This window comes from Callithrix jacchus, chromosome 14 (genome assembly GCF_049354715.1).
Source record: "Callithrix jacchus isolate 240 chromosome 14, calJac240_pri, whole genome shotgun sequence".
In the NCBI taxonomy this organism is placed as follows: Eukaryota; Metazoa; Chordata; class Mammalia; order Primates; family Cebidae; genus Callithrix; species Callithrix jacchus.
This window is the reverse complement of record NC_133515.1, coordinates 27,928,664-28,072,842: the sequence shown is the minus strand read 5'-3', so window position 1 is coordinate 28,072,842 and position 144,179 is coordinate 27,928,664. Positions and strand designations below refer to the sequence as shown.

Below are 144,179 nucleotides of genomic sequence, written 5' to 3'. Positions count from 1 at the left end.
TGGCACGATCTCAGCTCACTGCAATCTCCACCTCCTGAGTTCAAGCAATTCTCCTGCCTCAGCCTCCCAAGTAGCTGGGATGCCTGCCACACCCGGCTAATTTTTTTTTTGAGACAGAGTTTCTCTGTTGTTACCCAGCCTGGAGTGCAATGGCGCGATCTCGGCTCACCGCAACCTCCGCCTCCTGGGTTCAGGCAATTCTCCTGCATCAGCCTCCTGAGTAGCTAAGATTACAGGCACGTGCCACCATGCCCAGCTAACTTTTTGTATTTTTAATAGAGACGAGGTTTCACCACGTTGACCAGGATGGTCTCGATCTCTTGACCTCATGATCCACCTGCCTCGGCCTCCCAAAGTGCTGGGATTACAGGCCACTGTGCCTGGCCCTTTTTTTTTTTTGAGATGGATTCTCACTCTGTTCCCCAGGCTGGAGTACAGTGGCACAATCTTGGCTCATAACAACCTCTGCCTCACAGGTTCAAGCGATTTTCCTGCCTCAGCCTCCAGAGTAGTTGGGACTACAGGCGCGTGTTAATTCTTGTATTTTTAGTAGACACCGGGTTTCAATTTGTTGGTCAGGCTGGTCTCGAACTCCTGACCTTGTGATCGACCCGCCTTGGCCTCCCAAAGTGCTGGCATTATAGGCATGAGTCACCACATCCAGCCAATTTTTGTATTTTTAGTAGAGACAGAGTTTCACCATGTTGGCCAAGCTGGTTTCGAACTCCTGACCTCAGGTGATCTGCCTGCCTCAGCCTCCCAAAGGCGTGAGCCACTGTACCCAGCTGTGTCCACACAGTTTTCTAGTTTGCTGAGCTGCAGACATACCAGCAGAGAAGGAATGTGCCTGGTAGAGCTCCTTTGGCCTCCCTCAGATCCTTGGGATGCACTGTGACTGTTCCTTTAGCTAAACAGATACATAACCATGTTTATCCTCTTCAGTTATTTAGTTACCCCAATCTTTCAGATAAGTCTCTTCTAGACAAATGGAGTTGCAAGGTGACTTGGTGTGACTGTGGTGGTGATGGTGATGAAAGTGAAGGGGATGAGGGTAGTGGTGGGGGGCTGTTTCTTAAAGCTGCAGTCTGTAGTCGACTGCCGTGGCTGCTAAGAATAGTCTCTATTTGTCTGCCATCAGTGCATCAGTCTACCCAGATCCTTCTAAGGTAGAAAGGGGGAAAATCTGCACTAGCCAGACCTGGTCACATGGCAGCAAACAGGTTGCAAGAAACAAAAATTCCTCTCTGGAGGGAAAACTAATTCAGATTTAGAAACTGCCAAGAGCTGGGTTTCTCAAGCCACCTTGGCCTTGAGCTTCCTCTAAGGGAGTTCATCAGCAGGGTACAAGAGGTACTTGGTGGCCGGGCGCGGTGGCTCACGCTTATAATCCCAGCACTTTGGGAGGCCGAGGCGGGTGGATCATGAGGTCAAGAGATCGAGACCATCCTGGTCAACAAGGTGAAACCCCATCTCTACTAAAAATACAAAAATTAGCTGGGCATGGTGATGCGCGCCTGTAGTCCCAGCTACTCAGGAGGCTGAGGCAGGAGAATTGCTTGAACGGAGAAGGCGGAGGTTGCCGTGAGCTGAGATGGTGCCATTGCACTCCAGCCTGGGTAGTAACAGCAAAACTCCATCTCAAAAAAAAAAAAAAGGTACTTGGGATCCTGCAGTTGGTGGAGTTGAGATGGGTGTGGAGACTCCGCCTTTGTGATGGCCTGCAGGTTTCAGTTTTAAGCACATGGTTTTAAAGGGGACTTTCCCCACCAGAGGAGGAAGAGCTGACAATTGGAACAGTCCTTGAGTTTAATAAACTTAGCCCAAAGCAGCTATAATTGGCAAGCAAAAGACTGAGGTGGTGGAGTGTCCACGCAGATGCCAGCAGCTAGCACCAAGACAAATCCAGAAACTTACACTGACCAACCCCGGAGGTTCGTGAAAGCACAAAGCCTTTTGTGGGGAGAAGAAGGGAAATGAAAGCTAATGTTAGGCTAAGCAGTTGTTAATAACAGTAAAAGTTTATGCCAAGTCAATATGAAGAAAGAAATGACCAAAGATAGGCTTTCTGGTGGAGGAGACAAGAGATCATTGAGATGAAATCAGACAAGCATACCTTGCCTGAGATGCAAACTGCCCTCATCCCCAACCCCAATCTCAGCTAGGGAGATTGCGGGAGGGAGCTCTTTAAAAAAAATTGGGCCAGGCATGGTGGCTCACACCTATAATCTCAGCACTGTGGGAGCTGAGGCAGGTGGATCACTTGATGTCAGGAGTTAGAGACCAGCCCGGCCGCCATGGTGAAACCCGGTCTCTACAAAAAATAGAAAACTTAGCCGAGCATTGTAGAGGTACCTGTAACTGTTACTCAGGAGGCCGAAGTAGGAGTATCATTTGGACCTGGGAGGCGGAGGTTGCAGTGAGCCAAGATGGCGCCACTGCCCTGCAGTCTGGGCAACAGAGCGAGAGTCCATAAAACACAGTAAATTCGAAATTCCAATGGTAAGGCCGGGCACGGTGACTCACGCCTGTAATCCCAGCACTTTGGGAGGCCGAGGCGGGTGGATCACGAGGTCAAGAGATCGAGACCATCCTGGTCAACATGGTGAAACCCCATCTCTACTAAAAATACAAAAAATTAGCTGGGCACGGTGGCACAGCCTGTAATCCCAGCTACTCAGGAGGCTGAGGCAGGAGAATTGCCTGAACCCAGGAGGTGGAGGTTGCGGTGAGCTGAGATCGCGCCATTGCACTCCAGCCTGGGTAACAAGAGCGAAACTCCGTCTCAAAAAAAAAAAATATCCAATGGTAAAAAGAATACACAGTGGAGTTTCCCACTTTGGGATACCCAGTTCCTTTCCCCAAAGGATCTGTTGGTTTCTTTTTGTCTCCTTTGTACGTATGCAAATGATATGAGTATGTATGCATACTTTTTTCCTTTTTTTTCCTACAAAAGGCAGCATATTATTAATATAATAGGGTTCAGATGCATGCTTTTTCACATATCAGAACATCTTGGAATGATCCATGTAGTGGCACATGCCTGACGTCCCAGCTACTCAGGAGGCTGAGGCAGAGGAATCACTTGAACCAGGGAGGTGGAGGTTGCATGAGCCGAGATCACACCACTGCACTCCAGCCTGGCGACAGAGCAAGACTCCCTCTCAAAAAAAAAAAAAAAAAGGTCCCTCATGAAGACTCTGAGAGGAAAGATTCCTAGATACATGGGTGAACAAGGTCAATAAGAGGCATTCTGTGCTCCACTGAGATACAATAAGTATGTAAACATAGGAGAGAGAATGGGGAATGGGTGAGTCAGAAGCCAAGCCAAGCTGGGGCGGTCAACTCGGTCCAGGAGTGGGAATGAAGGTGCCAGTCAATCCCTATTACCTGGAGACATAATAAATGATTGTTACAGGCAGGGTGTGGTGGCTCACACCTGTAATCCCAGCACTTTGGGAGTCTGAGGCAGGTGAATCACCTGAGGTCAGGAATTCAAGATCAGCCTGACCATATCACGGTGAAACCCCATCTCTACTAAAAATACAAAAAATTAGCCAGGCATGGTGGCGCATGCCTGTAATCCCAGCTACTCAGGAGGCTGAGGCAGGAGAATTGCCTGAACCCAGGAGGCAGAGGTTGCGGTGAGCAGAGGTTGCGGTGAGCCGAGATCACACCATTGCACTCCAGCCTGGATAACAACAGCGAAACTCTGTCTCAAAAATAAATAAATAAATAGGCTGAGACAGGCAGATCACGAGATCAGGAGTTCGAGACCAGCCTGACCAACATGGTGAAACTCCGTCTCTTAAAAGAAAAAAAAAGGAATAAATAAATGATTGTTGTTATGTCACCGACACAGTAGATAACAGAAACAATCTTCCTTCCCATATCTGCTCCTCTTCTCACATCTCCCACCTTGGCTAATGGCACCAGCACTCCTGTGCTAAATATGTATTCAGTCTTTGTCCTCAGTCTAGGCAGCTCCTATAACTCTTGGAATCTCTGGAATGATGTCTTTTGTGTGCTGATGAGGTGCCTGGAGGCTGGAGGTTCCCTGACATAGCTTGAGGATGGGGGTTGGTCACCAGAGAGACTAAAGCAGGACAGAATTGGAACTTTCAGCTCATCCTCCAACCTCCGGGAGGGAAAAGGGGCTGATGATTGAATCAATCACCACTGGTCAATGATTTCATCAATTATGCCTGTGTAATGAAACCTCCATAAAGAACCCTAAATGACAAGATTCAGGGAGCTTCTGGGTTGGTGGAAACACTGAAGTGCTCGGAGGGCGGCCCAGAGGAGACGTAGAAGCCCTCCATGCCCCTCCAACACCATGCCCTCTGCATCGCTTCCACCTGGCTGTCCCTGAGCATGTGTCCACAGCATAAAGTGACGAGAGTGTTTCCCTGAGTTCTGTGAGCCATTCTAGCAAATTATTGACCATGAAGAGGGGGTTTGTGGGAACCTAGGACTTATATAGCTGGTTGGTCAGAAATACAGATGGTAACCTGGTACCAGCAACTGGCATCTGAAATCAGGGCAATCTTGTGGGATGGAGCCCTTTAACTGGTGGCATTAACACTAATTCCAGGTAGATAACGTCAGAATGGAATTGATTGGTTGGATACCCAGTTGGTATCTGGAGAGTTGAATAATTGGTCAGTATAAGAAAAAACTGGCTGGGCGCGGTGGCCCAAGCCTATAATCCCAGCACTTTGGGAGGCTGAGGTGGGCAGATCACGAGGTCAAGAGATCGAGACCATCCTGGTCAACAAGGTGAAACCCCCATCTCTATTAAAAATACAAAAATTAGCTGGGCATGGTGGTGCGCGCCTGTAGTCCCAGCTACTCAGGAGGCTGAGGCAGGAGAATTGCCTGAACCTAGGAGGCAGAGGCTGCGGTGAGCTGAGATCGTGCCATTGCACTCCAGTCTGGGTAACAACAGGGAAACTCCGCCTCAAAAAGAAAAAACTGGCTGAGTGTGATAGCTCACGCCTGTAATCCCAGCACTTTGGAAGGGCAGATCACCTGAGGTCAGGAGTTTGAGACTAGCCCGACCAACATGGAGAAACCCTGTCTCTACTAAAAATACAAAATTCGCTGGGCTAATTTTGAGGCTGAGGCAGGAGAATTGCTTAAACTCGGGAGGCCGAGGCTGCAGTGAGCCGAGATTGTGCCATTGCACTCCAGCCTGAGCAACAAGAGTGAAACTGCATCTCAAAAGAAAAGAAAAGACAAACTCACACGTTTGGTGGCAGAAGTATTGCGAATAAAAACAGTTCAGAGCTCCCCTACTCCCAACCAGAAAACCTGGAGTTATTTTTGATGCCACCTTTCACCACCCACCCTCTGCACTAACCCTGCCAATCACTTGCCAAGTTATCCTGCTTCCACCCCTAAATACCTCTCTTATTGCCCTTCTTCGCTTTTCATTCATCATTTACTCATTTGATCACAGATATTTGCTCTTACCTTCTCTATGCCAAGTTTTGTGATAGGCACTGGAGTCAGAAAAACAAATGAAACCTGGTAGGAAAATCAATGTCTTGTGGTAAAACAAAAACCAGGACGCAATCATAAAGCAATGAGATTCTCACACAGAGAAATGCACAGAGCATCTTAGAGTCCAGGGCAGGGGTTCCTGACCAGGCTCAGGAGTGGTAGGGTATGGGGTGGGGACATTAGTGTGGCGTTTTTTGGGTTTTTTGGTTTTGTTTTGTTTGAGACAGGGTCTTGCTCTGTTACCTAGGCTGGGAGTGCAGTGGTGTGATCCTAGTTCACTGCAACCTTGAACTCTTGGCCTCAAGAGTTCCTCCCATCTCAGCCTCCTGAGTAGCTGGGATCGCAGGAATGAGCCACCACATCCAGTCAAGAGACTTTTCTTAATGGGGGTGATGCCCAAGCTTTAAGTGTGAAGACTGAAGGAGAGCTGGCACACCAAAAGTATAGGAGAGGAGAGGACACGGCGGGCTGGTAGGGCAGCTTTGAGTGTGGCTCAGAGGCGAGGCAAGCAAAGTCTGAATCACTTGTGCTCCAAGTCCAGGCCCGCATTACTTCTTCTGTGGACAAGAGATTAGTAACTGCTCTACCCACACATTCTCCTCCCCAACCACCAGAAAAATTTCCGTAAAGCTCAAATTTGACTTCCTGTCTCCCCTGCTTGCTACCCTCTGCTTGTTCCCCTTTCTGATCTGTGGCATTTCAGCTCCACCTCTGTTCATAAACTTCATATGCTACCTTCAAAAGTATTTCTGTCTCTGGACCTTCATCCCTGCGCTACTGTCTGCCTGGAATTTCCTGTCCTGCCTTGGTTGATGAGGTGGACTCCTATTCATACTTCAGAGTGACTCAGATGTGACTTATTTCACAAGGGCCCCTCCTACTTGCACTCACCTCCATAGTGCACGTATTCCAGGGCTGTGAGCTTCACCTCTCTGCACGTCTCCTCCCTGCTACAGCTGTGAGGTGCAGGCCTCCTCTGCTGGCACCAGGGTCTGGCCTGCAGTGAGCCTTCAGCAAATGCGGAACTAAGGCTCCTGGTAGGTGAAAATGCAGCTAATGACCAGGAAGCTAGAAGCTGTTGGAACATTCCTGAGATCCTTCAGACCTGAAAGTAGCTCTATGTGGGAGGGTTGCAGATAGAGAAGGCTGGGAGTGAGGTCCCTCTGTCCCCAGCTTGCCTTAGACCCTGGTTCCAGACACAGCTGCATGTGTTTCCAACCAAGACTCTGACCTGGCTCCTCAACCAAACCTCCCTGCGCCCATGGATCTGTCTGAACTCCTGTTTATAACTGTAAGAGGCTGTGGGTGGGAGGCACTGTGCGAATGATGGCTGTATGGTTATTATGGTTGTGAAGTTGTTATATTTTATGTAGAATATAAATTTAGGTACATTATGATTAAGACTAGTCAAGCTGGCCAGGCACAGTGGCTTACACTTGTAATCCCAGCACTTTGGGAGGCCAAGGTGGGTGGATCACCTGAGGTTGGGAGTTCAAGACCAGCCTAACCAACATGGAGAAACCCTGGTCTCTACTAAAAATACAAAATTAGCCAGGCGTGGTGGTGCATGCCTGTAATCCCAGCTACTCAGGAGGCTAAGGCAGGAGAATCACTTTAACCCAGGAGGCGGAGGTTGCAGTAAGCCAAGATTATTGCACCCTTGTATTCCAGCCTGGGCAACAAGAGTGAAACTCCATCTCAAAAAACAAAAAAGACTAGTAAAGCTCTTTGGAACCTTTTTTTTTTTTTTTTGAGATGGAGTTTCGCTCTTGTTACCGACACTGAAGTGCAATGGCATGATCTCGGCTCAACGCAACCTCCGCCTTCTGGGTTCAAGCAATTCTCCTGCCTCGGCCTCCCAAGTAGCTGGAACTACAGTCACGCACCACCATGCCCAGTTAATTTTTGTATTTTTAGTAGAGACGGGGTTTCACCTTGCTGACCAGGATGGTCTCGATCTCTCGACCTCGTGATCCACCCACCTCGGCCTCCCAAAGCGCTGGGATTATAGGCATGAGCCACCGCGCCCAGGCACTCTTTGGAACTTTAAAAACAAATGCCAGTTCCCTGTCGGGTGTGATGGCTCACACCTAATTCTAGCTCTTTGGAAGGCCAAGGCAGGAGGACTGCTTGAGTCCAACTCTCCAGGAGGTTGAGACTAGCCTGGGCAATATAGTAAGACCCCCATCTCTACAAAAAAATAAAATAAAATAAAAATATTCAGGATATACACCAGAGGGAGTATAAGAAAAAAGAAAAATAAAAAAATCAGCCTAATGTGGTGGTGTGCATCTTTAGTCCCAGCTACTTGGGAGGCAGAGGCAGGAGGACTGTTTGAGTCCAGGAGGTTGAACTTACAGTGAGCCACGAGCTTGCCACTGCTCTCTAGCCTGGGTGACAGAGTGAGACCCTCTCTCAAAAAAAAAAAAAAATTCTCAAGTCAATTGTATTTATTTATTTATTTTAGATGCAGTTTCACTCTTGTTGCCCAGGCTGGAGTGCAATGGTACAATCTCAGCTCACTGCAACCTCCACCTCTAGATTCAAGCAATTCTCCTGCCTCAGCCTCCCAAGTAGCTGGCATTACAGGCACACGCCACCACACCCAGCTACTTTTGTATTTTTAGTAGAGACAAGATTTCTCCATGTTGGTCAGGCTGGTCTTGAACTCCTGAACACAGGTGATCTGCCTGCCTCAGCCTCCCAAAGTGCTGGGATTACAGGCATGAGCCACCATGACCAGCTATATTTAATTATTTCAAAAGCCAGCCTCTCTCATTGCACAACATTTAAACAATAAAGTAAGAAGTGCCTACCTATCCCAAATTCGCAAGACTACTGCTAGCAGTTAGGAGTGTGTCCTTTCAGCCTATAGAAGCGCAAGTGTCTGTGTGTGTGTAACTTTGACGCCTTCTCCTCCCGCTCAAAAATGTACTTACATATATATACACATTTTTTCTTTTGGTTTGGTTTTTTGTTTTTGATATTAGCAGAGACAAGGTCTCACTATGTTGCCCAGGCTTGTCACAAACTCCTGGGCTCAAGCGATCCTCTCACCTTAGCCTCCCAAAGTGCTGGGATTACAGGCGTGGATTACAGGCGTAAGCCATTATGCTCAGCCTACATATTGTCTCTCTTTTTTTTTTTTTAATTTTTTTATTTAGCCATGCCCAGCTATATATTCTTTAAAAAAAAAAAAAAAAAAAATTTAGGTGGGCATGGTGGCGCATGCCTGTAGTCCCAGCTACTCGGGAGGCTGAGGCAGGAGAATTGCTTGAACCCAGGAGGCAGAGGTTGCAGTGAGCCAAGATCGTGCCATTGCACTCCAGCCTGGGTAACAAGAGCAAAACTCCGTCTCAAAAAAAAAAAAAAAACTTGATGGAGTCAAGTGTGGTGGCTCACACCTGTAATCCTAGCACTTTGGGAGGCCAAGGAGGGCGAATCATGAGGTCAAGAGTTCAAGACCAGCCTGGTGAAACCCTATTTCTACTAAAAATACAAAAAAACAATTAGCTGGGCATGGTGGCACGTGCCTGTAATCCCAGCTACTCAGGAGGCTGGGGCAGGAGAATTGCTTGAAACAGGACCAGGGAGGCGGAGGTTGTAGTGAGCCGAGATCGTGCCAAGGCACACCAGCCAGGGCTACAGAGCAAGACTCCATATCCAAAAAAAAAAAAAGGTTGCATTAGAGATTCTGTGGCCTACAAAGCCCAAAGAGCTTGCGATCTAGTTATTTACAGAAAAGGTATGCCAATCTCTGCAGTATTTGATGTATCATGCTCTATGTAATCAGTCCCCTAGTAATAACATTTACAGCCCGGCGCGGTGGCTCACGCCTATAATCCTAGCACTTTGGGAGGCCGAGGTGGGTGGATCACATGAGGTCAGGAGTTCAAGACCAGCCTGGCCATCCTGGTGAAACCCCAACTTTAAAAAAAAAAAAGTAATAACATTTAAATTGTTTCCATTTGTTCAGCATTAATAAACAATCTCACAATTAATACTTTCTTTTTCAACATTTACATCAGTTGATGGCTATTAGTGAATGAGAATATTACTAATTGTGAACCCAATGTCCATACAGAAATACCGTTTAAAAGTGGGCCCTCAGCCAGGCGCAGTGGCTCACACCTATAATCCCAGCACTTTGGAAGGCCAAAGCGGGCAGATCATGAGGTAAAGGGATCAAGACCGTCCTGGTCAACATGGTGAAACCCCCATCTCTACTAAAAATACAAAAATTAGCTGGGCATGGTGGTGCACAACTGTAGTCCCAGCTACTCGTGAGACTGAGGCAGGAGAATTGCTTGAACCCAGGAGGCAGAAGTTGCAGTGAGCCAAGATCACACCATTGCATTCCAGCCTGGGTAACAAGAGTGAAACTCCGTCTCAAAAAAAAAAAGTGGGCCCTCATGTTAATAGACATTGTGGCGGCCGGGCGCGGTGGCTTAAGCCTGTAATCCCAGCACTTTGGGAGGCCAAGGCGGGTGGATCACAAGGTCAAGAGATCGAGACCATCCTGGTCAACATGGTGAAAACCCATCTCTACTAAAAATACAAAAAATTAGCTGGGCATGATGGCGCATGCCTGTAATCCCAGCTACTCAGGAGGCTGAGGCAGGAGAATTGCCTGAACCCAGGAGGCGGAGGTTGTGGTGAGCCGAGATCGTGCCATTGCACTCCAGCCTGGGTAACAAGAGTGAAACTCCATCTCAAAAAAAAAAAAAAAATAGACATTGTGGCTCCAGGAGCAAGTCTGGAAATATGAGCAATTGCCAAAGTTGCCAAGCCAAAGGGCTATACAGAAAGATCTCATTTTCTTTTTCTTCTCTTTTTTTTTGTAATGGCGCGATCTCGGCTCACCGCAACCTCCACCTCCTGGGTTCAGGCAATAATTCTCCTGCCTCAGCCTCCCGAGTAGCTGGGATTACAGGTACATGCCACCATGCCCAGCTAATTTTTTGTATTTTTAGTAGAGACAGGGTTTCACCATGTTGACCAGGATGGTCTCGATCTCTTGACCGCGTGATCCACCCGCCTCGGCCTCCCAAAATGCTGGGATTATAGGCGTGAGCCACCGTGCCCGGCTTCTTTGTTTGTTTCTTTCTTTCTGTTTCTTTCTTTCTTTTTTTTCTTCCTTCCTTCCTTTCCTTCCTTCCCTTCCTTCCTCCCTCCGTCCCTCTCTCTTTTTTTTTTTTTTGACATTGTCTTGCTCTGCCACACAGAGTGGAGTACAGTGGTACAATCATGGCTCACTGCAGCCTGGACCTCCCAGACTCAAGCAATTCTCCCACCTTGGCCTCCATAAGTGCTGGGATTACAGGCATGAGCCACTGCACCTGGCAGATGCAGACCTTTAATAATTAATCTCACTGAACCAATGTGAGCTGCTGAAGATCACACTGCCCATATTCAGTACTCAGTTTAATCCCCACAGTCATTTGCCACCTGACAGTCGAGAGAAGCAACTTTGAGGAAAAATATCAACCCACACAGTTTTCCTTCTCCTCCAAGCATGTCTCAGGATATGTCCTCTCCACTCTAACCACTGATGGTAACTGAAGAAGCAATATCAGACCTCATGCACAGTCTCAGACTCTACTAGAAAAGATGGATGTGTGTGTGTAGAGTTATACATTGCTATAGATAATTCTCCAAAGAAGACATACAAGTGGTCAATAAGCACATGAAAAGATGTTCAGCTGGGTGTGATGGCCCATGCCTGTAATCCCAACGCTTTGGGAAGCCAAGGCAGGAGGACCACTTGAGCCCAGGAGTCTGAGACCAGCCTGAGCAACACAGCAAGACATCATCTCTACAAAAAAATTTTAAAAATTAGCTGGGGGATGTGGTGGCACTCACCTGTAGTTCCAACTACTCAGGAGGCTGAGGTGGGAGGATTGCTTGAGCCCAAGAGGTCAAGGCTGCAGTGAGCTGTGATTGAGCCACTTGCACTCCAGCCTGGTGACAGAGTCCATATTCCTTGGTGATTTGTCTTCATTTTTCATCACAAAGATCCCCCTGTACAAGAGAAAACACTTGCTTCATTTTGGCACAACCTAATTATCAGCAATACCTATACCAATAGGCTTACTCTAGGTCAGATACTACGCTAAGTGCTTTCCCTGAGTCAATGAACTCTACTGGGTGGGATGAGCCACTATTTATACTCTGGGGCCCCGTGACCCCTGATATCTGCCCATTTGAGTTCTAAGAGTTGGCCTCAGCATTAGGATGGTGGCAGCAGTGGTGCAGAGAGAGAGCATAGGACCTCGGATTCAAAAAACTCAAGAAAATTCAGAACACTGATAGAGAATAGCCTGGGTCAGAGTCCAGCAGCAGAATAACAAGTTGAAGTTCAAAATCAGGAACTAGGTTGCAGACTGGAATTGGTAAAGAAATTGGAGTCTGGGGTGGGTTCTCAAAAAGGGACGATCTTAGCACCCCATGCTACAACACTGAATCCTAGAAGAACATAGTACATATAATCCAGGTGTACATCAAAAGTTCTTGGGAATGTACATGAAATCATACTGGGGCCAAGCTATGTGGAGTGAGGCACAGATCTGGCCATGCAGTGCAGGGATGACAGCAGTGTTGATTCCTAAGCCTGTGTTTTCCCTGAGTTCTAATGGATCAATGCCTAGGAGAACAAAGGTAGGATCAAGGGCTCCAAGTACTCAGAGTCAGAGATCCAATCTGCAGGGCAAGCAATGAAGACAGCAAGACAGAACTGCAAGGCTAAAACTAAAGTCCAAGCCCAGGGATGGGGATCATGGACAAAGCAAGCAATGACTTCTGAGACATGTAAGCTCAGTGGCTGCCCTGGCCACTGGCTCCTGGTGCCAGATTATAATAAAGCAAAGTATGGGAAACAGCAACATGAACTCAGGGATCAGCCCAGGACTAACAGAGCTGAGTCTGTTCTCAACCTGCCCCCTGGAATGAAGTGAGATATAAACTACATAACAGGGTGTACTGTGACGACAGGACAGCAGAAAGCTAAACGCAACCTAAAGTGTCCATCTGGGTGGATGCATGTTTGTAATCCCAGCACTTCAGGAGCTCAAGGCAGGTGGATTGCCTAGGAGTTCAAGATCAGTCTCAGCAACATAGGGAGACTTCATCTCTACAAAAAAAAAAAAAAAATTAATTAGCTGGGTGTGGTGGTGAATGCCTGTAGCCCCAACTACTCCTATGACTGAGGGGGGTGGACTGTTTGAGACCATGAGTCTGAGGCTGCAGTGACCATGATCGTGCCACTGCACTCCAGCCTGGGTGACAGAGAGAGACCCTGTTTCAAAAAACACAAAACAAAAAAAACAAAAACAGGCTGGGCGTGGTGGCTCAAGCCTATAATCCCAGCACTTTGGGAGGCTGAGGTAGGTGGATCACGAGGTCAAGAGATCGAGACCATTCTGGTCAACAAGGTGAAACCCCGTCTCTACTAAAAATACAAAAATTAGCTGGGCATGGTGGTAAGCGCCAGCTACTCGGGAGGCTGAGGCAGGAGAATTGCTTGAACCCAGGAGGCGGAGGTTGAGGTGAGCCAAGATGGCGCCATTGCACTCCAGTCTGGGTAACAACAGCAAAACTCCATCTCAAAAAATAAATAAATAAATAAATAAGCCTGGCCGCAGTGGTTTTTTAGAGACATCATGCCTAAAAAACAAGAAAAAGAAGGGCTGGGCGCAGTGGCTCATGCCTGTAATCCCAGCACTTGGGAGACTAAGGCGGGCAGATCGTTTGAGGTCAGGAGTTCTAGACCAGCCTGGCAACATGGTGAAACCCTGTTTCTACCAAAAATACAAAAATTAGCTCGGTGTGGTGACAAGCACCTATAAACCCAGCTACTTAATAAACTGAGGCATGAGAATTGCTTGAAGCCAGGAGGCAGAGATTGCAGTGAGCCTGAATCACGCCACTGCACTCCAGCCTGGGCAACAGAGTGAGACTCTGTCTTAAAAGAAAAAAAGAGAAGGGCCAGTGGCGCAATGGATAACACGTCTGACTATGGATTAGAAGATTCTAGGTTCAACTTCTGGCTGGTTCGACGTTTACATTTGGCCAGGCGTGGTGGCTCAAGCCTGTAATCCCAGCACTTCGGGAGGCCGAGGCGGGTGGATCACGAGGTCAAGAGATCGAGACCATCCTGGTCAACCTGGTGAAACCCCGTCTCTACGAAAAATACAAAAAATTAGCTGGGCATGGTGGCGCGTGCCTGTAATCCCAGCTACTCGGGAGGCTGAGGCAGGAGAATTGCCTGAACCCAGGAGGCGGAGGTTGCGGTGAGCCGAGATCGTGCCATTGCACTCCAGCCTGGGTAACAAGAGAGAAACTCTGTCTCAAAAAAAAAAAAAAGAAAAGAAAACAGAATGGGAGAAAGATGAGAGGATTGGGGACCAGTTAGGAGCCAACTACAGATTGAGAGTAAATGATAAAGGCCTAAATCAGAGGTTGACAAACTTTTTCTTAGGGCCACGCAGTAAATATTTTAGTCTTTGCATGCAGAAGGTCTCTGCATCAACTTTTTAACTATGCTGTTGTAAACACCAAAGTAGCCATAGATAAGAAATAACAGGTGGGTTGCAGTGGCTCACACCTGTAATCCCAGCACTTTGGGAGGCCTTTTTTTCATCCCGTACATTCAGTTAGAGATTTTTTTTTTTTTTTTGAAGATAGGGTTTCACCGTGATGGCCAGGCTGGTCTTGAACTCCTGACTTCAGGTGATCCACCCACCTCAGCCTCCCAAAGTGCTAGGATTACAGGCATGAGCCACAGCGCCCGGCCAACCTTCAGTTAGAAATTTAATGCTAGTCTTGATCAGGTGCACTGACCCACACCTGTAATCCCAGCACTTTGGGGAGCTGAGACAGATGCCTGGCCAACGTGGCAAAACCCGGTCTCTACAAAAAACAGAAAAATTAGCTGGGCATGGTGGCACATGCCAATAATCCCAGCTACTCAGGAGGCTGAGGCAGAAGAATTGTTTGAACCAGCCGGGCGCAGTGGCTCACGCCTGTAATCCCAGCACTTTGGGAGGCTGAGGTGGGTGGATCACCTGGATCACCTGAGGTCAGGAGTTCGAGACCAGCCGGACCAATATAATGAAACCCCATCTTAAAAAAAAATAATAATAATAAATAAGGCCGGGAGCAGTGGCTCACGCCTGTAATCCCAGCACTTTGGCAGGCTGAGGTGGGTGGATCACTAGGTCAAGAGATCGAGACCATCCTGGTCAACATGGTGAAACCCCATCTCTACTAAAAATACAAAAAAAAATTAGCTGGGCATGGTGGCACGTGCCTGTAATCCCAGCTACTCAGGAGGCTGAGGCAGGAGAATTGCCTGAACCCAGGAGGTGGAGGTTGCGGTGAGCCGAGATCGCGCCATTGCACTCCAGCCTGGGTAACAAGAGCGAAACTCCGTCTCAAAAATAATAATAATAAATAAATAAATAAATAAGAATTGCTTGAACCTGGGAGGGGGAGGTTGCAATAAGCTGAGAGGGCACCACTGCACTCCAACCTGTACAACAGAGCGAGACACTGTTTCCAAAAAAAAAAAAAAGGAACAAATAGGCATGACTGTATTCTAATAAAACCTTATTTGCCACCAGGTACAGTGGTTCACACCTGTAATCCCAGCCCTTTGAGAGGCCGAGGTGGGTGGATCACCTGAGGTCAGGAGTTCGAGACCAGCTTGGCCAACATGGTGAAACCCTATTTCTACTAAAAATACAAAAAGAAAAAAAATTAGCCAGGCATGGTTGTAGTCATCAGTAATCCCAGCTACTCAGGAGGCTGAGGCAGGAGAATTGCTCCAACCCGGGAGGCGGAGGTTGCAGTGAGCCGAGATTGCACCATTGCACTCCAGCCTGGGCAACAGAGCAAGACTCCCTCTCAAAACAAAACAAAGAAAACAAACAAACAAAAACTTTATTTGCAAAAATGGTGGTGGGGGCCAGATTTGGCCCATGGGCTAGTTTTCCTACCCCAGACCTAAAGTAATAACACAATAGTTAACATTTGTTGAGAACTACCACACACCAGGCATTTTATTACTGATTCTCACAGCAACTTTGAGGGGAAGTATTATTGGCTCCCTTCTAGAAATAAAGAAACTGAGGCTGAGAGATGTTGGGTAACTTGCCCAGGTCACCCTGATGGTGTGTGCAAAGCTGGGATTCAACTCAGGACTAAGGTCTTACTCTGGAGCTCATGGTTATTTTATGTCACCTGCCAGAGGCAGTCAAGAGGAAGGGAGAGGGGAATACATGACTATCAGGTCTCAGTTCCTGGGAGAATTCACTCACTTTTCATTCATTCATTCACTCATTCATCCATTCAACAAATATTTCACTTACGCTATTTGCAAAGTACTTGGGATTCAAAGACAAATAAAACATAATTGCTGTCCTTGAGTAGCTCAGAGTCTAGATTTTTTTTTTTTTTTTGAAACAGGATTTTGCTCTGTCACTCAGGCTGGCATGCAGTGGCGCAATCATGGCTTACTGCAGCCTCCACCTCCTGGGTTCAAGTGATCCTCCTGCCTTAGCCTCCTAAGTAGCTGGGACTACAGACATGCACCACCACAGCAGTCTAATTTTTTGTATTATTTTTTTGTAGAGGCGGGGTTTCACCATGTTGCCCAGGCTGGTCTCGAACTCCTGAGCTCAAGTGAACCACCCGCCTTGGCCTCCCAAATTGCTGGGATTACAGGCATGAGTCACCACTCCTGGCCAAGTCTGGCATTTAAACCTCTAAGTGAATGCAAGGGATGAAGAAAAGTGAATGTGATTTATTAATAGGATCAATGAATTAAAACATTGAAGATTCTCTTAACCCTGCTTCCTTCCTTCCTCTAAGCAACCAGAGAGCTCTCTGATCCTTTGGGATCACAGACACTGGGTATTTTTACTCTGCACATGAACACATAGGCGGATTTACTGTGAAACTACTGAAGCTTACATTTCAAGGTCCCTCACTTCCTCAAACAGGGCTTCTTTTTTTTTTTGAGATGGAGTTTCACTCTTGTTACCCAGGCTGGAGTGCAATGGCGTGATCTCAGCTCACCGCAATTTCTGCCTCCTGGGTTCAGGAAATTCTCCTGCCTCAGCCTCCTGAGTAGCTGGGATTACAGGCATGCACCACCATGCCCAGCTAATTTTTTGTATTTTTAGTAGAGGCGGGGTTTCACCATGTTGACCAGGATGGTCTCGATCTCTTGACCTCGTGATCCACCCGCCTCGGCCTCCCAAAGTGCTGGGATTGCAGGCTTGAGCCACCGCACCCGGCTTCAAACAGGGCCTCGAAGCCCTTTATCTAATTTTGCATTTCTTTCTTAAGAGTTGCCTGTCCTATGGACAGGCACATTGGCTCACGCCTGTAATTCCAGTACTTTGGAAGGCTAAGGCAGGCGGATCACCTGAGGTCAGGAGTTCAAGACCAGCCTGACCAACATGGTGAAACCCCGTCTGTACTAAAAACACAAAAAATTATTCAGGCGTGGTGGCGGGCAACTGTAATCCCAGCTACTCAGAAGGCTGAGACAGGAGAATCGCTTGAACCCAGAAGGCGGAGGTTGCAGTGAGCTGAGATTGTGCCACTGCACTCCATCCTGGATGACACCGTGAGACTCTGTCTCAAAAAGAAAACAACAACTACAACAACAACAAAAAAGAACAAACAAGAGTTGCCTGTCCCAAATATATAAAGCTCAGGGCTCCAAACCTTGATCCAGACAGAGTGAATGTTCTTTTAGAGACAGGTCTGGTAGAAGCCTGTTTTTAAGAAATTACCAGGAACTGAGAATGTTGTTTTTGGCCCTCAGGGTTCTCTCTCAGAACTAAGAATTTGGGGGCTGTCCTCAAAGTCACAGGTGCAGCCAATCTGAAGTCTGTTCCCACCCTGTCCACTCTCTTCCACTTCCCATCACCTGCCCCTACTGGGTCTTCCCTTACAATACAGCCCCAAGCCCTAAGCTTTGTGCTGATTCAAGCTCTTCGGAATTCAAGACATCCAGGAATCTGACGCTCCAAGAACTTTCCCAATGACCTCTCAGTGGGCCATTCAGGCAGGAAAGGACACACACATTCCTACTGGGGCCAGGGGCTGTGACTGAGCCTGTGTGTGCCTGGGAGCCTGCTGAATATTGGGTGCTGGCAGTTGGCAGGGCTTCCCAGGTTGGGGACATCTTGCTGAGCTTATCAGCAGGCCCAGCTCTATACCCATTTGTCCAGGGAAAAATCAAACTCTGGTGCAATTTATTTATTTATTTTTGAGACGTAGTCTCTTTCTTATTGCCCAGGGTGGAGTGCAGTGGTGCAATCTCGGCTTACTGCAACCTCCACCTCCCGGATTCAAGCAGCTCTCCTGCCTCAGCCTCCTGAGGGCCTCCTGAATTACAGAAGTGCGCCACCAAGCCTAATTTTGTACTTTTAGTAGAGATGGGGTTTCGCCATGTTGGCCAGGCTAGTCTTGAACTCCTGACCTTAGATCTGCCCGCCTCAGCCTCCCACAGTGCTGGGATTACAGGTGTGAGCCACTGTGCCAGGCTGAATTGTTTTATACTCACCCAAGTCATAAATGACTCAAAACTAGAATGTTATTAACATGAGAACAGGAGGACTACCTGGCTTTGGTCATTTGCTCAGAGTGCCAGGCAAATCCACAAAGCATCTAAAATTACAGTTTAGAAATTTGATGAATAAACAACAATAATACTATGAGTACTCAAGTTTAGGTCCTGTGGCTGTTTTGCCCACTGTCCTATCTCCAACAAGACACAGCAAGTACAGCCCCTGACACACTGGATATATTCTATAAAGAATTACTGAATGATTAAAGAAAAGGGATGAGTTGTTCTTAGTGGAAACATCCATTTCTCCCAAGATGAATTCGAATTTTTTTAGACCAGGTCTTTCTAAATTAACAGCACCAGCCAGGAGATATCAGGGAATCTTTGTTGTTGTTGTTTGTTGTTTGAGATGGAGTTTCACTCTGTTGTCCAGGCTGGAGTGCAGTGACACAATCTCAGCTCACTGCAACCTCTGTCCCCCAGGTTCAAGCGATTCTTCTGCCTCAGACTCCCAAGTAGCTGGGATTGTAGGCACCCACCACCATGCCTGGCTAGTTTTTCTATTTTTAGTAGAGACGGAGTTTTGCCACATTGGCCAGGCTGGTCTTGAACTCCTGACCTCAAGTGATCCACCCACCTCAGCCTTTCAAACTGCTAGGATTACAGGCGTGAGCCACTGTGCTCAGCTGAGACGCTCTAATTTCTAACCTATGGCTTCCCCTTTTCTGGATCCCATGAGGTCCACACACAAGCATTCTATGACTCATTACATCCTGAGCATCAGCTTCTTGACTGTTACATTCCAGGGCTCTTTTCCACGGTATGTTTCTAACTCTTTGATGGGTTTGGGGGAGACCTGGGTGACACACTTGGAACAGACCTGGTCCAGGGGCTTGCTCATCCAGTTTGTGTACATCCCACTCCCTTCACTTTCAGGTGACCTCATTTTTTAACCTTCCTTAGAGCAACCAATCCCCCACACACTGTCTGCTTCTTCAGAGAATCTTTCTATGTGAATTTGTGGTTTTTAAATTGTCATATGAGTTTTAGGCATAGTCGGAACACGAAATGCCTTCATGAGGAATTCAGCAGCTTCTAGAGATAAAACGTGATAGGGCAAATTATGAGTCTGGAGATCAGGACACCTGGGTTCTAGTTTTGTACACATCATTCATTCATTTAACAAATAACCACCCAAAGCCCACCATGATAGCCAACTGCAGGGCTGTGCTACAAGTATGTAAACAAAGACACCTACTCCAGCCCAAGGGCAGCCCAGTGGGGGAAGTGAAAGGATTAAATGCAATAATGGAGAATTGTAAAAGGAATCAGCACCACTTAGTGAGGTGGTTCTTCAACTTTATTGCACCATCAGGATCCCCACGGGTGTTCTTTCAAATGCCAATCTTTGAGCCCCATTCTTCAGAGAGCTTGATCCGGTTGATCTAGGAATGCTCAGGGACATTTAATGTTTATCCTGAGCGCCTTCCCTCCTCCCTCCACTCCCCTCCCGGCAGGTGATTCCACTGGAAGTTGGCCCCAACCCACACACCTTCCTTCAAGAAACGGTTCACAAAGGCAGGGGTCTGCAACTGATTTTTTTTTTTTTTTTTTTTTGAGACGGAGTTTCGCTCTTGTTACCCAGGCTGGAGTGCAATGGCGTGATCTCGGCTCACCGCAACCTCTGCCTCCTGGGTTCAGGCAATTCTCCTGTCTCAGCCTCCTGAGTAGCTGGGATTACAGGCACGCGCCACCATGCCCAGCTAATTTTTGTATTTTTAGTAGAGATGGGGTTTCACCTTGTTGACCAGGATGGTTTCGATCTCTTGACCTTCTGATCCACCAGCCTCGGCCTCCCAAAGTGCTGGGATTATAGGCATGAGCCACTGCGCCCAGCCTGATTTTTTTTCTTTAAAGAGACAAAGTGTTGCTCTGTCACCCAGCCTGGAGTATAGTGGTGAGATCACGGCTCACTGAAACCTCAACCTCCCAGGTTCAAGTGATCCTCCCACCTCAGTTTCCCAAGTAGCTGGGACTACAGGCCTCTGCTATCACATCCAGCCCTTACAGCTGATTTTTTTTTTTTTTTTTTTTAGATGGAGTCTCGCTCTGTCACCCAGGCTAGAGTGCAGTGGCGCGATCTTGGCTCACTGCAACCTCCACCTCCCAGGTTTAAGCAATTCTCCTGCCTTAGCCTTCTGAGTAGCTGGGATTATAGGCGCGTGCCACCATGCCCGGCTAATTTTTTGTATTTTTAGTAGAGACAGGGTTTCGCCATGTTGGCCAGGCCGGTCTTGAGTTCCTGACCTTGTGATCCACCTGCCTTGGCCTCCCAAAGTGCTGGGATTACAGGCGTGAGCCACCACACCTGTAATCTGATTTTTAGAGAAGGAAGGAGCACAAATTTACGAGGCACAGAGGCACAAAATGGCACAATTTTTACCCTCCACTCTAAGAAAATGAAGGCCATGAGGCATGAATACCACAGCTTCCTGACATACCCAATGGGACACCTTTATCTCCACCGGCAACCTTCTTTTTTTTTTTGAGACAGAGTCTCACTCTGTTGCCCAGGCTAGAGTGCAGTGGCAAAATCTCAGCTCACTGCAGCCTCCACTTCCCTGGTTCAAGTGATTCTCCTGCCTCAGTTTCCCAAGTAGCTGGGACTATAGGAATGCACCACCATGCCTGGCTAACTTTTGTATTTTTTTCAGTAGAGATGGGGTCTCACCATATTGGCCAGGCTGGTCTCAAACTCCTGACCTCGTGATCCACCCGCCTCAGCCTCCCCAAGAGCTGGGATTACAGGTGTGAGCCACCGAAACTGGCCCATTGGTAACCTTTTCTATAGCCAGCAGATGAAGAGGCGTCCTGCTCCTGGCGGAAGCTAAACTCATTTGGGCTCCTCCGCCCCTCCATCTCCCACCCTCCCCATCCCTACCTCCCTGCTGCACACACACATATAACACTTCAGCTCTCTGCTGCCTCTCCTGGATCCTTCCCCTAAACCTCTAAACACACTAGACTCTCCTATTCCCAAAACCAAAAATGCTTCCCTTTACTCTGGAGCTTCCACTAACCACAGTTTATTTCTTTTTTTTCAAAATTTTTTTTAAAGGCGGGGTTTCACCATGTTGGTCAGGCTGGTCTTGAACTCCCGACCTCAGGTGATCTTCCCACCTTGGCCTCCAAAGCGCTTGGATTACAGGCGTGAGCCACCACACCCAGCCCTACCGTTTATTTTTTAATTATTTATTTGTTTATTTATTGTTTTGAGACAGAGTCTTGCTCTGTTGCCAGGCTGGAGTACAGTGGCTTGATCTCGGCTCACTTGATCTGCCTCCCAAATTCAAGCAATTCTCCTGTCTCAGTCTCCCAAGTAGCTGGGACTATGCACACGCCACCACGCCCAGCTAAGTTTTGTACATTTAGTAGAGACAGGGATGTCACCGTGTTGGCTGGATGGTCTTGATCTCTTGACCTCATGATTGGCCAGCCTCAGCCTCCCAAAGCAAAGAGCTGGGATTACAGGTGTGAGCTGCCACCATGACTGGCCTTATTTATTTATTTATTTATTTATTTATTTATTTATTTATTTTTATTTATTTGAGATGGAGTCTTTCTCTGTTGAATGCAGTGGCACAGTCTTGGCACACTGCAACTTCTAGCTCCTGGGCTCAAATGTTCCTCCTGCATCAGCCTCATGAGTAGCTGGGATTACAGGCGTGCAACATGATAACTGGCTAATTTATGTATTTTTAGTAGAAATGGGGTTTCGCATGGTGGCCAGGCTGGTCTTGAACTCCTGACCTCAAGTGATCCACCTGCCTCAGCCTCCCAAAGTGCTGGGATTACAGTTGTGAGCCACTGCACCCAGCCTCTGCCAAGCTTCTTTAAACATAAAAAAAGAAAAAGAAAGAAAAGGGCTATAAAACCAGTATACGTTCATTACAGAAAACTTCAAAACTAAAAGGAAAAAAAGTCCTTCACATCTTATCATAAGCTCTCAAAACATCAATCAGAACTGCTTCAATTAATTTTGTCACCAGAATGTAAATACCTCCAGGATGGAGACATGGTTTTCTTTTTCATCACTGTGTCCTCAGTGGACCTAGAAGACTCAATAAATATGTATTTATTGGAGACTACTAGATAGAGAAGGGAGGGAGACAAGGGGTGAAAAATTACCTTCTGGGTACAATGCTTAGTATCTGGGTGACAGGAACATTCACACCCCAAACCTCAGCATCATGCAATATACCCAGGTAACAAACCTGAGCAACATAAAAACAACAGAAATCATCCATATTATACCCCGATAACCATATTGACTCATATCCATCCAATCTTTATGTGTTTCTCTTATTAAAAATAAAAAATGAGGCCAGGTGCTATGGCTCATGCCTGTAATCCCAGCACTTTGGGAGGCTGAGGTGGATCAGTTGATGCCAGGAATTTGAGACGAGCATGAGCAACACAGTAAGACCTCGTCTCTACAGAAAATATCTTAGGCCGGGCACAGTGGCTCACGCCTGTAATCCTTGCACTTTGGGAGGCTGAGGTGGGTGGATCACCTGAGGTCAGGAGTTCAAGACCAGCCTGGCCATCATGGTGAAACCCCATCTTAAAAAAAAAAAATCTTAAAATTAGCTGGGCCTGGTGGTGCATGACTATAGGCTCAGCTACTCAGGAGACTGAGGGTGGGAAGATCATTTGAGCCTGGGAGGTGGAGGCTGCAGTGAGCCGTGATTGTGCCACTGTACTCCAGCATGGGTGAAAGAGCAAGACTCAGTCTCAAAAAACAAAAACAAAAATGACATCAGGCTGTACATATATAATTTAGAAAAGAATGTTTTGTAACCTGCTTCTTTTGCTAAAAACATATTGTAAATATATTTCTAGTTCATTATCCATTTTTAGTTACTGCTTTTGGTTTGAATAGACAGCAATTTATAGGTTGTCTTCAATTTTAAATACTAAAAAGAACACTGTGATAAACATCCTTGTGTCTAAAATCTTTCCATGTATCAGTCATTACTTAAAGAGGCTGAGTTGAGCTGGGATTGCTGTGGCAAAGATTGGACAAAAATCTATGGCTCCTGAAACCCTACCATAAAATCCCATTTAGATTGGTTGTAACAATCATATTCCTTTCTTGACACCCCCATTATCAAGTGTTATTAAAATTATTTTTCTGCCAATTTGAGAGGTGAAATGATACCTCCTTTTAAATTTTATTTATTTGATTCTTAGTAGTTGACTGTTTCCACATTTTTTTTTTTTTTTTTTTTTTTGAGATGAAGTCTTGCTCTGTTGCCCAGGCTAGAGTGCAGAAGCACGATCTCAGCTCACTACAACCTCCGCCTCCCAGGTTCAAGCAATTCTCCTGCCTCAGCCTCCTGAGTAGCCGGGATTATAGGTGAGTGCCACCACACCTGGCTAATTTTTGTATTTTTAGTAGAGATAGGGTTTCACCATTTTGGCCAGGCTGATTTCGAACTCCTGACCTCAGGTAATCTACCTGCCTTGGCTTCCCAAAGTGCTGGGATTACAGGTGTGAGCCACCAAACCTGGCCTGTTTCACATTCTTACTTCATCTCATCTTCTGGAATAAGTCATCTCTAGCTACTGTCAGTTTCTAGGCTTCCCAGGACTCCCCTCAGCCTATTACAATGCAGCTTCTGACCCTACTTCTCCATGGACAGATGATATCCATTTCTGAAATCCAGGGGCCACACTTCAGTCTATCTCATGAGGTATATCTGCCGGGTGGACACCATTGGTCTCCCTTGTGCTTCTTTGGCTTCTGTGAGCATAGTCTTTTCTGGTCACTCCTGTTCTCTGGCACAGACTTCTCTGGAGGACGGGGGCCCTTCTACATCATTATTGCCTACGACAGTACAAAGGACCACATAAGGGAGCATGACTGTTGGTGAGGAGCCAAGATCACTTCACATCTTGAGAAGAGATGGTAGCAGCTTGGAATGGTTTGGTGGCCACTGGAATAAAGAGAAAGGGATGGATTCCACAGATGTTTAATGGGTAAACATCACAGGATTTGGCAACTAACTGGCTATGGAAGATAAATGGGAGGAAAGAGTCTACGATGACTGTTGGGTTTCATCTTGGGTGGGTGACTTGACTAGGTTGGTGACTTTGCTCAATCCAACGGGGGATACAAAAAGAGGAAAGACAAGAAAGATGATGATGAAAGTGGTCCCAGAAAATGAAAGGGTGACCAACAGCACCACAAATCAAGCAATCAGATAAATCAGGTTCTAAGCTGAGTGAGTGACAATTCTTTCAAGAAGCTTGTCCACGGAGAGAAACAATAGGGTAATAATAACCAGAGGGAGTACAGGGTTGAAGGGGTGTTTTTTGGCTGAAGGCAATGGACCAGCTAAGCAGCTGAAAGTGCAGGTGCCATGAGGGTGGCTGAAGGAGTAAGATCCCAGAGATGGGATGAAGTGGGATCATAACAGAGGCAGGGCTGAACAGAAAGAATATCTCCATGCATGAGGCAGCAGGACACAGATGTACAGACTCCCTTGGGGGCTCACAGTGGGAAGTGAAAGTTCCTGCATTTTGAACTTTCCTCCCTCTGTGAATTAAAAGGTGAGGTTATCTATTAGGCATGTGGGTGAGCAAGCAATTGGAGCTAAGTGGTGAATGTTTTTAGTAGAGGGTTCTGACCAAAGAAAGATTGCTCAATGGCACTGAGGTCCGACTGCAGTTGAATGCCCTAGATTCATAACAGCCCCAATCAGTATGCTTCTATGATTTTTAGTTGCTATATTCTACATCCCAAGCAGGTATACACAGGGAGAAATTGAGTCAGGCTTGGAAACTTGCAACTCTAGTAGAGTTTGAGGATGAGGGGTTTAAGGAGCTAAAGGTATGAGAAGTCTGTGTTGACCACAGGGCACCAGTTGGGTCAGGTAGAGAATGGGATTAAAAGGGGGAAAAAAAAAATCATCCAGGTGCAGTGGCTCTCATTTGTAATCCCAGCACTTTGGGAGGCCAAGGCGGGTAGATCACTTGAGTTCAGGAGTTCAAGACCAGCCTGGCCAACATGGTGAAACCTTGTCTCTACAAAAAATATAAAAACTAGCCAGGCATGGTGGCGGCACCTGTATTCCCAGCTACACAGGAGGCTGAGGCAGGAGAATTGCTTGAACCCAGGAGGTGGAGGCTGCAGTGAGCCGAGATCATACCACTGCACTCCAGCCTGGGTGAAAGAGCAAGACTATCTCAAAAAAAAAAAAAAGTAACACCAAGTACAAACGTCAAGGATTAGGCCAGGCGTGGCAGCTCACGCCTATAATTCCAGCACTTTGGGAGGCTGAGATGGAAGAATCACTTAAAGCCAGGGGTTTAAGGCTAGCCTAGGCAACAACGTGAGACCTTTGTCTCTATAAAAAATGAGAAAATTAGCTGGGTGCCATGGTGCACGCCAGTAGTCCTAGCTACTCAGTCCCAGCTGAGACATAAGGAAGATTGCTTGAGCCCAGGAGTTCAAGTTTGCAGTGAACCATGATTGAACCACTGCACTCCAGCCTCAGTGACATAGCAAGACACTGTATATTAAAAAAAAAAAAAAAAAAAAGATTTAGTGGTAGAAAGTAAGAAAATTGGAAAATATGAAGTTACAATAAAATAGATTATTAGAGTTTCGAGTATGGTCACAAGAGAGGAATGTCTGGTTCAAGTGGAAGTGTACATAGATTTGAAAAAAAAAAAGCAAGGCCTTGATTAGGGAATAGGGAATACAAAAAGAGGAAAGAAATGAAAGACATGCGGCTAATTTTAAGGCCATGTTTGAAAACATTTAGGGTGGCAGAATTTGGGATGAAGACTGAAAAGCAGATTAAAGGTGACTGTGAGATTGGTAGACAACCCAGAGAGCTAGTGAAGAAATCAGATGGCATGACATGGGCCTTCTGGCACTTTCCAGACCTCATGGAAGTGGCAGAAACTGTAGCCAGCATCAGGGCCTCAAATTGTGGTTCCACCAGTAACTAGCTACATGGCCTTGGGCAAGTCAATTTAATCTCTCTGTGCCTCACTTGCCTTATCAGTAACATGAAGACATAATAGTACCCCTAAGTAACAAGGCCTGCCACCTGTACAAGAGCACTACGTAAATGTCAGCATCATTACCATTTCTCATTTGAACAATGAGGAGGTTGTTAACATTCTCTAAGGTAGAGATTCTTAAATTTTTTGGTCTCAGAATCCTTTCACATTCTTTTTTTTTTTTTTTGAGACGGAGTTTCGCTATTGTTACCCAGACTGGAGTGCAATGGCGAGATCTCGGCTCACCGCAACCTCCGCCTCCTGGGTTCAAGCAATTCTCCTGCCTCAGCCTCCTGAGTAGCTGGGACTACAGGCACGTGCCACCATGCCCAGCTAATTTTTTGTATTTTTAGTAGAGATGGGATTTCACCATGTTGACCAGGATGGTCTCGATCTCTTGACCTCGTGATCTACCCGCCTCGGCTTCCCAAAGTGCTGGGATTATAGGCTTGAGCCACTGCGCCTGGCCCTCACATTCTTAAAAATTGTTAAAGATGTCAAATACCTTTTTAAAAAATATATTGTCAATATTTTTCATATTAGAAAATTGAGAAAATATTTTTAAAATACGTAGTTGGCTGGGCACAATGGCTCATGCCTGTAATCCCAGCATTCTGGGAGGCCAAGGTTGGTGGATCACCTGACGTCAGGAGTTCGAGAACAGCCTGGCCAACATGGTAAACCCCATCTCTACTAAAAATACTAAAATTAGCCAGGCATGGTGGCAGGTGCCTGTAATCCCAGCCACTTGGGAGGTTGAGGCAGAACTGCTTGAACCCGGGAGGCAGAGGTTGCAGTAAGCCAAGATTGTCCCATTACACTCCAGCCTGGAGAGTGAGGCTCTGTCTCAAAAAAAAAAAAAAAGTACTCACTTAAAAACAACAGTAAATCAAGGCTGGGCACAATGGCTCACGCCTATAATCCCAGCACTTTGGGAGGCCGAGGCGGGTGGATCACGAGGTCAAGAGATCGAGACCACATCCTGGTCAACAAGATGAAACCCCATCTCTACTAAAAATACAAAAATTAGCTGGGCATGGTGCTGCATGCCTGTAGTCCCAGCTACTCAGGAAGCTGAGGCAGGAGAATTGCTTGAACCCAAGAGGCGGAGGTTGCGGTGAGCCGAGATTGTGCCATTGCACTCCAGTCTGGGTAACAACAGTGAAACTCTGTCTCAAAAAAAAAAAAAAAAAAAAGTAAATCCACTACCTAGTAACACAAAACATTTGAAAGAAAATTATCTATATTTTTCCCCCAAAAATGTGGAAGTGCAATATTGTTTTACAGATCTCTTTAATGTTTGGCTTAATTAAAGACAGTTGGATTCTCTTCTTCTGCATTCAATCTATTAGGATGCGCTATTTGCTTAAAGTATAAAAATCCTAGCACCTCATCTCACCTCTTGGGGACCTTGGACCACACTTTGAGAACCGTTACTTTTTCTTTCAGCTCTAAATCATTCACAGCCGGGCATGGTGGCTCATGCCTATAATCCCAGCACTTTGGGAGGCTGAGGTGTGTGGATCACCTGAGGCCAGCAGTTTGAGACCAGCCTGGGCAACATGGTGAAACCTTGTCTCTACTAAAAATATAAAAATTAGCCAGGTGTGGTAGCAGTCTCCTAAAGTCCCAGCTACTCAGGAGGCTGAGGCAGTGCAATCACTTGAACCTGGGAGACGGAGGTTGAAGTGAGCTGAGATCATGCCACTGCACTCCAGCCTGTGCAACAGAGCAAGACTCTGTCTCAAAAAAGATAGTAATATAAAATAAATCATTCATTCATTCACTCACTCACTCATTCAACAGTACTGGATCCTGGAGACAAAAATGAACAATGTCATCACTGCCTTTGAGGAGTCTAGCTGAGAAAAAAGATGAAAACAAATTAAAAATGACAGCACAACATGAGTGAGCAGAGGAAGTTAGGAAATTACTGGTGCGCCTAAGGGAGGCAGGGAAGGCTTACTGGAGTACAAGGGACCTAAACTTGGACCTTACTTTCCTGTGCTCCATCTAAGCAGAAAGAAGAGTATGTACAAAAGCACAGGGGCAGAAATTTTATTTATTTTTTATTTTTTTGAGACAGAGTCTCACTTTATTGCCCAGGCTGGAGTGCAGTGGTGTGGTCTAGGCTCACTGCAACCTCCACCTCCTGGGTTCAAGCAATTCTCCTGCCTCAGATTCCCAAGCAACTGGGACTACAGGTACCCGCCACCACGGCCAGCTAATTCTTGTATTTTTTTTTTAGTAGAAACGAGGTTTCACCATATTGGGCAGGCTGGTCTCCAATTCCTGACCTTGTGTTCTGCCCGCCTCGGCCTCTGAGGTGGAATCATAGGTGTGAGCTGGAATCATAGGCATGAGCCACCATGCCTGGCCAGGGGCATGAATTAATACAGTACAAAGAAGCCCAGGGTGCACTGGCAGAAGGAAGTCTGTATGCTGGAACAGCATGTTGGGCCTTAAAGTTACATTTCATAGTGTAAGCTCCAGGAGGCTGGGATGATAGGAGCGTGCTTTTCTTATTTTAAGTCAGGTTTATTGAGATATCATTTACATAGAAGAAAAAAACCACCCTTTTAGGTGTATAATTGTTTTGACAGACTCATCCAATAATGTAAACAATACTACAATCAAGATATAGGATATTCTTATCATCTGGAAAAGTTCTCCTGGTGGTCAGTCCACCCATCCCCAACTCCAGGGGCCAGCAACCATTGATCTGATTTCTGTCCCTATACCTTTTTTTTTGAGATGGAGTCTCACTCCGTCACCAGGTTGAAGTACAATGGCGCCATCTCGGCTCACCGCAGCCTCCGCCTCCTGGGTTCAAGCAATTCTGCCTCAGCCTCCCCAGTAGCTGTAACTACAGGCACATGCCACCACGCCCAGCTAATTTTTGTATTTTTAGTAGAGATGGGGTTTCACCATGTTGGCCAGGATGGTCTCAATCTCCTGACCTCATGATTGGCCTGCCTCGGCGTCACAAAGTGCTGGGATTACAGGCGTGAGCCACCACGCCTGGCCTCTGTCCCTATACTTTAATTTTTTACTTTGAAATAATGATAAACCAATAGGTAGTTGCAAAGAGGGCCTGGGTACACTTTCTCCAATGGGAACATCTTACAAAAACTATGGAAAAATATTGGAAGCCAGGAAATTGACATCAGTACAATTCTATTGAGTAGACTACAGACCTTATTCAGATTTCACCAGTGCTTATGCTTACATCCATTAGCTTGTTTGAAAAAATATAATTGGGCCACAGTATATAGAAAAAATATAATTTAGCCTAGCAAAAACATGCATTAGTTACAGTTGTCCACAGAAGAAAGGAGAAGTCAAGGGGTGCGGGGAGAAGAAGGGCCTGGAGGAAAACACTTCTGGAGTGCAACAGAAATCATTTGGTAGACAATTCGTTATAAGGATTTAAAGTATTCCTTTTTTTCTTTTCTTTTTTGAGACAGAGTGTCACACATCACTCAGGCTAGGATGTGGTGGTGTAATCATGGCACACTGCAGACTTGACCTCCCTGGCTCAAGGAATCCTCCCACCTCAGCCTCCTGAGTCGCTGGGACCAAAGGTGCATGCCACCATGCCCAGCTAATTTGGTACTTTTTTAATAGAGATGGGGTTTCGCCCAGGCTGGAAATTAATCCTTTTCTTGGAAATGAAATTTCCCATATGACAGGACAGCAAGGAGAAGGTTGTTTCAAGTTGAACAGCCTGAAACTCTAATTGAATGAAGGTCATGAAAACCCCAAATAACCACAATATTTCTGCTCACTCTTATTCAAACAGGAAAAAACAAAACCGTTTACTCTCTTTCCTTACTCTTGCCTGACTGAAAACAATGATGTAACTGTCAAAAACAGTTATCTGTTTAGTTAGCCAAGCCTTTGCCAAACCTAAGCAAATGAAACCTCGTATTTACTCTTAATCCCTCCTGCAGTTCAGTACTGTTGTAGGCTTTCCTACCTTCTCCAGCATTTTATCTGTCTGCAGCACTGATAATGCCTTAATCTCTATACAATTTATTTATAGACATCACTTACCCCTCAGGAGACAGTGGGATCAGTGTTGTCCCCACTTTTACAGCCCAAGAAATGGAGGCTCCTGATACCCAGGATCACATATGCCAATACCGTAAAATGCTTAGAAAGGCATCATACAGGGTAAGCATTCAATAAGCATTAACTAGCTTTACTTAAAACCCTTCTTCCTACTTCACTAGACCCCATTTACGGCCAGGTTGGACCTCTTTCCACAAACGAAATGGAATGAATTTGTGCAGAAGCTCCATACAAATATTTCTGGTGACAAGGTCCTCATTTAAACTCTAGTTTATCACTAGTTACTACCAAATACAGTCCCTCAGGAGTTCTGAGTGAGCCAAAACCTACTTCCTGGACTTTAAGATGAGCTTTAGTTTCTTTGATATCAGGAAATGTCTTAAAATCAGATTCAATGAAATACGGTAACAATCTTTTTACTGTGTCCTGTGGTAGGTATTTTATATACATTTTAGCACTTCACCTCCAAGCCTCTTATTATTAAACATCTGTTGTTATGTCCATTTTAGAGACAGAGAAGTCAGGGCACAGAGAGGTTAAGAGGTCACACAGCCAGTGAATGGTGGAGAGTCTAAGAGTAACCCCAAAGCAAGCAGTACCCTAGATTCCAATTTCAGTTGACTTAGCCTGTTAACAGTACAATTTTATGCAAAAAGCACAACTTCAAATGGAAAAAGATAAATTAAAACAACCACAAAAACCAGACAAATGGAGGCTCAGCAAGTCCTGTAATTCGTCCACGGTTACACAGAGGATATCAGAACCAAAATCCCATGGCCGATCTGTCTTGACTTCAAAGCGCCATCTATTTCCACCAAACCACGCTAACACCGACACGTGGTAAGGGGCAGTACAAAGATTTGTTGAATTAATAATGATTGAAAACAAAGTTGACAATAAGAAAGTAAAAATGTCAAACACAGATAAAATCGGAAAAGCAGACCACTTGCAGGAAACAAAAAACTCCAAGTTTCCAAGGCAGGGCATTCGCGGTGAGCTAAGGCGCTGGGACAGTTTGCGCGGGCACCGCCGGGGGCTGCACGGAGTCTTTAACAGAGATGGTTCGCAAGGAGTCGGCCTCGGAGCCCGGCAGCCTCCCGGCTTCCCTCCCGATCGCCAGTTACCCGGCCGGCGAATGCCGGCGATCACCGGTGGCCAGCCGCCTTTCCCTTCTGGGCTGTTGTCTTAAAATACACACAAACACAAGTCCTCAGGCGGTCCGCGGCCTCTCCCTGGGGTCGGAGCTCGCTGCCCGCGGCAGGCCCGGAGGCCATACACCTGGGGACAGTAGCCCCCCTGAGTCGCAGCTCGCCGCCGAGAAGCACCTACTGCCCGCGGCCGGCCCAGCCCAAGGCCCAGGCCCGCCCCAGGAGGAGCTGGGGGCGGTGAGGCAGGCGGGCGTTCCTCGGTCCGCGCGGGTGAGCAGTGGGGGCCGGCGCTAGGCATTTCCTCTTCCTCCCTACGCGCGGCGTGGAGCGGCGCGGAGGCGGCCAAGCGGAGGCGGCCAAGCGGAGGCTGGGCTCGGGCGTCCGTTCGCGGCCGGCTGGCAAGCGCGGGCAAACGCCGCAACCCGAGCCGCCGCCGCCGCCGCCGCCGCCGCGCCGCCCCCGCCGGCCGCGGGGCCTCGGGGCCGCTGGGGCCGGCGCGGGCAGCGAGAGGCGGGGCTGGCGTGCGGGCGGCGGAAGGAGGCGGAGGAGGAGGAAGAGGAGGAGGAGGCGGCGGCCGGGAGCCGGGGGAGAGGGGCGGGGGGTGGGTCGGGGGAGGGGAGGAGCGGGATTTGCGGAGCGCCGCGCCGCTGCCGGGAGCCGGCGGGCCCGAGAGTGACCGGAGTCACGGCGGGCGCCGGCGGAGCCGCGGCGTCGGACCCGCCTCCTGGAGGAGCTCAGCCCCGACCAGGCCCGTCCCCATTCCCGCCCCGCGCCGCCTCCCCGCCGCCGCCGCCGCCGCCGCCGCGGGAGCGCTCCCCTGCCCACCCCGCCCCCGCGGCCGAGCCCAGGAGTCCAGTGGGAGTCGGCCGGCCGGCGCGGGCAGCGCCGGGACCCCGCGGGGGACACTGCAGCCGGAGCCCGGGAGGGGCCGCGCCGCCACCGTCTGAACTAGGATGTCCCGACATGAAGGTGAGAGGAGCCCCCGCCCCCACCCGCACCGCCGGGGCCTCGGCCTACCCCGCCCGGGCCGGACGCGGCGGAGGGCGGCCAGGAAGCGGCGGAGACTTTGGCCGAGCCTGAGCCGGGCCCGAGGCGCTGGACCCGGGAGCGAGCGAGCGAGGGCGGAGAGCCGCGGCGCCGCTGCCGCCACGGCCGCGGCCCTTGGCTGGGCCTGGTGCTGGAGGCGGGGCGGCCGGGGCGGCCGGAGGGTTTGCACTGTCATGGGGCGAGGGGGGGAGGGGAGGCGGTGGGGCCCGTTACCGGCGGGAGCTCGGCCCTCGGGGCTGATACTGGACGCCGAGGCCTGCCCGGCCGGTCCGGGAACCGCGGGCCCCAGCGCGGCCTAGCGCTCCCACCGCCCCGGAAGAGCCCGGTGTGGTCGCAGAGCCGGGCCATGGGCAGCAGCAGGAGGCGAAAGAGCCGACCCGGGACCCGGCAGGCGCGTCCGGTCGCCGGGAGACGACGGCGAGTGTCCCCGCCTGCGGGCGACCGCGGGGCTGGCGGGAAGGCTCTGCGGCCAGGGGACAGGAAGCCCTCGCCGCCTGGAGCCCGCCCCGGCCTCGCGGCTAGGCCTCAGCGCGTCCCTGGGCTCGGGTAACAAGTTCCCGGGGTGGATCCGACCCCGCCGCGGCAAGCAAACTCCCTGCTCAGTCACTCAGGCGGAGCAGGACTCGCTCCCCGCCGGCCCCGGGGCCCTCGTCGGCATGTGCTGCCTACCAGACCAGGTTTTGGAAAATGACGATTGTGAGGTCTGTTCATGGTCGGGGGTCGTTTTGGACCTTGCTGTAAGATTTAAATACATGGTTGGAGTACAGTTGCAAATAAGCAGACAGCTCCCTAAGCCCAGTCCCAGGGCACAAAGAGACAAATGTTTAGGGTCGATGTTTAGGCTTTGAGCTGGTTAGAAATAAGTTAACTTTAATTTACTGCCATATGGTTTATAAAAGGAGGAGGGGGTTGTGTTTTCTTTGTTTCACTAGTACAGGTTTTTGGATAGAAAGTGTTAAAGAAATTTGGCCAAATGTTTATCCTGCTAAGGTTAATACAAGATTGTAGAAGTGGCTTGAAAGTTTGTGTACTTATGATTTTAAAATCCTGTATAGGTGATGTAGGAGTGGAGAAAGTTTAGTGAGTCAGTTTAGTGTGTGCTTCTCACTATGGAAAGGATATTCTTTGGGAAATACAGACCTTAGAATTTCAAGGCTGAAAAACTCAGATTGATTAAAATTGTATTTAGAAGAAGTTTCAAAATACACATTACTAATTGCAACGTTGAGATTGACTCAAAAAATATTCAGTGTTTAATGGTTTTATTCTGTATTTTAAAAGTTACAAAACTAATAGGAAATACACTATATTTTCTTCACAAAGCATTTATTGAGTACTTACTGTGTTTAAGTGTGGGAAATATTTCATATTTCATTTGAAATAATGAAGTACCTAGCCTCATTCAAAGGAGCAGAGAAATAGGAAGCTGTGCCTATTTTCACTATTTCTGTTTAATGGAAATGCATCCTTATCTCTGTAATTTTAAAAAGTCGTAATTAAAGTTATAGTCAAGTTTTAATTTGGGATATTAAAGTTTATCTTAAACATTGACCACCTTCAAGACAAAACATAAGTTAGAAATGGCTGCAGGCTCTCTTACTCTTAAAAACTCGGAGAGTTAAAATTACAGAATCACTGCCATAGAAGAAGAGTGTTTCAGATCCATTCTCCTTGCTCTAAGAAAGCATCCAGATAGTTCCAGACGGAGCATTCTAATTGAACAGTGTCCTGGGAAGAAAATTCCTTCACCCCCAGTGCTCTGTTAGAGTAATTAAAATATTATAGTTGGAACATTCATTCTGTAATTTAAGCCCATTTCTCCATATTTGGTCCTGTGCAAAGGTGTGTGGTTATGAAGCTTAATTACCTTTTAGTTACTTGAATATTACCGAACCTCTACACACTAGTAGCACAGCTTTCCTAGGAGCTTACATTAATGTCAGAAAATAGAACATGCCTAATGAAAAAGGAACATACCTAAATAATATGTTGAAGACTTAAAGTACAATATTTGACAGTGATTATCTTTCAAGGATCTAGTTTATGGCCTAAGACAGGAGTAACAGTCTCGTAAATTACATTTAATTCATTAGATACATATTTTGTGGAATATTAGTTCAGACTGCCATTATTGTCATCAGTAAGACTTTGACCTATTAGCAAATACAGGGTTTGGCACCCTTGCTATTATCAGTTCTTTTCTTACCTTTCTTTCTTTTGGGCCAACGAATCTCATTTATTTCAGCATTTCTTTTCTTTTTCTTTTTTTTTTTTGAGATGGAGTCTCGCTGTGTTACCCAGGTTGGAATGGAATGATGCTATCTCCGATCGCTGAAACCTCTGCCCCCCAGGTTCAAGTGATTCTCCTGCCTCAGCCTCCGAGTGGGTGGGATTACAGGTGCCCAGCACCATGCCCAGCTAATTTTTATATTTTTAGTAGAAACAGAGTTTCACCATTTTGGTCAGGCTGGTCTTGAACTCCTGACCTCAGGTGATCCACACACCTCAGCTCCCAAAGTGCTGGGATTATAGGCTTGAGCCACCACACCTGGCCTCTGCATTTATTTAGTGGTATAATTTTTGTGCTCTCAGTCATCTGTCCACCCCTAAATTCTCTGTAGTCCTTGTTTCTTTTCAGTAGTGTGACCCCGAACTGGATGTAATAGTCTGGTAAAAGTTTTGAACATGCCTATCATGTACTTGCATGGTGCTTCCTGTTCAGAGCCTTATGTGTGCAAGTTATATGTTACTTTGTCTTTGTACCCACCCTAATGAATTACACTAAATTCTGTTATTTCATTAATGTAACTTTGAACGACACAGTCCCAAGATGGACAACAGTTGACAAGCTTGAAGGCTCAACCCTGTGAAGCAGTGGGCTGCCTCTCAGACAGGCAGTGCAACCAGGAGTGGAGAGAAATGCTCAGGCCAGGGGTCAGCATGCTGCTACTCTAAGGGGCAAACATTGCAGGCTGAGCGAGCTGTAATAGCGCTAAAGCAGCTATAGACAACATGTAATTGAATGAACATGGCTATGTTCCAATTAAAACTTTATTTATGGACACTGACATTTGAATTTCATATAATTTTCATGTGCCATGAAATATGATTTGTCATTTGACACCCCCCACCCCCACCATTCAAAAATACAAATAACCATTCTTAACTTTTGGGCTGTATAAAAAGTAGTGGTTGGATTTGGCCTGAGGGCTATAGTTTGCCTTACCTCTGCCCTAGACTGGCGCTTTAGAGCATTGATGGAGCTTGAACTCTCAGGAGTCTAAAAAGGGCCCAGTTGGCTTGCTATTCCATCATTTTCTTTTTTTATTTTTTTGAGACGGAATTTCCCTCTTGTTACCCAGGCTGGAGTGCAATGGTACGGTCTCAGCTCACCGCAACCTCCGCCTCCTGGGTTAAGGCAATTCTCCTGCCTCAGCCTCCTGAGTAGCTGGGACTACGGGCGCACACCACCATGCCCAGCCAATTTTTGTATTTTTAGTAGAGACGGGGTTTCACCATGTCGACTAGGATGGTCTCGATCTCTTGACCTTGTGATCCACCCGCCTCGGCCTCCGAAAATGCTGGGATTATAGGTGTGAGACACCGCGCCCGGCCGCTATTCCATCATTTTCTTTGCATGACAGGTAGTGAGTTTACAGACTGAACCATCTCCTCTGTACCTCAGTTTTCAGCAGCACCATGTGAATTGGAATGGCAGTAATTGTTCCTCAGGAGTGGGCAACAGGCTCCCCACCTTCCAGACACTTAGTGGAGATGGCAGTACTCTACATTTTTTCTGTTTGCCTGTTATTACTTTTCTGGTGAGAATTCCAGGGCCACTTTAACTCACTTTGTGGTGTTCTTGTCATGTTAACATTTTATAGAGATTAGCACCCAGTCACTTTACATTCACCCTACCAATGCTATCTAGTTCCACAGTGAGCCCAATCATTTTTTTTTTGACAGAGTTTTGCTCTTGTTACCCAAGCTGGAGTGCAATGGCGCGATCTTTGCTCACCGCAACCTCCGCCTCCTGGGTTCAGGCAATTCTCCTCCCTCAGCCTCCTGAGTAGCTGGGACTACAGGCACATGCCACCATGCCCAGCTAATTTTTTGTATTTTTAGTAGAGACAGGATTTCACCATGTTGACCAGGATGGTCTCGATCTCTTGACCTCTTGATCCACCTGCCTCAGCCTCCCAAAGTGCTGGGATTACAGGCGTGAGCAACCGTGCCCGGCCGAGCCCAATTATGTTGATTTTTTTTTTTTTTTGAAGACAGAGTTTCGCTCTTGTTACCCAGACTGGAGCGCAATGGCGCGATCTCAGCTCACCGCATCCTCCGCCTCCTGGGTTCAAGCAATTCTCCTGCCTCAGCCCCCCAAGTAGCTGGGACTACAGGTGTGCACCACCATGCCCAGCTAATTTTTGTATTTTTAGTAGATACGGGGTTTTGCCATGTTGACCAGGATGTTCTTGATCTCTTGACCTCGTGATCTACCCGCCTCAGCCTCCCAAAGTGCTGGGATTATAGGCATGAGCTACACCTGGCCATGTTGATGTATTTTTTTAATGTCTCATTACCATACTTTCAAATACATTTAAAATGTAAATATGTTATTCAGAGCTTAAAATCTACTTTTAAAACTTTCCAAATAAAAAAAAAAGCAACTTATCAAATTACTCAGTGCTTGTTAGCTAAAAGGAAACTGTGACTGTTCTTACGTGGATTAGAGCCTCATTGATTACCTGGATCTGGGTACACATGTCACCTTAAATCATTCAGTCTTTCAGTCACTACTATGTGTAAGGCAGTTTGCTAGGTTCCAAGGAATGTGAGGATAAGTGAATGACACGCAGCAATTTACCTTAAGTCTGGCAAGGAATACGCATCTTTTACATAACTTCCATAGTGTAGTGTGAAACATGCCATAAGGAAGGGGTAAACATTGATGACAAAGTAATTGCCAACTTTTTTCTTACTAATTTTGTCAAATTTCAGAGAGGGACTCTGCTGTGATTCTAGTACTTTTCTCTTGGGTGCCTTCTTAACTTTCTGAGCCACTTTTGATTTTGGATAAAATTGTTGCAGATTTCAAGCTGGTTGCAGTTGTAGTCCCAGCTACTTGGGAGGTTGACAGACTCTATCTCTTAAAAAAAAATTGTTTGAGATTTCGGGTTTTTTTTTTTTTTTTTGAGATGGAGTTTTATTCTTATTGCCCAGGCTGGAGTGCAGTGTCATGATTTTGGCTCACTGCAACCTCTGCCTCCTGGGTTCAAGTGATTCTCCTGCCACAGCCTCCTGAGCAGCTGGGATTACAGGCATTCACCACTACGCCTAATTTTTTTTTTTTTTTTTTTTTTTTTTTTTTTTTTGAGATGGAGTCTCCCTCTGTCACCCAGGCTGAAGTGCAGTGGCGTGATCTCGGCTCACTGCAACCTCTGCCTACTGGGTTTAAGCAATTCTCTGCCTCAGCCTCCCAAGTGACTGGGATTACAGACGTTCACCGCCATGCCCAGCTACTTTTTGTATTTTTTGTAGAGACGAGGTGTCACCACATCGGCCAGGATGGTCTTGAACTCCTGACCTCATGATCCACCGGACTCAGCCTCCCAAAGTGCTGGGATTACAGGCATGAGCCACCGTGCCTGTAATTGTGTATTTTTAGTACAGACAGGATTTCTCCATGTTGGTCAGGCTGGTCTTGAACTCCTGACCTCAGGTGATCTGCTAGCCTTGGCCTCCCAAAGTGCAGGGATTACAGGTATGAGCCACTTCAACCAAAATGTCAAGTAGAGTCCTTATTATCTTTATCTGATTTATAATTTTCCTAGCTTTTTGAAGATCTTCACATGTAAAAACGATAGTTGATTAATGAGCAGGTGGTCATATTGTTGTGCTATTCTCAGAAGCATCTGATACTATTTTTTTGTTTTGTTTTTGTTTTTGTTTTGAGACAGAGGCTCACTCTGTTACCCAGGCTGGAGTGCAGTGGCATGATCTCGCCTCACCGCAACCTCAACCTCCGCCTCCTGGGTTCAAGCGATTCTTCTGCCTCAGCCTCTCGAGTAGCTAGGACTACAGGCACATGTCACCATGCCCGGCCAATTTTTTGTAGTTTTAGTAGAGACGGGGTTTCACCATGGTAGCCAGGATGGTCTCCATCTCTTGACCTCGTGATATGCTTGCCTTGTCCTCCCAAACTGCTGGGATTACAAGTGTGAGCCACCACGCCCAGCCTATTTATTTTTAAAATGTAAAATACTACCTAGGCCGTTAATCTAGTTAGTCTCAACATTTGTTTTAATTGGCAAAAGTTGTATATATTTATTGTGTATAACATGATGTTTTGAAATATGTATACATTGTAGGATAGCGGCTCCAACTTTTTGAAAGTTGTACTGCTCTTAGTAGATTTTACCTAGGTTTTTTTTTTGTCTTTTTTGAGACAGAGTCTCACTCCGTCACCAGGCGCCAGGCTGGAGTGCAGTGGTGGGATCTCAGCTCCCTGCAACCTCCACCTCCAGGGTTCAAGCAATTCTCCTGCCTCAACCTCCCGAGTTACTGGCACTACAGGCACTCACCACCACGCCCAGCTAATATTTGTATTTTTAGTAGAGACAAGGTTTCACTATGTTGGCCAAGATGGTATCAATCTCTTGACCTCGTGATCCACCTGCCTGGGCCTCCCAAAGTGCTAGGATTACAGGCGTCAGCCACTGCGCCCGGCCAACTCTTAGTAGATTTTAATTCTCTCTCTCTTTTTTTTTGAGACAGTCTCTGTTGCCCAGGCTAGAGTACAGTACAGTGGTGGGATCTTGGCTCTCTGCAACCTCCACCTCCCAGGCTTAAGTGATCTTCCCATCTCAGCTTCCCAGAGTGTTGGGATTACAGGCATGAGCCACTGCTCCCAGCTTTAATTTTCTCGTCTCAAAAAATGTTATCTGCCACTGAAACATACATATAGACAGAAATAATTTGGTTTCAGAATTTGGGGACTGCAAAGCCAAGCTTGGTAATTAGCATGTGATTTTAATGTGGTGCCTTTTGCTTCCCTGTAGAAATGTAAATGGACTCCCACTGATAAGATCCTTACCATCGGGTCTTCTTACAACTTATTTTACTTTAACTATAATCTATTAAAAGATTATGACATTCTCAAGACTTTTTTGGTTGGTTTTGTTTGTTTGTTTGTTTTGAGATGGAGTTTCGCTCTTGTTACTCAGGCTGGAGTGCAATGGCGCAATCTCGGCTCACCGCAACCTCCGCCTCCTGGGTTCAGGCAATTCTCCTGCCTCAGCCCCCTGAGTAGTTGGGATTACAGGCACGTACCACCATGCCCAGCTAGTTTTTTGTATTTTTAGTAGAGACGGGGTTCCACCATGTTGACCAGGATGGTCTTGATCTCTTGACCTCGTGATCCACCCGCCTCGGCCTCCCAAAGTGCTGGGATTACAGGCTTGAGCCACCGCGCCCGGCCGATGGTTTTTTGTTTTTGAGACAGGGTCTCTGTCGCCCATGCTGTGCACTAGCACAGCTCGCTGCAGCGTCGACCTCCCAGGCTCAAACAGTCCTCCCACCTCAGCCTCCATAGTAGATGGGAGGGACCTCCGCCGTAGGTGTACACCACACCCAGCTAATCCTTTTTTTTTTTTTGTAGAGACAGGATATTCCTGTTTTGCCCAGGCTGGTCTCAAACTCCTGGGCTCAAGCAATTCTCCCACCTCAGCTCTCAGAGTGCTGAGATTATAGATGTGAGCTGTCATGCCCAGCAACTTTTTCAGCTTCAATAAATCGTAAATTATATTCACCTTGACTTTCAATAGAGAATAGATAAGAATGTAAATTTTTTTTGAGACGGAGTTTTGCTGTTGTTACCCAGACTGGAGTGCAAAGGCACGATCTCGGCTCACCGCAACCTCAGCCTTCTGGATTCAAGCAATTCTCCTGCCTCAGCCTCCCAAGTAGCTGGGACTACAGCCGTGCACCACCATGACCAGCTAATTTTTGTATTTTTAGTAGAGACGGGGTTTCACCTTGTTGACCAGGATGGTCTCAATCTCTTGACCTCGTGTTCCACCCGCCTCAGCCTCCCAAAGTGCTGGGATTATAGGTGTGAGCCACCGCGCCCAGCCTAAGAATGTAAATTTATGGGAAAACATTTTAATTTCTGAGGACTTTGATTTCATTTTTGCAAATAAAGTCCATTTCGAATCTCATTTTCCCAAATTTTTTACATTTGTGTTTAAGTTAAAAGGTAGTAAAACATAACTTTCTTGTTTCAAATTGGGAACTCAATTTGGAAGAGATTCCTTTTTGTCTGAGGATTTTAAGATGTATTAGCAGCAATCCTGTAAGATGGTAACTTTTTCACAATAGCAGATTATGAAATTTATGATGTGAAATGACCAAACAGATTCCTTCATATTAAGCTTTGCAACCTTTTTAAAAAAATCCACGCATTTATGAGTCATAACTTCATTTCAGAACATCAGCTTTATGCTGTCTACTCTACATATTTGCCTAGGTTTTTTGTTTTTGGGGTTTTTTTTAAGACAGAGTCTCACTCTGTTGTCCAGGCTGCAGTGCAGTGGCATGATCTTGGCTCACTTCACCCTCTGCTTCCCAGGTTCAAGCAATTCTGTTTGTTTTGAGACGGAGTTTTGCTCTTGTTATCCAGGCTGGAGTGCAGTGGCACAGTCTCGGCTCACCGCAACCTCCACTTCCCAGGTTCAAGTGGTTCTCCTGCCTCAGCCTCCCAAGCAGCTGGGACTACAGGAATGCACCACTTTGGCTAATTTTTGCATTTTTAGTAGAGATGGGATTTCTCCATGTTGGTCAGCCTGGTCTTAAACTCACCTGCCTCAGTCTCCCACAGTGCTGGGATATGGGCATGAGCCACTGTGCCCAGCCTTTTTTTGTTTTTTTAAACTAAAAGTTCGAAAAGTTTTTAGTGAAGGCTAAGGTATCGTTGAATTATTCTAGAAATAACTTTTTAAAAATCACTTTATAAATATTGCTGTGGGGCTACTTTCATGAATATGGATTTAAAGGAAGCATTCCCTCCCTACACTGCATATTCATAAAAGTTAAAAGTAGAGGCCTGGAGTAGTGGCTCACGCTTGTAATCCCAGCGCTTTGGGAGGCCGAGGCGGGTGGATCACAAAGTCAGGAGTTGGAGAGCAGCCTGGCTGACATATCGAAACCCCGTCTCTACTAAAAATACAAAAAAATTAGCTGGAAGTGATGGCAGGCACCTGTAATCCCAGCTGCTGGGAAGGCTGAGGCAGGAGAATTGCTTGAACCTGGGAGGCGGAGGTTGCAGTGAGCTGAGATCACGCCAGTGCATTCCAGCCTGGGCAACAGTGTGAGACTTCATCTCAGAAAAATAAAAAAAAAGTTAAAACTAGAATACTATTCCTAATAAGTCTTTATTTATAGAAGATTAATTTTTTAATTAATTTTAGTGTTCTAAGGACCATGATTTTCATTTCCTTAAAATGACAAGGTATTTTTTTTTCAGTTATTGAAATTATTCATTAAAATTGAGGAAAGAACTCGTTAAACAGTATACAGATCAGAGCATCTTAAAATGTGGTGATTTTTATATGTTAGCCATGTCTTGATTTATGTTAAAGATCTGGGATAAGGCAGACAGTTTCCTAAGGGAATGTATTACCTAGATTACATGGGAAGTGAGGAGTCGAAAAGACAGGCTGTTCTTGGGTTGGTAAGTACCAGTGGCCAGGTGGGTCTGAGTAGAGGAAAGACAGGCAAGGTGGGTATGAAGCTTAGAAATGGCTCTGTAGCTACAGGATGTTAGAAACAGAAAACCAGCTCTCATGCCTGGTGGAATGTCTTGAGAGCTAAGTACCAGGAGGTGAAAACTCTGCCCAGTGAAATGAACAAGAGATGAATTGCCTTGTTTGGCACCCTCCACCTTGCCCTCTCTGCTACCTCCCTAGTGGTCCTCTTGGTATTTGTTAATCATAGTAACTGCCTGTAAAATTGTTTTTCGTTGTTGGCCCTCTGAGTTGTAGCGAAGTAGAATTATGAGTCCACCCAGTGCATATATACAGTCAATTAGCCTCATCTCTTCTTTTTCTTTTGTCTTGAGGCAGGGTCTCACTCTCTCACTCAGGCTGGAGTATAGTGACAGACAGGGCTTACTGCAGCCTCAACCTCTGGGCTTAAGTGATCCTCTTGCCTCAGCCTCCCAAGTAGCTGGGACTGTAGGCATGTGCCGCCACACCTGGATAATTTTTAAATTTTTTGTAGAGGTAGGCTCTCATTGTGTCATCCAGGCTGGTCTTGAACTCTTGGCCTTAAGTGATCCTTCTGCCTCAGCTTCACAAAGTGCTGGGATTATAGGCGTGAAGCACCACACCGGGCCCAGTCTTATCTCTTCTGTGGCCACCAGTGCCAGCCAGCAGTCCATCAAACTTTGCCGGTGGCCACAGGGGTATTGGCGAGGAAAATGGATTTTTTTCTCTCTTTTTGGTACTCAGTGCCAGTTTCATCAGTATCATCTTTTTCTATAGTAAAAGGATTTTCATTAGGAGAGCCGCTTTTTAGAGTACTAAGTTGATGAGTTTGACTGTAATTTGTTATTTAGTTATGACGTTTATTCATTTAAGACTCTGTCATCCTCCCTACTCAACAACGTAAAGAGACCCTCCAGTAGCACCCCTGCCTTATTCTCCAGGCTTTTCTTTTTTTAGACAGAGTCTCACCCTATCGGCCAGGCTGGAGTTCAGTACTGGGATCTCAGCTCACTGCAGCCTCCACCCCCTGGGCTCAAGTGATTCTCCTGCCTCAGCCTCCTGAGTAGCTGGGATTACAGGCGCCTGCTTCCACGCCTGGCTAATTTTTTTTTTTTTGAGTTGGAATTTCGCTCTTTGTGCCTAGGCTGGAGTGCAGTGGCACAATCTCAGCTCACTGCAACCTCTGCCTCCAGGGTTCAAGTGATTTTCCTGCCTTAGCCTCCTGAGTAGCTGGGATTACAGCCACCTGCCACCACACCTGGCTAATTTTTGTATTTTTAGTAGAGATGGGGTTTCACTGTATTGGCCAGGCTAGTCTCGAACTCTTAACCTCAGGTGATCCGTCTCCCTCAACCTCATAGAGTGCTAGAATTACAGGCGTGAGCCACCATGCCCAGCCCAATTTTTATATTTTTTAAGTAGAGACAGAGTTTCACCATGTTGGCCAGGCTGGTCTCAAATCTCTGACCTCAGCTGATCCGCCTGCCTCAGCCTCCCAGTGTGCTGGGATTGCAGGCCTGACACACATGCCACCATGCCCGGTGATTCCTCATAGATTTGTAATTATCTTTTGATACCCAGAAGAGAGCTAAAGGGATTTCACATTCATTTTTGTGTTTTCAGTGTAGTTTTTCGCATTATGGGTTTTTGTGAATGGTTAGATAACTAACAACTGTTGGGGTGAATAGCTGGACTCCTTTGGTGTCTTCTGTGGTTGTAGAGGTTTGGCAGTGTGAGCAGAGTTTTCTAAATTAGGAGTTAAGGATGTTGAAGTAGAACAGGCAGGGATTATATAAAGCAGTTACAGATGTGTTTCTTCTTTTCTATAATGAAATATATTCTGGGAGTTGAGGATAGTTAGATGATGAATGGGAACCCAGGTAGTTTTCATATTCAGAGATCTTGATGTTCAGCCTGACACTGTTAGGGATTTGTGTGCAGTTCATTGCAATTCTAAGTCAATGTAAATTACACAGTGTGTTTGTATGCCTATTAATATGAATATACATAGAGCTCACAGAGGTAGGACTGATTTTCTCTTCTCTAGGAAAACTGGTGATAAGAACGTCAGATGACAGTGGATGAGAAATATAAGTGTTCCTATATTAGACCAGTGTCAAGGGTCTTCACTCTGAGTCAGACCTACTGTATATCTTCATATTTCTTTGTTATTCTAAGTTCTGGGATACATATGCAGAACATATAGGTTTGTTTCATAGGTATACATGTGCCATGGTGGTTTGCTGCACCCATCAACCCGTCATCTACATTCGGTATTTCTCCTAATGCTACCCCTCCCCTAGCCTTCCCATTCCCAACAGGCTGGTGTGTGCTGTTCCCCTCTCTGTGTCCATGTGTTCTCCTTGTTCAGCTCCTACTTATAAGAACATGTGGTATTTGGTTTTGTGTTCCTGTGTTAGTTTGCTGAGAATGATGGTTTCCAGCTTCATCCATGTCCCTGCAAAGGATATGAACTCATCTTTTTTTTATGGCTGCATCTAGATCATTTTCTATAAGCTTTTAAACAGCCACCCAGTGGAAGAGAGATAGCAAATCTACTCATTGCTTATCCCATAGAAATCTAATGTAAGCTATATACATACTCTTAAATTCCCTGGTAGCCACATTTTAAATAAAGGAGGTGAAATTAGTAGTTAAACAACAACCCAATATATCCAAAATACTATTTTAACATGTAACTGACAGGCGGGGCATGGTGGCTCACGCCTATAATCCCAGTACTTTGGGAGGCCAAGGTGGGTAGATCACGAGGTCAAGAGATCGAGACCATCCTGGTCAACAAGGTGAAACCCCGTCTCTACTAAAAATACAAAAATTAGCTGGGCATGGTGGCGCGCGCCTGTAGTCCCAGCTACTCGGGAGGCTGAAGCAGGAGAATTGCTTGAACGCAGGAGGCGGAGGTTGCGGTGAGCTGAGATCGTGCCATTGCACTCCAGCCTGGGTAACAAGAGCGAAACTCCGTCTCAAAAAAAAAAAAAACCATGTAACTGACATAAGAATTGTTTATATTTTTATATTTCTTTCTTACAAAGTCTTAATTTTTTTTTTTAAGAGACAGGGTTTTACTTTGTTGCCCAGGCTGGAGTGTGGGATTGTGATCGTACCTCACTGCACCCTCAACCTCCCAGCCTCAAGCGATTCTCCCACCTCAACCGCCTGAGTAGATAGGACTACAGAGGTTTTTTTTTTGTTTTTTTTTGAGAGAGTCTTGCTCCGTCGCCAGGCTAGATTATAAGGGCATGATCTCTACTCACTGCAACCTCTGCTCAGGGTTCAAGTGATTCCCCTGTCTCAGCCTCCCAAGTAGCTGGGACTACAGGCATGCACCACCATGCCTAGCTAATTTTTGTATTTTAGTAGAGACGGGGTTCCACTATGTTGGCCAGGATGGTTTTGATCTCCTGACCTTGTGTCTGCCTGCCTCGGCCTCCCAAAGTGCTAGGATTACAGGTGTGAGCCACCGTGCCCAGCAAACTTTTGTATCCTCAGCCATATACAATACAAAAAAATACAACTTTTGTATTTTTTATAGAGATGGAGTCATCCTATGTTGCCCAGGCAAGTCCTGAGCTTCTGACCTCAAGCAGTCCTCCGGCCTTGGTCTCCTAAAGTGCTGGGATTACAAGAGTGAGTCCCTATGCCCACCAAAGTCTTAAATCTTCAGTTTCACATTCAGCATATTTTAATTCAGGTGCTAAATTTTCATTGAAAAATGGCTGAGCTGAAAAACATATTCAGTTTTATGCATTGAGGATCTGCTAGGCTTTTGCTTACCACCCTGTGTAAAGCAGCTTATACTCTGGCTGGCCATGGCTCATGCTTGTAATTCCAGCCCTTTAGGAGGCCAAGTCAGGAGAATTATTTGAGTCCAGGAGTTTGAGACCAACCTGGGCAACATGGTAAGACTCCATCTTCACAAAATAAGTAAATAATAGAAGTTTCTTTTAAAAAATAGGTAAAGTAGCCCACACTCTATATGTATTTTTTTTTTTTTTTTAGAGATGGTATCTTGCTGTGTTGCCCAGGCTGGTCTCAAACTCCTGAGTTCATGAGTCTTCTCACCTCAGCCTCCCAAAATGCTAGGATAACAGATGTCAGCCATCACACTCGGGTGTGGCTTTCTGCTTCAGTTTCTCTCCTAAGAATCTAGATTTTTCATTTCTTTTTCACCTTAAAATTATTTTTTAACCTATGTTAGCAACATACAGAGTGTGGGCTACTTTATTTACTTTTTTTTTTTTTTTAAGAAACTTTTATTATTTATTTATTTTGTGAAGATGAGGTCTCACTATGTTGCCCAGGATGGCCTTGAACTCTTGGGTTCAAACAATCCTATTGCCTCAGCCTCCCAATGTGCTGGGATTACAAGTATGAGCCACCGTGGCTGGCCAGAGAATGGGCTCCTTTAGATGGGGTGGTCAGGAAACGTCTAATTGAAGATGAGCATTTAAGGAAAACCCTCAGTTAAATGATAAATATTTAAAGGAGAAAAAATTGGGTTGAGGATACAGCAAATGTAGAGGTCCTGAAATTGGAATGTTCGTGGAACAACACCACAGAGGCCTTGTGGTGGGTGGAAAGGGGTAGGAAATGAAGTTGGCATACTTGGAGCCAGATCTTGCACACTCTTGCATTGTAGGCCATGTTGAGCACTGTTGAACTGTGCATGCTTTGAGAAACACATTATGGAAGCCCTGCTTCTGTAGAAAGGTCTTTTTGACTAAATAAATGGCAGAGGGTGGAAAGTTAAATATTCAGTGTGTGTCCCAAACATTTCTAAGAACATTTCTTTACAAACTTTCCACTACATTTACCATTCTTTTAAGCTTTATCTTTCTTGACCCCTATTACTCTGTTTAGCTGATGTTTCCTGGAGGGTGTGGTGTTTGGTGGAACGTGAATCTTCCTATTTGAATGTAAAACCCTTGGGTCTAGAAACTGGGTCATCTACATTAGCAGCTTTCAAAGTTTTAAAAAAATATAACACATGCTGAGAAATATATTTTATATTCTGATCCAGTAGTCACATACATATGTAATGAAGCAAGAGTAGTGCAAAATAATACTTAACGGTTACTTTGAAACATATACCTTTTTATTCTGCTTCTTAAAACCAAAATACTAGTTGCGACCTTCTTGATTGATTTCTCATTCGGTTCATGGAGTGTGATCTACTATCGAAAAACACAGGCCTTGGCTGTCTAACCTAAAACTTTGGGTCCTTATGTGCAAGGTATTATGATAGGTCCTGTGAGGCATATAGAAAACTTCTCCTGAAGTATGTGGTATGACTGAAGCAGTAGGGTCTAAGTATTTAAAATAAAATAGCCCTTGTATGACTGGGGCAATTAAAAGTGTCAACTCATTTACTACAAGTTGTGTAGTGTTGGCAAGTGGAAAGAGGTGTTATTTGGGTGTCAGAGAAGGGATTTCCTTAGGGTGGCATTTAAACTTAAGACTTGAAGAAATACTGTATTTTTATAGGATGAGTTGGGGGAAAGGGATCTGCCAAGTGAGAGGATGTAGGAGGTAAAGTGCATAGCTAAGAAAACATGCAGTGTGTTGGAGAGAGGCAGGTGGGACAAAAGTGAGGAGATCAGAATTTGTGGAACAGGAGACTCCCGTATGTTAGCAGTGGGAGTGAGGTATATTAGAAAGGTTGATTGACTTACCTAAGGTTCCGAGGGGGAGTGGGACAGGGACTCATTTGTTTGGGCTTCCAGTTCAGTGCTAGTAGTCTGTTTTCTCATATGTGAAAGGAGGACACTAATGCCTGTTTAGCTACTCTCTAAGGCTTTTGTCAAGATGAAATGCCAATGCATGTTATAAGGTTTTCTAAGTTAGATAAAGCACAGCATAAATGTAAGGTGATGGTATTTTTTATCATGGTAATAAGAAATGGTGGTGGGAGCAGGGTCGATAAGTGAAGGATTTTGATTGCCACATGAAGGTCAGTCTTGTCCTTTTCCCGTACAGATTGTGGGATGGAGGAAGGAGTAGTGCATTCAAAGTTTTAACCACAGAAAGGGAACAATGAAAAGTGGTATCATTTTAGAAGATTGGTATAGTAGTGAGTGTGTGTGTGTGAGAGAGATTGGTGCCTGTGCCTGTGCCTGTGGCAGGGAGACCTGTAGAGCTTTTTGCTGGAATGAGCCTGAGCTTGAAATAAAAAGGACCTGAATTAGTCAATGGTCATAGGAACAGAAAGGAAAAAGATGCCTTAAGATAAAGGCTCATTGTTGAGAGAGCATAAATTGCAGGACAATCAGCTAGAGTACCAGAAGAATTGCAGGTTCTTCTAGTAAATTGGGAAGCTAGGAGGGGAGAGATAGGAAAAAGAATCATTTTCAGCTTTTGATACTTTGAATTTAAGGTGATAGTAGGCCATTAGATAGAAATCAGAAGTGGGAAATAATAATATAGCAGATATTCAGGGGTTCAGGGGCTAGAGATAAGAATTTCATAGTCTTGCTGGATGCAGTGGCTCATGCCTGTAATCCCAGAACTTTGGGAGGACAAGGCGGGCAGATCATGAGGTCAAGATATCAAGACCATCCTGGCCAACATAGTGAAATCCGTCTCTAGTAAAAATGCAAAAATCAGCTGGGCGTGGTGGTGCCCCTGTAACCCCAGCTACTCGGGAGGCAGAGCTAGGAGAATTGCTTGAACCCGGGAGGTAGAGGTGGTAGTGAGCCAAGATCGCCCCACTGCACTCCAGCCTGGCAACAAAGCGAGATTCTGTTCCCCCCCGCCCCCCCACACACAAAAAAAATCAGTCTTCTACATTAAAGCCTGAGGATAAGCTAGATTTCTAAGGAAGGAAGTGTAGAGAAGGGAGAAGTGAGGCTGGGTGTGGTGGCTCACGCCTGTAATCCAAGCACTTTGGATGCCAAGGCTGGTGGATCACCTGAGGTTGGGAGTTCAAGAGAAGGGAGAAGTAGGTTCATATTTAGAAGCAAGAGACAGAGGAGTCAGGGTCAGTGAAGTCAGAACGCTGTGAGGAGGACCCTTGTGTATTGACTTGGAAGCCATCTTCTATAGTATAATAGCACTTGTCATATGAGTGTTGACTTACTTGTCTGTTTCCTTTAAATATAAGCTTCTTGGGAATGGGGGTGGGAAGTAGAGTAGATGAAGAGGCAGGAAGGGGAGAAACTAATATTAAGCAAGCATCTGCTATATTAATATTCATTGAATGCTCACTATGTGCCAGGCACTGTTGTAAGCATTTCACATGTACCAACTCATTTAATTCTCTTAACAGTCCTAAGAGATATGTATCACTATCTCAGTTTTATAGTTAGGGAAGTTAACGGACTGAGAAGTTAAGTACCTTGCTTGAGATGACTCAATGTTTGATAGAGCTGGAATTCAAACCCAGGTCTGAGTTCTTAACATTAAACTCTGTACCAAGAACTTTTAGAGTGGTTCCTATGGCATATACCTCAGTTTAAAGGCTTATTAAAATTTCAGATATACCAAGCAAGGCATATGTTATTCCATTTTACAAATTAGGAAATTGAGTTTCAGAGAGATTAGGTTATTTGTTGTAGGTCCTGTAGGTAGTAAGAGATAAAGCCAGGTTTTCTTTTTTGAAACCGAGTCTTGCTCTGTTGCCGAGGCTGGATTGCAGTGATGGGATCTTGACTCACTGCAACCTCCACCTCCCAGTTCAAGTGATTCCCCTGCCTCTCATCCTCCTGAGTAGCTAGGACTGCAGGCATGCGCCACCACACCCAGCTAATTTTTTGTATTTTAGTAGAGATGGGTTTTTACCATGTTGGCTAGGATGATCTCAATCTCCTGAACTTGTTATCTGCCTGCCTTGGCCTACCAAAGTGCTAGAATTACAGGCATCAGCCACTGTATCAGGCCAAAGCCGGGATTTTTAATCAAACTCTATCAGAGACCAAAGCCCGTGTTCATTCATGTTTATTTATTTACTTTTTGAGATGGGAGTTTTGCTCTTGTTGCCCAGGCTGGAGTGCAATGGCTCGATCTCGGCTCACTGCAACTTCTGCCTCTTAAGTTGAAGCGATTCTCCTGCCTCAGCCTCCTAAGTAGATGGGATTACAGGCATTCGCCACCATGCCCAGCTAATATTTTTGTATTTTTAGTAGAGACAGGATTTCTCCACATTGGTCAGGCTGGTCTCAAACTCCAGACCTCAGGTGATCCGCCTGCCTCAGCCTCCCAAAATTCTGGGATTACAGACGTGAACCACCCTGCCCGGCCTGGTCATTCATATTTAGTTGAGAAGCCATCTGACTCTTTCTTTGAAGGACCAGATAGCAAATGTGGCTTTGTGTGCCACATGGTCTTGATTGCAATTACCCTACTCTGCTGTTTTAGTATGAAAGCCACCATAAGACTGTGTAAACAGATGAATATGGCTATTATGATCTAGTAAATCTTTGTGGGCACTGAAATTTGAATTTCATATAATTTTCAGGCACCACCAAATATTATTATAGGTTCCCCCTGCCCCATCATTTAAAAATGTAAAAACTATAGCAGGTTGTACAAACCAGATGGGGGACTAGATTTGTCCATGGGCCATAGTATGCTGACCTCTGCTTTAATCCATTCTTCTAATAAATATGTATTGAATCCTTACTCTGTGGAGATGTGCTGGGCACTGGTAACATAAAAGCAAAGGGAGTTTCAGTCCTCTGAGGTAATTGTAATACAGGGTAGTAAGAACTGTAATAAATTTATATTTACCAGATATAGTGGAAAAACAGATACAGAGGCACCATACTTTGATGGTGAATTTATGAAGGCATCTCATAAAAGAATGATAGTTGATGGATTGCCAGGCTTATGGTATAGGGGAAGGCATAGATAGCATTGCTGAGGCAGAAAGGGAGGGACAAATGCCAGGAGATGAGTTTTGTCAAGAGGGTAGGGTGATGAAGAGTGAGTTTTCAGGAAATTTTGAGCCAGGGAGTAACATCTGATTTTTGTGCTCTAAAAGATAGCACTCTGGAGGATAAATTTGCAGGGAAGAAGGCATAGGAGGGAGATGGTTTTGTTACCACAAGAAAATATAATTGCTGTAGTTGTAGAGGTGAATAAGAGGCATATCTATCTGGTGAATGATTAGACATAAGGATTGTGGGAGAATAAAAAGTCTAAGAAAACTCAGGTTTTTGACTTTTTAATTGGGCATTGCCATTCATCATAATGCATATAGAGGACAGAGAAGCATGCTTTGAGGGTGGGTACAGGAAGCAGGGAAGAAGGGACTTTGGTTTTTGGCATGTTGGGTTTGAGATGCCTGAGGGCCATCAGGTAGAGATGTCTACAGGGATTTTAACATGTGAACATGAGGTCTAGGCTAAAAGGAGTACCTGATTGTAGAGTGATTGCTCAGGGATGGTGAAAACATGGATAGAGAAGATAAGGAGACTGAATTGAACATTGAAGGAGCAGGAAACTGAACAGCCTGGGGAATAGGACCAGGTGAGAGTATTGGTGTTCAAACTTAAGAAGATGATTTTCCTGAAGAAGAATGTGGTCAATAGCATTATAGAAAGGTCAAGAAGATAAGAAATGTCATATTCATTGGCTTGAGCCATTGGAGTAGGGAAGGTTGTGGAACTTAATGAGCAGTTTCAAAGGAGTGGTCTGGAACCCAGATTGCAATATGTTAAGTTCTGACTGAATATGAGAAATTGAGGACACTACCCAAAGGTTTGGCTGTGAAGGAAAGGAGAGATGACAACAGCTGGAGGTATCTCTAGCACCTAGTACATATTTTGGCACATAATAGAGACTGGGAAAATTCATTCATTCGACAAATACTGTGCCAGAAACTATTACTGAAGCTAGGGATAGAGTAATGAAAGTTAAGAGGAACAGCTTCTCACCATGAAGCTTACGTTTTATTGGAGAATGGGGGTTGGGTAGTAGAGTAGAAATGAAACATAATTTTGGAAGGTGATAAATATTCTGAAGAAAGAAAGCAGAGTGAGAGAATAAGGATTGCATAACCTGTCCATGTGCGGTGTATCATGCCTGTAATGTCAATACTTTGGGAGGCCAAGGTGGGAGGATTGCTTAAGCCTAGAGTTTGAGACCAGCCTGGACACCCTGTCTCTATTTTAGTTAAAAAAAAAAAAAATTGCATAACCATGTAAGTCAGATGAGTGGTCTGTGTGGCTGCTTTAGAAAGGATGGTCAGGGAAGGCCTTTTGAGGAGGTGATATTGGAGCAGAGACTTCCTTAAGTATGAAAACCCTGAGTTGGAACACAGTAGGTTGGTTGTGGAACAACAGGGTGGTTGGAGCTGCTAGGCAAATAAGAGAAGTAGAGAAGATGAGGTAGGGGTAAGCTGGGTCCAGGTTATATGGGACATTTTAGGCCATGGTGAGGAATTTCAATGCTTTTTTTTTTCTGTCACCCGCACTGGATTGCAGTGGCGCGATCTTGGCTCACTGCAACCGCTGCCTCCCGGTTTCAAGCGATTCTTCTGCCTCAGCCTCCTGAGTAGCTGGGACTACGGGGGTATGCGACTGTGCCCAGCTAATTTTTGTGTTTCTAGTAGAAACAAGGTTTTGCTTTGTTGGCCAGGCTGGTTTTGAACTCCTGACCTCAGGTGATCCACTCACCTCAGCCTCCCATAGTGCTGGGATTAGGCATGAACCACTGCACCTGGCCAAACTTAGGTCTTTTTTTGACCAGGCTTCCAAACTGGTGTATCACAGCATCACCACAGACAGTATCTTTCAGCTCGGTTCAGTGGTTCACACCTGTAATCCCAGCGTTTTGGGAGGCCAAGGCAGGCAGGTCCCTTGTCCCCAGGTGTTCAAGACTAAGCTGAACAACATGATTAAACCCATCTCTACAAAAAATACAAAACAATTAGCCAGTCATGGTGGCACATGCCTGTAGTCCCAGCTACGTGGGATGCTGAGACGAAAGGATCACCTGAGCCCAGGAGATCGAGGCAGCAGTGAGCCATGATTGCGACACTGCACTGCAGCCCAGGCAATAGAGTGAGACCCTGTCTCAAAAAAAAGAAAAAAAAGGAAAAATAAAACAAAAGAAACCAAAGACAGTATCTTTGCTTCGTTAGGGAGTATCACACAAGACTGTCATTGTCCTCATGAACATAATAGATGTGTTGGATGATAATATAAGAGGAGCTCATCACAGATTGAGTAGCTTACAGAGTGTTAACCCACAGATAGTGTCAACCTGGAATAAAGAGACACTGAGATGATTCTCTGTCACTTGTTTCTGTTGAGAGGTAATTTGTTTTGTATGAACTGAGATTAAGACATAGTTGATATACTACCTTAATATATTATCTAGCTTCTCCCATCAACATTTTATCATTTTTTTTTTATTTCCCTACTCCCTTTTCTCTCTCTCTTTTTTTTTTTTTTTTTTGAGATCGAGTTTTGTTCTTGTTCCCCAGGCTGGACTGGAATGTCACGATCTCGGCTCACTGAAGCCTCCGCCTCCCGGGTTCAAGTGAAGTGATTCTCCTGCCTCAGCCTCCTGAGTAGCTGGGATTAAAGGCATATGCTACCACGTCCAGCTATTTTTTGTATTTTTAGTAGAGACAGCGTTTCACCACATTGGCCAGGCTAGTCTCAAATTCCTGCCTTGGCCTCCCAAAGTGCTAGGATTACAGGCATGAGCCACCGCACCTAGCCTATCTCCCATTTTTGAGTTTGAACATTTTTTTTTTTTTTTTTTGAGACAGAGTTTCACTGTTGTTACCCAGACTGGAGTGCAATGGCACGATCTCGGCTCACTGCAACCTCTGCCTTCTGGGTTCAAACGATTCTCCTGCCTCAGCCTCCCGAGTAGCTGGGACTACAGGCGCGCACCACCATGCCCAGATAATTTTTGTATTTTTAGCAGAGACGGGGTTTCACCTCGTTGACCAGGATGGTCTCGATCTCTTGACCTCGTGATCCACCGCCTTGGCCTCCCAAAGTGCTGGGATTATAGGCGTGAGCCACCGCGCCCAGCCTGAGTTTGAACATTTTTAAGCAGATTTCAGACCTGCATATCCTTTTACTCAGAAATATTTATGTATTTATTCGTAACTGCTGGATAATGATGCACTACACACGCGCGCACATTTGTATATAAGAAATCTCAGTGTTGCCAGGCGCGGTGGCTCACACCTATAATCCCAGCACTTTGGGAGGCCAAGGCGGGTGGATCAGGAGGTCAAGAGATTGAGACCATCCTGGTCAACAACGTGAAACCCCATCTCTTCTAAAAATACAAAAGTTAGCTGGGCATAGTGGTGCGCTACTCGGGAGCCTGAGGCAGGAGAATTGCTTGAACCCAGGAGGCGGAGGTTGCGGTGAGCCAGGATTGCGCCATCACACTCCAGTCTGGGTAACAACAGTGAAACTCCGTCTCAAAAAAAAAAAAAAAGAAATCTCAGTGTTATCACACCTCATTAAATTAACAATACTTTAATATTTAATAGTCAGTTCATGTTCAGTTTTCTCATTTGTCAAATATGTCTTTTTAGTTTGTTAAAATCAGGATTCAAATAAGATCGACATGTTACATTTGGTTATATCCTTTAAAGTGTCTATTAATTTATAATAGCCCTTCTTTTGAAAATCCCGTTTATTTGTTGAAAAAAACTGGATCATTCCTTTGATAGTATTTTCCATATTTTGGATTGCATTTTTATGATATTTTAATATATTACTTTCATCACCTATATTTCTTTTAAGTGGTACTCAGTTCTAGAGTCTTTTTTAAGATTTAAATTTTATTATTTTTTTTCTTGGTATGATAGATATGTTCAGAGTTTCAGGATATCAGTTCTAGAGTCTTGATTCAGATTTTTGTCTTTGGTAAGAATATTTCGTAGGTGCTGAATATGTTTTTATAAAAATGTTAGTGTTATACTTCTTTTTTTTTTTTTGAGATGGAGTCTCTCTTTGTCACCCAGGTTGGAGTGCAGTGGTGCAGTCTCAGCTCACTGCAACCTTTGTTTCCCAGGTTCAAGCAATTCTCTTGCTTCAACCTCCTGAGTAGCTGAGATTGCAGGTACCCACCACCACGCCTAGCTAATTTTTGTATTCTCAGTAGAGACGGAGTTTTACCATGTTGGGCAGGCTGGTCTCGAACTCCTGACCCCATGACCCGCGCAAAGTGCTGGGATTACAGGCGTGAGCCACCGCGCCTGGCCTTTACTTCTTATTAAATTATACTGACAGGCTTACACTATCTGGTTGTCTCAGTGGGTTCACATGTCAGGCTTTCCAGACATTGACACTGATGTGAGCTTCTTGGATCTATTCTTGATAGTGATTGCAAGAGGTTGACTTTCCAGCTTTATCATTTTTATTTCTGTGATTATTCATTAGAATTCTTCTATAAGGAACTCTTGGCTGAGCACGGTGGCTCTTACCTGTAATCCCAACATTGGGAGGTTAAGGTGGGAAAATCACTTGAGGCCAGGAGTTCAAGACCAGCATAGGCAATATAGTGAGACCCTTTCTCTTCTAAAAATCTATGTTTGGGGCCCAGGCGCGGTGGCTCACGCATATAATCCCAGCACTTTGGGAGGCTGAGGTGGGTGGATCACGAGGTCAAGAGATCGAGACTATCCTGGTCAACAAGGTGAAACACCATCTCTACTAAAAATACAAAATTAGCTGGGCATGGTGGCGCGCACCTGTAGTCCCAGCTACTCGGGAGGCTGAGGCAGGAGAATTGCTTGAACCCAGGAGGCAGAGGTTGCGGTGAGCCGAGATCGCGCCATTGCACTCCAGCCTGGGTAACAAGCGAAACTCCATCTCAAAAAAAAAAAATCTATGTTTAAAAAGAACTCTTGTTCACATACTTTAAAGAAATCACTAGAATGCTGAAATGTAAAGGAAAAATGAAAATGATATGTGATAAGATATTATGCCTTTCAAGATACAGATGCTCAGGAAGTTACTTGAAGAAGTCAGATACTCTTTGAATGTGATGGCTTCAAATCCAATCCATAACAGACATGTTGTATTGAAGTTCGTACACCACAAGCAGTATTGCCATCAATGTTTCTTTTTGAACCGCTCATGGTGTCAAGTTCCAAATAATTGCATTTCTGGCGATTTCAGTGTGTATGTTAAAATCATGCAAAAGTACTTAGTATCTAGATAAAAACTTGAGTTAGCTACTATACTCAAGTAATTATAAACAGGTTTTTTTCTCTTGGGACATTTAACAATTATGTGAAAGATGAGTCTTCATTGTGTAGTATTGTCTGTCACACTGCAGGTGTGTCGTGCAGGCTGGAGTACAGTGGCATGATCTGGCTCACTGCAACTTCCGCCTCCCAGGTTCAAGCGATTCTCCTACCTTAGTCTCCCAAGTAGCTGGAATTACAGGCATGTACCACCATGCCCAGTTAATTTTGTTGTTGTTGTGCTTTCAGTTGAGACAGGGTTTTACCATTGTTGGCCAGGTTGATCTTAGACGCCTGATCTCAACTGATCCACCCACCTTGGCCTCTCAAAGTGCTGGAATTACAGGCATGAACCACTGTGCCCAGCCTCTCATTTATTTTTTATAACAAATAATTTAATGCCTATTGATTATCCTGAAATAAAATTAATAGATGAGTCTTAGGCCAGGCACTGTGTCTCATGCCAGTAATCCCAGCATTTTGGGAGGCTGAGGCCGGCAGATCATGAGATCAGGAGATCAAGACCATCCTGGCTAACACAGTGAAACCCCATCTCTACTAAAAATACAAAAAAAAAATTTGCCAGGCATGGTAGCACGCATCTATAGTCCCAGCTACTTAGGAGGCTGAGGCAGGAGAATAGCTTGAATCCAGGAGTCAGAGGTTACAGTGAGCCAAAATTGCACCAGTGTACTCCAGCTTGGGCCACACAGAGAGACTCCGTCTAAAAAAAAAAGATGAGTCTTTAACTGCATTTGAATCTGACATTACAGTGAAGTAGTTTAGTACCTATACCTACTTACAATAAATAAGTTGGACTTAAATAAGCTCAGAAGAACTTTCACTTTCCTACACAATAGATATGGGTATCCTATAGATATGGGTAGATACCAGAATGAAAACTGCTAGAATGAGTAAAAGCAGAATTATTGCATAAGGGGGAAATAATTTTGTTTGATGTAGGGATAACATAAGACAAATTACATACTTCCCACATGGAAACATAAAAATAGTATCACGTAGTCATCAGTGAGTTTGACCTTAATTTAGTGTCAAAATAATTCCCTATGAGAGGACCTGACATGAGACAAGGAAGTGAAGAAATCTCACAGAAAACCTGGTAGAATCCGCTGTTATCTGCCTACATTCAGCCCCTAGTACTTAAATGTCCCCTAGAGAAAATATCCCTTGATAGGCAATGAGGAATAAAGGATTAGAAAAAGAAACAGTAATAGATGTGTAGTAGACTTTAGGGGGCATTATTAGAGTTAAAAATGGCAACCTCAAATAAGTTCATCATTTAATTTTTACAACTTAGGTTTCTACCTCTTATGTCACAAAAAGTGAAGTATAAGCTGACATTGATGTGAAATATATTTTTTAATGTTAATAAAATCTAGCAAGAACCCTGTGTTTCATAAGCCCCTTGTAACTTAATGATGTTTGGAAATAAATCTCTTCAGCAGTCTCTATTTTATATTTGGAAGTTACAGCTCTGAAAGCAGTCGGATCAGGTACAGTGTACTGGAAAGTCAGCTACAAGCAGCTTTGCATCCAATTTCTGGAATGTTTAGGTAAAGTCCTAAATGAAGCAAAACAATATTAATTTGTATAATAGTGACATACTAGAAAATAAGTAGTTTACTAAAACTACAAATAATATTGTGCGTTAAGGTGAAAATTTGAATTAGGTATTGTGCTTAGATAATTTTACCTTTTTTTTTTTTTGGAGAGTCAGGGTCTTGCTCTGTTGCCCAGGCTGGATTGCGGTGGCACAATCATAGCTGCTCACTGCAGCTTTGAACTCCTGGGCTCAAGTGATCCTCCCACCTCAGCATCTTGAGCAGCTAGGGCTACAGACATGCACTGCCATGCCCAGCTAAAGTTTTGGGGTTTTTTTGTTTTGTTTTGTGGGTTTACTTTTTCTTTTTTGTAGGAATGGGGTCTCACTATTTGTTGCCCAGGCTGATCTTAAGCTCCTAGTCTCCAGTGATCTTCCTGCTCTGCCTCCCAAAGTCCTGGGATTACAGGTGTGAGCCACTACTCTCAGCCTTACATAATTTTAATTCATTCATTCATTCATTTTTAAATTTTTTTGAGGCAGGGTCTCTCTCTGTTACGTAGGCTGGAATGCAGTGGCAGGATGTTGGCTGACTGCAACCTCTGCCTCCCAGGTTCAAGTGACTCTCCCACCTCAGCCTCCTGAGTAGCTGGGACTACCAGGCATGCACCGTCATGCCCAATTAATTTTTGTATTTTTTGGTAGAGACAAGGTTTCACCATGTTGGTTAGGCTGGTCTCAAACACCTGACCTCAAGGGGTCTGCCTGCCTTAGCCTCCCAAATTGCTGGCATTACAGGTGTGAGCCACTATGCTCGGCCCCCAGCCTCATGTAGTTTTAAACTTTTGGGTTTTGCCATCTGATTTTTTAGTTTCCTTCTTGAATGTCTGGTAGGAGGTTTAGAAAATCATGTTAGGATGCTGAACAATTCTTTATTGCATTTTCTGTGCATTGCAAAACACTTAGCATCTTTGGCACTTTTCCTCAATAAATGCCAGTAGGGCCCCTAATCATTGTGATGACTAAAAAGTAGTCCTAATACAGTTCTAGAATGTCCCGTGGGGGTGATACCTCTCAGTTGAGAGCTATAGTGACTAAATTGATTTTACTGAGTTATAACCTGTAGTTTGTCACATGTTGCCTGGCAACACAAATGCAATCAGAGATGCATTGTTAGACAATTTTGTCATGGTGTGAATATCATAGAGTGTACTAACACAAACCTAGATGGTACAGCCTACCTAGGCTATATGGATAGCTTATTGTTTCTAAGCTAGAAACCTGCATAATAATGTTGCTGTACTAAATATTGTAGGCAGTTACAACACAATGGTATTTGTGGTTCTAAACATATCTAAACATAGAAAAGGTATCAGGAAAAATATGATATAATAATCTTGTGGGACCACCATCATATATGCAGTTTTTCATTGACCTAACCATGGTAGGCTTTGGCATCCTTCTCAAAACTGGTAGAAGAATTGATTGTATTAATAACATTATTGCAAATACAGAATTGTTGCTTTCCTAGTGTTGATGGATCTACTTCAGTTAGCTTTGTTCTTTACATTCTGGTTTTCAGACTCCAGTATAAATGTTAATGGCCCTACTAAACTCATTTGAGCTCCAGTTTAGGTGGTACCAATGTCCTATGAAATAAACAGAAACCCTTTCAGAAACATGTTTCAGTTTGTCTTTTAATCTCTGAACATAATGCATGCATTGACAGAGCATTCACTGTACCATGAGAGAATCATTCTTTGAACCACCTGCCTGCTTGTTACTTACTTTTTAAAAATGAAGTTTTATTTTGAGACAGTTTTTGATTTACAGAAAAGTTGCGAAGATAGTATAGAGACTTCCCATATATTCCTTACCTGGTTTCTCCCAATGTTAACATTTTGCAGTACCTTGGTATATTTGTCAAAACTAAGAAACCAACACTGGTACATTATTACTTACAAAGCTCCCGACTTTATTGGAGTCTTACTGTTTTTTTCTACTAATATCCCTTTTCTGTTGTGGGATCCAGGATACCAAGTTGCATTTAATTTTGACCTTAGTAGCTACAAAGAACTGAGTGCACTGCCTCTTTGTGATAGCTCTATATGGAGCTGTGGCATCCCCTCAGTATTGCCTGTTCCCAGCTCCTTTGCTAAAAAGCCTATTTTGTCCTTTAGTAATTTCTTTTGGTGTAGTTTCTAGATACTCTGCCATTCTGTCTATATACTATATATACTAACTATGTAACTGTATATACTGCTGTACTTGTTTTCCACTTTAAAACAAGACACACACGACTGAATGTAGTTCTTCACATATGGTCTGGCAAGAGTGAAATGTTGTAGATAAATCACACTTATGGATCTTGTATGGTTATTAATGCAACCTAAGCTTGCTTGTTCATTTGCTGGCATTTTTAACAACTGCATCCCATCTTGGGCTAATATTGAAGGAAAGGTTCTACTTAGTTAATTAATTCAGGATTTTTTATCACATGAATTATTGTTTTATCCAAAGGCAAAGACTTTGTATGAAGTCTTTTTTCTTTTTTTTTTTTTCTTTTTTTTTTTTTTTTTGAGACAGTTTCACTCTTGTTGCCTAAACTGGAGTGCAATAGTGTGATCTTGACTCACTGCAACTTCCACCTTCCAGGTTCAAGTGATTATCTGGTGTCAGCCTTCAGAGTAGCTCAGATTACAGGCACACGTCACACGCCTTTCTAATTTTATTTATTTTTTATTTTTTAGTAGAAATGAGGTTTCACCATGTTAGCCAGGCTCATCTCAAACTCCTGACCTTAGGTGATCCACCTGCCTCAGCTTCCCAAAATTCTAGGATTACAGGCCTGAGCCACAGCACCAGCATGAAGTTCTTTTAAAAGTCATCTTGCTGGCGTGGTGATCCCAGCACTTTGGAAGGCCGAGGCGGGTGGATCACCTGAGGTCAGGAGTTTGAGACCAGCCTAGCCATCGTGGCAAAACTCGTCTCTACTAAAAATACAAAAATTAGCTGGGCATGGTGGTGGGCGCTTGTAATCCCAGCTACCTGGGAGGCTAAGGTGGGAGAATCACTTGAACCCGAGAGGCAGAGGTTGCAGTGAGGCTAGATCATGTTGCCACACTCAAGCCTGGGCAGCAGAGCAGAGCAAGACTCTGTCACCAAAAAAAAAAAAAAAAAAAAAGGTCCTCTTGTTTTGCACATTCATTTGCCTCTCTTCAATCTCTGTTCTGTCATTCAGTATTTTAACTGTTTTATGCACAAGCTTATAAATATTTGCTGTCTTTTTTTTTTTTTCTTTAAATAGAGACAGGGTCTCCCTATGTTGTCTAGGTGTGTCTCAAACTCCTGGGCTCAAGGAATTCTCCTGTCTCAGCATCCCAAAATGCTAGGATTATAGGCTTGAGCCATCGCACCTGGCCTACTGTCATTTTCTGAGTCACTAATAAAAACATTGTATAAAATAGGGTTAAGTACAGGACATTAGACCCAAGGTAACTGGGCAAGTGAAAAGGAGATGTAGCAAACATGTACTTGTATGAGGAAGCTAAAAAAAGGTTAGCATAGGGCAAAAGCCTTGATTCTGCCTGTTTACAGTGGTGACCCTTTATCTGAGGGGGATATTTTTCCAAGACTACCCAGTGGTTGCCTGAACCTATGGATAGTACGGAACCCTATGTAACCTGTTTTTCATCTGATAACCAGCTGCTAAGTGAGTGATGGGCAGATATACAGCACAGTTACACCAAGCAAAGGGATGATTCACTTCCTGGGTGGGACAGTGCACGATTTCATCACACTATTTAAAACAGCATGTAGTTTAAAACTTATGAATTGTTTGTCTCTAGAATTTTCCATTTAATATTTTCAGACCACTATTGACCACGGATAACTGAAACCTCAGAAAGCAAAACTTCGGATTGCTAGGACTACAGTATATTCTCACTTGTGGGTGGTACCTAAGCTAGAACTCTTGCAGAATGTGAGAACAGCTGAATTCTTTGGAGGCAGGCAGGTGGGCACAGGGTCCATCTTAACTAAGAATAAAGCCAGTTGTGATTCACAGGATTGTTTGGTTACCTTTTATATTACTGGTCATGCCTCAAGCTTCTATTTTGAGATTTTCATGAGTCTTGCTTGAACTAGACTTTTTTATGAATGGCATTGAAAATTTTGGAGGACTGAAAATTTTTTGGCATACTTTTTAAATTATTTATTTTTGAGACAGAGTTTCACTCTTGTTGCCCAGACTGGAGTGCAGTAGCACAATCTCAGCTCACTGTAACCTGTGCCTCCTGGGTTCAAGCAGTTCTTCGGCCCCAGTACTGGGAGTACAGGCGCCCACCACCTTGCCCAGCTAACTTTTGTATTTTTAGTAGATAGGTTCACCATGTTGGTCAGGCTGGTCTTGAACTCCTGACCTCAAGCGATCTGCCCACCTTGGCCTCCAAAAGTGCTGGGATTATAGGCGTGAGCCACTGTGCCCGGCCTAATTTTTTCTTTTTAATCGACATGATAATTGTGCATATTTCTAGGATACATAGTGATATTTTGCTTTTTTATTTTTATTTTTTTAATAAAGTAGAAGTGAGATCTCAATGTGTTTCCCAGGATGGTCTCAAACCCTGGCCTTAAATGTCCTCTTGTCTTGGCCTCACAAAGTTCTGGAATTATAGTTAAGAGACACCACAACCAGCTCATAGTGATATTTCAGTAAATAGATACAGTGTGTAACGACCAGATCTGGGTAATTAGCGTATCTATCACCTTAGACATTTATCACTCCTTTGTGTTAGAAACATTCAAAATCCTCTCTTCCAGCCATTTGAAAATATAAATAAGTTATTAACTAGGCATACGTCTTTTATTTACCTAAGATGTATGTGAATGACATATTTCCTCTTCAGTAATGCTTGGTCATATATCAGTTTCTTGTTATATTTGTTATATTATTTGTTACATTTGTTACCCATATTTCTCCCCACTTGTTATTTGAGTTTGTTTATGGAACCTTTTGCCAATATTAAAGTGTTACACTTATTTATTATCAAATTTACAGTGTGCTCTACCTAGTTTCACTTTCCCTATATTGCTTAGAAAAGCCTTACTTACTAAACATTCTCATATTCTCTTAAGAAGTTTGTCTTTTTAAAAAATCTAAATAATATCTGCCATTTTAAAGATATATGGCCAGCCAGTTATTTTCTTTGAGAATAGAATTTTTATGTATGTGTGTGAAATGTGTTGTAACATTTAGAAGAGTGTACAAAAGAATGTAGCCAGTAAAATAAGAATAAAACAAACGTCACACATCCACTACTCATATTAAGAAATAGAACATCATCTGTGTGCCCACGGAGTAGCCATCATGAGCAAAGCTCACCCTCCCGAGTTGAAAAAATTTTTGGACAAGAAGTTATCATTGAAATTAAATGGTGGCAAACATGTCCAAGGCATATTGCGGGGATTTGATCCCTTTATAAATCTTGTGATAGATGAATGTGTGGAGATGGCGACTAGCGGACAACAGAACAATATTGGAATGGTGGTAATACGAGGAAATAGTATCATCATGTTAGAAGCCTTGGAACATGTATAAATAATGGCTATTTAGCGGAGAAACCCATGTCCTCTCTCCATAGGGCCTGTTTTACTATGATGTAAAAATTAGGTCATGTACATTTTCATATTAGACTTTCTGTTAAATAAACTTTTGTAATAGTCAAAAGAAAAGAAAAAGAACATCTCATCCACATGTCCATAACTGCTAACTAGACCTTTGTTTTGATAATCCTCTTGCCTTTCTCTGCAGGTTTACTTCCAGTATATCCATTTCTATCTGAGCCACATGTTGTTTAGTTACGAAACATGGAATAGCAAGCCCAAGCCTCACCATGTGAGGAAAGAGCAGTTTGCACTGTTAGGGGGAAGCCCTTAGAAGAGAAGCTGAACAGAATCTGCCTTTAGCTTCCCTGAGAGTTTCCAAGAGACTCTGGAGAAATTACTGGGCAGGGTCACAAATGAACCTTTGGAAACTCGGGACCCAACGTATATGGAGCGTTTAGCTGGATCATTATATGGACCAGCGTGGATTTCCAGCAGAGGAGTAGTCAGAGGACTGCTCTTCACTTGGCTTAGCTCCAGCTCCCAGGAGCAGGTCAGAGTGGGACACTCCCATGGGGTGAAATGAGATCAGCTGAACTTCTTTCCTTGAGGGGAGAGCAAGAGCTTCATCATCACTTGGGCAAGACCAGCCAAGTCCAGATAAGATGTGGGGACTGGGCCGAACTCCCCAGGTATCATTGTGTATTCAGGTTACAAAGAAAATGTATGATACTATATGAATTTGTGTATGTATGTGTAATTAATTCTTGTTTTATGTGGTAGTTGTGTTCTTTTATTTATTTATTTTGAGATGGAGTCTCGCTCTTGTCACCCAGGCTGGAGTGCAATGGTACAATCTCACTGCAACCTCCACTTCCTGGGTTCAAGTGATTCTCCTGCCTCAGCCTCCCAAGTAGCTAGAATTACAGGCACCAGCACCACACCCAGCTAATTTTTAAAATATTTTTATTAGAGACGGGGTTTCACTATGTTGGCCAGCCTACTTTTGAACTCCTGACCTCAAGTGATCTGCTCTCTTCGGCCTCCCTAAGTGCTGGGATTACAGACGTGAAACACCACACCTGGCCGCTAGTTGTATTCTATAAAGTTTACATGAACACCAAGTTAGTGATTACTGAACCTCTGTTCCTAGAGGAAATACAGGGTGGGGTTCCTCTGAGCCTCTGGTTATAACATTTTTATCAGTGGATCAATACATAACCTTGTTTTATGTGTATTTCTGCTAAAAAAAATAATATATATTGTTGATTCATTAACATTGAACTCAAGGCCAGCAACACTATAACTCAATGCCTGATACATCTGTTTTCTCTGTAAGACTCATGTCAGCCTTGTGGTGCTGAGGAACGCTGGACAGCATTTCAGCACTACACTTGGGAGCCATTTAAAATAGCGAAATCACCAAAAAAACAGCACAAAAAGGTGAAAACATGGCACTAAATAGACCATGAAAAGGACACTTGTTTACAAAATGAAAGCCGAAACAAGAAGGCAGAGCATTGCTTTGTTGGACCTGAGCTGCAAACATGGTTATCAAGCCACTCATCATTTATTCTGCTCTATGCCTATTTTAGTCGCTCACTGGAAAGACTGAAAGCACTGCAAGTATTGATGTGTTCTTTTGTCACCTAGCTGAAGTGCGGTGGCTCAATGTCAGCTCACTGCAACCTCTGCCTCCCTAACTCAGGCAGTCCTCCCTGCTCAGTCTCTCACTTCACTAGCAATTTTTTATAGATAGGAGGTCTTACTATATTGCCCTGGTTGGGATTTTAAGTGTGAGCCACCATGCCCAGCTTTGATAGGTACTTTTTTTTTTTTTTTGAGACAGAGTTTCGCTCTGTTGCCCAGGTTGGAGTGCAGTGTCACCATCTCAGCTCACTGTAGCCTCCACCTCCTGGGTTCAAGCAGTTCTTTTGCCTCAGCCTCCCAAGTACTTGGGATTACAGGCTCCCACCACCACACCCAGCTGACTGTTTTGTATTTTTACTAGAGACAGGGTTTCAACATATTTGCCAAGCTGGTTTCAAACTCCTGATCTCAAGTGATGCACTCCCCTTTGCAGACTTCCGCCTTGCTGTTCTAGAGATAGTAAGTTCTCATGAGATCTGGGTATTTGGAAGTGTGTGGCACTTCCCCCTTTGTGCCCATGTGTGGCTTGCGTGCACGCGCACTCTCTCTCTCTCTCTCTCTCTCTCTCTCTCTCTCTCTTTTCTCTCTCTCTCTCTTACACACCTCTCTTCATAAATTACTCCGTCTCAGGGTAATTTTTTATATTTTAGGGAAGGTATTTTTGTATGTTGGGAGGGCATGATTCTGTCCTTTGTATTTGTGTGAAAATGAACTAATACAGGAAATTGGTGCCAGGAAAGAGGGGAATTGCTGTACAGATGCCCTTTCAGTGGGGCATTGCTGTACAGCGGCCCTTTTAGCCTGGCAACTCTTATTCTTTGTTCTGGCAAGATTTTCTTGAATTACTCTATTGATTATTTCCTCCCTTCCATTTTCTCACTTTGAGGATATTGAAGCTTCTAGAGTAGTGTTCCATTTTTCTTCTCTTTTATGTTCTGAAAATGTGGAAGCGACTTTGGAACTGGGTAACAGGCAGAGGTTGGAACAGTTTGGAGGGCTCAGAAGAAGACAGGAAGATGAGGGAAAATTTGGAACTTCCTATAGACTTGTTGAATAGTTTTAACCAAAATGCTGATAGTGATATATGGATAGGGTGGTCTCACATAGAGATGAAGAACTTACTGGGAACTGGAGCAGAGGTCACTCTTGCTATGCTTTAGCAAAGAGACTGGCAGATTGTGCCCCTGCTCGAGGGATCAGTGGAACTTAGAACTTGAGAAAGATGATTTAAGATATCTGGCAAGGACTTCATGACCAAAACACCAAAAGCATTGGCAACAAAAGCCAAAATAGACAAATGGGACCTAATCAAACTCCACAGCTTCTGCACGGCAAAAGAAACAGTCACTAGAGCGAATCAGCAACCAACAGAATGGGAAAAAATTTTTGCAGTTTACCCATCTGACAAAGGGCTGATATCCAGAATTTACAAAGAACTCAAACAGATTTACAGGAAAAAAACAAACAAGCCCATTCAAAAATGGGCAAAGGATATGAACAGACACTTTACAAAAGAAGACATATATGAGGCCAACAAACATATGAAAAAATGCCCATCATCACTGGTCATTAGAGAGATGCAAATCAAAACCACATTGAGATACCATCTCACGCCAGTTAGAATGGCGATCATTAAAAAATCTGGAGACAACAGATGCTGGAGAGGATGTGGAGAAATAGGAACACTTTTACACTGTTGGTGGGAGTGTAAATTAATTCAACCATTGTAGAAGACAGTGTGGTGATTCCTTAGAAATAGAAATTCCATTTGACCCAGCAATCCCATTACTGGGTATATATCCAAAAGACTATAAATCGTTCTACTATAAGGACAAATGCACATGAATGTTCATTGCAGCACTGTTTACAATAGCAAAGACCTGGAACCAACCCAAATGCCCATCGATGATAGACTGGATTGGGAAAATGTGGCATATATATACCATGGAATATTATGCAGCCATCAAAAATTATGAGTTCGTGTCGTTTGTAGGGACATGGGTGAATCTGGAGAACATCATTCTCAGCAAACTGACAGAAGAACAGAAAATCAAATACCGCATATTCTCACTCATAGGCGGGTGATAAAAAATGAGAACACATGGACACAGGGAAGGGAGTACTACACACTGGGGTCTATTGGGGGTAATAGGGGAGGGACAGCCAGCAGCGGGGAGCTGGGGAGGTATAGCCTGGGGAGAAATGCCAAATGTGGGTGAAGGGGAGGAAGGCAGCAAAACACACTGCCATGTGTGTACCTATGCAACTGTCTTGCATGTTCTGCACATGTACCCCAAAACCTAAAATGCAATAAAAAAATAAAAATAAAAAAGATACCTGGCAGAGGAAATTTCTAAGCAGCAAAGCATTCAAGACACAGCTTGTGCAAAAGTAATTGCAGGTAATTTTAAAAAAAGGAAAAAAAAAAAAACACACATGGCTGCTCCTAACAGCATGCAGCCATATGTAGTCACTAAGAGATGCTCTGAAATTGTAGTTTATGTTTAAAAGGGAAGCAGAGCATGAAAGTTTGAAAATTTTTCAGCCTGAACCTGTATTAGAAAAGAAAAATCCATTTTCTGGGGAGAAATTTAAGCCAGCTGCAAAAATTTGCATAAGAGGAGCCAAATATTACTTTATGGGCCAGGCCCGGGGCTCTGCTATTCTGTGCAGCCTCAGGAGTTGGCACCCTGCATCCCAGCTGCTTCAGGTCCAGCCATGGCTAAAAGGGGCTAAGATACATCTTGGGCCATTGTTTCAGAGGGTGCAAGCCCCAAGCCTTGGCAACTTCCCTGTGGTGTTGGGCCTATGGGTGCACAGAAGGCAAAAGTTAAGAACCTCCGCTTAGATTTCGGAGATTGTAGGGAAATGCCCGGATGTCTAGGCAGAAATCTGCAAGTGTGGAGCCTTCATAGAAAATCTCTTCTAGGGCAGTGTAGTGGGGAATTGTGGGGTTAGAGCCCCCACACAGAGTCCCCAGTAGGGCACTGCCTAGTGGAGTTGTGAGAAGAGGGGCCCTCATCTTCCATACCCCAGAATGGATAGATTCACTGACAGCTTGCACCATGTACCTGGAAAAGCTGCAGATGCTCAACTGTAGGCACTCGACGCCATTCCATGAAAGCAGCCTCAGAGCCAGAAATACCCAAAGCCTTGGGAGTGCACCCCTTGCATCAGTGTGCCCTGGATGTGAGACATGGAGTCAAAGGAGATTATTTTGGAGCTTTAATGACTGCCCTGCTGAGTTTCAGACTTGCACAGGGCCTGTAGCTCCTTTGTTTTGGTCAATTTCTTCCTTTTGGAATGGGAACGTTTTACCCAATGCCTGTACCCCCATTGTATCTTGGAAGTAACTAACTTGTTTTTTGATTTTACAAACTCATAGCCAGAAGGAACTTGCCTTGTGTCAGATCAGACTTTGGATTTGGACTTTTGAGTTAATGCTGGAATGAATTTAGACTTTGGGGAACTATTGGGAAGGCATGATTCTCTTTTGAAATGTGAGGAGGACATAAGATTCGGAATGGGAAGTGGGCAGACTGGTTTGACTTTATGTTCCCACCCACATTTCATCTTGAGTTGTAATCTCTATGTGTTGAGGAAGGAGCCTGGTGGGTGGTGATTGAATCATGGGGACCGACTTCCCCTTGCATTTCTGGTGATAGTGAGAGATCTGGTTGTGTGAAAGTGTGTGGCACTTCCCCCTTCACTCTTTTCCTGCTCTGCCATTGTGAAGAAGGTGCTTGCTTCCCCTTCACCTTCTATCATGATTATAAGTTTCCTGAGGCCTCCCAGTCATGCTTCCTGTTAAGCCTGCAGAACTGTGTCAATTAAACCTCTTTTTTTTTATAAATTACCCAGTCTCAGGTAGTTTTTTATAGCAGTGTGAAAACAAACTAATACAGTATATTTATACATGTAAATAGACAAAGCAGGTGCAGTTTATCTGTGTTTAGGATGGTAACTGGGGTAGTTAATGGAAGAGAATGGTAATATTCCATTATTTGATCTTGGTGTTCATTATACAGGATGTGTTCATTTCATAAAACCCAAGCTGTCCTGTTTCTGATTTATATTGTTCTCTGCATGTTATGCTTCAGTAAACAGCGTAAAACAAACAATGCTGCGGCCTCAGGATCTGGGTGATGACCACCCTTCCCCTAAGTGGGACTCTTTGAGTGTCACTGCCCAATGTGGTGTAATGGCCCTCATCTGCTTCATGGCTTTTCATCCTGGTGGTTCTTCCTTCACTGTCTTTCTGGTGATTTTCATTGCATCTCACGTTGGATCTCGATTCCTAAATTCCATCTCCCTGTTTTTAATCCAGCTCTTCTTCTTCTGGTGGTGGATGCTTTTGTAGTTTCTGGAGAAAAAGGGTGTTTATAATACATGGGAAGTGGTTTTTTTCTAGAACTTAACATAATCTGAAAATGTTGTTCTACTGCCCTCACACTTGAGTGATAACTTTCCTAGGTATAGAATCTTAAATTGGAAATTCTTACCTTCACATGACATTTGTGCATTACCTTCTAGAGTCCAGTGTTCCTATCAGAAGTATCAGATTCTTGGTCTTTGTGTGTAACCCATTCTTTCCCCTCTCTACTCCCCATCTCCTGGAAGCTAGTAGAATATCTCTTTGAGGGCCTGTTCTTCTGAAATGTGATTAGTAGAGATCTCTTTTTATTCATTGTATTGAGTACTCTCTGGACCCTTTGAACCTGGCAACTCCTATTCTCTGTTCTGGGAAGTTTTCTTGAATTACTCTGTTGATTATTTCCTCCCTCCCATTTTTCTTACTTTGAGGATATTGAAGCTTCTAGAGTAGGGTTCCAGTTTTCTTCCCTTTTATGTTATATTTTCTTTCCCTTTCTCTCTCCTCCTCTCTTCTTCTTTCTTTTTCTGGAAATGATTTACTTACTTAATCCTTCTGTTTTCAATAAAATATGCGCTTTACTCTGTTGTCAGTGATACCTTGAGTTCCTAGGAGTCAGAGACCCTCTTTAATATACAAACTTGTACTTTCCACTTGACGTGAAGTGTAATGTTGAAGAGACAACTTAGAATTTTAACTGCTTCTCAAAGACCTTTTATCTGTCTTCTGTCCTTCAGCAGTTCTCCACCCTAACTATGGTTTCAGCAATACCTGATGCAGCCGGTCCCAAACATTTCGTTGAATTTGCTTTGTAAATTGGATTGTTTCTTAGCTTTCATCTTTGCCCATACTAGGATTCAGCTCTTTCCAGTCTCCTAATTCAGATACCTAATTCTGCTTTTCAGCATTCAAAATTTTATTCCTATTTATTTTATTCTCTTTATCTTTGTGAAATTGTCTTTCACTTCAGTTCCATTACAAAATTTTAAGAGTTTCAGAAAGCAACAAAATTCGATCTTACCTTAAGACTATTCTAGGCTGGGTGTGGTGGCTCACCTCTATAATCTCAGTACTTTGGGAGGCCTAGGCGGGCAGGCTCACTTTAGGCCAGGAGTTCAAGACCAGCCTGGGCAACATAGTAAAAACCTGTCTCTAGTAAAAATACAAAAAACAGCCGGGTGTGGTGGTGCACACCTGTAGCCTCAGCCACTTGGGTGACTGAGACATGAGAATCGCTTGAACCAGGGGGGCGGAGGCTGCAGTGAGCCTAGATCGCCTCACTGTACTCCATCCAGCAGAGGTGACAGAGTGTGAGACTCTTTCTTCAATGAAAAAGACTATTCTAGACCTTATTTTCACAAAATTATGACTCAGTCCCTCAAAAGCCACATGGGCACTTGAAATATGGCCGGTGCAATTGAGGAACTACATTTTTAGTTTCATTTTAATAGATTACATTTAAATAGTGACATGTGTCTAGTGACTACTGTATTGGACAGCTTACTTCTAGTACCAGTGAATTAAGGAGTTGGAATGTAATTTCTAGTCAGTCTACCACGAGGAAAATTTTTTCTGTTTCCTTCTTCTGATTTATTTATTTTATATCAGTATGGAGTCATGGATTCTTGTGTTATTCAGTGAGTTATAATCTATTACTTTTTTTTTTTTTTTGACACGGAGTCTCGCTCTGTCACCAGGCTGGAGTGCAGTGGCGCCATCTTCACTCACTGCAACCTTTGCCTCTGGTTCAAGCGATTCTTCTGCCTCAGCCTCCTAAACAGCTGGGACTACAGGCATGTGCCACCATACCCAGCTAATTTTTGTATTTTTAGTAGAGACGGTGTTTCACCATGTTGGCCAGGATGGTCTCAATCCCTTGACCTCATGATCCACCTCCCTCGGCCTCCCAAAGTGCTGGGATTACAGACATGAGCCACCACGCCTGGCCAGTCTATTACTTTTATTATTAGTCTTGATGCTCAAATTGTCCCACATTTGGCTTGTGAAACCACTTTAAGGTTTTTCTATGTACTTTTGATATGTCCCCATCATTCTAACTCAGTCATTTCTGGATGTTTCATTTTAGAACAGGATATATTACAGGCTCATGTATTTGCTCTGTCCAGCCCATAGAGTCCTTCATTTCTGTGAGGAGCCCTGGTTTCTCTTAGTGAAGGATGGAGCTCTGGACAGAAGGAGCCCTGCTGCTGTAAGGATGCTGACCTCTTGCCATTTTTTTCTCTCCCTCTGAGGCCTCCCACTGGTAAACCAGAAGCAAGCTGCCAGGGGTGTCTGAATAATTGAGTTGGCAGATTCTAGACCATGGTTTCTCAACCTTGGCATCATAGACATTTTAGGCCAGGGGGCTGCCCTGTGCTTTGTAGGATGTTTAGTAACATTCCTAGCCTCCACAAAATTGATGCCAGTAGCCCTCCCTGTCTTGCTAATTGTTAGAACTGAGAGTGTCTCCATACATTGCTGAGTGACCCCTAGGGGGCAAAATGGCCCCTGGTTGAGAACTATTTCCTAGACCCAGCAGAGGAGAGTGTGGAAGGGTGGGCTTGGAGCTAAGAAATGGTAGTAATAACTAACCACCACCAAACTTTACATCAGATGTTCTTGAAATGTAGAGGAAGGGCAAAAGAATTAATGTTTATGGGCCTGTGATGATCCTGTAATGTAGAGAGATTATCCTTTGTCTTTTTTTTTCTTTTTCATTGTTGAGGAAAGCAAAGATCAGGTAAGCAGTATCTTTATAGTCAGGCAAGATTCAAATCCTGGTAAAGTTTATATCTGTTTACATGCTCTTAAAGTATGTTCTTGAATTTTCTGGGTTGGTGTTATTGCTATACTATTTTTACATGGGTGAACTGTTCTTTGTGTTACATTTCAGTCATTCTTGATGCATTGTTAACATGGATGCATTTTCTAGATGGTGCCCTGCTAGTGTCATACTGCTCAGAATCATGGCTAGACATTGTAAGTGGAGGAAAGAAATGAATATTTATATTAAAGTCAGTGTTAAAAAACTTTTAAGTTTTGTTTTGTATACTTTGGTTTATTTGAGATTCACTTAAAACTGTATAAGCACTATCCATTTTCCTCATTTTGTCTTTATGCTTAGTCCCTTCCTTCTTTCTTTTCCATATTATCATATATCACTCTTGGATACAAAGACATCCTCTCTCAGAGAAAGTCTCCCAAAGATCAGCTCATTCTAACCAACTGTTTACTATACCTTTTCAGCTTGCATGTCTCACGATCACCTCAAATGAAACATGTCTAAAATCAGACTTTCATGCCTCCTAAACCAGACATAAACCACACCTCTTTTCCCTCAGTGCTAGAGTCTTCTCTATTTTGTATTAATAATTCCTAATCCTATCCAGAGTTTTATGTTTGTTGTAGGTCCCTTTATTTTAAAATCTGTGAAGAAACTGGAGGAGACATAAAGAAATGTAATTTAACAGCCAAAGGTAGGATTTCAGAGGACTTACTAACATTTTAAATCGGTTAGCCTACAAAACAGGGGAAAGTGACTTAATTCTTGTGTGTGGTGAGTTTTTGAGACTGGATTTAGAATAACTGCTCTATATGTAGAGAACATTAGAACAAAGGGATGTGAAGTTAAATTTCAGTGTTTTAGAGTGCACTTCAGGGACTGCTTGGTATGAAGGGTTGTGTCAGGGTGAGCCTGTTGTACTTCCCCAACTAGACACAAGTCATCTTTTATCATTTGTATGTGTTCGGCTGTGTTTCTGTAAATCTCTCTCTCTTAGTCTTTATACTGTTTTAAATGCTTATTTACTTATCCTTATTCCCCATTTAGGCTCTAAGCACTAAGTGGGTACTGCAAGTGCTCAAAAATTTTGGTTGCTAGAAATAGTAATGTTAAGTCAATGAGAAATGGTCTTAAAATATAGATCCAGGCCGGATCTTTTCCGACCTCAATACAAAGAGCTGTCATGTGCTTTACTTGACTGGGAATCTATCACAAATACACGTGCAGACATTTCTAGTTTAGATATTTTTTAAAAAAACGTATTTAGCAAGCAGTATTTTTTCAGCTCCCTCCTTATATGTCTTGTGATACGTTAAGGATTTCCACTTTTCCTTTTTCGCAAACAATTGCAGAAAATCATTATAAGAGTGTTTAGCCCAGACGCAGTGGCTCACACTTGTAATCCCAGCACTTTGGGAGGCTGAAGCAGGTGGATCACAAGGTCAGGAGTTCAAGACCAGCTTGGCCAACATGGTGAAACCCCATCTCTACTAAAAATACAAAAATTAGTTGGGCATGGTGGTGCACACCTGTAATCCCAGCTACTCAAGAGGCTGAGGTAGGAGAATCACTTGTCCCCAGGAGGCGGAGGTTGCAGTGAGCCAAGATCGTGCCACTACACTCCAGCCTGGGCAATAGAGCGAGACTTGGTCTCAAAAACAAAAAGAGAGTGTTTAAACAGTTGACCAAGAAGTCCCAAGCCAGTGGGGAGGGGCATTAACTGTGTTTCCCCCTTTCATGATTTGAAGTGACATTATTCTCTTACATGTAGTGTTTTTCCAGAGGCCACCTATTGCTTTGTGTACATTATTAGCCAAGTATGTGATGGGAAGCCTTTCTAAACAGCTCTGAGACCCTGTTATCAGTGCCCAATGGTACACAGTCTTTGCATTGCCTATAAGTTTTGCCTGTGATTTTCAAAAAGTTGAGAAAACACTGCTTTAGAGTAAGAACTTAACATAGTGACTTTAGGTAGAGCTTTGTTTGGTGATCAACCTCTGAAAATAATTATCTGTAAGCACCTGCCCCCAGAATGATTCCTTAACCTCAGAATTTCATTCCAGAGAAGTTATGTAATTGGTAGAATCTTCTTAGAAAATAAAAAGTCAAGGGAAAAACAATAAAACAAGGCATTAAATATTTATCTCCATTTATCTCCATATCATAATAAATAAATTCTGAAGGCATCTACTTCTGGGGAAAAAAGGATTGTTATCAAAAGATATGCTTCAGTAGGCAACCCTTTATCTTAATCACTGGTTTGCCGCTGAATGGCTCTACGCCTTTGGAGCAAGTTACTTAGTGCCTGTGTGCCTCCGTTTATTCATCTGTAAAAGAATCAGCATTTAAGTGTCCAAATCTTTAGCAGATTAAAAATCGTTACCTTCCTTTAAAAGGGCTTGTCTTTTTTTTGGAAAGTTGGAATCTAAACCAAGCTCTCTCTGCCTTGCTCCCACAGACCTGCCTGCAGAATTTTTGAAACAGAGCAGTTTCTACCTAGTACTGTGCATTGTTTAAAGCAACTAAACTGAAGTGCACGTGTATATGGAAATACTGGTGTGTGTGTGTGTGTGTGTGTGTGTGTCTGTGGGTGTCTGTGTGATTTTTTTCTAAATAGACATGAGGTCTCACTATGTTGCCCAGGCTGGTCTTGAACTCCTGGGCTCAAGCAGTCTTCCTGCCTCAGCCTCCCAAAGTGTTGACAGACGTGAGCCACCTCACCTGACCTTATTTTTGGATTTTACATATAAAATTTTTATCACAAGACCATGGCGGACAGGGAATTCATTTCTTAAAAACATGTTTCCCATTAACCACCTTATTACACATTAAAACTTGCAACCTAGTTTTCCTGGGCTGCTGTTGCCACCTGGTGGCTTACTCCTAGAGGTATTAGGTGCAGCATCTTTACCTACTTAATTTTTTTTTTTCTGCTATAGAAAACAAGTACTTGTTGTTCAGGCCCTTCGTCCCCCCACCCCCACTTTCATTATTCAGTAATTCTTACATCAAGTAGGCTAGGAGGTGGAGTGAAGATCGCACCACTGCACTCCAGCCTGGGTGACAGAGTGAGACTCTGTCTCAAAAAAAAGACTAGGCTGGGTGTGGTGGCTCATGCCTGTAACCCCAGCACTTTGGGAGGCCAAGGTGGGTGGATCATGAGGTCAGGAGTTTGAGACCAGCCTGGCCAACATAGTGAAACCCCACCTCTACTAAAAAAATATAAAAAATTAGCTGGGCATGATAGTGGGCACCTGTAATCCCAGCTACTTGGGAGAGTGAAGCAGGAAAATTGCTTGAACCCAGAAGGCGGAGGTTGCAGGGAGCGGAGATCAGGCCACTGCACTCCAGCCTGGGCAACAGTGCAAGACTCCACTTCAAAAAAAAAAAATCTGTTATAGACACACATTTATCCCCTCTGCCTTTCTCTTCTTTTTATGCTCTTATCTAATTACTCTAGGAAAACGTCCCCTTCTCTTTTCATTTACTTCATTCAACAGATGTTATTGAATCCCCACATTGTCCCAGGCACTCTTTATCCACCTCCTCTTCCTTCATTTTATGAGTCAGAAAATAGCTCTAATCATGGCTGAGTATAATAGTAGATTGAGTAATATAGAAGCTTCTCTATTTCCAGATAAGAGGCTCTGAAAGGCTGTTCCTAAGCTCACTCTGAGCAAGTCCATTGTTGCTAAGATAAGCTTCTGTTTTCAGAACAGGGATGAATTTCTACAAACAAATAAGAGTGTAGATCAGTTCTTTAAAATCAAGCAAACCAATCAGTTATTTTAAAGTGGACCAAGTTCTATTATACTGAAAATTTTTAGAGATTAATTAAACTTTCCTCTTTCATAAAGTTCAGAAAGAACTCTTTAAATTCGATTTTTCAGCCATTTTTCCATTCACTTTGTTGGGCAGATTTGAACCAGCCACAAAATCATCTATAGCCACAAAAGAAGTTTTATCACACTTTCCACCTACCTCATTACTTTATGAAGATTGACAAAGTAATATATGTAAGTCATTAGGTACATAATTAAAAATGAAGGAACTTGCTATTAAACCACTAGAGAAATGGCAAGAATTTTTATTCACTGCTGTATCCTTAGCAAATTTTTTTGTTCACTGCTGTATCTTGGCATAGAATAGATAATAAATAACAAAAGGATGGGTGGATGCTTTTTATTGTTACATATTACAGGAATTGCAGAATTCCACCTGAAAAAAATAGTAGGAAAGCCAATTTCCAGTATAGAAAGTATAATTTTAAATGTTTTAAATGCTGAATTAATATGTCAGTTTCAAGTAAAACTACTGTGTGAAGAGTACACGTATTGGAAAACCTACTTACTAAGCTTCCCAGTTCTCTTGCTTCTGGATCTTGCTCTCCCACTTTTTCGTTTCTCTTTCTCTGCTGTGGAATCTCTTTAGCTGTAGGTTTTCTCTTGAAGAGTATGTTTGTATGGGTCTTGATACCCTATTTCTCTCTCCTCTTGAGTCTCTCCCTTAAACACATGGCATAGGTTTTTAAAAATGCACATATAGAGTTATATGTATATTTAATAGATCTTTTTATTCTCTTCCTATTTCTAAAAATAAGGAGAGCTCTTAAAAAAAAAGCAGACAGACCCTTAAGTTTCTTTTTATTTTGGCAAGGGATGGTTTATATTTCCTCTGTGATTCTTAAGTAGAAGGTGAAAAAACTCTCCACTCCTGATCTAGGCTCCCAGTTTATGAAGCATTATAAACTTTGTCTTAGATTTCCTTCCTCTAGCAGTTTTACTTATGGAAGTATCCTTTGACCAGTTTCTTTAAGCAAAGTAATTCTGGCTACTTCCGCTTTTCACTGAGTTACTTATACTATAGTTCATCCTTTTTTTTTTTTTTGGAGATGAAGTCTCACTGTATCACCCAGGCTGGAGCACAATGGCTCGATTTTTGGCTCACTGCAACCTCTACCTCCCGGGTTCAAGTGATTCTGCCTCAGCCTCTTGAGTAACTGGGATTATAGGCACCCACCACCACACCCATCTAATTTTTGTATCTTTAGTGGAGATGGGGTTTCACAATGTTGGCCAGGCTGGTGTTGAGGCCTTGAACTCCTGACCTTAGGTGATCATCATGCCTCAGCCTCCCAAAGTGCTAAGATTACAGGCGTGAGCCACCGCGTCCAGCCTAGTTCATCTTTTTTACTTGCTTTTGTGTTCATCTGAGATCCTCTTCTAAGGGTTATACAGTTTTTCAGCTGCTTAAATACAGTCTCTTCTTGGAGATTGTCTTTATCATTTAATAGCATTGTTCTCTGTGCAGTTCTCAGTATCAAAATTATATACCTATATGATACACACCGTTTTTTAAAAAAAGTCACACTTGGAGAGATGCATGGGTCTTGAAGAGAAAATATACAGACATTTCACAGAAGTAGAAAAGAGGGGCTGAGGCAGATACATCATGGGGTCAGGAGATCGAGACCATCTGGCCAACATGATGAAACGCCGTCTCTACTAAAAATACAAAACTTAGCTGGGAGTGATGGCATGTGCCTGTAGTTCCAGCTGCTCAGGAGGCTGAGACAGGAGAATCACTTGAACCCAGGAGGCAGAGGAGGTAGCAGTGAGCCTAGATCGCACCACTGCACTCCAGCCAGGCAACAGAGCAAGCTTCCATCTTAAAAAAAAAAAAAAAGAACAAAAAGAGAATCTCCCTCCCCCAAGCCCCCCAAATCACATAGTAGCTAGAAGTCAAAATTGGTTGTCAAATAGCAAGTGCTATAAAATCCCAGGCCTTCAAATTCCAGATGGGGTTGACTTCCTGTTGTATTTTTTTCCCCGTTTTTCTTGAAGGTAACTTGCCCTTTGTTGACCTTTTCTTTCCCATCAACTCTCTATTCCCTAGCTAAAAATCAATTCTGTTAAAAAGTAAAAGGTATACCAACCTGAGATTTTCTCCTTTAAAAAGCTGTAAACAAATATTTAAAATCTCTTTTATTATTTTTTTTTAGTAAGAAAGAAAAGACTACATATTATTTCAGTGGTTTTAAAAAATGTGTTCCCACTAGAGGGCATACTTTTCTCCTATTTTAGTTCATAGCTTTCATTTGTTTTACAGAACTGCTAAATACAAGATGCATGCTGAGAATAGGAATGTATTCAGATATAACTTTTTCATTTAGGTGATTGTCAGATATACACCATTTTTTTCATATAGGTTTTCCAGTGACATGTCAAAAACTAGGTTAAACTATATTTCCTAGCATTTTCATTTCTCTTGCTGGGTGAACTTGATTGGATGGGGGATTACAAATATAACACTGTAACCTTATGATATAGCTTGTTCAGGTTACCATTTTACAAACTAGTGATTTCTCAACTTCTTTATGATACAGTATGACTAAGCTAGATTATTCAGTGATGGGTTGCACATGTTATTATTTGGTTAACTCAGTTTTTGTAGAATATATGTAGTATAAGGTAAATGAATCCTAAATATTTTTTAATGTAATGGATCTCAGTGCCATCTAGACAACTAGTGGCTATTCAGCTTTGCCTCTCAAGGCATTATTTTGTTTTATAATACTTGAATTGTCGTTTCTGTTATAATACTTCTCAGAAGTTTGATTTTTTTTTTTTTTTTTTTTTTTTTTTTTGAGATGGAGTCTCGCACTGTCACCCAGGCTGGAGTGCAGTGGTGCTATCTCGACTCACTGCAACCTCTGCCTCCCGGGTTCAAGCAATTCTCCTGCCTCAGCCTCCTGAATAGCTGGGATTACAGGGGCCTGACACCACACCTGGCTGATTTTTGTATTTTTAATAGAGATGAGGTTTTAACCATGTTGACCAGACTGGTCTTGAACTCCTGACCTCAGGTGATCTGTTTGCCTTGACCTCCCAAAGTGCTGGAATTACAGGCATAAGCCACTGCACCTGGCCAGAACTTTCATTTTTAATCTTAAATACAATGTACTAATATCTCATCAGAAGTAACTTCATTCCTCTTATGAAGGAATTTGTAATTTTACATATGCCGTGTATCTGTTCTGTTTCAGATTTCTCTGACTTCCTGATACCAGGTAGAATCACTACTGTTAACCAAGGGACTGCAGCAAAGAGCTAACTTATTTCCTCACATAGGAACTTTAGATTACCTGTAATTGACAGTAGCAGAGCAGGTTTTGCTAGTCTGTGTCATAAAATGACACAGATTCTGAGAGATATGCTTAGGAGGGCCTCTGTATTGAGTAAGAGTCTAAGGGGGACAATGGGCTACTATTGAGAAACTGAAAAAACTAGTGCTTCTGTGCTTTTACTTAGACACTTAGGTGGTATGGAATGAATGTTCTATAAAATTAAATATTAACTTTAACAAGTTTATGACAACAGAAGGAATTAAAGGGCAGAGCTGTCGTAAACAAAACAACGAGAAAGGATGATAGCAGGCTGTATGGAAAAACTGTATGTTCTAAAAACATTTTTACTTCCCCTGACTACTTCTTCTTCTTTTTTTTTTTTTTTTGTAACAAAGTCTCCTTCTGTTACCCAGGAGTGCAGTAGCTTGATCTCGGCTCATAGCAACCTCCATCTCCTGGGTTCAAGCGATTCTCCTGCCTCAGCCTCCTGAGTAGCTGGAACTACAGGAGCATGCTACCACACCCAGCTAATTTTTTGTATTTTTAATAGAGACAGGGTTTCACCATGTTAGCCAGGATGGTCTCGATCTCCTGACTTCATAATTCGCCTGCCTCGGCCTCCCAAAGTGCTGGGATTACAGGAGTGAGCCACCGACTCATTCATAGTACACTGATCACCAAAAAAACCTCTGTAGCATGCCTGCCACATAGATTATTATTAATAAAGTGAATCTTATGTTGTAAGAAACCCTGCTGTAAACTTACCTAATGTTTTACTTAGGAGTGTGCATGTGTGTGTGTATTTGAAATACTGACCTTGAATCATAAAAGGCCTTTCAGTATTATAGTTACAGAACTCTAGCTAGGTTTAAGTGAAGCCAGAGACTACCACCGCCCATCCCTTATGTCAGCCATTTAGGTAGCTTTGAATTAAATCACAAGCGTAGACCAAGCAAGGGCTAAGTATCAGCATCTTTTTACTGAAAGATACACTGTTTGGCGGTATCACCATGCACAGATGCCTTAAGCTTTGTTCATCTATACTTGCCAGTAGGCATCCCCACCTCAGAAAGAAAAGGCAAGCCACACCAAAAAGTTTAGAGCTGGATTTACCTTCCTGGCACCTAAATTCACACTACAGTTGTCTGTCAATACTATTATACTATCATATTAAACTTTTATTTGTGAACCTAAATAGGTATCTCCCCCCATTAATTATTTTTAGTGTTATGCTTAAAGCACTGTCATGCATGGAAACTATGTATTGTTTTGTTTTTATTTGAGATAGGGTCTCACTCTGGCACCCAGACTGGAGCGCAGTGGCCCAATCTCGGCTCACTGTAGCTTCAACCTCCTACACTCAAGCAGTCCTTTCCCCCTCAGCCTGGGTAGCAGGGACTGCAGGCACTCAGCACCACACCTTGGCTAATTTTTTTATAGAGACAAGGATTCTCCGTGTTTTCCAGGCTGGTCTCAAATGCCTGCATTCAAACCATCTGTCTTCCTTGGTCTCCCAAAGAGTTGGGATTGATTACAGGCCTGAGCCACTGCACCTGGCGTGGAAGCTGTTGATACTTTCTTTGCCCACACTACCTTCACTGCTTTATTTTTCTCCATAGCACTTATCTTCACCATCCTCTACAACATTTTTTCTTTTTTTTTTTTTTTTTTTGGAGTCAAGGTTTGCTTGCTCGGTCTCCAGGCTACAGCGCAGTTGCATGATCATAGCTCTCACAGCAGCCTTGACCTCTGGGCTGAAGCAATTCTGCCACCTCAGCCTCCTGAGTAGCTGGGACTACAGGCATGCTCCACCACACTTAGCCAACTTTTGTTTTTATGCTTGTCTTCACCAACTAACTGTTAGTTTCTTGGGGGCAGCGCTTTGTTTTGTTCATTGCTGTATCCCCAGCACCTAAAACATATTACATATTAGATGATCAGTATTTGTTGAATTTGCTGAAAAATTGCTGCCATGATGACATAGTTTGACTCTCATTGTAAGTTGATCAGGGAGTCTCGGTACAGCTTTGGAGATCTCAGGATCTTGAAGGATATTTTGAAAACTAATTTAAAAGCTTGTGAATATTATTGTGATTAAATTCTATTCTAAGAAAGTGATAAAATAATCTTACTACATCTAAATGAAACAGTGTTGCCACATTAAAATTTAGGACTTTCATGTCTTTTTTCTCATTTAATTCTTGTAGCAAACTTCATAGATAAAGAAAAATTGAGCAGAGAACATTAAGTTATTTGTTTAAGTGCTCATTGTTAATGGCTAAGTAATAGGGAATCCCATGTTTGTTTTTTTAAAATAAAAACATACTCATTCTACAAACATTAAGAATCTATCTACAAGCTAGGCTGGGCTTAGTGGCTCATGCCTGTAATCCTAGTACTTTGGGAGGCTGACGCAGGTAGATTGCTTGAGTCCAGGAGTTTGAGACCAGCCTGGGCAACATGGTGAAACCCATCTCTACAAAAAAATACAAACATCATGCGGGCATAGCGGTGCACACCGGTAGTCCCAGCTACTCAGGAGGCTGAGGTAGAAGGATTGCTTAAACCTGGGAGATTGAGGCCTTAGTGACCCAAGACTGTGCAACTAGACTCCAGCCATAGTGACTTTGAGACCTTGTCTCAAAAAGAAATCTACAATCTGCCAAAACTATGCTGTTTTCCAGTTTTCTACCTTAAATTGACAGCCCAAAGGTTATTGTAAACAATTCCAGCTTTGCTTTCTATTTTTGTTTTTTGTTTGTTTGTTTGGAAAGAAGGAAGGAAGGGACTTTTAAAAATAAAATATTGGTTAGATATACGAGAATTTTCATAAAATAAATGCAAAAGAGAAAAATGGATCCAAGATCCTCTTGGCTAGATGTAAAAAGGTTATCCTTCAAGATCCGTAAAAGTTCCACACACTGATCTCCTCATTCCCTTACCCCACAGAGGGAGCCGCTGACCAAAATTTTATCCTTCCCTCATTTTCCTTTTATAGTTTTACTACATGTTTGATTTCCTAAACTAGATACTGGTTTTCAACTTTATACTATATGTATTCTTTGAGACTTCCTTTCACTCATCTGAGACAGATATTCTTACCTCTTGCTGTGATTCATTCTTTTTCTAGTTCATTCTGTGAATATTGGAACTGTTGAGCCTTTGAATCTTAATAGCCTTTTTAAAATTCAGTTATGAAAACTGCCGTCAACATTCTTGCACATTCTCTAGGTGCACATAGGCAAAAGATTCCCCAGGGAATGTATTTAAGAGTGAAATTATAGTATCATTGGAAGTGTATGTGTTTAACTTGACTAAAATATGAACAAATTTTTCAAAGTGGTTGTGCTGATACATATATGCCCACCAGCAGGGTATAAGCACTTCTGCTGCCCTTTATCTTCACTAGCATTTGATATCATGAAACTTGTAGTTTCTCACAGATGTAATCATGAACTTCTTTGATGACTAATGAGATTGAGCATCTTTTCATATTTTACTGGCCATTTATGTTTGTTGTTCTTTGATTGCCCTTTGACAGGTTTATTTTTCTATTGAGTGTTCATTATTTACTTACTGATATGTAAGAGTTTATAATGCATTCTGAATAACAAACTTTTGACTGTCACGTATGTCCTACATATCGCCAGTTTCTGAACCTTGTATTTTCAATCATTGTAGGCTGTTAGAAGATGAAGAAAAAGTCTTAATAAAGTTGAATTTATCTCTATGATTTGGAGAGAGAGAGAGTGCATGTTTGAGAGAAGGATTTAAATTGTTTTCTACTCTGAGCTCATAAAAATAGTCTGTATTGTCTTCTAGAGACATTTTTTATTGCTCTTTCAAATCTGTCTTTAAACCATCTGGAATTGATGTTCTGTGTATATGGGATATGGGGAAGAGATCTAATACTATTTTCCCCACATACAGATAATCATCTATTCAGCACCATTATTGTCCATTCCCTTCTTTTCTCAGTGTTCTTTAGTGATTGCTATGGGCTTTCCATTCTATTCCATAGGCCATTTTGTCTCTACGCTGGTGCCATTCCATCTTGTTATTATAGCTTTATTATTTGTTATTGTGTTATTTATTATCTATTAGTGTAGCTCTTGATATGTAAAACAAGTCCCTCTATCTTGTTTTTCTTGGGAGCATCTTGACTGTCCTTCGCCCTTTTTGTAGCTTGCATCATAATTCGCATCAGCTTATCATGTCCCACAAAAAAATTCTGTTTAAATTTTGGTTATAACTGTATTGAATCTACCAATCAATGGATGTTTTGTTATGAATGTCAATTATTTAGTGTCTGAATACAGTTTTACTAATTTGCTTCATAAAGGGCTGCGTATCTTTGGTTAGATTTATTTAGAAGCACTTTTTAAAAATGCTGTTGCAAGTGGCGTATTTTTTTTATTGTGGTAAAACATACATAGCATAAAATTTGTTTTAACCCCTTTTAGATGTATAATTCAGTAGCATTAAGTATATTCACATTCTTGCAACCATCACCATTGTCCATCTCCAGAATTCTTCCATTATCCCAAACTTGAAAATTCTGTATCTACTAAACCCTAACACCCCATTCTCCCTTTCCTCCAGTTTGTGGTAACCACTGTTCTTTCTCTTTGATTTTGACACATCTAGATGAAATCATAAATGACTTTTTTTTCCCCGAGATGGAGTCTTGCTCTGTCACCCAGGCTGGAGTGCAATGGTGCGATCTCGGCTCACTGCAACTTCTGCCTCCCGAGTTCAAGTGATTCTCTTGCCTCAGCCTTCTGAGTAGCTGGGATTACAGTCACACACCACCATGTCCAGCTAATTTTTTTGTAATAAATGACATATTTTTAATAATATGTTTTTCTATCTGTTTCGCAATGAAGAAGACAATCAATACTTTAAGTGGTCTCTAACAGCCTTGCTTACTACTTAATTCTAATAACTTAGCTGTATTTGAGTATTCAACATAAGCAAGCATATCACATGTGAATAAAATTTCCTGCTATGAAACTGATCCACTGAATTTTAAATTTTAACTTTTTTTTTTGAGACAGAGTCTCTCTTTGTTACCCAGGCTGGAGTGCACAATCCCAGCTCACTGCAACCTCCACCTCCTGAGTTCAGGTGATTCTTCTGCCTCAGGCTCCCAAGTAGCTGGGATTACAAGCACCTGCCACCACACCCAGCTAATTTTTGTATTTTTAGTAAGATGGAATTTCACCATTTGCCAGGGTGGTCTTGAACTCCTGACCTCAGGTGATCCGCCTGCCTCGGCCTCCCAAAGTGCTGGGATTACAGGCATGAGCCACTGCGCCCAGCAAATTTTAACTTTTTTTTTTTTTTTTTTTAACAAATAGAGATGATGAGATCTCTCTATGTTGCCTCAGCTGGTCTCAAACTTCTGGCCTCGAGGAGCCCGCTTGTCTCAGTCTCCCAAAGTGTTGGGATTATAGATAGGTGTGAATTATGGTACCCAGCCCTGTTCAAGCTTCTTTCTTTCTTTATTATTATTTTTTTCTTTTTTTTTTTTGAGACGGAGTTTTGCTGTTGTTACCCAGACTGGAGTGCAATGGCACGATCTCATCTCACCACAACCTCCGCCTCCTGGGTTCAAGCAACGCTACCTCAGCCTCCCGAGTAGCTGGGACTACAGGCGCACACCACCATGCCCAGCTAATTTTTGTATTTTTTTTAGTAGAGACGGGGTTTCACCTTGTTGACCAGGATGGTCTCGATCTCTTGACCTCATGATCCACCCACCTCGGCCTCCCAAAGTGCTGGGATTATAGGCGTGAGCCACCACACCTGGCCTTATTTTTTTTCTTTTTCAAACAGGGTTTTGTTACCCAAGCTGGAGTACAGTAGTGTGATCGTGGCTTACTGCAGCCTTGAGCTCCTGGCCTCAAGCATTCCTCCCACCTCAACCTCCCAAGCAGTTAGGGCTACAGGCACAGGCCACAAGTGGCCCAGCTAATTTTTAAATTTTTTTGTGGACAGGGTCTCTCTCTGTTGCCTAGGCTGGTCTTGAACTCCGGGCCTCAAGCCATCCCCCTGTCTTACCTTCCCAGAGTGCTTGGGATTACAATTGTTAACCACCATACTCAGCTATTTCTTTTAACAGGTCAAGAATTATTTGATACCAAATTCTGATATGAACTCAATGGCTGTCTGATTCTGCCACTCCTGTTAGTTCTTTCTGATGGTGCTTTGTTTTTTTGTATGCATTTTACAATATAAATTATGAACTTATTCCTTGGATGTTTATTTATGCCGGATGTTTGGTGGCAATTCTAATTTAAGACTACTTAAAATTCTTGACCCAAGTTCTTTGGAACCATTGGTAGAATTTGGGCTATAAACCCATGAGGACTGGTTTGTGGTTATGGCTTTTTGTTATTTTGTGCCCCCAGGACAAGGGGCCTTCACAAGGGTAATTTTTGTAATCCTCTAGGGAGGATTTCTATCCCACCCAGGCATTGAGAGTATATTAGAGTCTTTGGTTTTATGAGGAATCTTCTGTTAATTACCCCACCTTCAGTAGGCCTTTGTCCTACAATGTTGTGGAACTTAAGCTCAGATTTTTCCCTGCTTTGGCAAATATCCTCATGGTGAAAAGCTCTCTTCAGTGCTTCTAGTTACCAGTTCCTCTTTCTCTTGGTTTTTACCTTCTTGCTGACTTATCAAGGCATTTTTTTGGGGGGCGGGGGAGGGGGGCACATTACATTGTATCAGTCATTTTACTTTATTTATTTATTTATTTGTTTATTTATTTATTTATTTTAAAGACAGGGTTTCACCATGTTAGCCAGGCTGGTCTTGAACTCCTGACCTAGGTGATCCGCCTGCCAAAGTGCTGAGATTACAGGCGTGAGCCACCGCACCCGGCCCTATTTATTTATTTCTTATTGTGAGACAGAGTCTCTGTCACCCAGGCTGGAGTGTAGTGACGTGATCTCGGCTCACTGCAGCCTCCACCTCCTGAGTTCAGGCAATTCTCAGCCTCCTGAGTAGTTGGGATTACAGGTGCCTGCCACCACACCTGGCTAATTTACACATTTTTAGTAGAGAGAGGGTTCCACCATGTTGGCCAGGCTGGTCTCAAACTCCTGACCTCAAGTGATCCACCTGCCTTGGCTTCCCAAAGTGCTGGAATTACAGGCATGAGCCACCCCACCCAGCCTGTATCAGTCATTTTAAATTATTTTCATTTGGAGTATATATCAGAGTAATGAATTTACCACATGGCTGAAAATTCCCATATCATTTTACTCTGTCATTTCTAGTCATTTTGGAAAGGATATATGAGGTTAAATGAGCACCTGAAACATTTATAAAAATGAAATCAAGAGTGGCTTTTTACAACTGCTAACTAAAGGTATTTCTTTTTTTTTAGGTGTCAGCTGTGATGCATGTTTAAAAGGAAATTTTCGAGGTCGCAGATATAAGTGTTTAATTTGCTACGATTACGATCTTTGTGCATCTTGTTATGAAAGTGGTGCAACAACAACAAGGCATACAACTGACCACCCAATGCAGTGCATATTAACAAGGGTAGATTTTGGTAAGTAGTGAAAAATTTAGTGAATGACCCTATTTAGAATTTTATGTATGGGTGAAGAAGTAAAGGCAAAGTGTTCTAAAACTCCCCAGCAGCAAACCATGAGGCCCCAAATTCACTAAAAATGAAATAAATCTTACTTTTATATTCTAAGTAATTCTGTCTCTTCATCTTAATCATAGTTTACTTGTTTTAAAAAGCCATTCAGAAATACATAAAACTGACAAGGTATGACGTAGAAGAGTACTTCAGTAAAGAAGAAAATATGGTCTGTCTTCTGTTCTTGCTATTAAAACACAAAGTAATAGCTCTTTTTTTTTTTTTGAGACAGAGTCTTGCTCTGTCATCCAGGCTAGAATGCAGTGACATAATCTCAGCTCACTGCAACCTCCACCTCCCAGGTTCAAGCGATTTTCCTGCCTTAGTCACCTGAGTAGCTGGCTCTATAGGCACGTGCCACCGCACCCAGCTAATTTTGGTATTTTTGGTAGAGATGGGGTTTCACCATATTGGTCACACTGGTCTTGAACTTGTGACCTTGTGATCTGCCTGCCTTGGCCTCCCAAAACGCTGCATTACAGGTGTGAGCCACCACGCCCAGCTGTGGTTTTTTGTTTTAGTTTTTTTGTTTGTTTGTTTGTTTATTTGTTTTGGAGATAGAGCCTCACTCTGTTGCCCAGGCTGGAGTGCAGCGACATGATCTCAGCTGACTGCAACATCTGCCTGCTGGGTTCAAGCAATTCTCATGCCTCAGCCTCTTCAGTACCTGGGAGTACAGGTGTGTGCCACCATGGTCAGCTACTTTTTTTGTATTGTTAGTAGAGATAAAGTTTCACCATGTTGGCCAGGCTGGTCTTGAACTCCTGACCTCAAGTTATCCGTCTACTTTGGCCTCCCAAAGTGCTGGAATTACAAGTGTGAGCCACCATGCCTGGCAGTAATACCTATAGTAGTGACCAGAAAGCAGATTGTTAGCTGGGTGTGGTGGCTCACACCTGTAATCCCAGTACTTTGGGAGGCTTAGACGGGCAGATCACTTGACACCAGGAGTTTGAGTCCCGCCTAGGCAACATGGTGAAAACCCTGTCTCTGCCCCCTTCCCCCCAAAAAATACAATAAAATTAATAATAAAATAATAATAAAAACACAATAACTTAGCTGGATATGGTGGTGCACATATGTTGTAGTCCTAGCTACTTAGGAGGCTGAGATGGGAGGATCACGTGAGCCCAGGAGGTCGAAGCTGCAGTGAACCCTAATTGGGTCACTACACTTCAGCCTGGGCAACAAAGTGGGATGCTGTCTCAAAGGGAAAAAAAAGCAGATTGTTTGTACAGTTCATTAGAAGACATTGTCTGTAAGAAAATATATAAATGTTTCATACTGTAAATTTTTTTGAGATGAAGTTTTGCTCATTGTACAGGCTGGAGTGAAGTGGCACAATCTTGGCTCACTACAGCCTCCACCTACTGGATTCAAGCTATTCTCCTGCCTCAGCCTCCCGAGTAGCTGGGATTACAGGCGCCCACCACCAAGCTCAGCAAATGTAGTTTTAGTAGAGATGGGGTTTCACCATGTTGGCCAGGCTGGTCTTGAACTCCTGACAGGTGATCCACCCGCCTGTGCCTCCCAGAGTGCTGAGATTACAGACATGCCTGGCCTCATGCTATAATTTCTTACCCTTACCTAGCTAACACTTATTTGTCCTTTTTATTTCAGCCATCCTAGCAGGTGTAAAATAGTATCTCAGGTGGTTTTAATTCATATTTCTCTGAAATAAAATTATGTGGAGCATCTTTTCTTGTGCTTATGGGCCAGTTGTATATCTACTTTGAAGAAATATCAGGATACTTTGCCCATTTTTTAATTGGATAATATATCTTTGTTATTGAATTGTAATAGTTCTTTATTCCATATGTAAGTTTCTTATCTGATAGATAATTGTCAAAAATTTTCTCCCGTTCTGTGGGTTGTGTTTCACTTTCTTGATGGTGTGCTTTGAAGCACAAAAGTTCTAATTTTGGTAATGTCCTGTTTATGTATTTTTTTAATTTGTTGTGCATTTGGTGCTATATCTGAAAACCACTGCCTAATTCAAAGCGACGAAGATTTAAACCAGTATGTTCTTCTAAGAGTTTTATAGTTTTAGCTCTTAACATTTAGATCTTTGATCCATTTAGAATTCGTTTTTATATATGCAATGAGGTAAAGGGCCAGTTTTATTCTTTTGCATGTGAATATTCAGTTGTCCCAATATTTTTTGTTGAAAAGACTATTCTTTTTTGTTTGTTTGTTTTGGTTTGGTTTTTGAGATGGAGTCTTGCTCGGTCACCAGGCTGGAGTGCTACAGTTGTGCAATCTTGGCTCACTGCAACCTTATCTCCCAAGTTCAACTAATCCTCCTGTCTCAACCTCCTAAGTAGCTGGGACTACAGGTTCACACCACAACACTCAGCTAATTTTTTTTTGTATTTTTAGTAAAAATGAGGTTTCACCATATTGGCCTGGATGGTCTCGGTCTCTTGACCTCATGATCTGCCCACCTTGGCCTCCCAAAGTGTTGGGATTACAGGTGTGAGCCACCACACCCGGCCTGAAAAGACTGTTCTTTACCCAATGCATTGTCTTGGCACTCTTGTTGAAAATAAGTTGACTATAAATGAGGGTTTATTTCTAGACTCTCAATCTATTCTGTTGTCTGGTGTTTTGTTGTTTTTTTTTTAAACAGGGTCTCCCTCTGTTACCCAGGCTGGAGTGCAGTGGTGCAATCTTAGCTCACTGCATCTTCCACTTCAGGCAGTCCTCCAGCCTGAGCCTTCCAAGTAGTTGGGACCACAGGTGCAGGCCACCACGCCTGGCTAATTTTTTAATTTTTTATAGAGATGGGGTTTTGCCATGTTGCCCAGACTGGTGTCAAACTTCTAAGCTCAAAGTAGTCTGCCCATCTCAGTCTCCCAAAGTGCTGAGATTACAGGCGTGAGCCACCATGCCCAGCCTATATGTTTGTCTTTATGCCAGTACTACTGTCTTGATTTCTGTAGCTTCATAGTAAGCTTTGAAATCCAGAAGAGTGAGAGTCTTCCAACTTTGTTCTTTTTCAAGATTGTTTTGGGTATTCTGTGTCCCTTTCATTTCTGTATTGTAGAATCAGCTTGTCAGTTTCTGCAAAGAAGCCAACTAGGATATGAATGGGATTCTGTCAAATCTATAGATTAGTTTGGAGAGTATTGCCATCTTAATAATATTAAATCTGCTAATCCATGAACATGGGATATATTTCCATGTATGTAGGTCTTCCTTGATTTCTTTTGACAGACTTTTGTAGTTATCACAGTGAGTTTTGTACTTTCATTGAATTTATTCCTAAGCATAGATGGTCCCCAATTTTTGATGATTCTGCATATGATTTTTTGATCTTATAGTGGTGCAAAATCAATACATGTTCAATAAAAACGGAACTTTAAGTACATACAACCATGTTGTTTTTCATTTTCAGTGCAGTGTCCAATAAATTACATAAAATGGGCTTTATTAGATGATTTTGCCCAACTATAGGGTTACATAAATGTTCTGAGCACATTTAACGTAGACTAGGCTAAGCTATGATGTTTGGTAGGTTACGTGTACTGAATGCATTTTCAACTTAAAATGAGTATCAAGTTTATTAGGACATAACCCCATTGTAAGTCAAGGAGCATCTGTATTCTTTTTACTATTGTAAATGGAATTTTATTTTACATACTTATTTATTTTGAAATGAGTTCTCTGTTGCCTAGGCTGGAGTGCAGTGCTGCCATCATGACTCATTGCAGCCTCAATCTCTCAGGCTCAAGTGATCTTCCCATCTCAGACTTCCAAGTAGCTGGGACCATGTGCACATGCCACCATAGCTGGCTGAATTTTAAATTTTTTGTAGAGGTGAATCTTGTTACATTGCAAACGCTTGTCTCAAAATCCTGGGCTCAAGTGGCCCCTGCCTCAGCCTCCAAAAGCATTGGGATTACAGGCATGAGCCACCACACTCAGCTGTTTTTTTATTTTTCTTTTTGGATGGTTTATTGCAACTGTATAGACAAACAATTGATTTTTTTTCCATATAGATTTTATATCCTGCAATGTTACTGAACTTGTTTATTCATTCCAAGAGGTTTTTATAGTTTTTGTTTGTTTTTTTTTTGGTTTGTTTTCTTTGAGATGGAGTTTCCCTCTGTTGCCCAGGCTGGAGTGCAGTGGTATAATCTTGGCTCACTGCAATCTCCACCTCCCAGGTTCATGTGATTCTCCTGCCTCAACCTCCTGAATAGGTGGGATTACAGGCAGACACGATGACGCCCAGCTACTTTTTGTATTTTTAGTAGAGGTGGGGTTTCACCAGTTGGCCAGGCTGGTCTCAAACTCCTGACCTCAATTGATTTACCCGTCTCGCCCTCCCAAAGTGCTAGGATTATAGGTGTGAGCCACCGCGCCTGGCCCCAAGAGTTTTTTAGTGGATTCCTTAGGACTTGCTGTACACAAGGTCATGTCATCTGCAAATAAAGATCATTTTACTTCTTCCTTTATATCTGGATGCCCTTCATTTACTCTGGATAGATCCTCCAGTAAAATACTAAATAGAAGTGGCAAGAGTGGATACCCTTGTCTTGTTCTGATCTTAGGGGAAAGTATCCAGTATTTCACCAGTATATAATATTTGCTAAGTTTTTGGTAGATGCCCTTTATCAGATGAGGAAGTTTCATTCTTTTTAATACGTTTATCGCCAGCTACTCCAAATCCATCTGATAAATCTTGTGCGCCTAATAAATGATCAATATATACATAATGCATAAAAACTTTTATGATAATTTAAATCTCCTAAAAAGTGAATATGAAGAAATCCATCATCTAATAAACACTTCCTTCCATTTTCTTTTCTCACAAAAGCGCTCTCAAATTTGTTGTTTGTTTTATGCTACATAATCAAATAATCCTTTGTAGTGGCATAACATACTGAATACACTTTCATTTTATTTTATGTTTCTTGTTTCTGTCTTAACTCTTTTTTCTTTCTTTCTTTCTTTCTTTTTTTTTTTTTTTTTTTTGAGATGGAATTTTGCTGTTGTTACCCAGACTGGAGTGCAATGGCATGATCTCGGCTCACCGCAACCTCTGCCTCCTGGGTTCAAGCAATTCTCCTGCCTCAGCCTCCCGAGTAGCTGGGACTACAGGCGCAAACCACCATGCCCAGCTCACTTTTGTATTTTTAGTAGAGACGGGGTTTCACCTTGTTGACCAGGATGGTCTCAATCTCTTGACCTCGTGATCCACCCGCCTCAGCCTCCCAAAGTGCTGGGATTATAGGCGTGAACCACTGCGTCCGGCCCTCTTTTTTCTCTTACTATAAGAAAATCCTTAAAATTAGATAATTTCTAAAGGAAAGGGGTCTATTTAGCTCACAATTCTGGAGGCTAGAATGACCAAGATTGGGCGGCTGCATCTGGTCAACTTCTGGTGAGGGCCTCATGCTGTGAGGCAGAGTAGCAGAAGGGGAAGTGAGCACATGCAAAGAGACCAAACAGCTGTAAGTGACAGGCAGCCTCACTTTAAAATACCTCACTCTTGAGGGAACTAATTCAGTCCTGAGAGAGCAAGAACTCCCTTTCGAGATAAGGACCACCTAAAGACACCACCTTCCAACACCACCTCATTGGGGACCAAGCCACAGCATGAGCTTTGGTGGGGACAAACCATATTCGAACCATAGCAGATACCTAATGGAAAAAATAGACTTATTCCTTGAGATACACTTATGAAGTGAACAGATTATTCCCACAGACTTTAACTGGTTAGTTTTCTAGTAACCCAGTTGTGTGAAATATTTTGTGACAGGCCAGGTATGGTAGCTTATGCCTGTAATCCCAGCACTTTGGGAGGCCAACGTGAAAGGATCATTTGAGCCTAGGAGTTCAAAACCAGTCTAGCCAACATACTGGGACCCCAGCTCTACAAAATTTTTTTTTAATTAGCCAGGCATGATGGCACACACCTATAGTTCACTTATATGTGGGAGGCTGAGGCAGGAAGATCATATAAGCCCAGATACTGAGTCTGCAGTGAGTTGTGATTGTGCCTTTGTGCTCCAGCCTGGCCAACAGAGTAAGACCTTCTCTCCAAAAAATTTTTTTTTTAATTTTGTTGGAACTACCTTAAGTTAGCATTTACAAAATAAATGTTTAGGGTCCTTCCTGCTCTAAGAGCAGCATGTAGATACATCTGGGATTTCTCATATTGATCATGGTTGTCTGTTCTTTCCCTCTGAGCACTTTTGTCCTTGTTACATGATAGACCCTGCTGATTTTTTTCTGTTGGTATTAGTGTTGCCACAGTATAATACAGATAAGGAAAAAATAAATTACAATAAAACTAGAGCCTGGTGTGAAATGAGCGATGTTTCAAATAAATGAAGGAGGATGGAATTGTTTGCTTAGTTCTCTCTTAAAGCTATATATCTAGGGAAGGAATTTTGGAGGAATACCATGAAGTCCTCCTGGGAATAAGGATATTATGAATGTAAACAGGTACCTTAGCGCTCCTTGACCAAGTGAGGTTGTTGAATATTTTAGGCACACCACTTTTTTTGGAGTGCAGTGGCATGATCTCAGCTCACTGCAACCTCTCCCTCCTGGGTTGAACTGATTCTCCTGGCTCAGCCTCTGGAGCAGCTGGGATTACAGGCACCTGCCACCATGCCCAGCTAATTTTTGTATTGTTAGTAGACATGAGGTTTCACCACATTGGCCCGGCTGGTCTTGAACTCCTGACATCAAGTGATCCACCCACCTTCGCCTCCCAAAGTGCGGGGATTACAGTCTGAGCCACTGTTCCTGGCCCACACTTTGTTTTTTACATTATTGTACTATATGATTACATTTTTATATGTTTAAAAACTAATATTCCTCAATGAAATTCTACTTTATTTTTCAGATTTATACTATGGTGGGGAAGCTTTCTCTGTAGAGCAGCCACAGTCTTTTACTTGTCCCTATTGTGGAAAAATGGGCTATACGGAGACATCTCTTCAAGAGCATGTTACTTCTGAACACGCAGAAACATCAACAGAAGTGGTAAGTGAAGCAGCAGCCTTATGACTAAAATGATGTTGTAAAGTACATTGTTTCTAACATTAATAAAGCTAGGTCACTGTCATTTACTTCCTGCTCAGTGTACTGATACTGTTTGCATAATTATTAAAATCGTCTTTTAACAGCAAGTTTTATACATCATGAAAGGCTGCATTTTTTGCAAAATAATACCCCGTACTGTCCACACTGGGTTTCTTAACCTGTAGCTAAAACCACAGCATGTTGTCTTGACCAAATTCAGGAGCCCTTTATTCAATGCACTGTGAAAGATTAAAAGGACAGCAGTCTGCAGTGCATCTCTTATTATAGTATCCTTGCTCTCTGCTTAGTTTTTCTTCTACAAGGAACTTTACAATAAAAATTTAAAACCTTTGGTAGTATCATAATAATCCATTGTCACATCTCATTGTATCATATCGCTGATCTTACCTGGTTTTCATCAGATCACATCTCTTGCTTCCTAGGTCAAAGCTCTGGGGTCCCTAGAAGTTCTTCCTATCCTGATCTTTCCAGTGGCTAAAAGGCCATGGACCCAGAATAATACACAAAGAAAGTCTTACCTTGAAAGCTTTTTGGAGTTTTCACTTGACATCTGAGTCAGCATGCATCCACCTTCAAGAAATGATAAAGTACACCTAAAAGAGTCTCTCCCCCACCTCTTTACCATTGATAATAATAGGTAAAGTGAAGGCTTTGTATGGAACCTATAGATAATGAATTGGGAGAATTTTGTCACAAGTAATTGCACATTGCATCAACTAATAGGCCCCTTAATGTACTCAAAACAAATTAATTGAAACCCAGAGAAATAAAGTAGTATGCCCAATGGCATACAGCCTAGTAAGGGGCAGGAGCAGGTATTTGGACTCAGCTAGAGTCCCTCTGGGTTCCAGAGTCTCTACTTAACTCTGCTACTGCTGTGCATAAAATACAGGTTTACTTTTATTCCCATTGACACTGCTAATTTGATGCTTGAAGTTGTTATAACATTTATAGTTCAAACAGTAGATAAATTTATTTTATATAGAACTGAAGCCAAATTTTACTGTCTTAACAGCTCAGAAATGCTCTGATCTTGCACCTAGGAGAGCCTCAAACTACAGTTGTCACATTTTACTACTATTCTTAGTTTGTTCTTTTTATTCTATAAAGTGATTTTGCTTCTTTTTGGTACAGTCCCACATACCAATATGAAGAATCCTGACTCAGCTGCATCTCCATAATGGTGGTTGTAGAAAACTTTCAATCATTTTTCTTTGATTTAATTTTTGTTAAGTTTGGGTCCTTTACCTAAATACAATAAGGCAAACATAGGGTTCTTATTGTAAATTAGGCATCCTTAAAATCATGATCAGACTATGCACAGTGACTCATGCCTGTAATCCCAACACTTTGGGAGGCTGAGAGGCAGGAGCATCGCTTGAGCCCAGAAGTTTAAGATCAGCCTGGACAACAAAGTGGGGCCTTGTCTCCACAAAATTTAAAAATTAGCTGGATGTGGTAGCACATGCCCATAGTCCCAGCTACTTGGGAGGTTGAGGTAGGAGAACTGCTTGAGCTCAGGGGGTTGAGGTTACAGTGAGCCATGATTGTGCCACTGCACTGCAGCTTGGGTGACAGAACAAGACACCATCTCCCAAAAATAATAATTATTATTATCAGCCAGTAGGCCCTAGTATAGTATTTTCATCACCCTAAACGGGCAAGGCAACTACCCAGTTTTCCATATCCTTGCCTCTGGTTGTTTTTGTTTGTTTGTTTGTTTTCCCCGAGAGTAAATTCTCAGAATTTGTGTATCTGGCATATCTGATACACAGTTTGAAAATTAAATACTCACCACCTACAAATGGTTTCATGGTCTGTTTCTCATGAGTTGTGTTTATTATGCTGTCATTAAGTTTCCTGGCTTTTGGTACATAGCCCAAGGCAGTTGTCACTCTGTATTTTCATAATGGTTTCTGTGGAATCTTTTAAGGATTTATCTCTCTTCATTAGCCCTTAGTCTTTGCATGAGTACCATATCAGCCTCTGTTCCCACCCATACACCCAGACATTTCAGAGTGAAAAGTGGCAAGCAAATAAGAATCTTTGATATAAAATTACAGGATTTCTTCAGATCATGTGGGTCAAGTCCTAGAGGCAGGGCTGGCATTCAGCAGGTGCACCCAAGTGTAGCATGCTGACTGGTGTCCATTTTGAAGGATTGATGCCTATGCCATACCAGTTGTTAAGTGTTTTGAATGCCTCTCTGTACATATGTGAAATATATCAGCTCCAATGTGCTACAGCTATATATAAATGTCCAGGTTACATTAATGTGTGTACCCTCTCACCCTTTAATGTTTTGCATTTTTAAATTAGGGAATTCAAGAGTGATTTACGTCATTTTGGTTTGGGGGATTATATCTACACAACAACTTGCTGTATCTCCTTTTCTATTCCTCTTAACATGTTCCTTTCTAAATGCTCTGTTTGCTGTCTTGCTTTGTCCACGTTACCTTCATGTGTCCTCTAGACCAGGGTTCCCCAACCCCATGCCACAGAGCAGGAGGTGAGCAGTGGGCCAGCAGGCATTTCCACCTGAGCTCCGCCTCCTGTCAGATCAGCAGCATCATTAGATTCTCACAGGAGCACAAGCTCTTTTGTGAACTGCTTTCTGATTTCTTTGGAATTATTTTTCAGTATAGCTAAATTATATAATACTATTTCAAGTTTTGTGAATTCCCAAGATGTCATCATACAACATAAGTTTTTGTACAAGAGCCATGTTTAAAAGTAAAACATAATTGCTTTTTAGGACTTTCTAAATTACAGGTAAATGCTGCTCTCTGTAAGCTAGTGACAAATCTAACTTGAGCATTATGATGGGTAGAATGGAATTGAGAGGGAAAATAAATTTAATTGAAGCAGTTTACAGTTATAAGTTAATATCACTTACAGTTGAACACTTATTTTTTTTGAGAGAAGGAAAGAAAAAAGTGAAGGAGAGGAAGAAAGGAAGACAAAGAGGGAGAGAGGAGAGAACAGAAATGTTGCTTTATTCTTAAAAAAAATGGGTATTAATAATGGCCAATCAATATTTCATTTAAACCTATGAGTAGGTGTGATGTGGTATTGACAAGAATGTATATTTTGTGTATTTAAAGTGGAGAGCTCTATAAATATTTATTAAGTTTACTTGTTCTGGATCTGAGTTCGAGTCCTGGATATCCTTATTAATTTTCTGTCTCATTGAGTCTAAGTCTCTATGTATCTGGGTGTTAGAATCGTTAGCTCTTATTGTTGCATTGATCCTTTTACCACTATATCTTTGTTGCTTTAAAATCTATTTTATCAAATACGAGAATTGCAACACCTGCTTTTTATTTATTTATTTTTGCTCTCCATTTGGTTGGTAAATCTTTCTCCATCCCTTTGTTTTGAGTCTTTGTGTATCCTTGCATGTGAAATGGGTCTGGATGTAGCATACCGTTGGGTTTTGGCTGTATCTTTTGATTGGGGGATTTAGTCAATTTAAATTTAGGATTACTGCCATTTGATGTTAACTGGCTGTTTTATCCATTCGTTGATGTAAACTCTTCTTTATGTTGATGCTCTTTACTTTTTGGTATATTTTTAGAAAGGCTAATACTGGTTGTTTCTTTCTATGTGTAATGCTTCTTTCAGAAGCTCTTGTAAAGCAGGCCTGGTGGTAATAAAATCTCTGAGTACTTGCCTGTTCATAAAAGATTTTATTTTTCCTTCAGTTGTGAAGCTTAGTTTGGCTGGATATGAAATTCTGGGCTGAAAGTTCTGTTCTTTAAGGATGTCAAATATTGGCCCCCACTCTCTTCTGGCTTGTAGAGTTTCTGCTGAGAGATCTGCTATAAGTCTGGTAGGCTTCCCTTTGTGGGTAACCTGACCTTTCTCTCTGGCTGCCCTTAGTATTTTCTCCTTCGTTTCGACCCTGGTGAATCTAATGATTATGTGCCTTGGGGTTGCTCTTCTTGAGGAATATCTTTGTGGTGTTCTCTGTATTACCTGGGGTTGAATATTGTCCTGCTTTGCTAGGTTAGGAAAATTTTCCTGAATAATATCCTAAAGAATATTTTCCAGCTTGGATTCATTCTCTCCGTCATATTCAGGTACACGTATCAAACGTAAATTTGGTCTTTTCACATAGTCCCACATTTCTTGGAAACTTTGCTCATTCCTTTTTATCCTTTTTTCTCTAATCTTGTCTTCTCATTTTATTTCATTAAATTGGTCTTCAACCTCTGATATCCTTTTTTCTGCTTGAACAATTCGAGTGTTTAAACCTGTGCATACTTCTCGGAGTTCCTATATTGTATTCTTCAGTTCCATTAATTCACTTATATTCCTCTCAAAATTGTCTATTCTCATTAGGATTTCGTCAAACCTTTTCTCAAAGTTCTTAGTTTCTTTACAGTGGCTACAACATGTTCTAACTCACAGAAGTTTCTTATTATCCATTCTGAAGCCTGATTCTGTTAATGGGATGCGCTCGTTCTCCATCAAGCCTTGTTCCCTTGTTGATGAGGAACTGATCCTCTTTAGAGGGAGAGGCATTCTGATTTTGAGTATTCTTAGCCTTTTTACACTGGTTTCTTCCCATCATTGTAAATTTATCCACCTGTCATCTTTGTAATTGCCAACTTTCAAATTAGGTCTCTGAGTGGACATCCAAGTTGTTAATTCCCAGGGCCGAAATATGAGCAACCCACTGCACTGGCCAAAACAGCGGCGTTAAGACTGATGGTGCTTTTCTGCCTGGGAATCTCCAGTCTGGCTTCCTTCTTGAGTCCATAATAGGCGACTCTGCCTTCCTGGAGCTCCAAAGGTCGGTCAGAAGGGGAACCAGTCCCGTTTACTCTGCACCAAGAGCTGCTGCGCCGAGGTGTCAACAAAACTGCTGCGCCGGCCACAAGAGTCGCGCTGGCAACCCGTGCAGGTCCTCCACTGGGAATCATCTGCTCCGTGAGTGACAAAAATTTGTCTGAAAGTGTGGCGTCCTCTCGTTCTCTGCGCTTTCACTGGGAGCTGCAATCCCGAGATGTTAGCAATCAGCCATCTTGGATCGTTCCCAGAACACTTATTATAAGTGTTCACTGCAACAAGAGAAAATTAGATTGCAATCTAGTTGAACAGTGTGCTCACTCAACTCTTGAAAGGGCCTTTAATTATATTTGGGAAAATGGATGGCCAAGGTGCAGGTAGCTACAAGCTAGATGGTTTTACAAGGCCCAAAAGGAGTTTCTTGACCATGTAGCATAGATCATCCACTAGTGCTTTATGTATATTCTCAAAGCAAAACTCCAGTGTCAGTCTTGTATTCTTTATATCTGCAGATTTTGTAGGATAAACTAATACTTTTAATTGGGCAGGAGATCCAAAAGCCTGAAGTTGTCATTGACCATGGCAGATAGTTAGCTCAACAGAATGTCTTTCTTCCTTTTTTCTTTTTTTTTTTAATAGGCATTAAAGTATAACACATGTCAAGGGGTTTTGTGTGTTGGCTTTAAATTCAGATGGCTCTTTTTGGGTCATTACTCTTTTGTGGAAAAAGAGTGTTTTAAACACTCCCTTCATACATTCCCTCCATTCAGAAAATCTCTTGGCACAATAAGCCTGGATGTTTCTGTAACTGAGTTCTAAGAGCTGCTCAAAAGAAGAGATATGAATTGTACTCCAGTTTGAAGAAATAATGAAAAATACACACCAATTAAAACAATTTTTTTTTTTGGGTAGAGACTGGGTCTCACCACACTCTGTGTGGCCCAGACTGGTCTTAAACTCTTGGCTGCAAGTGATCCTCCTGCCTCAGTCTTTCAAATTGTTGGGGTTAGAGGGTTAAGCCAGTGTGCCCTGCCCCAGTTTTGGCTCCAGTTTTTAAAAAGAGATGAAATTCATATAAACCTTAATGCTGGCAGGAACTATGCTTGTTTCTTGATAATGTTTTAACCTAAAGTGTTAAGTTAGCTCTGATTTGGTACTTAGTAAGTGCTTAATGGATTAGTCCATGGTAGCAGAATTATACAATGTAATGAATTTAGCCAGTCAGAACTTGAACTTTACCAGTTCACCTGGATTTCATAGCATAGATCCTTGAACTGGAAATAGGAATGTGGTTATAAAGAGTAGTTTTTAAAGCTGTACATAGTACCCAGAGAGAGAATGCCGTCTGATGTGGTTGTATCAGTTCAAGAGAGAGGCTAGAGGAAATCCACACTTGCTGTAGAATGGTCGATAATTGTATTTAGAAGAACGTGTGGAGCTGTTGCGTTTTAAAAAAAAAAATAAAAGTCACACATGCTGACTTTAGGTGCTTTTTTAATGGACATATAGCCTGTGTCATAGGGGAAAAGTTCTGTACATTCAGTAGTGACTTGGTGTTTATATATGAAGTAATGACTTCAGAAGATAATGTTTTAAAGACATTGGCAACAAACTGCTAAAATGTGCCCTGACTGGTTGCTGGCTGGCAGTCATGCCCTGGGACCACGTGGAAAAATGGAGACTCTGTAAGGTTCTTGGGATGGGGCCTTATCTCAGTTGGTAAAGGCTTCTAAAGGGGCTACAGATAAAAAACAAGATTGATGGTGACCCTCAGTGGCAAGGTGAAGGAGAAGAGGAAGACTCAAGCAGTAGCAGAGACAACACTGAGAATAGCAGATGCATTTGCGAATACAATTTTTTTGTTATGTTAAGAAACAATGACATTTGGTGTTTCATATAACAGAGTAAATACAGTTTTTCAATGCTATTGTATATTTAAGTTATGTTTACCAAACTTACCTAATCAACCAGGACCTTTGTCAAAAGAGATTGTTAAATCCCTCTATTTCCAGGACTAGGAAACTGTATTTTTAACAAGTGCTCCAGATGATTGTGTATTCTTAGCCAAATTAAAGAAACACTGACTTAAGCCAGTTAAGTAAACTTTAATTGACAAGTTGTTATAATTGTAAGCTTGTGTGTTATGTGGAATTTTCCTGTATGAATAATAGATATGACTATATCATGTGGCAATGGAAGTATGATAAATACTAATGTTGACAAGCTGTCAATACCCTAAAATTAGCCTTTGTGTAAAGTTTTCTCGTCCTGTAAGATGTATTAAACACCACGACGTGGAAGTAAAGACACACTCAAAACTTAAGCAGTGTTTGTGTCCCTGAGTGGCACAGTAGCTTGCTTTCTCTCTCCTGCTACTTCCCATCACCTCTTTTCCATTTCTCCTGCCCCTCTTTGCTCTCTTTTTTCTTTCTTTCTCATTCCCTTCATTTCCTCTTAGAAAACACATCCTTGAGAACAAGCGTTTTTGTCTTAAAGCATGAGTTAGCTTGCTAAATATAAAATGTAAAACCACCTATAATCCAATAAAAAATTAAAAAGAAAAAAAAAAAAAATGTAAAACCTAGGCCAGGCGCGGTGGCTCACTCCTGTAATCCCAGCACTTTGGGAGGCCAAGGCAGGCAGATCACAAGGTCAAAAGATCCAGATCATCCTGGCTAACATGGTGAAACCCCATCTCTACTAAAAATACAAAAACTAGCTGGTTGTGGTGGTGTGCGCCTATAGTCCCAGCTGCTCTGGACTGGGAAGAGAATCGCTTAAACCTAGGAAGCAGAGGCTCCAGTGAGTCGAGATGGCACCACTGAACTCCAGCCTGGTGACAGAGCGAGACTTCGTCTCAAAAAAAATAAATAAATAAAACCTAAAAGATGACCATGCCTCTGTGGTTGCATCAGCATCTGAGCTTAGTTTTCCTTTCCAAGTCCTCATCTGAGTTAACTTTATGTGGACCAAGTGTGGTAACATCTTCCAATCTAGCCTCTTGATTTTCTTTGCCAGCTGTCAACCTGGGTGATCCTCCCACCACGGTTAATTTCTTGTCCTTAGTAATTCTTTATCCCTAGTCATTATGAAAGTTTGGTTGGTCAATTGGTTAGTTTTATATTATTTCTCTCTGAATGAAGCAGTTCTGAATACCTTCATCCTGCCATCTTAGCAGAGTTACTCCAATGAAATAAAAAAGATTTTAAGTGTAGAACCAAAGCCAATACACAATGTGGAAGGATCTTGACATTCTTTTTATTTTACATCCTTGTCTCAGAGGTGCTTTTCTAATTGTTAAATTATCTATCTTATTAGGACATTCTTAGTACTTTTGGTATCTGTATTTCCCATTCTGTTTTCCTTCTAGGAATCTATATCCTTGGGAGACTTCTCTCATCTACCAATATTTTTATTCACCTCAAGTACTGAAGCCCCTGCAGCTATATTTATATAGCTCAAGTTTTCTATAGATTTTACCAAAAGGCCAGCCTAAAGCAAAGTATCTTAAAAGAAAGATGCCTTTTCCTTTTGGTGGTTATTTTCACTTTAAATAAAAATCGTATACATCTTTATAATATTGTAATAAAACTGTAACCCAGCTCTTGTTAATGTTTTCAAAATGAGTCTCTAAGGTGACTTGTTTCTTTTATTTTTAAATAACTGGAATTTTTTTTCTGTTTCTCCAAACATTGCTGGTCTTTTTTTTTTTTTCTTTTCTTTTTTTAAAAGTAAGTCTGGCCAGAGTTGAAAACCAAAAACAAATCATACTGTCCTGCATCTCTCAAAGAGTTTACAATTTAGCTAAGTAACACAGAAGTACATGAAAAGTAAAATATGTATATCAGGTACTAGCAGGTAATGTCAGAGTACCGGAATGGTACAGATGGTAAAATATAAATTCCTAATAAAGAGAGAGTTGATCATCTGTAAACTGTGAACAGATAGATAGAGCTGCCTTTCCGACAGAGGAAAGAATCTCTGGTATCTTCTAAGAAGGCATAGGCATGTCTATTTACTTCTTTTTCTCGTTTGCCTCATCACATTCCATTGTGACCTCTCTAGTTCTTTTGAACACTGTAATGCTTAAATGTTACTTCTCATGAACATGTTTAGGTTTTCCTGAGGATATTTCTGAGAGTCCTGAGTCACATAATCAGGATAGCTCATTAGGCTTAAGAGAGACTGGTATCAAATCAGAGTTGAACTCTCAGGGGACTTCTGCTTTCTGGTTGTTAGAAAATGGGAAGTTATGTTTGTTTGGGTTCCAGGAGTCAGAGCAGTTAGTTTTCCCTCCATACCCTAGAATTGTCCTTCCAAGTCTCACCTTTCCCATCTGTCCTCCTCTCCAGCACTAATAAGGTCAACTGATTGCCTAGATTTTGCCTAGGTGAAAGAATTTTTGCACATGGACTGGCAAGATGAATCACATATAAGGGTTAACCTCTTATTTATGGATAGACACACAAGTCTACCACTTTGACTGTGTACTTTCTGGGGCTCCCTTTGGTCATGCCGCTTGCTTCTGACATTTCTTCTTGACCCTGTTCTTTAAGATTGAAGTCATTCATACTTCAAGGCTTGGCTACCACTGTTAGACCATTATCTGCCCATTTGGATTTCAGAAGAGTAAGGGCCTTTCCTCTTTAAAAAGTTCCTCATTCTTTCTAGCCTTCCCCTCTTCTTCCCTCTGTTTTACCAATTTTGTTAACTATAGAAACCACTTTCGCAACCTGTCATCCACTCCCCAAACCTTGACTATGTACACACCATTTTATTCCTACTTTCTCCTATATCTTACTGAAAGGCCCATGGAAAGTTGATCTTCTACTCCTTGAGCATGACCTGGTCACAAGCTTCTGCCCTATCACCCATTTCTTTAGGAAATAAGATTAAAAAATGGGCTTCCATATTATATTCCCCTTAGAAGTCACAGTCATGAATTTATAGAGCACATTTGCATGTTATTGGTAATCATAATTTGTCTTACATTCAACAGATATATGTTTGCACATTTGGATTTAATCAGACCTCTGCTGTCTTATTTGGGAATTGGCTCTCAAATATGGCTTACTTTGGAGAAGTGTGCCATAGGCTTATATCGGTCTTTACCATTCAAGACTAGAATTAAACGTGTTTAGAATTAAACATGTGCACTAAATGGCACATTTTAAAGTTTTTTAATGGAAACTATTTTGCTGGACTATGCAAATGAGTCAGGCAAGCTGTTAGAAGGCCCTGCCAGAGATCAAGTTTAGTGTGTGTGAAACTGTTGTGTTTGACCCTGAGGGACCTTGTGTGAACAGTTTTAGGCTTCTACTGCTTTTTATTAATTCAGGGTCTGCTGTGTTTTTTATTGGTTAAAACTTGATAATAGTAAAACTTACAGCAGAATACTCGTCCGGAAAGATGTCCTACTGATGTTCATTTATTAAGCCTGCTTTCTTTACTTCCATTTCAGATTTGTCCAATATGTGCAGCATTACCTGGAGGCGATCCTAATCATGTCACGGATGACTTTGCAGCTCATCTTACACTTGAACACAGAGCCCCTAGAGATTTAATATCCTTTTAAGAGATGACAAGGAAAAGAGTTGTTTGTAATGTTTGTCATTTTGATTTTTCTGTTTTGGAGACAGGATCTCACTGTGTCAACCTGGCTGGTCTCAAATTTCTGAGCTCAAGTGATCCTCCTGCTTCAGCCTCTTGAGTAGCTGGGACTATAGGCATACACTTGCCACTGCATCCAGCTCGTTATTTTAATTATGTTTAAGGATAGTATCCCCCAAAAAAGGAAAACTGATTTCCAAATTATTTTTACTTATTTGAACTTTTCCTAAAAGTGACTCAGTGTTGAGATGCAATTTATTTCTCTTTTTATATACTATCACTATTATATGAACCATTTTCATTAAGTGAAAGTTGACTTGCCTTTCATCTTTAGTTCATTACAATTAGATCTTTTTTAAGGCAGTTTGACCAGATTATGTCTTCCAGGATAGCCTTTTCATACAAATTCGGAAAATGTTAATCCAAATTAAAATTTAATTAGTTAAATATGAAAAGCCATTATTTGCTTTCCCTCTCTGTTCCTCCGCTGCCTTACCCTGTTCTGGGTGTGGTGTGGTGGGATGGTGGGGACAGGTGTGCATCTTGGTGTTCCTTTCCTTTTTGGGATCCCATTCTCCGGAGAGAGCCATTTGCTGCCCAGTTCCTGAGTAGAATAGCACAAGGTCAGGTCTAGCTTTAATTTCTTTTTTTCTTCTTCTTCTTTGTTTTTTTTTTTAAGACAGTCTTGCTCTTGTCACCCAGGCTGGAGTGGAGCGCAGTGACAGTCTCAGCTCATTACAACCTTTGCCTCCTGGGTTCAAGCAATTCTCCTGCCTCAGCTTCCCAAGTAGCTGGGAAGCTGGAAAGGAGAATCATTTAATTCTTTACACCCAGCTAATTTTTGTATTTTTCAGTAGAGACAAGGTTTCACTATGTTGGCCAGGCTGGTCTCAAACTCCTGACTTCTGGTGATCCACCTGCTTCAGATTCCTAAAGTGCTGGGATTACAGGCATGAGCCACTGTGCCCCGCCTCCTGCTTTTATTTCTGCATTCCCTTCCCTGTCTCTCAACACTTCCTGGCAATGTTCCCTGAGATTACTGGTCTACCTAATTTGGTGGACTCAGTGCTTCTGGTTTCAGGTTATGAATTGTTCTTCTAAAATTATCACTGGCTGGGTGCAGTAGCTCACACCTATACTCCCAGCACTTTGAAAGGCCGAGGTGGGAGGATCACTTGAGCCCAGAAGTTTGAAACCAGCCTGGGCAAACAGGAAGAACCCGTCTCTACCAAAATAATGAGCTGGGCATGGTGACACATACCTGTGGTCCTAGCTACTCAAGAGGTTGAGGTAGGAGGATAGCTTGAACCCATGAGCTCAAGGCTACAGTCACCTCTGATGGTACCACTGCACTCCAGCCTGGCAACAAAGTGAGACCCTGTCTCAAAATACACACACACACACACACACACACAAAATCATACAAATTATCAAATATACAAATATAATAATCATATTATTTTCTCTAGAACCCAAACCATCCTCATGAATGTGATGGAACTCTGCATGGACGGTAATACCTGAAGGCCTCCTGGAGCTACCCATCCAGTCCTTAAATAACTTTAGAACCATCAGCTGAAAAACTGAGAAGCCAGCAAAAAAAATTCATCTGCATTATAAAGCTGGTCGGTTTGGTGCTTTAAAGGAAAAATCTCTTCTGTATGATCTGGCCTCCTCTACCTCTCATTTGCTTTTGTGGAAACATAGGGCTGTCTTTAAAGAGTTTTGACAGTTCTTTGTGACTCAGGACCTTTTTCAGTTCAACTCACACTCAGCTGTGTAAGATGGTTGAGGCTGCTGGGAATTTGACTTCGTGATAAATGTTATGTTAATCTTACTGTCTTACACAAGAAATGCAAATCTCTTTTGTGCTTAGCAGAGCCTTGGAAAAAAGCTTGAAGACAGATTAAAACTATTAATCCAAAAGGAATCTTTGGTGTGCTGAATTTAAATTCAGTATTGTTTCCTTTTCTTATAGATGGTAATTGAGATTTCATAAGCTATATAGATGAGATTTCATAAGCTATATAGAGAAACTTTCTTACCTCACACACCCAGTACACACATTTACGTGTTGCCTTTCATTTGAGTGTCTTTTTAGGTTAATAGCCCTCATAGGTAGAGTTGGGACATTTGCACTTTAAATTAAATGTGCTGTTTTTAAATGATTACAATTTATGAAATCTTGATATCTGTCTAGTAAGGTCTCAAGTGATTTTTTTTTTTCTACGAAATACTTTCATTTTTTTCTTAACTTTTGAGTTATGATGAGTCGAGTGGTGTTCGACATGTACGTAGAATGTTTCACCCTGGCCGGGGATTAGGAGGTCCTCGTGCTCGTAGATCAAACATGCACTTTACTAGCAGTTCTACTGGTGGACTTTCTTCTTCTCAGAGTTCATATTCTCCAAGCAATAGGGAAGCCATGGATCCTATAGCTGGTAAGTTAGTTTCACATTAATAAGGGAAATGGCAAGGGAAAGGGGAGCTCCTTTTAAAACTTTTTGTGATGTCAGCTGCAGTGGCTCACACCTGTAATCCCAGCACTCTGGGAGGCTGGGGCAGGTGGATTACTTGAGGCCAGGAATTCACGATCAGTCTGGCCAACATGGCGAAACTCCATCTCTACTAAAAATACAAAAATTAGCTGGGTGTGGTGGCGAGCACTTGTAATCACAGCCACTCAGGAGACTGAAGCATGAGAATTGCTTGAGCCCGGGAGGCAAAGGTTCCAGGGAGCCGAAATCGCACCACTGCACTCCAGCCTGGGTGATGGAGCGAGACCCTCAAATAAATAAATACATAAACATACATACATACATGCATATGTACGTACGTACTTTTTGTGAGATTTATGTTCTTACTCTGACCTCTCTGATCATAAGCCCATGTTCTTTCAGAAAATTTTCAAATACTTTATAAGTGTAAAATATGTTAAAAGCAGACACTTAACATAAAATAATTCATACTCTCCTGGCATTACTTAAGTCCAGTAGTAACCCTCTTATATGTGGTTTTGCTCTCCCGGGTTTCATTTACCCACAATCAACTACAGTCAAAAAATGGCTGAGTCCAGGTCAGTAAGATACTTGAGAGAGAGAGAGAAAGACCACATCACATAACTTTCATAGTATATTGTTTTGTTTTGTTTCGTTTTTTTGAGAGGAGTTTCACTCTTATTGCCCAGGCTGGAGTGCAATGGCGTGATCTTGGCTTGCTGCAGCCTCCACTTCCTGGGTTCATGCAGTTCTCCTGCCTCAGCCTCCGGAGTAGCTGGGATTACAGGCATGAGCCACTATGCCTGGCTACTTTTGTATTTTTAGTAGAGACAGGCTTTCTCCATCTTGGTCAGGCTGGTCTCAAACTCTCGACCTCAGGTAATCCACCCACCTCGGCCTCCCAAAGTGCTGGGATTACAGGAGTGAGCCGCCACACCCTGCCTTTTCATAGTATATTGTTAGATTTACTCTATTTTATTGTTGTGAATCTCCTGTGCCTAATATTTATAAGTTAAACTTTAACACAAGTACGTATGTACAGAAAAAAGCATAGTATATGTAGGGTTCGGTATTATCCAGATGTCCATTTCAGCCATTCACTGGGGGTCTTAGAACATATCTCCTGCAAGTAAAAGGAGACTGCTCTTCTTAGAGACATAAGATGATTAGAAATGTTTTTATGTTGTATTTGTGGCCTCTATTGAAGCCCAAGAAAATAATAAAAGATTTGAGTTGGAATATCTCCAAAATTTCATGGCCAAACCTCCATAAATACACATAAAAAATGTCAAAAGCACATTTGGAATTAAGGTTTTATAAGGTATAGCTAACATTTTTAAGAACATAGTTTCTGTCAAGATTTATGCCTATCAATGCTTGGGGTGTTGTGCCCGGTGCATCGTGGCTTCCAGGTACACATGCCACCACATGGACACATTTCAGGACTATTACCTGTAGCTAACTGACAAGACTAAAGAATTAAGCTCTTCTCATGGAAGAAAGGAAAGTAGGACTTTCTGTCTTGGCCTTGATTTGAGAACTATATTGTTGTAGAAAGTTATATGTTTTAATAGCTTGGGAAAAATCTAACTGAAAATACAAACAGTGTTTGAACCTGGCATGTCACTGAGTCTAGTACATGACAAACGTGGGAAGTTGGTAGCAGAACGCAGGATCAAAATAAAATACCAGAAATTACTGTAGCCTGACAACCTGCAAGACACACCAGGCAGACAAGTGGTAAGACTGTGGAAAGTGTGCACAAATTTAAAGCAACAGTTCTGAAATATGTCCACGTGGTAAAGTGTGCACCTACCTGGAAGCCATGAGGCACCCAAACTGAGAACATCAGAGCTAAGTGACATCTTAGGAACACAAAGGAAGAGAGACAGACACTGGAGAAGAATGGGAGGAGAAAGAGGAGCTGAAAGATAACTGTTGGGCACTGGGCTTAATTGGGTACCGGATGATATAATAAGTACAGCAAACCCCCGTGACGTGTTTAACTGTGTCACAGACCTTCACATGTACCCCCAAACCTAAAATTAAAAAAAAAAACAAAAACCTAAGAACAGTTTTACACCTAACATGTTATTTAAAAGTTAGATATATAAAATTTTAATTCCAAATGTGCTTTGGACATTTGGGTGTGCAACAACACAAACAAGCCTAATAAACTGAATTTGGGGGATTTAAAAAACATTTCGTCATCCCGAGGGAATATTTACCTGCTTGTTGGCAGACACTAAAAATTAGTTTCTGGGAGCAAAATTCAAAATTGAGAAATTCTCTTCATTTGATTCTTTTTCTGTCAGTGAAAATCAGTTTATTTTAGTGATAGACTGTATATTCCATGAAAGAGTGGTATAAGGGTGCTATAAAAGGCTTGGGATAAAGCAACAGTGAGCAAGAAAACAGAAACTTTTAATGAGTTTTATTGATAAAGAGTTTTGGCTGGCCTGAGAGTGTCTGCAAGGCAGACTGGTTCCCTGAGGTAGGTAGATCCTCCACGTGGAAGAAGGCATTTCACTGCTCCTTACTTAGATGAGGATGCGAGGACAAAGGTTTACACCTCTCTTAATGAGTACAGCTTTACAGACACAAGGCAATCTGGATCATAACAGGCCTCTAAGTAGGCTGTACAGTCAAATGCGACAGGTTCTTGGGAGGCTGTCAGCCTTACTGAGCACTGCTAGTGGTCCCTCTACAGCGTACTCTGTAACAGCAGTACCAAAAGGTACTTGAGGGAGAAGGCAGAGGTGAGTGTACAAGGGCCACCATCACAAATGATCCAGGCCTCTTAGACTGAATCCTAATAATTCATTGAGTCATTTAGTAAATGTCTGAATTCCTGCTTTTAGTCATTTAGTAAATGTCCAGGCCCTGTTCTGAGAGCTAGGAATATAGTAAACAGTAGACCTCATCCCTGCTTCCATGGAACACTTATTGAGAGAGCTTATATTATAATTGGGCCCATAGATAAACCACTTCATTAAATACTAAGAGGAAGCTTAACTAAATTAGTCTCTTATGCAAATAATTTTAAAGACAATCTGAGTTTTTTCTAAGGGAGACATAATTGGGTCTGGGTTAATATTCATATGCATTTGCATTCCCTGTACACAGTAACTCCTGCCTCCAGAAGGCATTCTAGAAGGTATTCAGCTCTTAGCTAAACTGTATGCTACTGTGGTTACCTACTTGTTCACAGTGCTTTTGATGCTCTTCCGGTAAAAGAGTGATCTGTAGCATTTTGTTTTCCTCAGTATTAAGCAGACATTAATTGTCTCTTTCCATTGGCAGAGCTTTTATCTCAGTTATCGGGAGTGAGACGTTCTGCAGGAGGACAGCTTAATTCCTCTGGCCCTTCCGCTTCACAGTTACAACAACTGCAGATGCAGCTGCAGCTAGAACGGCAGCATGCCCAGGCAGCACGGCAACAACTGGAGACCGCACGCAACGCAACCCGGCGTACTAACACAAGCAGTGTCACCACTACAATCACACAATCCACAGCAACAACCAACATAGCTAATACAGAAAGCAGTCAGCAGACTCTCCAGAATTCCCAGTTTCTTTTAACAAGGTAGTTCATTTCTTAATAGAATTTTGTTTGGAAAGTAATATTTTATTGCCACTAAACAATCTGGAATTATCTTTTCTCTTTTGTGCATATATATTTCTTGAAAATTCTGTGTTCAATTAAAACTCACAGATCTCTGATTAAAACCGCGTATTCAGTATTTCCCCAAGAATGTGAAACATAATGATTATTTTAGATAAATTAAGAATACTGGGCCAGATGCAGTGGCTCACACCTGTAATCCCAGCCCTTTGGGAGGCCAAGGCAAGCAGATCACCTGAGCCCAGGAATTCCAGACCAGCCTGGGCAACACGGTAAAATCTTATCTCTACAAAAATTAGCCAGATGTGCACCCGAAGTCCCCGCTATTCAGGAGGCTGAGGCAGGAGGATTACTTGAGCCCTGGAGGCAGAGGTTGCAGTGAGCCAAGACTGCACCATGCACTTCAGCCTGGGTGACAGAGTGATACCCTGCCTCTAAAATAAAATAACTGATCTTCTTGTTCTCAAGGTATATATCATCATGTAATGTGAATTGTTTTGCCATAGTACCCATAAAACTTAACACTCTATCATTTTATATATATATATATGGTTCATATTAGGTGCATTTATCATAATTAACATTGCTTTTTATTGCCAATTTTAATCTGTTTGAAATATTAAAAGGTATAAGAAAGATTTCACAATGCAGTGGCAATTTTCTCCCGTGTATTTCTAAAAAAGCTAGATTTAAATTCCTATGGTTGGCACACAAAAGTAAGTGTTAAAAAAAATGGCTTCCCATGGTGTAAATAATATTCAGTACAGCAGTAAACTACTCTACTGGATGCAGTTCTGTTTGCCTCTGGAACTGTTAGCAACTGCATGTATTTGTCTGCCAAACCTTCCCAGGCATTTTATGTGACTTTTAGGAATTAAAAAAAGTTTCAAAGAAAGCAATGATAAGTAGAGACTTAGGTTCAACAGATAATGAACCTGAAATAATTTGGGCTTTTAAGGAAGCAGAGAGGAATGTAAAGAAAGAACTGTAAAATGAATAACGTTAAATACATCATTATCTCCAAAATGCAGTGTATATGACGATTCATTGGAATGTTAGAAGAAAACATAATTTCTACTTTATCTCATACTCTGTTAATACAATGGTGCATGTATATAGTTATAAATAACATATTATGGATACATAACAAAAAATGCTTGAAAATCCCTGGGCTAGTGCCCCAGCTTTGCCACTTACAAGGTTTGGACCTCAGGCAAGTCATTTCATTTCTCCAAACTTCAATTTTATCATCAGTCTCCTAGCAGTTTTGCCTCTAGAAAGAGAATTATTTTGAGGATTAAATGGAATTCTGGTATGTGTACGGTCTGGCTCAGTATCTGGCCTAGAGTAAAGGCCCAATTAATGATACTCATCATTCATTATGAAACCAAGGAAAAAATTTTAAATGGGAAATTTACCTTTAAAGAATCTCTGCAAGGTCAGTAACTCTGCCTGGTTATTACCAGAATGCTGCCTTAATGTAAGAAAAATCACAGAGCCACAGATGGAGCTACCTGCTACCATGTTTCCTGTGACCCATAGGGACTGACCAGCCGCAGGTCTGTAACATGCCAGATCTAGGTCCCTTCCTCAAAAAGGAGATCTGCTAGTGTGCATTTCTACTGAGAGTTCACAGGACTGTGGGTGGAATGTCTTGTCCATGCCCTTTGGAAAAGACATCTTCCCATCCACCCTTGCCCTATTCTTCTTTTTTTTTTTTTCAAGCTCCAAACTACTAAACTACTACTACTACTTGATCTGTAATTTTTTTTGTGCGTTTGTTCCACACCCAACTCTGAGAGCTTATGAGTGACCTCTGAGTCCTCTCCTTGGATTCTGGGCATAGCTTCTTGAAAGCTCCCTTCTATCATCTGATACTGTACATTGCATGGTGCCATGCAATTTGTGGACCACTTTCCACATCTTTTATTGCATCATATTTATATGATTTAGGCAATACTTCCTCAGAAGCATTCTCCTTCATATATTCTAAGGATTATATGTAATTACTTATGTTCTTCCATCCCCAATTAATAAGGTTGGAGAATGCAAAGTAAGAAAAATAAAGAGATTATTTACTGTTGGGTTTCTCAGAACTTTCAGATATATTAATATGCATTGTGAATTTTCTTTTTTTTCTTTTTTTTGGGGGGGGGAGGAAGGCAGGAAGGAAGGGAATAAGGACGGTAGGGAGGAAGGAAGGGATGAAGGAAGGAAGGAAGGGAGGAAGCGGGGAGGGAGGGAGGGAAGGGAAGAAAGGAAATCAAGCAATGAAAGAGACATTGCCGACCTGGATCTAGAGGTTTACAAGTTGATTTCTCTTTTTTTGAGAGAAGGAAAGAAAAATAAATAAATAAATAAGTAAAGGAGAGGAAGAGAAAGAGGGAGAGTAAATGAAAATATTGCTTTATTTTGAAAAAAATTGGGTATTAATAATGGCCAATCAATGTTTCATTTAAACTTATGGGTAGGTGTGATGTGGTATTGACAAGAATGTATATTTTGTGTATTTGAAGTGGAGAGCTCTATAAATATTTATTAAGTTTACTTGTTCTGGATCTGAGTTCGAGTCCTTGATATCCTTATTATTTTCTGTCTCATTGAATCTAAGTCTCCTATCTGGGTGTTAGGATCGTTAGCTCTTGTTGTTGCATTGATCCTTTTACCACTATATCTTTGTTGCTTTAAAATCTATTTTATCTGATACAAGAATTGCAACTCCTGCTTTTTATTTACTTATTATTTATTTTTGCTCTCCATTTGGTTGGTAAATCTTTCTCCATCCCTTTGTTTTGAGTCTTTGTGTATCCTTGCATGTGAAACAGGTCTGGATGTAACATGCCGTTGGGTTTTGGCTGTGTCTTTTGATTGGGAATTTAGTCAATTTAAATTTAGGGTTACTGCCATTTGATGTTGACTGGCTGTTTTATCCATTCGTTGGTGTAAATTCTTCTTTATGTTGGTGCTCTTTACTTTTTGGTGTATTTTTAGAAAGGCTAATACTGGTTGTTTCTTTCTGTGTGTAATGCTTCTTTCAGAAGCTCTTGTAAAGCAGGCCTGGTGGTAATAAAATCTCTGAGTTCTTGCTTGTTCATAAAAGATTTTATTTTTCCTTCAGTTGTGAAGCTTAGGTTGGCTGGATATGAAATTCTGGGCTGAAGGTTCTGTTCTTTGAGGATGTTGAATATTGGCCCCCACTCTCTTCTGGCCTGTAGAGTTTCTGCCGAGAGATCTGCTGTAAGTCTGATAGGCTTGCCTTTGTGGGTAATCTGACCTTTCTCTCTGGCTGCCCTTAGTATCTTCTCCTTCGTTTCAACCCTGGTGAATCTAACAATTATGTGCCTTGGGGTTGCTCTTCTTGAGGAATATCTTTGTGGTGTTCTCTGTATTACCTGGGGTTGAATGTTGACCTGCTTTGCTAGTTTAGGAAAATTTTCCTGAATAATATCCTGAAGGGTATTTTCCAGCTTGGATTCATTCTCTCCGTCGCATTCAGGTACACCTATCAAACGTAAATTTGGTCTTTTCACATAGTCCCACATTTCTTGGAGACTTTGCTCATTCCTTTTTATCCTTTTTTCTCTAATCTTTTCTTCACATTTTATTTCATTAAGTTGGACTTTGACCTCTGATATCCCTTCTTCTGCTTGAACAATTCGAGTGTTTTAAGCCTGTGCATACTTCTCGGAGTTCCTGTATTGTATTCTTCAGTTCCATTAATTCACTCATACTCCTCTCTAAGTTGTCTATTCTCAATAGGATTTCATCAAACCTTTTTTCAAAGTTCCTAGTTTCTTTACGTTGGGCTACAACATGTTCTTTTAACTCACCGAAGTTTGTTATTATCCATTCCTTGAAGAGTGATTCTGTCATCAGGAGGCGCTCGTTCTCCATCAAGCCTTGTTCCATTGTTGATGTGGAACTGTGATCATCTTTAGAGGGAGAGGCGTTCTGACTTTGAGTATTCTCAGCTTTTTTACGCTGGTTTCTTCCCGTCATTGTAAAGGACATTATCCTCCTGTCGTCTTTGAAATTACCAACTTTCAGATTAGGTCTCTTGAGTGGACGTCCAGGTTGTTAGTTTCAGGGCCAGAGCAGCGGCGTTAAAACTGATGGTGCTTTTCTGCCCAGGATTCTCCTGTCGGGCTTCCTTCTTGTTTCCGTAGTAGGCGACTCTGCCTTCCCGGGGCTCCAAACCTCGGTCAGAAGGGGAACTGGTCCCATTTACTCTGTGCCGAGCACTGCCGCGTCGAAGTGCCGGCGGAACCGCTGCGCCGACCACGAGAGTCGCGCTGGCGACTCGTGTGTTTCCACCACTGGGGGATCTTCTGCTTCGTGAGCGACCAGACTTTGTCTGAAAGTATGGCGTCCTCTAGTTCTCCGTGCCTTCCCTGAGAGCTGCAAATCCCATGCCTTCCCTGAGAGCTGCAATCCCGGGATGTTAGCGATCGGCCATCTTGGATCGTTCTCCGCATTGTGAATTTTCAAGGCAAGGCAAATGGCTGTAGTGTATGCAGAGGAGATCCTGGTCTCTGGTCAGACAGCTCGTATATGATATATAGAGAGCTCAAGCCTTATTTTTGGTCTTTTCTTTGACCAGGGGCAGTTCCTATTCATGCTACCCTGGAACTGATGGTAAGACCACAGTTTCTTTGGAATCTAAGACAGCTGACCTTTAGAACGTGATTGTTGGAGTGTGTAAGTCAGATCCTGTCTTTTTTTTTTTTCTCATTTTTAATTTTTTTTTGAGACAGAGTTTTGCTCTTGTCACCCAGGCTGGAGTACAGTGGCACAATCTCAGCTCACTGCAACTTCTGCCTCCCGGGTTCAAGCAATTCTCCTGCCTCAGCTTCCCAAATGGCTGGGACTACAGGCTCCCGCCACCATGCCCAGATAAGTTTTATATTTTTAGCAGAGACAGGGTTTCACTCTATTGGCCAGCCTGGTCTTGAACTCCTAACTTTGTGATCCACCCATGTCGGCCTCACAAAGTGCTGGGATTACAAAGGCATGAATCACCATGCCCAGCCAGATCCAGTCTTTTGACAGTGGGACCAGCTGATTTTGCTAACCCCAACTTGAAGATCCTCACAAGCCTTGCAGTTCCATTTATATCCTAAATTTTATATTTTATCAGGAAATCAAGACCTAGTACCAGTACCTCATACATAGACTTGACCTGCCTTTCAGGAATGAGGTGTCTCCTCAGTTATTTCCACAAAAATCAAAACAGTAATATTGTTACTGCATGCTCGCTCTCTCAAAGGCTGAAGGCTCCAGCCTGTATGTTCTTAGTTTGCCTCATTATTACGTGGGGAGTCTTCTATATATCCTTTATCTTTCTGTTATAGGTTTAACTTCTCTAGAGATTTCTTTACCAAAGTCCTTTTCCAACGCTAAGAACGTGGAATGTACTTCAGTTCGTAACATTTTTATAGCTTTGCGTTGAGAACATGTAGTCTACTCAGTCTTCTATTCTATTAGATACTCTCTTACGATATCCTTAATTTGTTTTTAACCAGCAATGTAATCAGTCATTTTTTTTTCCAATATGGATTTTATGGCTTTTCTGTAATTACCTTTCAGATATTTTTGCTTTCTTTCAGTTCTGAAATTGATCTTTTGTCTTAGTCGTAGATACCTAATTATTCAGTGGTTTTGAACTTGGTGTCTATGAGATTTTGTGCAAATTACTTAACCTTTGCTTCAGTTTCCTCTTTCTGTAAAATGGTGATGATAATAGGCCCTAACTCAGAGGAGTTAAATGAGCTAATGCACTCAAAGAGCACTCAGAGCCTGACCCATCATTAGTATCATCCATGGTGACTTTGGGATGCTCCTGTGCCTTGCAGTGCTGGTAGCACAGCAGGAAGCAGGTGCCAGGCAGTAAGGGAGCATGGAATATATCTGTCTCTGGGCTCCAGATGCTGCCTCTAGGTCCTCATGGAGAAGACCTGTCATGTGTGCCTGCCAGGCCTCCTTTCAGTGTACCCATCTTCTCCTGTGTTATTCCTTTTGCTGCCCCCATTGCTTGTTAATCTCCCTTTCTTTGCGACTGAAAGTGTAGAGGAAATAAGTATAGAAACTAAGCAGAATTTTGCATCATTTTTGGTTGGAGATTGACTGGTTTTTTGAGAGGGGGTGAGGAAACAAAGTCTCACTCTGTTGCCGAGGCTGGAGTGCGGTGGCGCAATCTCAGCTCACTGTAAGCTCCACCTCTCAGGCTCAAGCAATTCTCATGCCTCAGCCTCCAAAGTAGCTTGGATTACGGGTGTGCACCATCATATTCTGCTAATTTTTGTATTTTTAGTAGAGGCGGGGTTGGCCAGGCTAGTCTTGAACTCCAGACCTCAGGTGATCCACCCGCCTCAGCCTCCCGAAGTGTTGGGATTACAGGCGTGAGCCACTGCACCCAGCCAGAAATTGACATTTTAAAGTAATTTAACAAGTTCAGTAACAAGTGGTAAGTAGAATTTTCAACTCTTAACCATCTGTCCAGTCTTTGTGCACAGCCAAGTTTCCCAGCATAGCCCAGATCTCGTAAGTGCATACATCAGGTGAGCAAAGTCAGGCAGGTAGGCCTTGTGTCTACCCTGCTACACTGTAGGTCCTTGGTAAGAGAAATGTAGAAGATTTTATGTGTTTTCTTGCTCTCTCTGGCTTCTGGATATACAGGAAGAATTAAATCCAGTAATAGAGAAACGTCAGAGGAAATTTTAGGATATTTTTCAGTTGAATATTCTGTTGACTGTAGATTTTTTGTGTTTTACTTTCTTTTTTTTTGTTTACCCCCAAATGAAATTCTGGTTAGTTACTTTCCCAAGCATCTAATCTATAAGAAATCCTGTTTTCCTCAGAAAATTTTCACCTAGTTTTCTCTGGAGTGGGAAAAGTCTATATGTGTGGGTTTTTTCTCATTGAATCTAAAGCATAGATTTGCAAAAAGTGTGAGGAATTCTCAACAATTAAGGATAAATTAGAGCCAGGTATTCCAGCAATGTCTTACCCTGAATTTTGCCACCTGTAAAACTTGCACAGTGGAGAGCACTGTAGAAATTGGCCATGCCATTGTTCATTGACTTCTTACCAATAAGGTCTTTTCTTTTTAACTTACACAGGTTGAATGATCCTAAAATGTCTGAAACGGAGCGCCAGTCCATGGAAAGTGAGCGTGCGGACCGCAGCCTATTTGTCCAAGAGCTCCTTCTGTCCACTTTAGTGCGTGAAGAGAGCTCGTCCTCAGACGAGGATGATCGGGGGGAGATGGCAGATTTTGGTGCTATGGGCTGTGTAGATATTATGCCTTTAGATGTTGCTTTAGAAAACCTAAATTTAAAAGAGAGTAATAAAGGAAATGAGCCTCCACCACCTCCTCTTTGATGACATCCCAATTCGCAGACAATGTCCTCTGTGCTGTATTTGCCAATGAAAGTGGACAACAACTATCTTGGGTTTGTTTGGTGATTGTAATTTCAGGTCTGTCACTCTTGTTACATTGTGTACATTCAAAAGGAAGAGAGAAAATATATATGATAATCATTTCCACTTAACTAATTTTTACTTCTAGCAGGTAAATGTAGGTAGCAGTGCAGGGGTGATCTCTGCTTCCTGTACCTTGACATGCAAAAGGCTCTCCTAATATTCCACATTCAAACTGAAGAGGAAAATTGAAATCTCTAATGAAGCTGCTGTGTGTATTTATGAATATTAATGAATAAAAACTGCTTGGATGGTTTACCTTAACTACTGCATGAGGTTTTTTGCAGCGTGCATGAGTTTTAGTGACCTTGTTATTTAAAAAATTAAATACAAGGAGTAAAACTTAAAAAAAAAAAATACAAAGCCCAAAGCTTTCCCAAACATTATTCAGTGGTTACACTTCGAAGTAGCTTTTGAATAATGTCTGCCTGAATCACCTTTCTTTGTGTGCCTCCTACGCACAAAGCCAGCTCTGCAGTGGAATCTAGGGATTGTAGCCGGGTATGGCACTCCGCCCTGTGTGACTGTCCTGTCGCCCTGTTAGTCATCTTGCCTGTGTGGAGCTCAGCCTGTCTCTAACTCATCTATAGAAGACACACCAGTAAAGCTACTGTTGGAATCTGCTGCAGGGGTCTTTGTGTGCCCCAAAAACAAATCCTGCTCATGTTTGTTTAAAGTTTTTACTTTTTGTGGTTGTTTAAAAATTTTTCAATTGTTAAATATGTTTTTTTCAGGTGTAGATGAATTTCATTTGTTCAACAGAGTTAACCTGAATTATGTTGTCTTTGTTTTTAAAAATCTCACATTCTCAATCATACTTTACGTTATTTATGTATTTGCTTTGTAGTTTGCTGAGAGAGATCAGTATCAGGGGAGCTTTGAGGATTTGCCTTCCCAGATTTGTCAATCTATTACAACAAATTCTTAATGCTAATTTTAGCACCTTTTATTTATTGGGGTTTTTTTCTGGCATAAAAAGTAAAGCCTTTTAATTGAATCATGCCACATATGCCTATATTATTAATGCTATGTGCAAAAAAAATGTACACCTTTTTTGGGGTTTGTTTTGGGGTTTGGAAGGGCTGGGTTATTTTTTATTTCGTGTTTCGGTTTTTGTGCATAGACTTTCACAATAGCTCCAAGGCAGGGACAGTGGGTTTGGGGGTTGGGAGGGCAGTTTTTGGAATGTAAATTTAGGACTTTTAAAAAGGTGCGCACAGCTTCTGATAAATTTATAACTAGACTTAACCTAATCATGTCTCGTTCCAGTTCTCTTTTCTGAGCCCTTTTCTCAGTTTCCTCTCTTTCTCCCGTCATCCTTTTCCTTTCCTGTCCGTGCATCTCCGTTTCTCCAACATGACAAGCATACAGACTTAAACACCCCTCCGGTGTTCTTCCGAGAACTGTGAAGTCCATGTTCATCCAAATGTAACCAAAAAAGAAGTCACCCTACATGTCTGAAAAACTGTTGCTTCTCTGAAACTTCAGACTCCAGTGATTTCCAAATATAGCTTTGTTTTCTTTAGTTTCTGTAATGGAAAATGTTTAAAGGAAAACTTCACCAGGCTTCTGGTTACACTAGAAGTCAAGTCCATTAGGGATTTTCATTTTCATTTTGTTTTTTGTTTTTTGTTTTTTTTCAGTTGGTTGTTGAGATGTTTCAAAAATCAGTTTTCAAGCTGTGGTCTTTTCAAACACATCTGCACATAAGTCACACATTTCAATAAAGCATTTTCAAGACTGTCGACCACTTGAATTTCTTTAGTGTTGTTAACCTAACCATTACTCAGAGATTTTATATCTCTAATTCAGTATTTTTTTTCTTTTTATGCTAAACATGGGAGATCCTGGTTTTGTGTGAATGCATTATTTTGGATGTGAGAAATAAATGCCAATTATGTACTTTTCCCTTTTCTGCACAAATTCTGGGAAAATGTAAGAGCCTTCATTTTTTAACATGGTTTTAGGAGCAGTTTAATTTAGATGATCACTTTAACACTTCAGAAGACCTAAAGATTCATAAGATTCCATCTCATGTAGAATACTGTATATTAATTATTTTTTACCAGATATTTTACAAATACCTCATCTCATCATGTATGTAATCAATAATGTATTATTTTAGGGTAGAAAGACACAGAATATCAATATAAAAATATATTCAAGCCCTTGAAATTCTTGTGTCCTTTTTCTTTAGTTCTGAATCAAAAGCTTATTACTGGATGTACTACTGAATAAAAATCAATTGAAAAGACTGATGGACAGGAGACAAAATATACCATTGTTTATTTTGGCTGCACCTTCAAATCTCTAAGGACCAGATCTTGAATTTTGAGAAGTTTCTGTTCTATTGAGATTTGAATGTCTAGGAGATAAGTTTATAAATGTTCTGTAGTGCTTGTCTTTACTTCCTGTTCAGAAACCATTTAAAGCTTTCTGCTCAAGGTGCTCTGGAAGGAGTTTAATTTCAACTCTGAACAAATAGAAATAGCTGTACTTCCTTGTATGACTGCAAATAAGATAGTTTCTATGGTTGGCTACCATGAAATCTATGTATTTATATTGCATTGTTCTGTTTAAAAAAAAAATCCGCAGAAGTAGAACCTAATCTTGCTACTAAAAAATTAGTGGATTCTTATTTATAATCAGGCTCAGGTAAAGTAAGAGAAAGCTTCTTTCTCTGTGACCCCCAGAGAAATGAAGTTTAGGGTAGCAGATTACGCTATTAGAAATAATAGACGTAACAAAAAAAATCCCATTATCCCCGCCCCCCATTTTTCCCCTCAGTAGAAATTTCAGTAATACACTAATAGAGTTTCAAAGGTCACCAGGCTTTTGTATTTTTTCCGGTCTGTGGGCCACAATTAAAAACAAAGAAGGGTAACAGGTCCAGAGTTCTCTTGATAGGTCAAAGCCTAAGTTTCCAGAAAAAAAGCTAGGCCCCTCAACAGCAAATACTATATTTTACATGGCTGTTGGGATAAGCACACATGTCAATAGTTCAGAACTCTAGTTAAGGACAAATAAGAAAGTGGGATGAGGGGCAGGAGAACAGTAGACAGAGATGGTAGCAGGCAGCTGGAGATCTTTTGGGATCTTTTCAATGGGATTCCTGTAACTCAGTGATCAGTACCAGTATTAAGACTACTGTAAGAGGGGTCTAACATGGCTTAATGATACAGGCATATATAAAAACCAGGGTGATGGAGGAATTGGTGCTAAAAACTCTTTAACATTAGATTTGTAGAGAAGCCCTGCAGCAACGTTTACTATAAATGACATGCCTGTTCTTATTTGCATGCGCAATTTAAGGGACACATGCAATATTGGTTTCATGTGCAGTAAAAATTAAAACACAGCTGCTCATGGTGGTTCACACCTGTAATTCCAGCGCTTTGGGAGGCCGAAGCAGGCAGATCACGAGGTTGTGAGTTCAAGAACAGCCTGGCCAACATAGTGAAAGCCTACTAAAAAATACAAAAAAATTACCTGGGCGTGCTGGCGCATGCCTGTAATTCACCTACTCCAGAGGCTGAGGCAAGAGAATCATTTGAACCCAGGAGGCAGAGGTTGCAATGAGCCGAGATCATGCCACTGCATTCCAGCCAGGGCGACAGTGCAAGACTCCATCTTATAAAACAGTAGGTATGAAATTTTCCCAGAAATATATGGAAAAGTTGGTGTTCATGCTGGCAAAAGGTAATGGTTATCTGTGCTCTTTCTAAAGCTCAACTAGACACTAAAACAGTTCTCTCCTTGAGATTGGAGGTGTGATTGGGTGGGCAGGGGGAAGGGAAGAGGCTGGGGAGGAGGCTCTCTCATTTCAGCCTCAGCGATAACAAGCCCTTTGTCCGGCCTGGAGTAGGTAGAGGTTAGGGTTGGGGTGCAGGATGGAGCAGCAGGCTGCAGACTGTCAGGTTGTAACAGTGTCATGAAATTGTGTGGTATTAAACGTGGCTGTGTCTGAGTAGTAAGTCATTGCAGTATTCCAAAGCCAAATTCAAGTGACTGTTTTTCAGAATAGTATAAAAATCTAATTCCTTGTGCTCGTCAGTTTCAACCATGCTTACGCAATGTTTGTTTCTAATTGGTACTCTTGCCTCTTGGTTTCTGTAGTTTTTCAACCCATCTCTGTCAAACGGTGTTCTATAAATGCATACATTCATTATTTAAGGAACCCTGCAGCAGAGCTCGAATAAGATGTGACTTGTTTGTTACCACTTCCTTGACTTAACAAATTCAAGTTTTGAAAGATGTTTCATCCCAGAGAAGTTGATCCTGAACCTCAAATGCACATCACATTTTAGTTGCTATCAGGTGGGTAATGCCTAACACGGGTTCCTCACATCACAAAGGAGAATGTTCTCAAGTCCTCAAGTGAACTTCAGTAAGTTAACTTTACAGCAACCAAAGAGATCAATTAAAGAGAATCCTTAAGTCTGACTGTCCCAGGTAACTTTCCTTGCTGTACAGCTAGATAGTGCCCAGGTATGGAATAGTGCTGCACATGCTTGATTTGAAAGCCCATGTGGTCCGCAAGTGCACAGCCCGGGGCTGCTTTCCACAGGACTAGACAATGGTGTTTCTCTTCAAGGAGGCCTTAACCAAAGGGACCCCAGCATCTGACTGTGTCCTTGGCAGACGACTCGTGTAGCCTATAGAACGTTGGCCTCTCTGTCTACATAAACCATCGGTTCCCTGCTGTCTCTCTCATCCATGTATTTTGAGTTCCCAGGAGGTATGAAGCTTTGTCTAAGCATTATTTAGATGTGATTATTTAAGTGGGATTTTTACAGACCTCCCCTTTAAGAATTTTCTAAAAGAGCATTTCTACCTTACACAATTGAAATATTTTCAAAGGTCACTGAGCCTGTTGCCTTTGCTCAATCACGTGACCAATCTGAGCTGGTGAGTGAGCTGCCTGCCCCCTTAAATCTATCAAATTAGAATGAAAGCGTTTAGAATCTGCCTCACACATGAGAGATCAATATTAATTTAATAGTGAAGCCAGCCCAGAAGCAACCTCTTCTGTAAGCTGGATGGAGTCCCAGCTCTCTCTCTCTTTGTAGATATTCTAACCACACCCTGTATATAAGGTTTTCTTGAGGTAGATGCAGCAATATTACTGAGGTAAGATTCTGTAATACTCCTGAGTTGGCAAGTGGATTGGACTAGCAGACACAGGCCTCTGCCGCTGTCCCTAGGGACTAAGGGAGAGTTTGTGGATTCTTACACCCTAGTCAAGTAAGCTATTCTGGCCAACCTTGAATGCATTTAATTTTGCCCACAAGAACTTCTCATGACAATTAACAAGTCACCTAATTTCCTCATAAAAACCCATTTTTAAATATGCAGTATGCTAATTAACAGTGTGTTGAATTGCCCCATCGGATAGCAGCCACTCTGTGTGCTGACCACTCAGGATTCAAACTTACCTTGGAAAATATAACACTGGTGATATAGTACTTTAGAGTAAATTGCATATTGTACCAGGCTCCCAGACTAATTTGTACTGAAGTCTTGATATAGTTTTGTTTTTTGTTTTTTGTTTTTTTTTTTGAGACGGAGTTTCGCTCTTGTTACCCAGGCTGGAGTGCAATGGCGCGATCTCGGCTCACTGCAACCTCCGCCTCCGGGGTTCAGGGAATTCTACTGCCTCAGCCTCCTGAGTAGCTGGGATTACAGGCAGGCGCCACCATGCCCAGCTAATTTTTTGTATTTTTAGTAGAGACGGGGTTTCACCATGTTGACCAGGATGGTCTCGATCTCTTGACCTTGTGATCCCGCCTCAGCCTCCCAAAGTGCTGGGATTACAGGCTTGAGTCACCGCACCCGGCCCGATATAGATTATTTTTTAATAACATCACCACCTGCCACCCAGCTCATCTGTTTTTTGATTTGGATATATAAACTGTGTTGTGCATGTCACTTTCCATTGCATTAATTGGGATAGTGAAGTGTGACTTCAGTATTGTCATCTTAAGATGTAAGTAATGTTTGGCCGGGCACGGTGGCTCATGCCTGTAATCCAGCACTTGCCTGTAATCCCAGAGCTTTGGGATTGGCCAAAGTGGGTAGATCACCTGAAGTCAGGAATTCGAGACCAGCCTGGCCAACATAGTGAAAGCCTGTCTCTACTAAAAATACAAAAGTTAGCTGGGCATGGTGACACACATTTGTAATCCCAGCTACTTGGGAGGCTGAGGTAGGAGAATTGCTTGAACCCCAGGAGGCAGAGGTTGCAATGAGCCGAGATCATGCCACTGCACTCCAGCCTGGGCAACAGAGTGAAACTCTGTTTCAAAAAAAAAAAAAAACTGTAAGTAATGTTCAATACAGACTTGGTCATCTGTGGCACTGGTGTTTCAGCTGTTTTGTGGGGCATTTCTATAGTTTTTGTTTTGTTTTGTCTTTGAGATGGAGTTTCACTCTTGTTGCCCAGGATGGAGTTCAGTGGCATGATCTCAGCTCACTGCAACCTCCACCTCCTGGGTTCAAATGATTCTCCTGCCTTGGCCTTCCAAGTAGCTAGGATTACAGGTGCATACCACCATGCCTTTGTATTTTTAGTAGAGATGAGGTTTCACCATGTTGGCCAGCCTGGTCTCAAACTCCTGACCTCTAGTGATCCACCTGGCTCGGCCTCCCAAAGTGCTGGGATTACAGGCGAAAGCCACTGCACCTGGCCTCATTTCTATAGTTTTAAATGCCCTGTGAAATAACCTGTTTCTTCTATTGTCCCTCTCTGCCTCCTCTCTTGTTTCCGTGTGTGTGTGTGTGTGTGTGTGTGTGTGTGTGTGTGTGTAATTAATGCTTCCAGTGACGTCTGCAGTTCCAGTTCCATTTGCCTACAGAATTTTCAGGACCACCCAAGTTACCAAGTTGCTGGTGGTGTCTGAGCCTGAGGGATGAAGGTGTGGCCTCTGTCCTCACTCCAGAAAAGGACTAGAATACTGATTCTATTTACAGCTTCACAGGGCAAGACCAGGAAGAAGGACTTGAGAAGGAGCCCCCTAAACTTCAGCATGAACATAAGCCCCACCCACTCGGGACCAGAGGGGACAAAACTTGCTCCTTATCCATTTTTTTTTCCTCTTCAGAGTTCCTGTTGGCTTTTTGGTGGTGGTTTTTCCCCATTTTGAACACCCAACTGCCTCTAGCCAATGGCAGATTTAAAAGAGATTGGTCACAATTACATTTTAGCATCTACCTGAACAAATGCCTTTCACTTCAGCCTAGGGCTCTAGGGCTGTCCCCTAAGTCACTGGGTTCTGAGGAGAAGGGTGGATTGTATCTTTTTTTTTTCTACACTCACTGTGTCTCCCAGGCTGAAGTGCAGTGGCACAATCTTAGCTTACTGCAGCCTAGACCTCCTGAACTCAAGTGATCCTCCCACCTCAGCCTCCCAAGTAGCCACCATGCCTAGCTAATTTCTGCGTATTTTTGTAGAGATGGGGTTTCACCATTTTGCCCAACCTGGTCTTGAATTCCTGGGCTCAATCTATTTGCCCACCTTGGCCTTCCAAAGTGCTGAGATCACAGACATGAGCCACCATGCCTGGCCAGATTATATCTTTTTAAGAACACTTTTGGCATATTTTGATGTCTTTTTTTTCTTTTTTCAGTTTTTTGTTTGTTAGTTTTTTGTTTTTTGTTTTTTGTTTTCTTTTGAGACAGAGTCTTGCTCTGTCACCAGGCTGGAGCGCATGCAGTGGCACGGTATCGGTTCACTGCAACTTTCAGCTCACTGAAACTTCTGCCTCCCAGTTTCAAGCAATTCTCCTGTCTTGGCCTCCCAAGTAGCTTGGACTACAGGGGTGCACCATCACGCCCAGCTAATTTTTAGTAGAGATAAGGTTTCACCATGTTGGCCAGGCTGGTCTCAATCTCTTGACCTCAGGTGATCCACTCGCCTTGGCCTCCCAAAGTGCTGGGATTACAGGCATAAGCCACTGCACCGGGCCTTATTTTCATAAATCTTTTAATCCGTTCATAGTGTTTTCCAAGTGTTCATCATTCTGTGGTTATAAAGCCCCAAACAAGTCCACCTGACAAAACCAGAACCCACCGTGTCCACTCACAGGTGCTTGTCCAGCGGTCCTGGGCAACACATTCTTTTGACACAGCTGTCTTTCAAACTGCCTTCAGCTCCAGTAGAGTCTGGCTGCCAAGGATTGCAGTGAGTTGGTTAATTACTCCACTAATCCTAAAATGTGAAGATTGCAACAAATAGCATTTTTCACATCTTATACTGTTGTAAGGCACACATTTTAGACATTGTTACAAGACATTTCAAGTAGAATTTAAGACAGCATTTGACGAAGTGTTTGTAAATAGCTTTTAGATGCTTATAAATTCTGCAACCAGTCATAATAGATGTTGGTTGGGAGAAAGAATGGAATTAAGTTTGTAAAAAGGAGTAGTTGGAAAAATTAAATTAATGGTAAGAATGGATGTGAATTTTCTGTATTAGAAATTAGGGTTCAGGCAGGCCACGGTGGCTTGAGCCTGTAATCCCAGCACTTTGGGAGGCCGAGGCAGGTGGATCACGAGGTCAGGAGTTCAAGACCAGCCTGGCCAAAGCGGTGAAACCCCTGTCTCTACTAGAAATACAACAAATTAGCCAGGCATGGTGGCAGCTGCCTGTAATCCCAGCTACTCGGGAGGTTGAGGCAAAAGAATTCTTGAATCCAGGGGGCAAAGGTTGCAGTGAGCCAAGATCGTACCACTGCACTCCAGCCTGGGTAATAGAGTGAGACTTCATCTCAAAAAAAAAAAGAAAGAAATTAGAGTTCAGCTAATCATCTTGGGGATCTCTCTCCCACCTCAAAAGTACCCAGGTCATGCTTGGACTAGGAAGCAAGTCATGGGTAATAATTGTTACGTCAGGGAATTGGGTAATAATTATGGGTAATAATTGGTAGGTCAATTCTGCAGAATTTCCTGGATTACTGACATTGCCTGTCCTGTGAAAGAAAAAGGGAAATGGCGTTGCTTGATCAGATGTTAGAACTTGGAATTCAAGGTGGGGATAAGCAAATTTTTGTGTCAAGGGCAGTGGATGGGGCTCAAAATCACCTTGGGTTAGAGGTGAACTTAGGGAAAACCAGGAGAATGGAATTCTGGGGTTAGAGCTTAGAATTGGAAAGGTCTGTTGCTCTCTGGGTGCAGGAGTTCCCATGGAAACATTCCTGACAAGTAAATACCCACTCAGAACAGGGAGAAGGTAACGTGCTGTGGTTACAAGCACAGACAGAAGTTTCAGTTGTGGCCCTACCACTTACTAGCTGTGTGATCTTGGCCAAGTTAATTAGCTTTATAGTGTGCCTATTGTCTCGTTGTTAAATGTAGCTCATAACAGTATTAAATAATGTGCTAATACAGTGCCTGGTATGAAGTAACCATAAAACAAATGGCAGGTGCCTAAGAAGGCAGCCAACACAACAGGGGCCCAAAGGTGGCCAATACGGTGAAGCCCATCTCTACTAAAAATGCAAAGAAAATTGGCTGGGCCTGGTGGCACACTACTCTGGAGGCTGAGGCAGGAGAATCGCTTGAACCTAGGAGGCGGAGGTTGCAGTGAGCCGAGATCACACCACTGACTCCAGCCTGGAAGACAGAGTGATACTCTGTCTCAAAAAGAAAGTGGAATTTGGGCCAGCTGTGGTGACTCACAGCTGTAATCCCAGCACTCTAGGAGGCCAAGGCCAGCGGATCACCTGAGGACAGGAGTTCAAGACGAGCCCTGGCCAACATGGTCAAACTCCGTCTGCACTAAAAGTACCAAAAATTAGCCGGGCGTGTTGGCGGGTGCCTGTAATACCAGCTACTCAGGAGGCTGAGGCATGAGAATCACCTGAACCTGGGAAGCGGAGTTTGCAGTGAGCCAAGATTGAGCCAAAATTACTGCACTCTAGCCTGGGTGACAGATGAAAGGAAGGAAGAAAGGAAGAAGGGAAGGAAGGAGAGAGGGAAGGAAGGAAGGAAGGAAGGAAGGAAGGAAGGAAGGAAGGAAGGAAGGAAGGAAGGAAGGAAGGAAGGGAAAGGAGGGAAGGAGGGAGGAAGGAAGGAAGGAAGGAAAAGGAAAGGAACAGAAGGAAAGGAAAGGGAGGGAGAAGGGAAAGAAAGGAAAGAGAGCGTGGGATTTGCTTAGAAGCAAAGGGAAGACATAACATCTACGTAAACAGAGCACATTGATTTAATTAGCACCATCCTGCTTCAAATACTTCTAAGTCACTCTGGCAAAACTCCATGAGGGTCAATGACCTGGTAAAAATCGTGGAAGCTCAGGTTTCATCTGAGGAGTTCAAGAGTTGGGGAAGGATGCTCTCATTCTAGGTCAGGAGGCCATAAATATCGAAGAATAAAAATCAACTGAGGCTTTACTATGGACCCTGCCACCTTTTCATTTATTCAGTCAGTTTCCTGGACATCTACTAAGTGTCTGGTACTGTTATAGGGACTTGGGCTTTTCCAGTGAATAAAGCAGAGAGGTCCCCAGCTCACTAAATAGCACAGCTTCCCAGTTGCTTGGGTTCATTTTCTACTTTTCCTCACACCTCACATCCATTTTGTCAGAAGATCCCGCTGTCTCTATTTCCACACTTTTCCAGAAACTGCCCCCTTCCCACCATCTCCACTGCTGCCACTGGTCAGGCCTCCATCATCACCCCATGGGGTCATTGCCATAGCCTCCAAGTGGCATCCCTGCCCCTGCCCTTCCCTGTCCCAGCCCAGCAGCTGGGTGATCTTGTCAGAACCACACCTCCAATCCTTCTGCAACTCAGAGGAGAGGCAGAATCCTCACCACAGCCCCTGGGGCCCACATGCTATGGCTCTCGTTCCTTTTCGGGGCTCATCCCCTGCTATTCTATTCCCTCCCCCCAGGCTCGCTGACCACCTTGCTGTCCCTCGGGCATGCCGCAGCTCTGGGACTTTTGCCTTTGCAGTCCCCTTTTCTAGGAAGATCCAAATTCCCTCACCTCCTTCTCTTTGTTGGTGAGCCTTCTCTGACTACCCAACTAAAAACCAGGATCCCAGGCCCGACTGGCCTACACTAGCCCTGCCTTTAGGGTACCAATGGTTCTCCTGCCTCAGCCTCCCAAGTAGCTGGAATTACAGGCACACACCACTAAGCCCAACTACTTTTTGTATTTTTAGTAGAGGTGAGTTCTTGCCATGTTGGCCAGGCCAGTCTCAAACTCCTGACCTCAGGTGATCCACTCATTTTGGCCTCTCAAAGTGCTAGGATTATAGGCATGAGACGCTGTCCTGACCTGTTTCTCTATAACTCTTATCACCATCTGACATCCTCCCTACCCCATATACACATTATGCGCGCACACACACACACACACACACACACACACACACCCCTATACACATCCACAGAGATGCCAGCTTTCTGAGGGCAGGACTGTCCATTAGTTACCACTGTATCTCCACATCTACAAGGCATGGCACACGGTAAGTGCTCCATAAATATTTGTGGAATGAAAGAATGAATGGTGTGGGCCAGTATCTGTTAAGAATGTTTTCTATTATTTCAAAAGTGCATACCAATATAAAATACTCAGTCCCTATGGAAAACAATTTGGCAGTTCTTCAAGACATTAAGCATAGAATTACCATGTGACACAGCAATTCTACTCCCAGGCATATCCAAGAGAATTGAAAACATGTTCACACAAAACCTCCTACATTCAGGCTCAGAACAGCATCATTCATAATAGCTGAAAAGTGGAAACAACCCAAATGTGCATTGACTGATGAAAGAATCAACAAACATGATCCACACAATGGACTATTATGCGGCCATAAAAAAGAACCAGGTACCCACACATGCGGCAACTTGGATGAACTTGGAAAAGGTGGTAAGTGAAAAAAGCCAGTCGCAAAAGGCCACAGAGCATGTGATTCCATTTAAATGAAATGCCCAGAATAGGCAAATCCACGGAGACAGAAAGTGAATTCGTGGTTATCAGGGGCTGGGCAAGGAGAGAGTGTGGAGTGGCAGCTCATGGGCACTGGGTTTCTTTCTGGAGTGTTGAAGAGGTTCCAGAATTAGATAATGGTGATGACTGCATAACTGTGAATATACCAAAAGCCAGTACACTGTACACTTTGAAATGATTAAAATGGTGAATTTTATGTAATGTTTATCTCAAAAAAAAGTTAAACATACCTGTGGTTGGTATTCTTACCATCCCTATTTTACCGGTGATAAAAGTGTGTGTCAGCAGGGCAAGGTGGCTCACGCCTGTAATCCCAGCACTTTGGGAGGCTGAGGCGGGTGGATCGCCTGAGGTTGGGAGTTCGAAACCAGCCTGACCAACATGGTGAAACCCCGTCTCTACTAACAATACAAAAAATTAGCCAGTGTTGTGGTGCATACCTGTAGTCCCAGCTACTCGGGAGGCTGAGGCAGGAGAATCGCTTGAACCTGGGATGCAGAGGTTGTGGTGAGCCAAGATCGCGCCATTGCACTCCAGCCTGGGCAATAAGAGCGAAACTCCATCTCAAGAAAAAAAACAGAAGAAGAAGAAAAAGAAAGTGTGTGTTGGGGACCAGCTCTGCCAGGGGCCCAGAAACCCTGCCCATCTCCACTGGGCTCAATGCCAACCTGACCTGCATCCTGGTGGAATACCATGCTACTCCGGGGAGCAAGGGCGCTAGGTGGTCCTGTGCATCACTGCCTTGGGGGCAGCCTCACCTGCCTCCCCAACTTTTTGGGACTGCTGCAAGGCCATTTCTCATCCATCTCTCTAGTTTCTGTTGAGCGCAGCGCTTTCCTCCTCTCTCCCCGCTGTGCTCCCACAAGCGACATCTGCAGGCGCCTGCGAAGTCTGTAGAGTGCTCCGTTGCAGTTGAGAGCTGGCTGCTGCACAGCAGGGCGACCCACTGTCCCTGCCATCTGGTGTCCCGACCCTCCAGCCTGGTGTCCTGTGGGACTGGAAGTAAGAAGCTGGCATGCCATGCTGATTTTGCTTTTGCTGTCTGTGTACGAAACAACCTGTCCAAATCCCTGTGGCTTGATGTCTCCCTACAGCCAATCTATGGAAGTGTGGCTGGCCAGCCCCACAGCTGCAGGGGTGATCTCTACAGCCCTGTTAGCCCCTGCTGCTTTTGGAATGCTTGATGCTGAGATGAAATAAATGTTCCGGAGGCCCACCACTGCTGGAGGCAGGATCCTGTCCCAGCTGGTCTGACTCAAGTCAGACGCAGTAAAATCCATCTGGCATGTTATCTGATATGACAGTAAATTAAAATGAAGACAGTTCTAGAAAAGACAAGGTTTGTTCTAATTTTTTCTTTCTGATCTCTTCAAAATTTCTGCCTTATCTTTACTACAACAATTCAGAGAAGTCAAGGAACACCAAAGTCTCTCTTGGGGGCATTTAGACAGTCATCTTTGGGGAAATTTGGGGGTAGGACACATAAAGTCACTTGATGACTTTTAGAAACATTGGCCTGGGACCACATATACGTTTCTTCTTCAGGATTAGAAATTCAACTGGCAGTCTTTATGCTATATTTAAACATCATCTCCAAAACTGCCACTGAGTTTTCAAAGGTTGTCAGTCCTCACCCTTTAGGGACATTTGAGTCCTGGCACCTCACCCAGGCCTTCTTCAACCACTCCTGATCTTCCAGCTGCCTCTTCTGTCCTCAACACAGAAGCTCGCCTAATTCCTTGGAACAAGAGGCAGCAGATCCTGAGAAGTTTCTGCTTGTTAGTCGGCCGGAGATGGCCTCGGCAGTGGTGGGGATGTGGCAGGGGCAGGGCGGCCCCTAGTCTGTGAGGCTGGTGACTGGCCATGGTGAATTGGCTCCACATCCACGAAGAGGCAGGGAGGCTCTTCTCTAGTGACCAGGGCCACGCCTGGGAAACTCCAGGTCTGGGACGAGCCCCAGGTCAGGCCCAGGCCAGCAGTGTGCGGTTGGAGCAGCTGCTTAACTGTGAGCCTGCCCCTCCTGCTGCAAGAGTCCCTGCTGGCTGTGTCAATGAGCAGAAATAATGTCCATGAAGGCACCACAAGGTCTCAAGTGAAAGGCTCCAATAACCAGTCCATGGGAAAAAGGTTTAGGGAAAATACACACTTCCATGACCCCAACTGTGGAGAAATCGTTATGTCCTTCTAGCTTTAAAAGCAGCAGAGCACTGCCTGGTGAGGAACTTTTCCTCCTGAACAGTCTCAGAATCGAAGCTCTGAGCACACTGAGCCAGGCCTTCCCTCATCTCCTCCTCTTCCACACATTTGCTCAACTGTGATCTCAGTCAAGCCTGCAAGATCCAAGCTAGTCTAGCAAAGCATTTTCCAAGCAGCCTTGAAAAGGGGGTGGCCTTGTGATGAATTCCTGATATTTGCAGTTCTCTTTGCAGTGCTCTCATTACAGCAAAGGTGTGAGGGTGTCTGTTGCCACCCCCTTTTGAGAGAGGGCTGAGCACTACAGCAGCACAGCTAATGTTTATTGGACACTTCGTTTGATCCAGAAATTTAGATGGATTATTTTATTTCATCATTTCCATCAACCTGCTACCATTATCCCATTTTGGAAAGAACACAGCGTAGGCCCAGGAGGGGTAAGGATTCTGTCCTGCGGTCCGAGGCCAGTAGGGCTGTGTTTCCCAGAACGGCGAGGGTCTTTACGGTTTGGGAACAAACAAGGGTGAAGTTTAAGACGTGGCCACATGAGGGCAGTGGACTAACATGAAACAGAAAACCCCTTGCCCAAACTCCGGACACTTCCCAAAGGTCCTCGTTAACATCTGTTTGATTTCTATTTATTTTCCAGGCAATTGTGGGAATTGTGTTAAAGTGTGGTGTCTGGGGCCAAACGGCCTGGGATCGATGCTGCCTCCATCATTTACCGACGGTGTGATCTCAGGAAAATTAGTTACCCTTCTTGTTTACCCTCCCTGAACTTGTTTCCGCCTTTGTAAAGTGGCCCAGTGAGCAACCGGCAGGCAGGACTCCAGAGCTACGGAGGACAAGTGGCAGCGCGTAACTGCGGGCACAGGGGCCGCGATATCGCAGAGACGCACGGTGGGAGCGGCGCTAACAGGGTCAGAATAGAAGAAACTTCTGGAGATGGTTAATAGAACCTCGGTATAAACAAAAGGCGAAATAGTTGCATTAGCCAACAGAGTGCTATTCAAATTGAACCATCAAAAGAAATCAAGGATGGGTGATGATGAAGCTGAGGGAAGTTGCTCTAGTAAAAGTCACTCTCCCTTGCCCAGTTTCTTTCTTTCTTTTCTTTCTCTTTCTTCTTTCTTTCTTTCTTTTTTTTTTTTTTTTTTTTTTTTGAGATGGAGACTCTATTATACAGGCTGGACTGGAGTGCAGTGGCACGAGCTCTCCTCACTGCAACCTCCGCCTTCCGGGTTTAAGCAATTCTGCCTCAGCCTCCTGAGTAGCTAGAATTAGAGGCATGAGCCACCATGCCCGGGTAATGGAGACGGGGTTTCACCATATTGGCCAGGCTGGTCTCGAACTCCTGACCTTGTGATCCGCCCACCTCGGCCTCCCAAAATGCTGGGATTACAGGCGTGAGTCACCGTGCCTGGCCCCCAGCTTCTACACGGAGTCGGGTTTTGTTTTTTTTTTTTTTTTTTGAGACGGAGTTTTGCTCTTGTTACCCAGGCTGGAGTGCAATGGCGCGATCTCGGCTCACCGCAACCTCCGCCTCCTGGGTTCAGGCAATTCTCGTGCCTCAGCCTCCCGAGTAGCTGGGATTACAGGCACGCGCCACCGTGCCCAGCTAATTTTTTGTATTTTTAGTAGAGACGGGGTTTCACCATGTTGACCAGGATGGTCTCGATCTCTTGACCTCGTGATCCACCCGCCTCGGCCTCCCAAAGTGCTGGGATTACAGGCTTGAGCCACCACGCCCGGCACGGAGTCGGGTTTTGAACCTAGAACCCACTGATTGAAGCAGCGCCTGCAACTCCAGCAGGAAGAACCCTGCAACAGGCGGCAATCGAACATGTAATGACACCTTCAGGCCTTCCCTCAAAGAGACCTAAGGCTATTTACTTGGATAACTGGACACCAGGAAAAAAAAAATACTAAACATCTTGAGGACAGTTAGATACAGACTCCTAGTAGATGTGAATAACCTAAGATCCCAAGTGTAATCATGGCTCCTGTTAGAATTAGGCACGTATAGGCTGGGCTCATACCTGTAATCTCAGCACTTTGGGAAGCTAAGGGCAGGAAGATCACTTGAGGCCAGGAGTTGGAGACCAGCCCAGGCAATATAGAAAAAACCCATCTCTAAAATCAATTTAAAAATTGACCAGGTGTGGTGGTGCATGCCAGTAGTTCCAGCTACTCAGGAGGCTGAGGTGGGAGGACTACTTAAACCCAGGATTTCATGGCCCAGCTGAAGTGAGATATGAGCCTCCAGCCTGGGTCACAAAGTGAGAAGCTCTCTCAAAAAAAAAAAAGGCCGGGTGAGGTGGCTCACACCTGTAGTCCCATTACTTTTGGAGGCCAAGGCGGGCAAATCACAAGGTCAGGAGTTTGAGACCAGCCTGACCAATATGGTGAAACCCCATCTCTACTAAAAATGCAAAAATTAGCCTAGGGTGGTGGTGCGTGCCTGTAGTCCCAGTTACTCAAGGGGCTGAGGCAGGAGAATGGCTTGAACTTGGGAGCAGAGGTTTCAGTGCGCTGAGATTGCATCAGTGCACTCCAGCCTGGGTGACAGAGTGAAACTCCAAAAAAAAAAAGGAATAGGAGCATATAGGGACTAGGTATAAACAATCATAAATGGAGTTCTGGCTACACTCCAGCTCAGAACAGGTCCACTGAGGCATTGAGGCAGTGGGCATTTCCTCAGTTCCCAAATGTATATGGAATAGAAATTCTTGGTAGTTGGCCTAATCTCAACAGTTCTTTTCATTATAGCAATTCAGATGGGTGTGTGGTGTTTCTCCATGTGGATTTACTTTTCCAAATTGACTGACGTTGAGCATCTTTCATAAGTTTATAGTTATTTGTATATCTTCTTTAGTGAAATGTCTATTTTTCACATATTTTAATTGGGTTTGTTGTTTACCTTATTACTGAGTTGATTTCTTTTTCTTTTTTCCTTGAAAAAGGTCTCACTCTGTTGCCCAGACTGGAGTGCAGTGGCACGATCTCAGCTCACTGCAGCCTTGACCTCCCTGCCTCAAGCTATCCTCACCTCAGCCTCCCAAGTAGCTGGGACTAAAGGCATGCACCATGGTCTCACTCTGTCACCCAGGCTGGAGTGCAGTGGGGCGATCTCAGCTCACTGCAACCTTCATCTCTCAGGTGCAAGTGATTCTCATATCTCAGCCTCCTAAGTAGCCGGGACCACAGGCATGTGCCACCAAGCCCGGCTAAGTTTTTTTGTATTTTTAGTAGAGACAGGGTTTCATCATGTTTGTCAGGCTGGTTTTGAATTGACCTCAGGTATCCACCGGCCTCAGCCTCCCAAAGTGATGGGATTACAGGCATGAGCCATCGCACCTGGACGAATTTTGTTCATTTTTTTGTAGAAACAAGGTCAATTCCTGGACTCAAGTGATCCTCCTGCCTCAGATTCCTGAAGTACTGGGATTACAGGCATGCGCCACTGTGACCAGTCAGAGTTGAATTCTTTATATATTCTGGATACAAGTTCTTATCACATATACACTGTGCAAATTATTTTTCCCAGTCTGTGGCTTAGCTCTTCATTTACTTTTCATTTCTTTCTTTTTTTTTTTTACAGTCCAGAGGTGTTTTTTTTTTTTTTAAACACCTATTATGCCATGAATTCATAGGGAATAGATTCCAGCAGCTCAGGCTCCTTCCCATTGGTTCTCACAGCATGTGCTGCTGTGGGTGGAGCAGGCTGGCACTTCAGCTGAACCAAGGTGCCTTTCTCTTTGGCTTCTTTCTTTTTCTGACCATTTTCCTTCACGTGTTTCAGGAAGCTGTCTCGATTCTGAGAGTGCTTAATGTGCTCAATACCCACATTAATTCTCTTGACAAGAATCTTGCCCTTAACTTGTTTGTTTACAACAATGCCAAGCTTACAACAATACAAGCATGTTGGGTAACATTGTAGACTCTTCCAGTTTAGCCATGGAAACACTGTGGGGCTTCCTTTTTGAACAGTACCCACTCCCCTGATGTCTACAATATCACCTTTCATACAGATTCGCATATATGTGGCCAAAGGAACAACTCCATGTTTTCTAAAAGGTCTAGAGAACATATGTTTGGTGCTTCTCCTCTTTCCCTTCGTGTTACTGGAAGATGTCAGTTCCAGCCAAAAGATTCCTTTTTAAAAAAATTTTATTTTTATTTATTTATTTTAATTTTTTTTTTTAAGGCGGGGTTTCACCATATTGGTCAGGCTGGTCTGGAACTCCTGACCTCAGGTGATCCGCCCGCCTCGGCCTCCCAAAGAGCTGGGATTACAGGTGTGTGTGAGCCACCGCGCCCGGCTAATATTCCTTTTTTTATTTTTTTGAGATGGAGTTTCGTTCTTGTTACCCAGGCTGGAGTGCAATGGTGCAATCTCGGCTCACCGCAACCTCTGCCTCCTGGGTTCAGGCAATTCTCCTGCCTCAGCCTCCTGAGTAGCTGGGATTACAGGCATGCGCCACTATGCCCAGCTAATTTTTTATGTATTTTTAGTAGAGATGGGGTTTCACCATGTTGACCAGGATGGTCTTGATCTCTTGACCTCATGATCCACCCACCTCGGCCTCCCAAAGTGCTGGGATTACAGGCTTGAGCCACTGCACCCGGCCGATTCCTTTTTTTAAATCAGAGTAAAGTGGTGCAGTCTTGACTCACTGCAACCTCTGCCTCCTGTGTTCAAGCAATTCTTCTGACTCAGCCTCCTAAGTAGCTGAAACCACATGTATGTGCCATCACCTCCGGCTAATTTTTATATTTTTAGTGGAGACGGTGTTTCACTGTGTTGGCCAGGCTGGTCTCACAGTCCTGACCTCAAGTGACCTGCCCACCTCGGCCTCCCGAAGTGCTGGGATTACAGATGTGAGCCACCGTGCCCAGCACTTTTCATTTTCTTCATGGCATCTTTCACAGAGAAGAAATTTTTCATTTTAATGACACTCAATTTTTCTTTTATAGATCTTGCTTTTGGCGTCATGGCTAACACCGGATCATGATGATTTTCTCCTGTTTTTCTTCTAAAAGTTTTACAGTTTTATTTATACATTTACATATATAAGCAAGTTTATTTTACCACCAAATTCTATCACATCATCCAAGAACTACACAATTATATTTTTATTGAGTTTAAATTCATATAAAGTTAATCATTTTATTTGTTATTTATTTACTTATTTATTTTGAGACGGAGTTGTGATCTTGTTGCCCAGGCTGGAGTGCAATGGCATGATCTTGGCTCACTGCAACCTCCACCACCCAGGTTCAAGCGATTCCCCTGCCTCAGCCTCGGGAGTAGCTGGGATTACAGGCGCATGTCACCATGCCCAGCTACTTTTTTTGTATTTTTAGTAGAGAAGGAATTTCAACATGTTGACCAGGATGGTCTTGAACTCCAGACCTCAGGTGATCCACCCACTTTGGCCTCCGAAAGTGCTGGGATTACAGGCATAAAACCTGCCAAATTAACCATATTAAAGTGAACAATTTGCTGGCATTTAGTGCATTTACAGTGTTGAGCAACCACCACCTCTATTTATTTTTTTATTCTTTTGAGATGGAGTCTTGTTCTGTCGCCCAGGCTGTAGTGTAGTAGTGGTGTGATTTTGACTCACTGAAACCTCTGCCTCCCCAGTTAAAGCAATTTGCCTGCCTCAGCCTCCTAAATAACTGGGATTACAGGTGTGTGACAACACATCCAGTTAATTTTTTTGTATTTTTAGTAGAGATGAAGTTTCACCATGTTGGTCAGGCTGGTCTTGAACTCCTGATATCAAGTGATCTGCCTATCTTGGCCTCCCAAAGTGCTCAAATTACAGGCTTGAGCCACTGCACCCAGCCTCACCTCTATTTCTAAAACATTGTTATCACTCCAGAAATCCCTGAAACCACTCAGTGATTACTCTCCATTCTCTCTTCCCACAACCCTTGACAACCAGCAATCTGGTTTGTTTCTATAGTTTTACTTATTCTGGCTCTTGTTGCCCAGGCTGGAATGCAATGGCATGATCTCAGCTCACTGCAACTTCTGCCTCCTGGGTTCAAGCGATTCTCCTGACTCAGCCTCTTGAGTAGCTGGGATTACAGGCATGCACCACCACACATGGCTAATTTTGTATCTTTAGTAGAGACGGGGTTACTCCATGTTGGTCAGGCTGGTCTCGAACTCCAGACCTCAGGTGATCTGCCTGCCTCAGCCTCCCCAAGTGCTGGAATTACAGGTCTGAGCCATCACACTCAGCCCTGTTTTTAATTCTTTCAGGTAAATACTCAGGAATGGAATTGCTGGGTGAAATGATAATTCGGGTTTAACTTTGTGAGGAACTGTCACACTGCTTTCCACAAAGGCTGCACCATTTTACATTCATCCCAGCAATATGCAAGGATTCCAATTTAAGTTTTTTTTGTTTTTTTTTTTGGGGGGGGAAGGCAGGAAGGGAGGGAAGAAGGACGGTAGGGAGGAAGGAAGGGATGAAGGAAGGAAGGAAGGAAGGGAGGAAGCGGGGAGGGAGGGGGGGAGGGAGGGAAGGGAAGGAAGGAAATCAAGCAATGAGAGAGACATTGCCGACCTGGATCTAGAGGTTTACAAGTTGATTTCTTTTTTTGAGAGAAGGAAAGAAAAAAAAATAAGTAAAGGAGAGGAAGAAAGAGGAAGAGAAAGAGGGAGAGTAAATGGAAATATTGCTTTATTTTGAAAAAAATTGAGTATTAATAATGGCCAATCAATGTTTCATTTAAACTTATGGGTAGGTGTGATGTGGTATTGACAAGAATGTATATTTTGTGTATTTGAAGTGGAGAGCTCTATGAATATTTATTAAGTTTACTTGTTCTGGATCTGAGTTCGAGTCCTTGATATCCTTATTAATTTTCTGTCTCATTGAATCTAAGTCTCGTATCTGGGTGTTAGAATCGTTAGCTCTTGTTGTTGCATTGATCCTTTTACCACTATATCTTTGTTGCTTTAAAATCTATTTTATCCGATACAAGAATTGCAACTCCTGCTTTTTATTTATTTATTATTTATTTTTGCTCTCCATTTGGTTGGTAAATCTTTCTCCATCCCTTTGTTTTGAGTCTTTGTGTATCCTTGCATGTGAAACAGGTCTGGATGTAAAATGCCGTTGGGTTATGGCTGTGTCTTTTGATTGGGGGATTTAGTCAATTTAAATTTAAGGTTACTGCCATTTGATGTTGACTGGTTGTTTTATCCATTCGTTGGTGTAAATTCTTCTTTATGTTGGTGCTCTTTACTTTTTGGTGTATTTTTAGAAAGGCTAATACTGGTTGTTTCTTTCTGTGTGTAATGCTTCTTTCAGAAGCTCTTGTAAAGCAGGCCTGGTGGTAATAAAATCTCTGAGTTCTTGCTTGTTCATAAAAGATTTTATTTTTCCTTCAGTTGTGAAGCTTAGTTTGGCTGGATATGAAATTCTGGGCTGAAGGTTCTGTTCTTTGAGGATGTTGAATATTGGCCCCCACTCTCTTCTGGCCTGTAGAGTTTCTGCTGAGAGATCTGCTGTAAGTCTGATAAGCTTGCCTTTGTGGGTAACATGACCTTTCTCTCTGGCTGCCCTTAGTATCTTCTCCTTCGTTTCAACCCTGGTGAATCTAACGATTATGTGCCTTGGGGTTGCTCTTCTTGAGGAATATCTTTGTGGTGTTCTCTGTATTACCTGGGGTTGAATGTTGACCTGCTTTGCTAGTTTAGGAAAATTTTCCTGAATAATATCCTGAAGGGTATTTTCCAGCTTGGATTCATTCTCTCCGTCGCATTCAGGTACACCTATCAAACGTAAATTTGGTCTTTTCACATAGTCCCACATTTCTTGGAGACTTTGCTCATTCCTTTTTATCCTTTTTTCTCTGATCTTTTCTTCACGTTTTATTTCATTAAGTTGGACTTTGACCTCTGATATCCCTTCTTCTGCTTGAACAATTCGAGTGTTTAAACCTGTGCATACTTCTCGGAGTTCCTGTATTGTATTCTTTAGTTCCATTAATTCACTCATACTCCGCTCTAAGTTGTCTATTCTCAACAGGATTTCATCAAACCTTTTTTCAAAGTTCCTAGTTTCTTTACGTTGGGCTACAACATGGTCTTTTAACTCACTGAAGTTTCTTATTATCCATTCCTTGAAGAGTGATTCTGTCATTGGGATGCGCTCGTTCTCCATCAAGCCTTGTTCCATTGTTGATGTGGAACTGTGATCATCTTTAGAGGGAGAGGCGTTCTGATTCTGAGTATTCTCAGCTTTTTTACGCTGGTTTCTTCCCGTCATTGTAAATTTATCCTCCTGCCGTCTTTGAAATTACCAACTTTCAGATTAGGTCTCTTGAGTGGACGTCCAGGTTGTTAGTTCCCAGGGCCAGAGCAGCGGCGTTAAAACTGATGGTGCTTTTCTGCCCAGGATTCTCCTGTCGGGCTTCCTTCTTGTGTCGGTAGTAGGCGACTCTGCCTTCCCGGGGCTCCAAACCTCGGTCAGAAGGGGAACCGGTCCTGTTTACTCTGCGCTGAGCGCTCCCGCGCCTAGGTGCCGTCACAGCCGCTGTCGGGCTCTGGTGTCCTGCTGGGGACCCTGCCGGTCCTCCGAACCTGTTTACTTTGCTCCGAGAGCTGCTGCGCCAAGGTGCCGGCGGAACCGCTGCACCGGCCACGAGAGTCGCGCTGGCCACCCGTGTGTTTCCTCCACTGGGGGATCTCCTGCTCCGTGAGCGACCAGAATTTGTCTGAAAGTGTGGCGTCCTCTAGTGCTCCGCGCCTTCCCTGAGAGCTGCAATCCCGGGATGTTAGCGATCGGCCATCTTGGATCTTTTCCCCCCAATTTAAGTTTTTAAGTCAGAAAGCATGAGTCACTTCCTCATCAACACTTGCTATTTTCTGGTGTTTAAAAGTTATTGCCATGCATTTCCCTAATGACTAATGATATCAAGCATCTTTCCATGTACTTACTGGCCATTCGTCTCACTTCTTTGGAGAAAGCCTATCCAAGTCCTTTCGCTCATTTTTGAAATGGGTTGTTTGTCTTTTTGCTGTTGAGTTGTAAGAGTTCTCTATGATTTGCAAACATTTTCTACCATTCTGCAAGTTGCCTTTTTACTTTTCTCATAATGTCTTTTGATGCACAGAAACACCGTTTTCATGAAGTTGAATTTATCTATTTTTTCTTTTTTGCCCATGCTTTTGCTATTACATTTAAAAATCCATTGTGAAATCCAAGGTCATGAGATTTCCCATATCTTTACTTCTAAGAGTTTTATAGTGTTATCCCTTATAGTCAGATTGCTGATACATTTTGAGTTAATTTTTTAAAATATTTTGTTTTTTTTATTTTTGTCTCTCTCCAGCTCCCAGACTCGATTGCAGTAGCACAATCTTGGCTCACTGAAATCTCTGCTTCCTGGACTCAAGGGATCCTCCCACCTCAGCCTCCCAAGTAGCTGGGACTATAGGCTTGTGCCACCATGCCTGGCTAATTTTTTTTTTTTTTTTTTTTTTTGGATCTTAGTCACTTTATTGTTTTCACAGAAAACATCATCATCTTGCTACAAAGTGTTTCCATCAAATTGCTTTGATGGACTTTACACGGAGACCCGTTGTCAACTTGTCCTGACACGATTCTCATTGTCTGCAGTTCCCTTGCAAGTTGCACATTCAGTTTTCCAGTCTTGAGCCTGGGGCTTCTTTTGCAACACAGACTATCTTTGTCTTCTCTCTCTAGGAACTCTTTCCTCATGTTTTTCTAAATCAGGAATGAAGCTTTCTTTTCCTCCTATGGTTCTCTGAGTATTTGCAGCCAATATGTTAGAAATCTCCACCAATCACAGCACAGCCTCTGTGTAGATGTTGCCATTCCCACATGCAGACCACTGTTCCTTAGACACTGGAAGAGAAAGCGGGCACTTACTGTCATTTCGATTCTTCCTGATAGCAAGCCCACAGTGATTTCATCCATGGCTAACTGCAGACCATTTAATCTGTCCCCCCACACAGCATCTGAGCAGGCCTGAAGCATCATGGGGATCCTTGGGAATCGCCCTGGGCATCCCTGAAGCTCCACTGCAGCTTTTCTCAGCCTGGCTCTGCCCTGCCCAACTCCTGAAATCAAGGGACCGTGGAGATAAACCCCAGGGGGCGGGGGGGGGGCGGGCCATTGCCCAATGCTGAGGTACTGCCATGGAGAGCCCTGCTTTGCAAGGCCACTGAGACGATGGATGCCTGGCTAATTTTTGTATTTTTTGTAGAGACAGAGTTTCACCACGTTGCCCAGGCTGATCTCAAACCCAGGGGCTCAAGCAATCTGCCCACCTCAGCCTCCCTAAGTGCTGGGATTACAAGCATGAGCCACCACACCCAGCCCAATTTTTAAATTTTTTAATTTGTGTGGATACACTAGTAAGTATATATATTTATGGGGTACATGAAATGTTTGATACAGGCAGGCAATGCATAATAATGACATCATGGAAAATGGGGTATCGATCCCCTCAAGTATTTGAGTTAATTTTTGTATATTATATGAGATAAGAATGGAAAAAACTCATTCTTTTGTGTGTGGATTTTTTGAGCAACATTTGTTAAGGAGACAGTCTTTCCTCAATTGAATGGTCTTGTTACTCCGGTTGAAAATCAACTGACCATAGTGTATGGGTTTATTCCTGGACTCTCAATTGTATTCCATTCTTCTACATGTTTATTCCTATGCCAGAACTACAGTTTTGATTACTGTAGCTTTATACTAAGTCTTTAAATCAGAAAGTGTAAGTCCTCCAACTTTGTTCTTTATTTTCAGTATTGTTCTGGCTATTCACTGTTTCTTAAAAATTCATATGAATTTGAGAATTGGCTTTCCCATTTCTGCAAAAAAAAAAAGGCAGTTAGAATTATAATAGAGATTGCTTTGACTCTCTAAGTAGCTATGGGTAGTACTATCATCTACTAAGGTAAGCCTTTCAATTTATGAACATGGGATGTCTTTCCATGTGTTTAGGTCTCACTTAATGTCATTCAGCAATGTTTATGGTTGTGATATACAAGTCCTTCATTTCCTTGGTTACATTTATTCCTAGATGTTTTATTCTTTTAAATGTTACTGTAAATTGAATTGTCCATTACTAGTGTATAGAAATGCAACTCATTTTCATGTGTTGATTTGGCACCCTGCAAGTTGCTAAAACTGTTTATTAGCAATAGTAGTTTTTATGACTATTTGGGGTTTTCCACTTATAGGATCATGTCATCTACAAATACAGATAGTTTGACTTCTTCCTTTTTCTTTTTCTTTTTTTCTTTTTTTTTTTTTTTGAGACAGAGTTTTGCTCTTGTTACCCAGGCTGAAGTGCAATGGCGTGATCTCGGCTCACTGCAACCTCCGCCTCCTGGGTTCAGGCAATTCTCCTGCCTCAGCCTCCTGAGTGGCTGGGATTACAGGCGCGCGCCACCATGCCCAGCTAATTTTTTGTATTTTTAGTAGAGACAGGGTTTTACCATGTTGACCAGGATGGTCTCGATCTCTTGATCTTGTGATCCACCCGCCTTGGCCTCCCAAAGTGCTGGGATTACAGGCGTGAGCCACTGCGCCTGGCCTGAAAATGTTTTAAAAATACATTTATATATTCATATTTCCACACTTTGCTTTTTTTTTTTTTTTGAGATAGAGTCTCACTCTGTGTCCTGGGCTGGAGTGCAGTGACACCATCTCAGCTCAACCTCCACCTCCCTGGTTCAAGCGACTCTCCTGCCTCAGCCTCTGGAGTAGCTGGGACTGGGACTACAGGCACACGCCACCACACCCAGCTAATTTTTGTATTTATTAGTAGA

The 144,179-nt window shown here is 42.9% G+C and overlaps 1 protein-coding gene and 1 pseudogene across 3 annotated transcripts; both read left to right on the top strand.

The window, feature by feature from the left end:
• The first annotated feature begins 32,004 nt into the window (after positions 1 to 32,004).
• On the top strand, positions 32,005 to 119,944 carry KCMF1 (potassium channel modulatory factor 1). Of its 2 annotated transcripts, none has more exons than XM_035272118.3 (7): positions 32,005 to 32,349; positions 86,868 to 87,035; positions 93,994 to 94,133; positions 104,449 to 104,550; positions 106,864 to 107,038; positions 110,399 to 110,681; positions 117,839 to 119,944. In XM_035272118.3, the coding sequence occupies exons 1-7, from the start codon at positions 32,334 to 32,336 to the stop codon at positions 118,098 to 118,100; spliced, it is 1,146 nt and encodes a 381-aa protein (XP_035128009.1). In that variant the 5' UTR covers positions 32,005 to 32,333; the 3' UTR covers positions 118,101 to 119,944. The 2 variants fall into 2 exon arrangements, with proteins under 2 accessions (XP_035128009.1, XP_035128010.1); XM_035272119.3 differs by lacking the exon at positions 32,005 to 32,349 and adding an exon at positions 32,836 to 33,128.
• On the top strand, positions 32,836 to 63,676 carry LOC108588199 (small nuclear ribonucleoprotein G pseudogene; annotated as a pseudogene). The gene has a single exon (XR_013526428.1). The product of XR_013526428.1 is annotated as a small nuclear ribonucleoprotein G pseudogene (transcript).
• Positions 119,945 to 144,179: the final 24,235 nt, after the last annotated feature.

Bases quoted from the DNA above. Each gene is read 5' to 3' on its own strand.
- KCMF1 (XM_035272118.3), top strand. The intron at 94,134-104,448 runs GTAAGTGAAGCA...CTTCCATTTCAG, and splicing joins CAGAAACATCAACAGAAGTG to ATTTGTCCAATATGTGCAGC. The intron at 104,551-106,863 runs ATATCCTTTTAA...CTTTTGAGTTAT, and splicing joins ACAGAGCCCCTAGAGATTTA to GATGAGTCGAGTGGTGTTCG.